This window comes from Physella acuta, unplaced genomic scaffold (genome assembly GCF_028476545.2).
Source record: "Physella acuta isolate Inbredline_101_S28 unplaced genomic scaffold, ASM2847654v3 ptg001062l, whole genome shotgun sequence".
In the NCBI taxonomy this organism is placed as follows: Eukaryota; Metazoa; Mollusca; class Gastropoda; family Physidae; genus Physella; species Physella acuta.
This window is the reverse complement of record NW_026732579.1, coordinates 52,501-181,628: the sequence shown is the minus strand read 5'-3', so window position 1 is coordinate 181,628 and position 129,128 is coordinate 52,501. Positions and strand designations below refer to the sequence as shown.

The following is a 129,128-nucleotide window of genomic DNA, read 5'->3' as shown; positions in this document are numbered from 1 at the left end:
ACACCCCCCACCCCACCCCGCCGTCCAATCTTATAAACAACGTGCTTAAAGCAAAGTAAGCCGTTTATTCTCAGAAGCCTTCAAAGTGGACTCTAAATAAACTGAAGTAAAATAGCAGGCAGAGTAAAAAAAATCCTACACGCATTTGGTAGCTTAAGCGTGATAAACAAATATGGAAGAGCCGCATTAGGAATGCCAGACGTGTCTTTAACTCCCAAAAGGAACACCACAGCCCTGCCTGTCCAGAGCAAGATAAGAATCTACAAGGCTAATATTAAAGCATCATTGCTATGAGACACAGAGGACTACATGCACCAACAGGCTTTAAACCTTTATACACAAATGTCTAAGACGCATATGACAGTAAAATGGCCGGAACGCGCATAGCTTAGTTATCAGACTTAGTAATGAAACAAAATGTATCCATGCTAAATTTTATAAAATTGTTACTCGAATTTATTATTTTAAATACTTTTAAAAAATCCTCAACTCGACACATTCCTTCAGTGCCCCCCCCCCCCCTCCTCATCATGGGCACACATCGTCAAAGAGATTGAGAAACCCTTCTCTCGTCCCAAGGCGGATTTCGTCATCTCTGGTCAGAGGCGAGACATCATCCTGCACCAGGGCTCTCTAGATACCCCCCCCCCACCAACAAACACACAGTACCCCCCTAAACCAGGGGTCCCCAAACTATAGCCCGCGAGCGGCCTGTGGGGGGGGGGGGGGGGGGAATTGTTGGATGTGGCTGACGAAATTTGCCCAAAAAAGTCAAAACAATTTGAAAATGTAGCTTTGGGTGCAAAAAAACATTGGCCGCCGTGCTGCAGTCATATGTGAAGATATTGTGACTTTTATAGCGCAAAATGCTACCAAGTTTCGCCATTTTAACACGTTTTTATTAACTCAGCTTCGCGTGGATGTGTTTGTTGTTAAAATTGACATCGAAAATTAGCCCACTTCTGATTGCTCTATAGATCTGAAATTTGGCATGCAGGTTACTTTCGCCTAACAATTTCAGATGCAATCATAAAAACTAGCAATTAGAGACCGTAATTAGCTTAATTTAATTACGCCCAAAGGACCATAAAATTGAGGACATGATTTCTAAAGATACCGACAAGACTGGAGGCTTGTTGACACAGTTACTTCGGCCCCAATCGATGTGAGCGCGCTGGCCGTGATCGTATAGTGGTTAGTACTTCGCGTTGTGGCCGCGACAACCCACTATATAAAAAACTTTTTTAAAAACCACGTTTTTCATGTGTAGCAACGGACTAAAAAGGAGAAAATAAAATACTTAAAAAAAACTTTTTAAAAAACCACGTTTTTCTTGTGGACTAAAAAGTAGAAAATAACTATTTACATACATTTGATGACAAAAAACGTGGGTCGGGCAGATGGGTCGGGAAATTTGATGGTGAACGTACCCACGTTTTTTGTCATCAAATGTATGTAAATAGTTATTTTCTACTTTTTAGTCCACAAGAAAAACGTGGTTTTTTAAAAAGTTTTTTTTAAGTATTTTATTTCAATTGCAGTGGATGAATAGCTGGACATTATTTACACCTCTCAACGGCTTGTGTTCATTATTTGTGTGGATGGAGGTATAAACATAACACAAGAACTGGCTTCCTTGGACCTCGAGTGTGTTGTCGGTCCCCGAACTGCTATTTAATAGTTCATGCGGCCCTCGGGCTGAAAAGTATGGAGACCCCTGCCCTAAACTGTTCAAACGTTCTCATTCGCTGACCAGATAACTTGGATGTCGTCGTCTCGGACAAATAGTGTTTTAGGTCACGTGAAAACTGTTCGTTTTCTTCTGTAGGTCTGTAATGCTCATTGTTTTGATCCGTGTTTGCTAGCTCTATAAACTATATGTATTAAAATATCTACTTGATCTTTGCTTGCTAGCCCTATCTGTATTAAAAGATCTACTTGATCTTTGCTTGCTAGTCCTATCTGTATTAAAAGATCTATTTTTTGCCTAATTAAGCCAGCAAGTTATGCGAGTCTGGCGACAATGTCTTCACCTGAATTCTAAACTCTATTTGACAGGTTCTTTTTGAAAACTATTGTAACCGTGAGAGGAGTTTTGTTTGTTTTGAAAACTGACTGTGACAGGAGGTTCTTTGAAAACCTGACAGTGACAGGAGGTTCTTAGAAAACGTTTAATTGTCTGATTGCTAGTCTTTACTGGAAAAAGTGGCGCAAATGTGTCTGAACTTCACACAGCAACACCAGCCTCTAGTTAAAGCAATAACAAACATTTCAATCATTAATTAAGCAGATCGAATCAAGTTTATTGTTGTAGAAAGAGTCGCTCACAACACAAACAACAGTTTTAAAGAAAATTTTTGCCAAAAATATATGACAACAAATTTTGACAAAAATATTAGCAAAAATATATCAAAAACCATTTGCAAACAATAAAATGTAATGTTATTTATCGTGCGTTTCAAAGTTTGTTTCATCTCTGTTAGCAGCCCTCACAAATCCATGCCCAAATGAGTTTTCTATTGGCGTGTCGTTACACGCTGGTGTGTCGTTACACGCTGGTGTGTCGTTACACGCTGGTGTGTCGTTACATAATGTGTCCATTGACCCACCGAGAGACGTTAGACCGTTGTAGGTGTCGTCATCTGAGTCCGACAAAAACGGCGTCACTAAATTACTGTTGTCGTCATCGAAACAGGAAATGACGCTTTTTTCACTGGAAAGGTCATCTGCCATAAGGTCAAGTGAATAAGTCGAGTGGTCGTCACAATCATCGGCGGGCGAGAATGGAGGGATGTAGTGTTGTGAGGGGTGTCCTTCAAATATCCCAGGGCCGGGACAGCTGTTGGGGGCTGTAGGGGTTGTTTTACTGGGTGTGACGGAGCGCTGTTTCCTCAGCTGTTTGCGGTCTTCTACTAGAGGAGACTGAAGCTCTCTGTATTCTTCTTCTTCGTCTGTCATTGAGTTCTGTTTGGAGACTCGGAATAAACCGAAATTGTGTTCGAAGTGAGAGATGAGGTTTCTGACGTGTCGACCAGTAGGTCGGGAGTTTGTTGGGGTGATGTGGGGGGACGGGACTGGACTGGTCGGGGCGGTGTGGGGCAGGGCTGGGCTGGCAGGCCTCGTGTTGGTGTGTAAGGTCAAGGTTGTGGGTTTCTGGGGTCGCTTGACAACAGACGTAGTGCGCTGAATTCTGGGTAGCGTGCAGAAGTTCAAGCCGTTAAAGATATCGTCTGCGACTTGAGGAATGTGAAGACCAGATTTCTGAGCCCTCGGAAGCGTCAAGTTTCTATCTTTTATGTCGTTTCCATTGGCTAAACTTATCACGTGATTTGGTTTTTTGAAACTCTGTAATTTTTTGCCTAATGATGGCATTGTATTGTAATGATGGTTAAACTGTCGATTCTGGAATAGCCAATCAGATTTCGAGGAAATGTAATTGATTTTGTCTTGAGGGAGAGCAGGCGTTAAGCAAACATCGTTTGTTAACTTTGTGCTCGAGTCTGTTAAGGCACCTCCATTGCAGTGTTGATGGACGTGATTGGTTGGTTCCATGGGACGGTCTTTTAACAAGTGATCACGTGATTCGCTAAGATATAAAGAACTGTTATTTGACCTGGTTTTATTCAACTGTTTCTGTAAATACGGATGATGACGATATATGTTGGAATTTTTTAATTTTGATAATTCTGAACAATTGTTTGAATTCATCGTTGTCAATGGATATTCAATGTTAAAACTTTGAACGTTGCAGTTATTTCCTTGAGAAAATGGTTGGAATGTGTCGTGTGATCCACTAGAGAAAATCAAATCCGCCGCATCATCTGTTAAGTAAGGTCCGAATTCTTGAGATATTGTGGGAAATAGTTTCGCTGGACTGGCATCAATGTTTGTCAGGTCCAAGGAACCGATGCAGCTGACAGATTTGTCGGTGGTTGATGAAAACAGGTCATCGTCAAGGTAGGATGACGTCATGCTTGTATCGTTATGAGGTAAATAGCTTGGTACGACCACGCCTTGATCCATGTAGAAAAATGTGTTGTGGTTGAGTGAACCGCTCACGTCAGTGAACCCGTCAGGGTCCATTGAATAGGCACTGATCCGTGACAGCATGGAAGATGTCTTGGATGCTCTATAGCTGGACTCTAAAGTCCCTCTCCTGCGTACGATGTCCAGATTAACTTCAGGGGAGAGAAGTACGTCATCTCTTACTTCCCTTTGTTTGCGCATAGACTGGTGTCTTCTCTTAGCGTATTTCCGACAGCAGTAGCAGTTCCGACAACAAAACACGTTGAGAATGAGCTGAACGATTAAAGTATGGCGTTTGGTGTAAATAAAACAGCAGCAAGTTAGCACAAAAAGCGCGAGAACTCCTACTGCTATATATAGAATAAAATGCACCGGGTCGGCGTCCGTGAGCTTGGTTTTAAAATATAAACAGTTGGGCTTGAAAGTCAGGTTAGTGACGTCAAAGAGCGAGCAGGACTCCAGTTGGCCGTTGGCTACACAGGCCACATAGCCTTGGTTCCTGTCTAGCCCCGTCAGGACGATGGGCGTCTGGACCTGGGCTTGCTGTAGCACCATACAGTGGTCGCTGGCGTTCAGGTTCCACAGCACCAGGGTCAGCCTCCTGATGTGCAGATCTTTCAGTCTTTCAGGTCTACGGGAGGGCGGGGCCTGCTCCACTTCCAGCGTCACCTGCCGTGACGTCACACGAGACGATGCCAGCTTGATCCTAGACTCACACCTCTGCCCCGCCCACTCCCCCTTACAGACACAGAAGGCGTCACCGACCTGTGTGCCGTTGACCAGCACCAGGTGGCAGACGTTGTAGTTTTCACAGGCCAGGTCATCGCAGGTCAGGGGCGGCGCTGTAACAAAGTCAGGCATTCTGTTATACATGTCATATAAGGTCTTTTGTTAGACAGGTAATAAGGTCTTTTGTTATACAGCTCATATAAGGTCTTTTGTTCTACAAGTCATATGAGGTCATTTGTTCTACAGGTCATATAAGGTCTTTTGTTCTACAGGTCATATAAGGTCTTTTGTTCTACATGTCATATAAGGTCTTTTGTTATACAGGTCATTTAAGGTATTTTGTTCTACAGGTCATATACGGTCATTTGTTCTACAGGTCATATAAGGTCTTTTGTTATACAGGTCATATAAGGCCTTTTGTTATACAGGTCATATACGGGTATTTTGTTATAACGTCATATAAGGTCTTTTGTTATACATGTCATATAAGGTCTTTTGTTATACAGGTCATACAAGGTCTTTTGTTAGACAAGTCATATAAGGTCTTTTGTTATACATGTCATATAAGGTCTTTTGTTATACAGGTCATACAAGGTCTTTTGTTAGACAAGTCATATAAGGTCTTTTGTTATACCGGTCATATAAGGTCTTTTGTTAGACAAGTCATATAAGGTCTTTTGTTATACAGGTAATATAAGGTCATTTGTTAGACAAGTCATATAAGGTCTTTTGTTATACAGGTCATATAAAACTCTTTTGATACAAGTGATATTTTTTTCGTTATAAATGTGATATAAGGGTCTTTTGTTATATAGGTCATATAAAGCTATTTTAATATACATTTGATATAAGGCTATTTTGTTATACAAGTAATATACAAAGTTTTGTTATACAGGCGATATAAAGCTCTTAAAGGTGATATAAAGTTTTTTTTGCTATTCATGTGATATACAGGTATTTTATTATACATGTGATGTGTAGGTCTTATGTTATGCAGGTGCATTTTTAGTATGTGTGCGCCATGTATTCCCCCCCCCCCCCCCCACCCTGACTAGGCGTTCTGATAGTACTACCATAGACAGTTTATACTATACATATTTGATGAGATGGGGTAGCACTGATACGTTACTGGTATTTTTTTATAACCCCTGTATCTAATCAACGATATATATATATATATATATATATATATATATATATATATATATATATATATATATATATATATACAAAAGTTGTTATTAGCCTATATTTCCCATCCTCAGCAAGCATACAAAAATCCTTATCAATCAGGCACACGACTACCTCCCCCTCCCACCTTATCGTGAGAACTCTCCATCATTGCCGGGGAAGTTGAGCCAGGGTGAGATAAGATCTCTTTACCTCAGTTCCACCTCAGCATTAACTAAGGCAGGCGATCAATGGATCAATCATGTATAGCACGCCCATACGCTCCACACACCACCAAATGGAATTGATTGTTTGACCGACACTAAGTTTGATTAAAACAGTAGAGTTTAGAAAAACAAGCAATCATACGCTACATCATTCTTACACAAAAGAACCAGTTGGTTACACCTGTAAATTAACATTTTGACCTCAGGTAATCGTTAGCTCCACCTGTAAACTGACATGTGTACCTGTTAGCTCCATCTGTGAACTGACATGTTGACCAGCCTCACCTGTAAACTGATATGTTGACCTGTCTCACCTGTAAACTTATATTTTTACCTCAGGTAATCGTTAGCCCCATCTGTAAACTGATATTTTGACCTCAGGTAATCGTTAGCCCCATCTGTAAACTGATATTTTGACCTCAGGTAATCGTTAGCCCCATCTGTAAACTGATATTTTTACCTCAGGTAATCGCTAGCCTCACCTGTAAACTGATATTTTGACCTCAGGTAATCGTTAGCCCACCTGTAAACTGATATTTTTACCTCAGGTAACCGTTAGCCTCACCTGTAAACTGATATTTTGACCTCAGGTAATCGTTAGCCCACCTGTAAACTGATATTTTGACCTCAGGTAACCGTTAGCCTCACCTGTAAACTGATATTTTGACCTCAGGTAATCGTTAGCCCACCTGTAAACTGATATTTTGACCTCAGGTAACCGTTAGCCTCACCTGTATTGTTCATGTCGGATGAGGCCAGCCCCAGGAGAGCCAGGAGCCAGCAGACTATCAGCTGGGCGGAGATCTGGCGGTTCTCTCTGGACATGGTAGGACGTCCTCATGGACTTGACGAACCATCTTACTCAACCTGGTGATAGATCAGGATGTGTGGTGTCATGATGTGTGGTGTCATGATGTGGGCTGTCATGATGTGTGGTATCATGATGTGTGGTGTCATGATGTGGGGTGTCATGATGTGGGGTGTCATGATGTGGGGTGTCATGATGTGTGGTGTCATGTTGTGGGGTGTCATGATGTGTGGTGTGGTGTTGTGGGGTGTCATGATGTGTGGTGTGGTGTTGTGTGGTGTGGTGTTGTGTGGTGTCATGTTGTGGGGTGTCATGTTGAGTGGTGTCATGTTGTGTGGTGTGGTGTTGTGTGGTGTCATATTGTGGGGTGTCATGTTGTGTGGTGTCATGTTGTGGGGTGTCATGTTGAGTGGTGTCATGTTGTGTGGTGTGGTGTTGTGTGGTGTCATATTGTGGGGTGTCATGTTGTGTGGTGTCATGTTGTGTGGTGTGTTGTTGTGGGGTGTCAGGATGTGTGGTGTGGTGTTGTGTGGTGTCATGTTGTGGGGTGTCATGTTGTGGGGTGTCATGTTGTGGGGTGTCATGTTGTGTGGTGTCATGATGTGTGGTGTGGTGTTGTGTGGTGTGGTGTCATGTTGTGTGGTGTGGTGTTGTGTGGTGTCATGTTGTGGGGTGTCATGGTGTGTGGTGTCATGTTGTGTGGTTTCATGTTGTGTGGTGTCGTGTAGCGTGGTGTCATGTTGGTTGGTGTCATGTTGTGTGGTGTCGTGATGTGTGGTGTGGTGTTGTGTGATGTTATGTTGTGGTGTCATGTTGGTTGGTGTTATGTTGTATGGTGTCATGTTATGTGGTGTCATGTTGTATGGTGTCATGTTGTGTGGTGTCGTGATGTGTGGTGTCATGTTGTGTGGTGTCATGTTGTGTGGTGTGGTGTTGTGTGGTGTCATGTTGTGTGGTGTCATGTTGTGTGGTGTCATGATGTGTGGTGTGGTGTTGTGTGGTGTCATATTGTGTTGTGTGGTGTCATGTTGTGTGGTGTCATATTGTGTGGTGTCATGTTGTGTGGTGTCATGTTGTGTGGTGTGTTGTTGTGGGGTGTCAGGATGTGTGGTGTGGTGTTGTGTGGTGTCATATTGTGTGGTGTCATATTGTGTGGTGTCATGTTGTGTGGTGTCATGTTGTGGGGTGTCATGTTGTGTGGTGTGGTGTTGTGTGGTGTGGTGTTGTGTGGTGTCATGTTGTGTGGTGTCATGTTGTGGGGTGTCATGTTGTGTGGTGTGGTGTTAAGTGGTGTCATATTGTGGGGTGTCATGTTGTGTGGTGTCATGTTGTGTGGTGTCATGTTGTGTTGTGTGGTGTTAAGTGGTGTCATGTTGTGTGGTGTGGTGTTAAGTGGTGTCATGTTGTGTGGATGGTTTTGACTACCCACAGTTGGTTTGACTACACACAGTTGGTTTGACTATACGCAGTTGGTTTGACTACACGCAGTTGGTTTGACTATACGCAGTTGGTTTGACTACACGCAGTTGGTTTGACTACACACAGGTGGTTTGACTACACGCAGTTGGTTTTACTATACGCAGTTGCTTTGACTATACGCAGTTGTTTTGACTACATGCAGTTAGTTTGACTACACGCAGTTGGTTTGACTACACGCAGTTAGTTTGACTATACGCAGTTGGTTTGACTACACACATTCGCCTCTATTCCGGCTAGCCGGAGTCTGGTGCATACAGCGTTCACCAACTGCCACAACGTACCTTACTGCCAGGGGCGATGGGATGAAATGGCTGGGGTTAATTATATGCCTTTGTCTGTAATTGTTCGACGTTAAAATCGATTGGACATTTTTGATCTTAGAAATATTTACATACGACTAGGCAAGGCATGCGACTTGAGATCATTGATCCATCAATTGAGAATCGTTCGATAGCCTGGGGATGTTGTAACATATCCTCTAGCTCGCCTTTTGGTAGTGTTGTTAACACATCATTGAAACATCATTAGAGATGTGCGTAATGTAAACACATCATCAAAACATTAAAGAGGTGTAGTAGTTGGATACTGAAGATATTGTTTTCACTAACTGTGTAAAACTTGTCTATATAACAGACAACGTGTCTGTGTAACAGACACATTGTCTGCATAACAGACACCTTGTCTGTATAACAAACGCCTTGTCTATATAACAGACGCCTTATCTATATAACAGACACCTTGTCTATATAACGAACACATTGTCTATATAAAAGACACCTTGTCTATATAAAAGACACCTTGTCTATATAACAGATACAAATTCCACTACCCATTTATACCATGTCCTTCACAGCAATACACTTGAGACATGTTTATCATACATGTTGATAAATGTATATTATACATGTCTAGAAAAAAAATTCGCAAGAATGTCAGAATGGAAAAAAAGAATAGCTAAAGGTATTTTTTTGTATGTTTTTGTAAGAATTACTGTACGGTTTATGCGTTGTGTTTGGACAACAAAGATCAAATTGTTGAGATGGGAGATGATTATACAAAGATAAAATTGTTGAGATGAGGAGAGTTGCTGAAGTCAACAATGTAAACAAAAGATTATCTCCCCTACTTTAATCACCTGGTTTACAATGTTTTTAGCGCAATTTCCATTCTGGAGAATTGCGTTTATTAACCCGTCATTTCTGGATGTATGAATGTATGAATGAATGAATGGATGGATGTGTGTCCGCAGCTTTAAGTCGTATCTCCTCCTCAACGAAGCAATATCGATGACTAGTTCCAAAAGCAATTATGTTAAGAAAGTTACGAGGATGAACATAGGCTATAAAAATTCCGGGTTTCTTTCATGGATTTCCCGGAAAAGCCAAAAAACCTCGAAAAAAAGCAGTTTTTAGCCCATATCTCGGCAACCAGACCACTTAGCGACTTGAAACATGTACCAATCGATTCCTGCCATAATTTAGAACAATATTGCCGAAGAAAGTTTTCAAAAATATCCTTTCGTTCGGTCACAAATTTTTTTTTGAATTAATTAAAATTTGGACCGAATTAGTAGGCATTTTTTCCAACCACACCACACGCGTCATCTCGTTCAATAGCTGCACCATCACGTTCTATGGCTTCGTCATCACGTTCAGTAGCTAGGCGCGCAATGGTTTTTAGTCATGTAACTCTATTGTAAATAAAACATGTAAAATACTGAAATTTTTTTTAAATAAAAAACGTTTTAATAACTAACCAATGGTTTTACTAACCCTGCTCTTGATTTACGCTACGACAGAGCTATTTTTAGATAACATAAGGAAATTGCGCTAAAATTGTCACTAGACTTTTTAATTAACTTGTTTTAAAATGACGAGAAAAAAAAATCAGGAGCATCTACTTACAGTTGTCTGGCCGGCACGACCAAGTGACTCACTCGTCAACCACCACAGTTTGAAACTCACACACCACACTAGTCACGTGCCCAGAGTATTTTATCGATCTTAGCTCCATACGTTTGGTCGTGGAACACATTACTGCTACACGCGATACGTAACTTTGCGAGGCTGCAACACGTTGAAAGGGTAGGGATGTATTGGTAGGGATACGATAATGTTTGTAGGGATACGATAATATTGGAAGGGATAAGATAATATTGGTAGGGATAAGATAATATTGGCAAGGATAAGAATTTTATCCTTACCAATATTGTCTTATAATAAGATAATATTGAGACACAAAGACAATTTCACTGCTTGAATTGATTTTATAGCGAAAAAAAATCCGAATTCTGGTCAAAACACAATTCTTTAACTGTCCTTATCTGTGTGCAATATACAACTTTAAATGGTCCCAATAATAATATACACCTTTAAATGGTCCTAATCATAATATACAACTGTAAATGGTCCCAATCATAATATACAACTTTAAATGGCCTCAATCATAATATACAACTTTAAATTGTCCCAATCATAATATACAACTTTAAATGGTCCCAATAATAATATACACCTTTAAATGGTCCTAATCATAATATACAACTGTAAATGGTCCCAATCATAATATACAACTTTAAATGGCCTCAATCATAATATACAACTTTAAATTGTCCCAATCATAATATACAACTTTAAATGGTCCCAATCATAATATACAACTTTAAATGGTCCCAATCATAATATACAACTTTAAATGGTCCCAATAATAATATACAACTTTAAATGGCCCTAATCTTAATATACATCTTTAAATGGTCCTTATCGTAATAAACACATTTAAATGATCCTTATCGTAACATACAACTAAAATACGAGTAATTGATAAAGTGCAAAATATCCCCATGAAAACCAACTTAACACGGAAGCTAATAGAAAATATTTTGGTTTACAAATCAACCCCGCAAAAAATAAATGCTCAAGAACACGATTGTTGCCCAGTAGCAAGTGGAGTGTTGCAGTAGACAAAAATATTGCGGTAAGGCCATTGTTGAAATGGTGCTGAACTGAATCGATAGCCAGTAGTTTGTGTTTAGCGTACGTTGGCCTCCATATAATGAACACAACACAAAGACGGCTAGGCTGTCATTTCATTTATCATCATTTGTTGCATTTAACATAAAACAAAGACTTTTTTGGTTTGATTTCATTTATCATCATTTGTAGCATTTAACATAAAACAAAGACTTTTTTGGTTTGATTTCATTTATCATCATTTGTTACTAATATAAAACAAATATTTTTTTTTGGTTTGATTTCATTTTTTGTGTTACATTTAAGTAAAAACAAAGTCTTTTTTGGTTTGATTTCATCTATTATCATTTGTTGTATTTAATACAGGACCTTCATTTGTTTTGTTTTCATGCAGTGTTATTTCCAGACTTTTTTCTCCCGGGGGGGGGGGGGGGGGGGGGGGGGAAAGGGCACTTGAAATTTTCGGGGGGTGGGGGCGGACTAAAATTTCCGGGGGGCGGACACTATTAAAAGTATATATTTTCTATATCAATCCCATTTCGTTCGGGGGTGGTGTAGACCTTTTTCGGAGGAGGAGGGCTGACCCCCCCCCCCCCCTCCGAAGAGACGCCAGGAAGAAACTCTGTTTTCATGTAGGATAATTTGTTGTATTCCACACACAGCCTTTAATGGTTTGATACCATTTATCATGATACAGTTGAAACAACTCAAGTACACGCTTGCCTTTTGTATCATGCCATTTGTTATCTGTATTACTTTTATTTATTTAACCCTAACTTTCTAATTGATATAATCCTAATTTTTTCATTTCTTTAACCGCAACTTTCTGATTTCTATAATCCTAAATTTTTAATTTCTTTAACCCTAGAATCTTTAACCTTTCTAGAATCCTATTTTTAAAATTTCTTTACCCCTTTATATCTACTTTCTCTAATCCTAACTTTATAATTTCCTTAACCCTAACTTTCTACTTTCTATAAACCTTTCCCTTATAGCATAAGTTATGCAGACAAAGACCCGCTAGACGACCATCTCTTACACAACGTCTGCTACTCCCATAGATTGCTTGCTGTCACCTGCCCTAACCTCCAGGTAAAAAAATATCGTCTGTGAGGCGTGACGCGCGCCATCTGTTGTGTGAGTGGCTGAAAATGAGGTCAACGTTGATTTAGAAATTTGATCATTTTGTGGTCGCCTGATGTTAAAACGACCTCTTTTGAAATTCTGGTTAAAATCAACTGCTAAAAAATGTGATTAATTAAAATAATTACGATTTTGAATCTAATTTGTAAAATAAAAACTTTATCACACGAATACCCTGTGTTAGTCTAGGTTTATGTTATATGATATCGTAGCAGGAGAAAAGATTTATGTACATTAGTTTGATGCACTTTCTACTGTGTATCAACTTGGTGGATTGGTGAGTTGGTAGATTGGTGAGTAGGTAGATTGGTGAGTTGGTGGATTGGTGAGTAGGTAGATTGGTGAGTTGGTGGATTGATGAGTCGGGGGATTGGTGAGTTGGTGGATTGGTGAGTTGGTGGATTGGTGGATTGGTGAGTCGGTGGATTGGTGAGTCGGTGGATTGGTGAGTAGGTGGATTGGTGAGTTGGTGGATTGGTGGATTGGTGAGTTGGTGGATTGGTGAGTAGGTGGATAAGTTAGCCAAATAGACCTGTATCAGATTAATGTTCCACCTGTATCAGATTAATGTTCCACCTTCATCAGATTAATGTTCCACCTGTATCAGATTAATGTCCCACTTGTATCAGATTAATGTTCCACCTTCATCAGATTAATGTTCCACCTTTATCAGATAAATGTTCCACCTGAATCGGATTAATGTTCTACCTGTATCAGATTAATGTTCCACTTGTATCAGGTTAATGTTCCACCTGTATCAGATTAATGTTCCACCTGTATCAGATTAATGTTCCACCTGTATCAGATTAATGTTCCACCTGTATCATATTAATGTTTCACCTGTATCAGATTAATGTTCCACCTGTATCAGATTAATGTTCTACCTGTATCAGATTAATGTTCCACCTGTATCAGATTAATGTTCCACCTGAATCAGATTAATGTTTCACCTGTATATAATTAATGTTCCACCTTCATCAGATTAATGTTCCACCTTCATCAGATTAATGTTCCACCTGCATCAGATTAATGTTCCACCTGTATATGATTAATGTTCCACCTGTATCAGATTAATGCTCCACCTGCATCAGATTAATGTTCCACCTGTATCAGATTAACGTTCCACCTGTATCAGATTAATGTTCCACCTGTATCATATTAATGTTTCACCTGTATCAGATTAATGTTCCACCTGTATCAGATTAATGTTCTACCAGTATCAGATTAATGTTCCACCTGTATCAGAATAATGTTCCACCTGTATCAGATTAATGTTCCACCTGTATCATATTAATGTTTCACCTGTATCAGATTAATGTTCCACCTGTATCAGATTAATGTTCCACCTGCATCAGATTAATGTTCCACCTGTATATGATTACTGTTCCACCTTCATCAGATTAATGTTCCACCTTCATCAGATTAATGTTCCACCTGAATCAGATTAATGTTCCATCTGTATCAGATTAATGTTCCACCTGTATTAGATTAATGCTCCACCTGTATCAGATTAATGTTCCATCTGTATTTGATAAATGTTCCACCTGTATCAGATTAATGTTCCACCTGCATCAGATTAATGTTCCATCTGTATTTGATAAATGTTCCACCTGCATCAGATTAATGTTCCCCCTGTATCAGATTAATGTTCCACCTGTATCAGATTAATGTTCCACCTGTATCAGATTAATGTTCCACCTGTTTCAGATTAATGTTCCACCTGTATCAGATTAATGTTCCACCTGTATCAGATTAATGTTCCACTTGTATCAGATTAATGTTCCACCTGTATCAGATTAATGTCCCACTTGTATCAGATTAATGTTCTACCTGTATCAGATTAATGTTCCACCTTCATCAGATTAATGTTCCACCTGTATCAGATTAATTTTCCACTTGTATCAGATTAATGTTCCAACTGTATCAGATTAATGTCCCACCTGTATCAGATTAATGTTCCACCTGTATCAGATTAATGTTCCACTTGTATCTGATTAATGTTCCACCTGTATCAGATTAATGTTCCACCTGTATATGATTAATGTTCCACCTTCATCAGATTAATGTTCCACCTTCATCAGATTAATGTTCCACCTGAATCAGATTAATGTTCCATCTGTGTCAGATTAATGTTCCACCTGTATCAGATTAATGTTCCACCTGCATCAGATTAATGTTCCACTTGTATCAGATTAATGTTCCACCTGTATCAGATTAATGTTCCACCTGTATCAGATTAATGTTCCACCTGTATCAGATTAATGTTCCACCTGTATCAGATTAATGTCCCACCTGTATCAGATTAATGTTCCACCTGTATCAGATTAATGTTCCACTTGTATCAGATTAATGTTCCACCTGTATCAAATTATTTTCCACCTTCATCAGATTGATGTTCCACCTGTATCAGATTAATTTTCCACTTGTATCAGATTAATGTTCCAACTGTATCAGATTAATGTCCCACCTGTATCAGATTAATGTTCCACCTGTATCAGATTAATGTTCCACTTGTATCTGATTAATGTTCCACCTGTATCAGATTAATGTTCCACCTGTATATGATTAATGTTCCACCTTCATCAGATTAATGTTCCACCTTCATCAGATTAATGTTCCACCTGAATCATATTAATGTTCCATCTGTGTCAGATTAATGTTCCACCTGCATCAGATTAATGTTCCACTTGTATCAGATTAATGTTCCACCTGTATCAGATTAATGTTCCACCTGTATCAGATTAATGTTCCAACTGTATCAGATTAATGTTCCACCTTCATCAGATTAATGTTCCACCTGTATCAGATTAATGTTCCACCTGTATCAGATTAATGTTCCACCTGTATCAGATTAATGTTCCACCTGTATCATATTAATGTTCCACCTGTATCAGATTAATGTTCCACCTTCATCAGATTAATGTTCCACCTGTATCAGATTAATGTTCCACCTGTATCAGATTAATGTTCCACCTGTATCATATTAATGTTCCACCTGTATCAGATTAATGTCCCACCTTCATCAGATTAATGTTCCACCTGAATCAGATTAATGTTCCATCTGTATCAGATTAATGTTCCACCTGTATTAGATTAATGCTCCACCTGTATCAGATTAATGTTCCATCTGTATTTGATAAATGTTCCACCTGTATCAGATTAATGTTCCACCTGCATCAGATTAATGTTCCATCTGTATTTGATAAATGTTCCACCTGCATCAGATTAATGTTCCCCCTGTATCAGATTAATGTTCCACCTGTATCAGATTAATGTTCCACCTGTATCAGATTAATGTTCCACCTGTTTCAGATTAATGTTCCACCTGTATCAGATTAATGTTCCACCTGTATCAGATTAATGTTCCACTTGTATCAGATTAATGTTCCACCTGTATCAGATTAATGTCCCACTTGTATCAGATTAATGTTCTACCTGTATCAGATTAATGTTCCACCTTCATCAGATTAATGTTCCACCTGTATCAGATTAATTTTCCACTTGTATCAGATTAATGTTCCAACTGTATCAGATTAATGTCCCACCTGTATCAGATTAATGTTCCACCTGTATCAGATTAATGTTCCACTTGTATCTGATTAATGTTCCACCTGTATCAGATTAATGTTCCACCTGTATATGATTAATGTTCCACCTTCATCAGATTAATGTTCCACCTTCATCAGATTAATGTTCCACCTGAATCAGATTAATGTTCCATCTGTGTCAGATTAATGTTCCACCTGTATCAGATTAATGTTCCACCTGCATCAGATTAATGTTCCACTTGTATCAGATTAATGTTCCACCTGTATCAGATTAATGTTCCACCTGTATCAGATTAATGTTCCACCTGTATCAGATTAATGTTCCACCTGTATCAGATTAATGTCCCACCTGTATCAGATTAATGTTCCACCTGTATCAGATTAATGTTCCACTTGTATCAGATTAATGTTCCACCTGTATCAAATTATTTTCCACCTTCATCAGATTGATGTTCCACCTGTATCAGATTAATTTTCCACTTGTATCAGATTAATGTTCCAACTGTATCAGATTAATGTCCCACCTGTATCAGATTAATGTTCCACCTGTATCAGATTAATGTTCCACTTGTATCTGATTAATGTTCCACCTGTATCAGATTAATGTTCCACCTGTATATGATTAATGTTCCACCTTCATCAGATTAATGTTCCACCTTCATCAGATTAATGTTCCACCTGAATCATATTAATGTTCCATCTGTGTCAGATTAATGTTCCACCTGCATCAGATTAATGTTCCACTTGTATCAGATTAATGTTCCACCTGTATCAGATTAATGTTCCACCTGTATCAGATTAATGTTCCAACTGTATCAGATTAATGTTCCACCTTCATCAGATTAATGTTCCACCTGTATCAGATTAATGTTCCACCTGTATCAGATTAATGTTCCACCTGTATCAGATTAATGTTCCACCTGTATCATATTAATGTTCCACCTGTATCAGATTAATGTTCCACCTTCATCAGATTAATGTTCCACCTGTATCAGATTAATGTTCCACCTGTATCAGATTAATGTTCCACCTGTATCATATTAATGTTCCACCTGTATCAGATTAATGTCCCACCTGTATCAGATTAATGTTCCACCTGTATCAGATTAATGTTCCACTTGTATCAGATTAATGTTCCACCTGTATCAGATTAATGTTCCACCTGTATCAGATTAATGTTCCACCTGTATCAGATTAATGTCCCACCTGTATCAGATTAATGTTCCACCTGTATCAGATTAATGTTCCACTTGTATCAGATTAATGTTCCACCTGTATCAGATTAATGTTCCACCTGTATCAGATTAATGTTCCACCTGTATCAGATTAATGTTCCACCTGTATCAGATTAATGTTCCACCTGTATCAGATTAATGTTCCACCTGTATCAGATTAATGTTCCACCTGTATCAGATTAATGTTCCACCTGTATCAGATTAATGTTCCACCTGTATCAGATTAATGTTCCACCTGTATAAGATTAATGTTCCACCTGAATCAGATTAATGTTCCACACATTTTTTCAGTCAGCTCGATCACAACTGTAATTAAAAACTGTAAATTTTGTAAAATATAAACTGTGAATGAAGTAATATTTGTCCTATAATTAAAAAGACCTATTGTTGTAAGTTGCCTTTAATTAAAGTGTCCAGGAACAAGACCGAGCCCTATTACAGTGCCGTGTTATTAAAATATCTTGTCAGATACTTGTCCTGTTCTTTTCAAATCTGCCCTCTCTAACCCCAGTTTTTTGATCACGTGGGTCTCAGGTCTGCAGGTGTCAGAGTTAGTGGACGTCAATAGCTGGTTTATACACCTGCCTTATACAGGTAAGATAGGTTTATGTTCTATAACTAAGTTTATAAACGATAGGTTTATGTCCTAGCTTATAAAACATAAGTTCATGTGTTGCAACATAGCTTATAATAGTTTGGTTTATTTTTCGTCATTCTAGCTCACATAAGTAAAGTTAAATAATTACGTTTATATTTCTTAACACTTTGTTTCACGAATGGTCTAAAGCGTGTAGACATGTCATTTACTGTCCTGTCAAGCGTTATTTTAATAGGAATAGACCAGATTATTCACTTTTTACAACGAACTTTGTGTGTGTGTGTATATATATATATATATATATATATATATATATATATATATATATATATATATATATATATATATATATATATATATATATATATATATATATATATATATATATATATATATATATATTATATATATATATATATATATATATATATATATATATATATATATATATATATATATATATATATATATATATATATATATATATATATAGGCTTTGTGTGTATGTGTGTGCAACGGTTACACTAGATAAAAAGCAGTTGGGGATGTATTTTTTCCACAACTACTAAGCCTGTTCTGTATTTCTCCACTGACAGATCAATGCGGAAATAATGCCAGTGTTGTATTGGTGTCGCCAGTTCTGTAGATAGCTTAGTCTGTGACCGATCACTTTGTTGGCTCGATCTCAGTGTGTCTTCACGCTCTGCCAAATCAATACCTGACAATATTGTATAAGGATCGGGCCTGTAAGGAAACTGTGGCTTTAGACTGAGAGAAAGCTCTCCACCTGACCCTGTTACTTCTGCTTGACGAACCGTCAAATTACTCTAAGCTTGTTAGAACAGTCAGCTGGCGGACTGTGTTTGTGGTAGTGAATTTTGTTTGATTTTTGTTTGGGGGTAAATTTTTCATTTTTTAAAACATTTTTATTTTTAAACGAAGATTTTAATCCGTTTACCATATCTAACTTTGTTAGAATTGTGCTCTTAACATTTTAGTTATGTACATTGCATGTAAGAAATATGTACCTTACATGCTAGAGTTATGTACCTTACATGTTAGAGTTATGTACCTTACATGTTAGAGTTATGTACCTTACATGTTAGAGTTATGTAAACTGAGTTTTGTACCTTACATGTTAGAGTTATGTACCTTACGTGTTAGAGTTATGTACCTTACATGTTAGAGTTATGTACCTTACAGAGTTATGTACCTTACATGTTAGAGTTATATACCTTACGTGTTAGATTTATGTACCTTACAGAGTTATGTACCTTACATGTTAGAGTTATGTACCTTACGTGTTAGAGTTATGTACCTTACATGTGAGAGTTATGTACCTTACATGTTAGAGTTATGTAAACTGAGTTTTGTAACTTACATGTTAGAGTTATGTACCTTACATGTTAGGGTTATGTACCTTACATGTTAGAGGTTTGTACCTTACATGTTAGAGGTATGTACCTTACAGAGTTATGTACCTTACATGCTAGAGTTATGTACCTTACATGTTAGAGTTATTCACCTTACATGTTAGAGTTATGTACCTTAAATGCTAGAGTTATGTACCTTACATGTTAGAGTTATGTACCTTACATGCTAGAGTTATGTAACTTACATATTAGAGTTATTTGCCTTACATGTTAGAGTTATGTACCTTACATGTTAGAATTATGTACCTTAAGTGTTAACTTAAGTTAAGCTTGAACTCATAAGTTGATATCGTTTCACATTTTATGATTTTAAGTGCATTTAAGTGGTTTTTATTTACCGCCTATATATTTTTAGTGCTACCTCTACTGAGTAGCTACCTCTGTGCTGCCTTTAGCGAGTGGCTACCACTGGGGTAGCAAACAGCTACCATGGCCTGTTCCTTGAGTCACGGTGCCATACTGGAGAAAAACATCCGTCAAGTCTACAGCGGTTCTCACGCTGGCTACCAGCTGAGGGAGGGGAGGGAGGGTGGCGTCATCGACATACACGACAGGGTCTTGGAGAAACACGTAAGTCATGTCACGCTTAGCGTGGGTCATGTCACGCTTAGCGTGGGTCATGTCATGCTTAGCGTGTGTCATGTCACGCTTAGCGTGGGTCATGTCACGCTTAGCGTGGGTGATGTCAAGCTAAGCGTTGGTCATGTAACGCTTAGCGTGGGTCATGTCACGCTTTGCGTGGGTCATGCCACGCTTAGCGTTGGTCATGTCACGCTTAGCGTGTGTCATGTCACGCTTAGCGTGGGTCATGTCACGCTTAGCGTGGGTGATGTCAAGCTAAGCGTTGGTCATGTAACGCTTAGCGTGGGCCATGTCACGCTTAGCGTGGGTCATGTCACGCTTAGCGTGGGTCATGTCACGCTAGCGTGGGTGATGTCAAGCTAAGCGTTGGTCATGTCACGCTTAGCGTGGGTCATGTCACGCTTAGCGTGGGTCATGTCACGCTTAGCGTGGGCCATGTCATGCTTAGCGTGGGTCATGTCACTGCAATTAACTTAGAATTAATCATCTTTAAAATATTTATACCATCATCATTTCTAAAAATGAAAACCAATGAATTGTGACATTTATTAAACTGTAAAAAAATTCACTGTTATAAACATATTTTAGAATACATAAGAAATAAACTTGTCATTTAGCTGTGTATGATGACATTATTTGTGATCAATTTGATGTGGAAACATCATCGTTTTTAAATTTCATACTTCAGAGACGTCCACGTGACAGATTTAACTGGAAGTTTGAAGAGTACGTCACAGATTATAAAATACGAATACCACGTGCTCCATCCTTCAGGTGCGTGTCTGCTAGAGAAGCGCGGGAAATTTCTGATCGATTGTACAGACGTCACGAGTCGGCCAATCAGATGACGGGGACTAGTGCTCCGACCAACCAGATGACAGGATCTGGTGTTCTGACTAATCAGATGACAGGGTCTGGTGCTCCGACCAATCAGATTACAGGGACAGATGCTGCGACCAATCAGATGATAGGTACTGGTGCTCTGATAAAAGAAAACCGGTTTGAAATCCCTGAACCGGCAAATAACGAGAGACAAGAAGAGCAGAGACTCAACTCTGTAGGTTCTGGTTCGAATCCTAGTCATGGGGATGGCATCGTGAATAAAATGGGAGTAAAATCCCAAGTTAAGGCTAGCAAGGCAACACGCAGAAGTCAAGAGACCTGCTCACGTGATCAACTGGACACTACACAGATGAAAGATAGCGAAGAGTCTTCGAACAAAACTTCTATCGTGGAGAAGATAAATCCAACAAAACGCTACAGTACACAAGCTCACGACACGGATTCTGCTAAGTGTTGTCCACAAGTTAAATCAGGGGACATAACCAAGAATAATAAACTAAGTTGTACTAAGGGAAACAACCAGGAAAATCATATCGCTACTAGAGAAAAAAATCGTCGCATTGGTCTCACACACAACGGTGATGTTAACGGTGTAGCTGATGACATTGGTGACGATAATCGTGATGATGATTCACTCGTCTACCCTCTACTGAAGCGCATTCTCAATGAGTCTGGTGGATTCAAGGGGTGTGGTGGATTCAAGGGGTCTGGTGGATTCAGGGAGTCTGGTGGATTCAAGGGGTCTGGTGGATTCAGGGAGTCTGGTGGATACAGGGGGTCTGGTGGATACAGACACCCACAACACGACGACATAGCACCTGACAAATCTGCTGAAATCAGGTGGTCTAGGGGATACAGACACCCCCAGTATGGTTATGTAGCCCCTAACAAGGACGAGAAGAACCACGAGGGAGGCGGGAGTCACGTGACCGATCTTGACACGCCGAGACTGCACGAGATGAACATTCTGCGGGAGCTGGTTGGCAGCAAGCAGGTCAGAGGTCAGCACCGCCTGGCTGTAGCCGACAGGCCGCGGGTTCAAGTCTCGCCCTACAGCGCCAGTCACGTGACCGCGGACCTACACCACACGTCAAGCCCCAGGGGGAAGAAAAAACCGGAAGTGGCGTCACGTGGTACGTCATCCAAACATGGCCACACCCAGCAAGCCCTACCGCCCAAATGTTTTAAAAATGTGCAACAGGAAAGACAGTACAAAAGATATTTGAAAAGTTTGAAAAAAATTTCTCGATCCGTCGAATACTGCACGGTTGCTAATGGCAACCAGAAGACGTCCAAGAGAAGCCACGAGTTTCCGGTAGGAAGAGACAAACTTCTAGAGAGGCGGTCGTCTGCTACGTCGTCGGAACTATCGTCTGGGTCAAGTCACAGTAGATAACTCTTGGTGGTAGAAAGTAACAAAAAACAAAAACCTTTGTTGAAACTGTCACGTGATCATGTCGCTTACTTCATGCAGCGCGTGCTGACACGGTGCCGGCTTATCTATGTGGGCTACATAAAAGATAGTCCCAGCCCAGTGGTGGGCCTCTTGGTGCTTTGTCAGCTGTTTCCAACAACTTCCGTCAACTAGAACACACAGTTGGCTTGATTCACTTTTTAGACGCTACACACCATGACAACGTCCCTTTCATAATGAAATAAAACACCATTTTAGTAAAAGTAAAGTTTCCCTTTCAAACCTGACGGTCTATGGGGCAAGTGAAGTAGAGTTCACTTGTTTCTGTGACCTCGGCATATGAAGAGATAGTGTGGTCAGCACTATGCCTAGCCGACTTTACTTCCCCTAATATAAGTTAGGTACCCATCTGAGTTGGGTGGACTCAGGACTCATTTTAGTCTAGCATGGGAAAATTAACACGAGAAGAAGATATCAAGCACGCCGTTGATCGAAGTTTGTTTTGTTTGTTTTTATTTTGTCAGTTTATTTTGTCAGGTTATTTTGTCAGTTTATTTTGTTAATTTATTTTGTCAGGTTGTTTTATCAGGTTATTTTGTTAGTTTTTTAAAAAAATCAGTTTTCATTGTCTTTTAATTTAAATGTAAAACAAACTGATTAAGAACGTAGGTTTGAAGATATTTACGCCTACAAAATTTGGATAGTCTGGTAAAATGTCACACTCTTCAGTTTAAGTACACTTTAGCGATAATTCTTGGATTCTGTTAGTTTTATCCTACACTTTAGTTACACAATTTAAAATATCAATTTATCAACATGTGCCTTCCTACACTTTAGTTACACAATTTAAAATATCAATTTATCAACATGTGCCTTCCTACACTTTTGTTACACAATTTAAAATATCAATTTATCAACATGTGCCTTCCTACACTTTTGTTACACTATTTAAAATATCAATTTATCAACATGTGCCTTCCTACACTTTAGTTACACTATTTAAAATATCAATTTATCAACATGTGCCTTCCTACACTTTAGTTACACAATTTAAAATATCAATTTATCAACATGTGCCTTCCTACACTTTAGTTACACTATTTAAAATATCAATTTATCAACATGTGCCTTCCTACACTTTAGTTACACAATTTAAAATATCAATTTATCAACATGTGCCTTCCTACACTTTAGTTACACTATTTAAAATATCAATTTATCAACATGTGCCTTCCTACACTTTTGTTACACTATTTAAAATATTAATTTATCAACATGTGCCTTTTCGAATGCTTGTAAAAAAATCTTTAAAATTTGATTACAAAATACAAATGTGTGAAATAAATATAAAAATAAAATGTATTTATATAAATAAACATTTGTTTTTTCCTAGTGTTTGACTGTCTGACTTAAGGACCGACATATCTAGTGGACAGACACGTCTAGTGGACAGACACGTCAAGTGGACATACAACACGTCTAGTGGACAGACACGTCAAGTGGACATACAACACGTCTAGTGGACAGACACGTCAAGTGGACATACAACACGTCTAGTGGACAGACACGTCAAGTGGACATACAACACGTCTAGTGGACAGACACGTCAAGTGGACATACAACACGTCTAGTGGACAGACATGTCAAGTGGACATACAACACGTCTAGTGGACAGACACGTCAAGTGGACATACAACACGTCTAGTGGACAGACACGTCAAGTGGACATACAACACGTCTAGTGGACAGACAACACGTCTAGTGGACAGACACGTCAAGTGGACAGACAACACGTCTAGTGGACAGACACGTCAAGTGGACAGACAACACGTCTAGTGGATAGACACGTCAAGTGGACATACAACACGTCTAATGGACAGACAACACGTCTAGTGGACAGACACGTCAAGTGGACATACAACACGTCTAGTGGACAGACACGTCAAGTGGACATACAACACGTCAAGTGGACAGACACGTCAAGTGGACAGACAACACGTCTAGTGGACAGACAACACGTCTAGTGGACAGACAACACGTCTAGTGGACAGACAACACGTCTAGTGGACAGACAACACGTCTAGTGGACAGACAACACGTCTAGTGGACAGACAACACGTCTAGTGGACAGACAACACGTCTAGTGGACAGACAACACGTCTAGTGGACAGACAACACGTCTAGTGGACAGACAACACGTCTAGTGGACAGACATGTGTAGTGGACAGACAACACGTCTAGTGGACAGACAACACGTCTAGTGGACAGACAACACGTCTAGTAGACAGACATGTGTAGTGGACAGACAACACGTCTAGTGGACAGACATGTGTAGTGGACAGACAACACGTCTAGTGGACAGACATGTGTAGTGGTCGGACACGTCTAGTGGACAGACATGTGTAGTGGACAGACAACACGTCTAGTGGACAGACATGTGTAGTGGACAGACAACACGTCTAGTGGACAGACATGTGTAGTGGTCGGACACGTCTAGTGGACAGACACGTCTAATGGACAGACAACACGTCTGATGGACAGACATGTGTAGTGGACAGACAACACGTCTAGTGGACAGACATCACGTCTAGTGGACAGACAACACGTCTAGTGGACAGACATGTGTAGTGGACAGACAACACGTCTAGTGGACAGACATGTGTAGTGGACAGACAACACGTCTAGTGGACAGACATGTGTAGTGGACAGACAACACGTCTAGTGGACAGACATGTGTAGTGGTCGGACACGTCTAGTGGACAGACATGTGTAGTGGACAGACAACACGTCTAGTGGACAGACATGTGTAGTGGACAGACAACACGTCTAGTGGACAGACATGTGTAGTGGTCGGACACGTCTAGTGGACAGACACGTCTAATGGACAGACAACACGTCTGATGGACAGACATGTGTAGTGGTCGGACACGTCTAGTGGACAGACAACACGTCTAGTGGACAGACATGTGTAGTGGACAGACAACACGTCTAGTGGACAGACATGTGTAGTGGTCGGACACGTCTAGTGGACAGACACGTCTAATGGACAGACAACACGTCTGATGGACAGACATGTGTAGTGGTCGGACACGTCTAGTGGACAGACAACACGTCTAGTGGACAGACATGTGTAGTGGTCGGACACGTCTAGTGGACAGACACGTCTAGTGGACAGACACGTCTAGTGGACAGACATGTGTAGTGGTCGGACACGTCTAGTGGACAGACATGTGTAGTGGTCAGACACGTCTAGTGGACAGTCATGTGTAGTGGTCAGACACGTCTAGTGGACAGTCATGTGTAGTGGACGGACACATCTAGTGGACAGACAACACGTCTAGTGGACAGACATGTGTAGTGGTCGGACACGTCTAGTGGACAGACATGTGTAGTGGTCGGACACGTCTAGTGGACAGACATGTGTAGTGGTCGGACACGTCTAGTGGACAGACATGTGTAGTGGTCAGACACGTCTAGTGGACAGACATGTGTAGTGGACAGACAACACGTCTAGTAGACAGACATGTGTAGTGGACAGACAACACGTCTAGTGGACAGACATGTGTAGTGGACAGACAACACGTCTAGTGGACAGACACGTCTAGTGGACAGACAACACGTCTAGTGGACAGACATGTGTAGTGGTCGGACACGTCTAGTGGACAGACATGTGTAGTGGACAGACAACACGTCTAGTGGACAGACATGTGTAGTGGTCGGACACGTCTAGTGGACAGACATGTGTAGTGGACAGACAACACGTCTAGTAGACAGACATGTGTAGTGGACAGACAACACGTCTAGTGGACAGACATGTGTAGTGGACAGACAACACGTCTAGTGGACAGACACGTCTAGTGGACAGACAACACGTCTAGTGGACAGACATGTGTAGTGGTCGGACACGTCTAGTGGACAGACATGTGTAGTGGACAGACAACACGTCTAGTGGACAGACATGTGTAGTGGTCGGACACGTCTAGTGGACAGACATGTGTAGTGGACAGACAACACGTCTAGTAGACAGACATGTGTAGTGGACAGACAACACGTCTAGTGGACAGACATGTGTAGTGGACAGACAACACGTCTAGTGGACAGACATGTGTAGTGGTCGGACACGTCTAGTGGACAGACATGTGTAGTGGACAGACAACACGTCTAGTGGACAGACATGTGTAGTGGACAGACAACACGTCTAGTGGACAGACATGTGTAGTGGTCGGACACGTCTAGTGGACAGACATGTGTAGTGGACAGACAACACGTCTAGTGGACAGACATGTGTAGTGGTCGGACACGTCTAGTGGACAGACATGTGTAGTGGACAGACAACACGTCTAGTGGACAGACATGTGTAGTGGACAGACAACACGTCTAGTGGACAGACATGTGTAGTGGTCGGACACGTCTAGTGGACAGACATGTGTAGTGGACAGACAACACGTCTAGTGGACAGACATGTGTAGTGGACAGACAACACGTCTAGTGGACAGACATGTGTAGTGGTCGGACACGTCTAGTGGACAGACATGTGTAGTGGACAGACAACACGTCTAGTGGACAGACATGTGTAGTGGTCGGACACGTCTAGTGGACAGACATGTGTAGTGGACATACAACACGTCTAGTGGACAGCATTTGTAGTGGACAGACAACACGTCTAGTGGACAGACATGTGTAGTGGTCGGACACGTCTAGTGGACAGACATGTGTAGTGGACAGACAACACGTCTAGTGGACAGACATGTGTAGTGGACAGACAACACGTCTAGTGGACAGACATGTGTAGTGGACAGACAACACGTCTAGTGGACAGACACGTCTAGTGGACAGACAACACGTCTAGTGGACAGTCATGTGTAGTGGTCGGACACGTCTAGTGGACAGACATGTGTAGTGGACAGACAACACGTCTAGTGGACAGACATGTGTAGTGGTCGGACACGTCTAGTCGACAGACATGTGTAGTGGACAGACAACACGTCTAGTAGACAGACATGTGTAGTGGACAGACAACACGTCTAGTGGACAGACATGTGTAGTGGACAGACAACACGTCTAGTGGACAGACATGTGTAGTGGACAGACAACACGTCTAGTGGACAGACATGTGTAGTGGACAGACAACACGTCTAGTGGACAGACATGTGTAGTGGACAGACACGTCTAGTGGGCAGACATGTGTAGTGGACAGACAACACGTCTAGTGGACAGACAACACGTCTAGTGGGCAGACATGTGTAGTGGACAGACAACACGTCTAGTGGACAGACAACACGTCTAGTGGACAGACATGTGTAGTGGTCGGACACGTCTAGTCGACAGACATGTGTAGAGTTCGGACACGTCTAGTGGACAGACATGTGTAGTGGACAGACAACACGTCTAGTGGACAGACAACACGTCTAGTGGACAGACAACACGTCTAGTGGACAGACAACACGTCTAGTGGACAGACAACACGTCTAGTGGACAGACAACACGTCTAGTGGACAGACATGTGTAGTGGACAGACAACACGTCTAGTGGACAGACAACACGTCTAGTGGACAGACAACACGTCTAGTAGACAGACATGTGTAGTGGACAGACAACACGTCTAGTGGACAGACATGTGTAGTGGACAGACAACACGTCTAGTGGACAGACATGTGTAGTGGTCGGACACGTCTAGTGGACAGACATGTGTAGTGGACAGACAACACGTCTAGTGGACAGACATGTGTAGTGGACAGACAACACGTCTAGTGGACAGACATGTGTAGTGGTCGGACACGTCTAGTGGACAGACACGTCTAATGGACAGACAACACGTCTGATGGACAGACATGTGTAGTGGACAGACAACACGTCTAGTGGACAGACATCACGTCTAGTGGACAGACAACACGTCTAGTGGACAGACATGTGTAGTGGACAGACAACACGTCTAGTGGACAGACATGTGTAGTGGACAGACAACACGTCTAGTGGACAGACATGTGTAGTGGACAGACAACACGTCTAGTGGACAGACATGTGTAGTGGTCGGACACGTCTAGTGGACAGACATGTGTAGTGGACAGACAACACGTCTAGTGGACAGACATGTGTAGTGGACAGACAACACGTCTAGTGGACAGACATGTGTAGTGGTCGGACACGTCTAGTGGACAGACACGTCTAATGGACAGACAACACGTCTGATGGACAGACATGTGTAGTGGTCGGACACGTCTAGTGGACAGACAACACGTCTAGTGGACAGACATGTGTAGTGGACAGACAACACGTCTAGTGGACAGACATGTGTAGTGGTCGGACACGTCTAGTGGACAGACACGTCTAATGGACAGACAACACGTCTGATGGACAGACATGTGTAGTGGTCGGACACGTCTAGTGGACAGACAACACGTCTAGTGGACAGACATGTGTAGTGGTCGGACACGTCTAGTGGACAGACACGTCTAGTGGACAGACACGTCTAGTGGACAGACATGTGTAGTGGTCGGACACGTCTAGTGGACAGACATGTGTAGTGGTCAGACACGTCTAGTGGACAGTCATGTGTAGTGGTCAGACACGTCTAGTGGACAGTCATGTGTAGTGGACGGACACATCTAGTGGACAGACAACACGTCTAGTGGACAGACATGTGTAGTGGTCGGACACGTCTAGTGGACAGACATGTGTAGTGGTCGGACACGTCTAGTGGACAGACATGTGTAGTGGTCGGACACGTCTAGTGGACAGACATGTGTAGTGGTCAGACACGTCTAGTGGACAGACATGTGTAGTGGACAGACAACACGTCTAGTAGACAGACATGTGTAGTGGACAGACAACACGTCTAGTGGACAGACATGTGTAGTGGACAGACAACACGTCTAGTGGACAGACACGTCTAGTGGACAGACAACACGTCTAGTGGACAGACATGTGTAGTGGTCGGACACGTCTAGTGGACAGACATGTGTAGTGGACAGACAACACGTCTAGTGGACAGACATGTGTAGTGGTCGGACACGTCTAGTGGACAGACATGTGTAGTGGACAGACAACACGTCTAGTAGACAGACATGTGTAGTGGACAGACAACACGTCTAGTGGACAGACATGTGTAGTGGACAGACAACACGTCTAGTGGACAGACACGTCTAGTGGACAGACAACACGTCTAGTGGACAGACATGTGTAGTGGTCGGACACGTCTAGTGGACAGACATGTGTAGTGGACAGACAACACGTCTAGTGGACAGACATGTGTAGTGGTCGGACACGTCTAGTGGACAGACATGTGTAGTGGACAGACAACACGTCTAGTAGACAGACATGTGTAGTGGACAGACAACACGTCTAGTGGACAGACATGTGTAGTGGACAGACAACACGTCTAGTGGACAGACATGTGTAGTGGTCGGACACGTCTAGTGGACAGACATGTGTAGTGGACAGACAACACGTCTAGTGGACAGACATGTGTAGTGGACAGACAACACGTCTAGTGGACAGACATGTGTAGTGGTCGGACACGTCTAGTGGACAGACATGTGTAGTGGACAGACAACACGTCTAGTGGACAGACATGTGTAGTGGTCGGACACGTCTAGTGGACAGACATGTGTAGTGGACAGACAACACGTCTAGTGGACAGACATGTGTAGTGGACAGACAACACGTCTAGTGGACAGACATGTGTAGTGGTCGGACACGTCTAGTGGACAGACATGTGTAGTGGACAGACAACACGTCTAGTGGACAGACATGTGTAGTGGACAGACAACACGTCTAGTGGACAGACATGTGTAGTGGTCGGACACGTCTAGTGGACAGACATGTGTAGTGGACAGACAACACGTCTAGTGGACAGACATGTGTAGTGGTCGGACACGTCTAGTGGACAGACATGTGTAGTGGACATACAACACGTCTAGTGGACAGCATTTGTAGTGGACAGACAACACGTCTAGTGGACAGACATGTGTAGTGGTCGGACACGTCTAGTGGACAGACATGTGTAGTGGACAGACAACACGTCTAGTGGACAGACATGTGTAGTGGACAGACAACACGTCTAGTGGACAGACATGTGTAGTGGACAGACAACACGTCTAGTGGACAGACACGTCTAGTGGACAGACAACACGTCTAGTGGACAGTCATGTGTAGTGGTCGGACACGTCTAGTGGACAGACATGTGTAGTGGACAGACAACACGTCTAGTGGACAGACATGTGTAGTGGTCGGACACGTCTAGTCGACAGACATGTGTAGTGGACAGACAACACGTCTAGTAGACAGACATGTGTAGTGGACAGACAACACGTCTAGTGGACAGACATGTGTAGTGGACAGACAACACGTCTAGTGGACAGACATGTGTAGTGGACAGACAACACGTCTAGTGGACAGACATGTGTAGTGGACAGACAACACGTCTAGTGGACAGACATGTGTAGTGGACAGACACGTCTAGTGGGCAGACATGTGTAGTGGACAGACAACACGTCTAGTGGACAGACAACACGTCTAGTGGGCAGACATGTGTAGTGGACAGACAACACGTCTAGTGGACAGACAACACGTCTAGTGGACAGACATGTGTAGTGGTCGGACACGTCTAGTCGACAGACATGTGTAGAGTTCGGACACGTCTAGTGGACAGACATGTGTAGTGGACAGACAACACGTCTAGTGGACAGACATGTGTAGTGGACAGACAACACGTCTAGTGGACAGACATGTGTAGTGGTCGGACACGTCTAGTGGACAGACATGTGTAGTGGACAGACAACACGTCTAGTGGACAGACATGTGTAGTGGTCGGACACGTCTAGTGGACAGACATGTGTAGTGGACAGACAACACGTCTAGTGGACAGACATGTGTAGTGGACAGACAACACGTCTAGTGGACAGACATGTGTAGTGGTCGGACACGTCTAGTGGACAGACATGTGTAGTGGACAGACAACACGTCTAGTGGACAGACATGTGTAGTGGTCGGACACGTCTAGTGGACAGACATGTGTAGTGGACATACAACACGTCTAGTGGACAGCATTTGTAGTGGACAGACAACACGTCTAGTGGACAGACATGTGTAGTGGTCGGACACGTCTAGTGGACAGACATGTGTAGTGGACAGACAACACGTCTAGTGGACAGACATGTGTAGTGGACAGACAACACGTCTAGTGGACAGACATGTGTAGTGGACAGACAACACGTCTAGTGGACAGACACGTCTAGTGGACAGACAACACGTCTAGTGGACAGTCATGTGTAGTGGTCGGACACGTCTAGTGGACAGACATGTGTAGTGGACAGACAACACGTCTAGTGGACAGACATGTGTAGTGGTCGGACACGTCTAGTGGACAGACATGTGTAGTGGACAGACAACACGTCTAGTAGACAGACATGTGTAGTGGACAGACAACACGTCTAGTGGACAGACATGTGTAGTGGACAGACAACACGTCTAGTGGACAGACATGTGTAGTGGACAGACAACACGTCTAGTGGACAGACATGTGTAGTGGACAGACAACACGTCTAGTGGACAGACATGTGTAGTGGACAGACACGTCTAGTGGGCAGACATGTGTAGTGGACAGACAACACGTCTAGTGGACAGACAACACGTCTAGTGGGCAGACATGTGTAGTGGACAGACAACATGTCTAGTGGACAGACAACACGTCTAGTGGACAGACATGTGTAGTGGTCGGACACGTCTAGTCGACAGACATGTGTAGAGTTCGGACACGTCTAGTGGACAGACATGTGTAGTGGACAGACAACACGTCTAGTGGACAGACATGTGTAGTGGACAGACAACACGTCTAGTGGACAGACAACACGTCTAGTGGACAGACAACACGTCTAGTGGACAGACATGTGTAGTGGACAGACAACACGTCTAGTGGACATACATGTGTAGTGGTCAGACACGTCTAGTGGACAGACAACACGTCTAGTGGACAGACATGTGTAGTGATCGGACACGTCTAGTCGTCAGACATGTGTAGAGTTCGGACACGTCTAGTGGACAGACATGTGTAGAGTTCGGACACGTCTAGTGGACAGACATGTGTAGTGGTCAGACACGTCTAGTGGACAGACATGTGTAGTGGACAGACATGTGTAGTGGTCGGACATGTGTAGTGGACAGACATGTGTAGTGATCGGACACGTCTAGTGGACAGACATGTGTAGTGGTCAGACACGTCTAGTGGACAGACATGTGTAGTAGACAGACAACACGTCTAGTGGACAGACATGTGTAGTGGTCGGACACGTCTAGTGGACAGACATGTGTAGTGGTCAGACACGTCTAGTGGACAGACACGTGTAGTGGACAGACATGTGTAGTGGTCGGACACGTCTAGTGGACAGACATGTGTAGTGGTCAGACACGTCTAGTGGACAGACATGTGTAGTGGACAGACATGTGTAGTGGTCGGACACGTCTAGTGGACAGACATGTGTAGTGGTCGGACACGTCTAGTGGACAGACATGTGTAGTGATCAGACACGTCTAGTGGACAGACATGTGTAGAGTTCGGACACGTCTAGTGGACAGACATGTGTAGTGGTCGGACACGTCTAGTGGACAGACACGTCTAGTGGACAGACACGTCTAGTGGACAGACATGTGTAGTGGACAGACAACACGTCTAGTGGACAGACATGTGTAGTGGTCGGACACGTCTAGTGGACAGACATGTGTAGTGGTCAGACACGTCTAGTGGACAGACATGTGTAGTGATCAGACACGTCTAGTGGACAGACATGTGTAGAGTTCGGACACGTCTAGTGGACAGACATGTGTAGTGGTCGGACACGTCTAGTGGACAGACACGTCTAGTGGACAGACACGTCTAGTGGACAGACATGTGTAGTGGACAGACAACACGTCTAGTGGACAGACATGTGTAGTGGTCGGACACGTCTAGTGGACAGACATGTGTAGTGGTCAGACACGTCTAGTGGACAGACATGTGTAGTGGACAGACAACACGTCTAGTGGACAGACATGTGTAGTGGTCGGACACGTCTAGTGGACAGACATGTGTAGTGGTCAGACACGTCTAGTGGACAGACATGTGTAGTGGTCGGACACGTCTAGTGGACAGACACGTCTAGTGGACAGACACGTCTAGTGGACAGACATGTGTTGTGGACAGACATGTGTAGTGGACAGACATGTGTAGTGGACAGACATGTGTAGTGGTCGGACACGTCTAGTGGACAGACACGTCTAGTGGACAGACATGTGTAGTGGACAGACATGTGTAGTGGACAGACATGTGTAGTGGTCGGACACGTCTAGTGGACAGTCACATTGGAAAAATATAGTTCCTTCTATGACAAAAGATGTCTTTATCGTAAACCAACATGCCTTGAATCTATTTGTCGGGAGCCAATATGTGGGGAGTCAATGTGAAGGGAGCCCATTTGACGGGGCTGTTTTGACTGGATCGTTATGTCGAGGGTGGGGGCGTTTTGTCGGTTTTTTTTTTACACGTGATGTTTGACTGCTCCGTCATGATCATCATATTCGTTATTTTACTTCTGGCTTGCATAAATAATAGCTTCCCTTGTGTTGGAACAAATGGACTACAAACACGCTAAAACTGTGGTGTACTTGTTGGTCGGGCCCGTGAGATCTTCTACTGTAGTCTGTCTGACGGCTGTAAAAATAAAATTGGTCTAGGTCAGGGGTCTCCAAACTTTTCAGTCCGAGGGCCGCATTAACTATCAAATTTCAGTTCGGGGGCCAGTTTCTCCCAGAAATGTCTTTGATTTTTTGGGCAAAGTTCCTCCGCCATCACCAACAAACGGGTTTTCCGTGGACAAAAGGGTCTCCGCGGGCCGGATGAGAGGACATCGCGGGCCGCATCCGGCCCGCGGGCCGTAGTTTGGAGACCCCTGGTCTAGGTGACGAAAGTCGTTACAGCCCCAGCAGACGACTTGTTATAAATACAAATTGACAAGGCGCCAAAATTAAATCGATCCTGTCATTGGCGTCCAATCCAGTTGCCTGCATATATTTAATTTTTTGCATGTCTTTTACAAATCACTGGCAACTTTTATTGTCGCATGCATGGGTCTACCCAAGCAGTGCATAAAACTGCAAGGAAAATTATTTGCTGGAACTATTCTTTTGCTGGAACCAACGAAGACAGGTAAGAAACTCTTTCATTTCCAATTACATATTTGTATGGGTAGTAGTAGATGAATATATATATATATATATATATATATATATATATATATATATATATATATATATATATATATATATATATATATATATATATATATAAATGTGCATATGACAAATGAAATATTTAGATGTATTATATACCACTTTTACATTCTCTTGTTCGGATATTTTTTTATTATTGATTCAATAAACATATATTTATTTCTTATTTTATAAGTGTAGGCTCAATAGTCGTCAGCTATGGCTTTTAGTCTAAGTCACCGCGCCATACTAGATAGCAATGTACGTCACATCTACAGCGGTTCTCACGCTGGCTACAACCTGAGGCAGTGGGAGGCACCTGAAGGGTCGGCGGGTCAAGGACAGGTGGGTGCCACTGTCAGATACAGGTGTGTGTGTGTCGACTGTCAGATACAGGTGTGTGTGTGTCGACTGTCTGATACAGGTGTGTGTGTGTGTGTTTGTGTCTACTGTCTGATACAGGTGTGTGTGTGTGTGTGTGTACTGTCTGATACAGGTGTGTGTGCGTGTGTGTACTGTCTGATACAGGTGTGTGTGTGTGTGTCTACTGTCTGATACAGGTGTGTGTGTGCGTGTGTCTACTGTCTGATACAAGTGTGTGTGTGTGTGTGAGAGAGAGAGAGTGTGTGTGTGTGGTTATTGTCTGTTACAGTTAGGTATGTGGTCTCTGCCACACATGTGCAATGACTGTCAATACCATGGATGATAGCTTGAACCACGGACGTAATGTCTAGATCCTATAGGCCAGGACCAGACGTGTGGTAATGTCTAACTGTTGTAACAGCCTGACAGGACCAGACGTGTGGTAATGTCTAACTGTTGTAACAGCCTGACAGGACCAGACGTGTGGTAATGTCTAACTGTTGTAACAGCCTGACAGGACCAGACGTGTGGTAATGTCTAACTGTTGTAACAGCCTGACAGGACCAGACGTGTGGTAATGTCTAACTGTTGTAACAGCCTGACAGGACCAGATGTGTGGTAATGTCTAACTGTTGTAACAGCATGGCTTTACTTAGGTCCTATAGGCCAGGACCCAATCTTCTGAAAAATTAACTTTAAGTTAATGTTTTTTTTTTAAATACATTTTGTCTAAATTCGAATATAGAACATTCCAACTGCAACAAAGCTTTAAACTATTTACAAAAGTCTGGAAAATGTTTTTAAACTTTTGACTTCAGCGTCAGAGTTCAGAGCGGTACCGCCATCTTCTGTGTTTGGAGGAGTACGACCAGCAGTATAAAACACGACTACCTATTGCACCAGCGTTTAAACGAGTCACCGGAAAGGAAGATGTTTTCAAAGCCACAGACCCACCTCGATATCACCACCCATTTTACAGGATGACCAACGCAGACTATAAACAATACGCTGGTCAGTTCATGGAGGAGAGACATAGAGCTTGGCTGAGGCAGCGCAGGGTTTACACAACTGGACCCCAACGTTAGGCGCCCTGGACCCACGGCTAGGCGCCCTGGACCCACGGCTAGGTGCCCTGGACCCACGGCTAGGTGCCCTGGACCCACGGCTAGGTGCCCTGGACCCACGGCTAGGTGCCCTGGACCCACGGCTAGGTGCCCTGGACCCACGGCTAGGTGCCCTGGACCCACGGCTAGGCGCCCTGAACCCACGGCTAGGCGCCCTGAACCCACGGCTAGGTGCCCTGGACCCACGGCTAGGCGCCCTGGACCCACGGCTAGGCGCCCTGGACCCACGGCTAGGCGCCCTGGACCCACGGCTAGGCGCCCTGGACCTCAGTTTTTGTCTACATGAACGATTGATCTCTTATTCCTCTAATTATCTGCTACATTTGTATACAGGTTGTAGATTTGTATACAGGTTGTAGATTTGTATACAGGTTGTACATTTGTATACAGGTTGTAGATTTGTATACAGGTTGTAGATTTGTATACAGGTTGTAGATTTGTATACAGGTTGTAGATTTGTATACAGGTTGTAGATTTGTATACAGGTTGTAGATTTGTATACAGGTTGTAGATTTGTATACAGGTTGTAGATTTGGAAATCATACCTAGGTTAAGTTGTCTACAAAATTTTTCCCCAGACATTTTCTCCGAGGAAGGGGAGGGAACTTGGAGCTACCGGAGGGAGCACTTAATATTTCCGGTGAATGGGAAAGGGGGGGGGGCGCATTGGTTAAAGAATATATTTTCAGAGATATATGAAAGAAACTCTGGTTACATCGGTGTGATAAGTTGACCATTTGAAAATGTAGCGAGTGAAATGTGGATGTGGGATAACAACAATTAAAGCTCTGAGATCAACGTGAGTTGAATGAAAGAAACTGTAAGCTCTGAAATACAATGTTGTTGAACGTTTAAAGTAATAAAAACGCATATGTAGAATTGTACAAGAAGATCTGTGGTTTGTTAAAGAAAAGTTGCAATAAGCAATATCTCGGAATGTTGACCTCTTGTATTTAAATATTTGACCAGACAGATCCCCAATTAAAACTTGACCACATGATTCTTGCAGGTACTCGAAGATTTTGTAACTTCATTAATCATTGTGAATAAGTTACATAGGAAAAGATCTTGGTTAATGTCAGATCTTTACACGAGATTAAAGACGTAATGAAACATACAGAGACCCACAGGGAGATTACAATAGAAGTAATAATCTCATCGATCTTATAATCGATAGCTGATATCAAACAAATCCAGAAACACACACCTGTCGTAGGTATAACACACCTAGGTATGGACGTCATTTTTGTAGCACACACACACACACACACCAACCCCAACGATAAAACCCACAAAACAACCCTACCAACCAACCAACCAACCCCACCAATCAACCAGCCCCACCAACCAACCCAACCCACCAACCAACCCCACCAACCAACCAAACCACCAACCATCCCCACCCACCAACCAACCAACCCCACCAACCAACCAACCAAACCACCAACCATCCCCACCCACCAACCAACCAACCCCACCAACCAACCAACCCCACCAACCCCACCAACCAACCAACCCCACCAACCCCACCCACCAACCAACCAAACCACCAACCATCCCCACCAACCAACCAACCCCACCCACCAACCAACCACCCCACCCAACAACCAACCCCACCAACCAACCCCACCAACCAATCAACCAACCCCACCAACCAACCAACCAACCAACCCCACCCACCAACCAACCCCAACAACCAACCAACCCCACCAACCAATCAACTAACCCCACCAACCAACCAACCAACCCTACCAACCCCACCAACCAATCAACCAACCCCAACAACCAACCAACCAACCCTACCAACCAACCCCACCAACCAACCAACCCCACCAACCAACCAACCAACCCCACCAACCAACCAACCCCACCCACCAACCAACCCCACCCACCAACCAATCAACTAACCCTACCAACCCCACCAACCAACCAACCAACCAACCCTACCAACCCCACCAACCAATCAACCAACCCCACCAACCAACCAACCCCACCAACCAACCAACCAACCCCACCCACCAACCAACCCCACCCACCAACCAATCAACTAACCCCACCAACCAACCCCACCAACCAACCCCACCAACCAACCAACCCCACCAACCAACCAACCCCACCAACCAACCAACCAACCCCACCAACCAACCCCACCAACCCTACCAACCCCACCAACCAACCAACCAACCCCACCAACCAACCAACCCCACCAACCAACCCCACAAACCAACCAACCCCACCAACCAACCAACCCCACCAACCAATCAACCAACCCCACCAACCAACCCCACCCACCAATCAACACCACCAACCAACCCCACCCACCAACCAATCAACTAACCCCACCAACCAACCAACCAACCCCACCAACCAACCCCACCCACCAACCAACCAACCCCACCCACCAACCAACCCCACCCACCAACCAACCCCACCCACCAATCAACACCACCAACCAACCAACCAACCAACCAACCAACCAACCCCACCCACCAATCAACACCACCAACCAACCAACCCCACCCACCAACCAACCCTACCAACCAACCCCACCAACCAACCAACCCCACCAACCAATCAACCAACCCCCACCCACCAACCCCACCCACCAACCAACCCCACCCATTAACCAACCAACCAACCCCACCAAACCACCAACCAACCAACCAACCAACCAACCCCACCCACCAACCCCACCCACCAACCAACCCCACCCACCAACCAACCAACCCCACCAAACCACCAACCAACCAACCCCACCCACCAACCAACCCCACCAACCAACCAACCCCACCCACCAACCAACCAACCCCACCCACCAACCAACCCCACCCACCAACCAACCAACCAACCAACCAACCCCACCCACCAACCCCACCCACCAACCAACCCCACCCACCAACCAACCAACCCCACCAAACCACCAACCAACCAACCCCACCCACCAACCAACCCCACCAACCAACCAACCCCACCCACCAATCAACACCACCAACCAACTAACCCCACCCACCAATCAACCAACCCCACCAACCAACCAACCCCACCAACCAACCAACCCCACCAACCAATCAACCAACCCCACCAACCAACCAACCAACCCCACCCACCAATCAACCCCACCCACCCACCAGCCCCACCAACCAACCAACAACCAAACCAACCAACCCCACCAACCAACCAACCAACCAACCCCACCCACCAATCAACCCCACCCACCAACCAACCCCACCCACCCACCAGCCCCACCAACCAACCAACAACCAAACCAACCAACCCCACCAACCAACCAACCAACCCCACCAACCAACCAACCAACCAACCAACCAACCCCACCCACCAATCAACACCACCAACCAACCAACCCCACCCACCAACCAACCCTACCAACCAACCCCACCAACCAACCAACCCCACCAACCAATCAACCAACCCCCACCCACCAACCCCACCCACCAACCAATCCCACCCATTAACCAACCAACCAACCCCACCAAACCAACCCCACCAACCAACCAACCCTACCCACCAACCCCACCCACCAACCAACCCCACCCACCAACCAACCAATCCCACCAACCAACCCAACCAACCAACCAATCCCACCCACCAACCAACCAACCAACCCACCAACCCACCAACCAACCCCACCCACAAACCAACCCCACCCACCAACCAACCCCACCCACCAACCAACCCCACAAACCAACCAACCCAACCAACCCCACCAACCAACTCCACCAACCAACCCCACCCACCAATCAACCAACCCCACCAACCAACCAACCCCACCCACCAACCAACCCCACCAACCAACCAACCCCACCCACCAACCAACCCCACCCACCAACCAACCCCACCCACCAACCAACCCCACCCACAAACCAACCCCACCCACCAACCAACCCCACAAACCAACCAACCCAACCAACCCCACCAACCAACCCCACCAACCAACCCCACCCACAAACCAACCCCACCCACCAACCAACCCCACCCACCAACCAACCCCACAAACCAACCAACCCAACCAACCCCACCAACCAACCCCACAAACCAACCCCACCCACCAACCAACCCCACCAACCAACCAACCCCACCCACCAACCAACCCCAACCACCAACCAACCCCACCCACCAACCAACCCCACCAACCAACCAACCCAACCAACCAATCAACCAACCCCACCAACCAACCAACCCAACCAACCCCACCAACCAACCCCACCCACCAACCAATCAACCAACCCCACCAACCAACCAACCCCACCCACCAACCCCACCAGCCCCACCCACCAACCCCACCCACCAACCCCACCCACCAACCCCACCCACCAACCAACCCCACTTACCAACCCCACCAACCAACCAACCCCATCAACCAACCCCACCAACCCCACCAACCCCACCAACCAACCAATGTGTAAGTAAACACCCCCCTCCCCCCATGTGTAACCAAGCCAACCATCTACCGTGTACCTGCCTGTGTAGAGAAGTTAAAAAGTTGAATCAATCGCCTCAAGGTTTACCTCCCTGCCTCAGTAGCGGCTCGCTGAAATTGATGCTAATCTTTGACTAAGGAAAGTGTTTCTCAGATTAAAGACAGTTGACAGCCTGTTTTAAAGCAGACGTCGATATCCCCCTCTGTAGGTGTACACTGTAAGACGAGAGTTAGAAAAAAAAACAGCCATCAAAAAACGACATAAACAGAATGTTATTGTCGGTGCTACAGTTTTATTTTGTTGCCATCGCGTTATGCAGACATCAGCCGTAAAAATAACGATAACTTTTTTTTACTTGCTCAAATGGTCGCCTTCTTCAATACTCGTCGGGGGTGGGATGGGGGAACAGGGGGGGGGGACAGCATCGTAGAAACTGTTAACTTGTCTTGGTATTTCTTTAAAAGAATTTTTTTTTTAAATTGTAACTTTTTATTAGAGATGATAAAAATCTTCCAGAACTAGCAGGACCCAGCATATATGTGCACGACCCCCCCCCCCTCCCCCAAGTTCTCCAGTCAGTGAAGTGAAGATTGCCACGAGCATCGTATGACATCTCACTCTGATTAGCTGGAATTGTGAGCCGGCAACTAGAGGGACAGGGAGATAACTCGAGCTAACTCTAGTGTACTTAGCACGCTTGGACACTCGTTTCTATGTGACTTGTGGCTCTTTCTTTGGATTAAAATAGCTTTAAAACAGGTCGTTGTATTTGTTCGTTTTTGTTTTGTTTTAATTTTTTCAGGTACCCAGTTGACAAACTATATATATGTTTTGGATGTTGTAGCTTATGTTGAGAAAGTCATTTTCCTTAAGGAGAATAGTATACGTAAATGAACGTTAATGAAGAAGATAAATTCTTTGAAAACTGTGCAACTAATACAAGAAGAACTGGGGCATAGCAGTGAAGTTTTTTTTTCCCTAATGCACAAGTCAGAACACTGGCTAAACTTAGATCTTTTAAATGACCGATCTAAACATCACATTGTAATATAACTTTGCTGCCCTGAGCAAATAGATTTGAGAGGTACTTTGTTGCCCCAAGCAAATAGATTTTACGGTTAATTTGCTGCCCTAATCAAATAGATTTGAGAGGTACTTTGTTGCCCTAAGCAAATAGATTTGAGAGGTACTTTGTTGCCCTAAGCAAATAGATTTGAGAGGTACTTTGTTGCCCCAAGCAAATAGATTTTACGGTTAATTTGCTGCCCTAATCAAATAGATTTGAGAGGTACTTTGTTGCCCTAAGCAAATAGATTTGAGAGGTACTTTGTTGCCCCAAGCAAATAGATTTTACGGTTAATTTGCTGCCCTAAGCAAATAGATTTGAGAGGTACTTTGTTGCCCTAAGCAAATAGATTTGAGAGGTACTTTGTTGCCCCAAGCAAATAGATTTTACGGTTAATTTGCTGCCCTAAGCAAATAGATTTGAGAGGTACTTTGTTGCCCTAAGCAAATAGATTTGAGAGGTACTTTGTTGCCCCAAGCAAATAGATTTTACGGTTAATTTGCTGCCCTAAGCAAATAGATTTGAGAGGTACTTTGTTGCCCTAAGCAAATAGATTTTACGGTTAATTTGCTGCCCTAAGCAAATAGATTTGAGGGTTAAGTATTGGTTACAATAACAAGCGTGCGTGTTACTGTTACTATAGACCAGGGGTCGGCAACCTTTTGAGCCGAAAGAGCCAAAAGTTACAATTTACAACATTACCCGGTTTTTAAAGAGCCACTAACATTTTTATGTCAGTATATATTTTTAGGATTATATATATATATATATATATATATATATATATATATATATATATATATATATATATATCATACTGTATATATAATTTAAAATAAATAGCTTTGAATACATGAAATAATCTCATTTGAATTTGTGTTGAAAGGATCTACTATGAACGTCAGAGTACTTGCATTTGTTTTGAATAGCTCAAATCTCTCACTGAAAACATCCTTCATTTTGGTCACCATCTACAGGACTAGGTCACCATCCACAGAACTAGGTCACCATCTACAGGACTAGGTCACCATCTACAGAACTAGGTCACCATCTACAGGACTGGCCAGTGTCAACCAAAAAGCAGCGCTATTCTGATCGTCAAACGTTTTTATTATTAGCCTCTTGTTTATGTTGGCCGTTTGTTAAAGATAACTTGCGTTTTTTTTCCAATGCTACTTTTTAATTTTGTTGTGACTTTGTAGTCTACAAAACTGTGGCAACTTAACTGTAACCCTAAACTGAAGCGAAAAAGGTTTACTTGCAAAAAGTTTTAATTTCTCTCCCCTACCCCCTCCCACACACACCTAAAAAACACATCATATCCTTAGAATTAATAGCGGGTGTTGATTGATCAACAAGATACTTTGATCAACTTAAAAAACTATCCGTTTAAAAAAATATTGAAGATTTACTGTATATAGGATAGGAAATAGTCAAACATTGGAGATATAACAACCCCATTTAAAAGTAAGCATATAGATCTAGATCTACACTATTTCATATGTCCACAAAAAAAGAGGTTTACAAATAGATCTATTCGTCCATTTTATCAAGATAATTAAATGTATTACGGATATTAGGGACAATTACAAAACATCTTAAGAAATTACACCCCATCCCTTCCATAGTCTTTATTATAAATCAATAAAACAAAGGCCATACGAAACAGATAATTATCCGTGTTGACAGATCAACTATAGACCTAATCAAGATCGACTTAGTCCGTGTATTAGCGGCTACAGTAAACTGTCCGGGTATTTCCGCTGTGATGACATTTAGAAAAGTGAAACACGAAGCGGGGAGAATGAACTTATCGACGTTGTAATTTATCGAGGCTGGCAGTGAAAATCGTTGCCGTGGAAAGGACGAGAGGGTGAACGTTCCCCAGTGTTAGTAGTACACATCTTGACGCGTTTAATCCTACACGGGCTATTGTGTTGTGACCATGTGTGTAGTTCAATGTTTTTTCTGATTGTCTTCCCGTGTAGATATGTTTGAGATGGCGCACGGCCAGGAAGAAGGAGATTTGAACAACTACTTGTTTTCATGGATGGATTCGGTTACCCACTCGACCACAGGTAGGCCCCAATGTTTGTTAGAGGCTCGTGTGTTAGATCTGTTGTTTAGATTCGTGTCTATGAGTTATTAACAGCTACAACGCGATGAACAGTTAGATTATATCGGTATTATATGAGCATGTGTGTTGCTAGTGCTAAAAATAGATGGCCTATTTATTTAGCAATGGCAGTCGATAGTCGCAGTTGACAATAAGAAGTGGGGGAAGAGTGGGTGTGGAGAGAGATAACACACAGCCACAAATATTTCAAGAGAGTGTTTCAGTGGTAGAGATTTTAAAGTAGCAGCTTTAAGTTAATGGTCTTGTTATTTGAGTCAGTTTTGGTTATTGAGGTCGATAATTCAATATCCGCGACCGTGTTCGTGTGGCCTTTCATGTTACTGGACGTGTAACACAACCTCCCTCTTGTTACACAACCTCCCTCTTGTTACACAACCTCCCTCTTGTTACACAACCTCCCTCTTGTTACACAACCTCCCTCTTGTTACACAACCTCCCTCTTGTTACACAACCTCCCTCTTGTTACACAACCTCCCTCTTGTTACACAAACTCCCTCTTGTTACACAACCTCCCTCTTGTTACACAACCTCCCTCTTGTTACACAACCTCCCTCTTGTTACACAACCTCCCTCTTGTTACATAAACTCCCTCTTATTATGTTACACAACCTCCCTCTTGTTACACCGCCTCCCTCTTTAAACCACCACCCTCTTTAAACCACCACATCCCTCCCCCTTAAACACAAACATACTTGATCGTCGTTCACCCGCCCCTCAACAACAGTGTGAAATTGTTAGTCATGTACTGCTCACATATTTTGTTTCTATTTCTGTACACATGCACGCTTCTCCTCTCTCCTCCTATATTCCTCCCATCAACACACCCCCTCCCTTATCCCTCCCATCAACACACCCTCCCCTCCCATATCCCTCCCATCAACACACCCCCTCCCTTATCCCTCACATCAACACACCCTCCCCTCCCATATCCCTCCCATCAACACACCCTCCCCTCCCATATCCCTCCCATCAACACACCCTCCCCTCCCGTATTCCTCCCATCAACACACCCTCCTCCCATCAACACACCCTCCTCCCGTATCCCTCCCATCAACACACCCTCCTCCCGTATCCCTCCCATCAACACACCCTCCTCCCATATCCTTCCCATCAACACACCCTCCTCCCATATCCTTCCCATCAACACACCCTCCTCCCATATCCCTCCCATATCCCTCCCATCAACACACCCTCCTCCCATATCCCTCCCATCAACACACCCTCCTCCCATATCCCTCCCATATCCCTCCCATCAACACACCCTCCTCCCATATCCCTCCCATCAACACACCCTCCTCCCATCAACACACCCCCTCCCTTATCCCTCCCATCAACACACCCTCCTCCCATATCCCTCCCATCAACACACCCTCCTCCCATATCCCTCCCATCAACACACCCTCCTCCCATATCCCTCCCATCAACACACCCTCCTCCCATCAACACACCCCCTCCCTTATCCCTCCCATCAACACACCCTCCTCCCATATCCCTCCCATATCCCTCCCATCAACACACCCTCCTCCTATATCCCTCCCATCAACACACCCTCCTCCTATATCCCTCCCATCAACACACCCTCCTCCCATATCCCTCCCATCAACACACCCTCCTCCCATATCCCTCCCATCAACACACCCTCCTCCTATATCCCTCCCATCAACACACCCTCCTCCTATATCCCTCCCATCAACACACCCTCCTCCTATATCCCTCCCATCAACACACCCTCCTCCCATATCCCTCCCATCAACACACCCTCCTCCTATATCCCTCCCATCAACACACCCTCCTCCTATATCCCTCCCATCAACACACCCTCCTCCCATATCCCTCCCATCAACACACCCTCCTCCTATATCCCTCCCATCAACACACCCTCCTCCCATATCCCTCCCATCAACACACCCTCCTCCTATATCCCTCCCATCAACACACCCTCCTCCTATATCCCTCCCATCAACACACCCTCCTCCCATATCCCTCCCATCAACACACCCTCCTCCTATATCCCTCCCATCAACACACCCTCCTCCTATATCCCTCCCATCAACACACCCTCCTCCTATATCCCTCCCATCAACACACCCTCCTCCCATATCCCTCCCATCAACACACCCTCCTCCTATATCCCTCCCATCAACACACCCTCCTCCTATATCCCTCCCATTAACACAGCATAACGTCGCCTCCTATCCCGTACATCAAACACGAGTGACCCGGAGAAGTGAAAGGATCAGCTATGGTAACGTAAAGTCAACAAGAGATGACTGTAGGGAAAGGAAGAAAATATATCTAGATCAGTCGCCTACTTGTGCAGTTACTAATCTATACAACATACAGGAAGGGGGGGGGGTCATTGTGTTGTGTTGTAAGGGTAGTGGACGGTGTGAGTCTAAGATATTACCCCCCCCTGGATTATATCCAGCTCCCCATCCCTAACACTAATCCTAACCCTACGGTTATCCTTAACCTATCTCTATTCGTATCTGTATCTCTAAATGTTTTGGCTGAGTGGGGGGGGGGGGGGGGGGGGGTAATGTATGTCATCCTGCAGTTGTTTTAGACGAGGGTGGGAAATGTACATCTGGTCATCCTAGCTGGAGTAGGGGGGGGGGGTGAAGGTCCAGGTCGATATAGGTATATAAGGTGACTCTGCCTTTGATTCTCAGTTTTCGTTTTGTGAAGTATCTCCAGTTTACAGGTGCTGAAATTAACGAATTGACACATCATATGCTACAAATGGCTTACAAATTGTTAATAAATGTCGCTGTGGGCGATTACGTTCAATACCGTTTAAATTGAACAAATGGCTGCATTAATTTCTTGGCCAAGACCAAAGCAACAGTCTGATGATACTTTTTGAACAAGCAACGCAACTGAACATCTGCTGTGTTGTGTAATTCATTGAAAAGAAAAATGTCTTAAACTATTATAATCAACACAAGTGTGTGTCGTATTGACCAGGTGAGGGGGCGGGGCATATTTGTTTTGGTATGACAAAGTGGTTTCTAAGTTTGTATACACCATAAGTGGGGTGGTACGTAAACTTTTTATAACCTCGTCACAACCTAAACACCACCAACACATCTTAGCACCATTAACACATCACCAACACATCTTAGCACCATCAACACATCACCTACACATCTTAACACCATCTACACATCACTTACACATCTTAGCCCCACCAACACATCTTAACACCACCTACACATCACACCTAACCCTAACCCTATCATCAACTAAACATCTTATCACCACCTACACATCATCTACACATATGAATACCATCAACACATCACATACACATCACCTACATATGTTATCACCACCTACACATCACATACACATCTTAATACCATCTACACATCACATACACATCTTATCACCACCTACACATCACATACACATCTTAATACCATCTACACATCACATACACATCTTATCACCACCTACACATCACATACACATCTTAATACCATCTACACATCACATACACATCTTATCACCACCTACACATCACATACACATCTTAATACCATCTACACATCACATACACATCTTATCACCATCTACACATCACATACACATCTTATCACCATCTACACATCACATACACATCTTATCACCATCTACACATCACATACACATCACCTACACATCACATCACCACCAACACATGGCGACCACAGCATGCCCCCCCCCCCCCCACCAGTTACACTGTCGGCCTATACGAGATGTAGCTTTAAAACTTCAAAGATTGCCGAGCCAGTGTAATCATACCCTCTTTAGAATAATGAGTGCTCTAAAAGAGTATTGCTAACTTAATAGCTGCCTAATTAATGGCCGCTAACTTAATGACCACTTAATTAATGGTTGCCAAGCAATAAGAATGGAGCAGACGTGGATGTAAAATCGCGTGACGTCATTTATATACGTCAGCTAAGAATAAGACTTTTGTCCAAAAGTTGTTTTTAAATATTTTTTTAGCTGCTTAGCAATGAACCTAATGTTTCTTAAACTCGAATCTTGGTCTTTATGTGACTTGACCATATTAGAGTATATCACGTAGGCCCATGTGTCACGTAATTGTATATTTTATATCGTACACTAGCTGTCGTGTTTGCAGTGGCGTTACTAGTCGGGGGCGGAGGGTGCGGTCCCCAAAGGGTGACACTGTTCAGGGGTTGGCACCAGGATGAGAATCCGTACAATTTACTTTCAAAATAATATTTTATCAGATAAAATAAAAAATAGTACGGGGAGAGGGGTGTCTGACTTTATATTTTGTTCTAGCTTTAGCTGTTCTGTCTGACTTTATATTTTGTTCTAGCTTTAGCTGTTCTGTCTGACTTTATATTTTGTTCTAGCTTTAGCTGTTGTGTCTGACTTTATATTTTGTTCTAGCTTTAGCTGTTGTGTCTGACTTTATATTTTGTTCTAGCTTTAGCTGTTGTGTCTGACTTTATATTTTGTTCTAGCTTTAGCTGTTCTGTCTGACTTTATATTTTGTTCTAGCTTTAGCTGTTCTGTCTGACTTTATATTTTGTTCTAGCTTTAGCTGTTCTGTCTGACTTTATATTTTGTTCTAGCTTCAGCTGTTGTTGACTTTATATTTTGTTCTAGCTTTAGCTGTTCTGTCTGACTTTATATTTTGTTCTAGCTTTAGCTGTTGTGCCTGACTATATTTTTGTTCTACTTCCAGGTCTAGCTATAATGACGGTTGTTGTTTTCCTACTTTCGGTTATGCTTGAGAGCATGAACGCTGGGACGAAACGGCTGAGGTCAAGGCCGCTCTTCTGGATCAGGTCTGGTCACTTCGTATGTTCTTAGATTCCAGGGAGTTGGTGCGGGCTTGTATGTGAGGAGCAGAGTTTCTTCCAGGCATCTCTTCGCCCCCCCGAAAAATTTTTACCGCCCCCCCGAACGAAATGAAATTTATATATTTTATAACAGTGTCCGCCCCCCCGAAGAAAGTTTACCGCCCCCCCGAAGATTTCAAGCGCCCCCCCCCCCGGAGAAAAAAGTCTGGAAGAAACACTGGTGAGGAGTTGGTGTGGGTTTGTATGTGAGGAGTTGGTGTGGGCTTGTATGTGAGGAGTTGGTGTGGGCTTATATGTGAGGAGTTGGTGTGGGCTTGTATGTGAGGAGTTGGTGTGGGCTTGTATGTGAGGAGTTGGTGTGGGCTTGTATGTGAGGAGTTGATGTGGGCTTGTATGTGAGGAGTTGATGTGGGCTTGTATGTGAGGAGTTGGTGTGGGCTTGTATGTGAGATGATAGTGCAACTGATTTGAAGCATATTGTTCCCTAGCAATCTCATAACGTGTATGACGTCACTATACTAATGTGAGGCCACGACTGTCTCCCCAGGTCACGAGCTGTGACGTCAGCCCTCCACAACCTCCTGGCCACCCTGGTTCACGCCGTGTCCGTGTCCCTGATGTTTCTGCTCATGCTGGTCTTTATGACGTTAAACCCCTGGCTGTGTTCGGCCATCATCCTGGGCGCTATAGTCGGATATTTGTTGTTTAACTGGAGCACGACATGGGACAGGTAAGCACGAGGGGGGGGGGGGGGGTAAGCTGTGGTATTGTGTCTAGGCTACAGTAGCAGGGGGGGGGAATAATTGTAACTTTGGCTTACAACTTGAGAGAAATTACTCAATTACTGTCATCATTTCCCGTCACTCCTACTGGAGTAGGCTTATGTGCCACCGGATACACTCTCTGTCCTGCTGGAGTATGGGCCACCAACTCCAGAGTTATCTGTCCTGCTGGAGTATGGGCCACTAACTCCAGATCTCCAGAGTTCTCTGTCCTGCTGGAGTATGGGCCACTAACTCCAGATCTCCAGAGTTCTCTGTCCTGCTGGAGTATGGGCCACTAACTCCAGATATCCAGAGTTCTCTGTCCTGCTGGAGTATGGGCCACTAACTCCAGATCTCTAGGGTTCTCTGTCCTGCTGGAGTATGAGCCACCAACTACAGCTCTCCAGAGTTCTCTGTCCTGCTGGAGTATGGGCCACCAACTACAGCTCTCCAGAGTTCTCTGCCCTGCTGGAGTATGGGCCACCAACTACAGCTCTCCAGAGTTCTCTGTCCTGCTGGAGTATGGGCCACCAACTACAGCTCTCCAGAGTTCTCTGTCCTGCTGGAGTATGGGCCACCAACTACAGCTCTCCAGAGTTCTCTGTCCTGCTAGAGTATGGGCCACCAACTACAGCTCTCCAGAGTTCTCTGTCCTGCTAGAGTATGGGCCACCAACTACAGCTCTCCAGAGTTCTCTGTCCTGCTGGAGTATGGGCCACCAACTACAGCTCTCCAGAGTTCTCTGTCCTGCTGGAGTATGGGCCACCAACTACAGCTCTCCAGAGTTCTCTGTCCTGCTGGAGTATGGGCCACCAACTACAGCTCTCCAGAGTTCTCTGTCCTGCTGGAGTATGGGCCACCAACTACAGCTCTCCAGAGTTCTCTGTCCTGCTGGAGTATGGGCCACCAACTACAGCTCTCCAGAGTTCTCTGTCCTGCTGGAGTATGGGCCACCAACTACAGCTCTCCAGAGTTCTCTGTCCTGCTGGAGTATGGGCCACCAACTACAGCTCTCCAGAGTTCTCTGTCCTGCTGGAGTATGGGCCACCAACTACAGCTCTCCTGAGTTCTCTGTCCTGCTGGAGTATGGGCCACCAACTACAGCTCTCCATGTGTGACCTATCCTTATTTAATCTGTCACGTTCTTATTGCCAGTTGTTTTGGGATAGTCTCTTTTGTACCAACCTTGAGGGCTCCATTTATTACCTTCTAGGTGGCCAACTGCACAATGTCTGCCCCACTTTTCAGTGTCTTGGCCATCTGTTCAGTACCTGGCCATCTGTCCAGTATCTGGCCAACAAATTAGGACCTCAGACAGCTGATTTTTGTAGTCAGTAAACTTGCTGGATTTCCATAAACTTTTTACTCTATGAAGGCAGCTATTGCTATCCCAACCTTTGGTCCCAATCTTACATAGTTATGTGAAATTAATGTGTACCCAGTAAGGTTAAATCAGTTACTAAGTAAACAACTAATTTCCTTTTTGATTTTCTAACACAGTGTTTTCTGTTTCTCCCTCTAGTGAGCCAATAGAAAAATATGTTCTGTCAACCAATAGATGACTAGCTGTGATTAAAGGCAACCTCCATGTTCTCCACAAGATTCGAACACAGCACTGCGGCTACACAATACTTGAACAGAATGAAAGCACACCAGGATAAAACATCCACACTGTCACACACACAAATAACAATCACACTGTCATACACACACACACAAATAATAACCACACTGTCATACACATAAATAATCATTGTATGAAACATGTTTACACATCGCCACATACACACATAACCACATACATGTAGCTGGGGGGGACATGGCTCTTTACATTCCTAAAGACAGGGTTGTTTTGTTGTACTATAATCAAACTTTTGCCCTCACTCACCTATGCCAGTCTTAACATGAGTTTTTTCAACAAGTGATATTATTTATTTATTCTACAATAGTTAATACAAAAATATAATTGAAAAATTAATTAACCTCGACTATTATTTAAAAAATAAGAAAAAAAAAATTCTATCTGTCAAAGGACGAACCCAAGGGTATATTTTTCTGATGATGGTTATTTACCATTTAACAAATTCAAATGATTTCCTATGCTATTGTATACATGATATCAGCCATATTTTTACTTCAATCAAACCACTACTGAGGTGACATCAAATATAGTTTAAGAATAATAAATTAATTATATTTATAGCCTAACTAAGTTTTAAGTATACACAGGGCCAATTTGTTTTTAAAAATCTTATTCTCTCCCCTTTGACCCCAACGTAAATACAAGGTTTCATTAGTCATGAACATTTTAAAACTTCTCATTGTTGTCCCACATTAGTTATGATTGTTTTTGTTCATTCGGCATGTATAAACCCAATAAATCTATCTATAAAGAATACTTTTGTGTTTTTTTCCAATATTTGATTAGTTACCAAGACTTATTCTGTACAGTGTAAAGTTTAAGTTGCTGATGCCATAGAAAACACTAGGTAGGAATTGTAAAAATGTCTGGTGAACCAAAATTTCCTAAAGAGATCTGAACATAATTAAAGATACATAAGTGGAACAAACCGGTTGGTGTCTCAACATTACAAAGCCCAGTTTTGAATTCAAATACTTTCTTTTTATACCTGCAATTGTTTACAAACATGTCAAACACAAGGCAGAAAGTTAATGAGCAGGGGAGACAATCTGGTGCAATGGATGTAATAAGGGACAAAACTTAATTGTTTTGACTAGTGTGTTTTATTTCTAGAGTCTAAAAAAAAATCCAGAGTTGATTTAAAACAAAAACATTCAGTTGTTAAAAATGTCAGAAATAAAATATCCAGCTTTGAACAGGCACATCTCCTGCAGACAGACAGGGAAACAAATGTTCACATCTTATGTTCCACATTTAGCAGGACAGTTTTACAATGATATCATCACATGGGAAACAAATGTTCATATCTTATGTTCCACATTTAGCAGGACAGTTTTACAATGACATCACATGGGAAACAAATGTTCATATCTTATGTTCCACATTTAGCAGGACAGTTTTACAATGACATCACATGGGAAACAAATGTTCATATCTTATGTTCCACATTTAGCAGGACAGTTTTACAATGATATCAACACATGGGAAACAAATGTTCATATCTTATGTTCCACATTTAGCAGGACAGTTTTACAATGACATCATCACACTCTCCCCACACAGACGTGAGTAAATGCCCAGGTGTTGACCCAGTAAATGCTGTCAGAAGTGGGTCACGCATCAATTAATGTACAAATAAGAGATCCATGTGGCCAAAACAGCAACCATACAAACTAGAGCAGCACCTGAAGAACAAGAAAATATTTGCAACACACCATTGGTTATTTTAAAAGCTACACACCATTGGTTATTTTAAAAGCTACACGCCTTAGGACAAATTGTTTTACCTAAATAAGCTTTGGCCATGGTTTTCTTATCTGGCTGTGGCACGACCAAGGATTGGTGACTGCTCATACAAGATAATGAGGAGGGGCAGCTCCAGGTGTCATCATCGGCTAAAACATTTATCAAATTTTATTCTGCTGATCAAATGGTAATATTAGTATAATCAACTTTTCTGGACTACCTTGATGTTTAGTTTTGTGTAAAACAAAATTTAAACAATTAAAGCCTATCAAAAACTTAATAACAAATAATAGAAGCTCTAACAAAATTTCTAAATAAAAGTTATTTTTAAAAATGATGAGTCAGCTAAAAAAAAAAAACCTGAACCGTCAAATGTGTGAGGAGCAACTAGTGTTTGTTATACAATTAATCACCTGCACTTTTCTCCGTCTCCTCAAGATCCTCTACCTCCACATCCAACAGTTCCTTGATCCTATCCCGCACTTCTTCTTGTTTCTCATCCTGAAAGACGTAATCACAAACCTGCACGTCACAGTGCGGCAGCTGACAGAACAAGCGTACAGGAGGGTCGTACACATCACTGCCTTGTTTACCTTCTGTCACATTAAATTCTTCACACAAAAGTTCACAGCGAGCCATCAAACTACGGATCACATCCATCTTAATAGCCTGAAAGTAAAAACATTAAATTCTTCACACAAAAGCTCACAGCGAGCCATCAAACTACGGATCACATCCATCTTAATAGCCTGAAAGTAAAAACATCAAATTAATCATCACATCCTAACCAACTAAACTGATAACAGTTATTTTATGTTGAGTAAAGTGACTGACATAACGTTTAATTAACAGCAAACGTGATAAGGAGCAACAAACCTCAACAGCATCCCCTACAGTAGCTTTAGCCGAGACAAAAGCTCGGACTATTGTTGTACCCATCATGTTGATTGTAGCCTGGGAGGAAACTGTAACAGGGTCTGATGAGGTTTCTGGACGAAGCTAGTATAAAAATAATTTCTATTACAAAGTAGTTCTTTTAATTAATGAGTAATTTAATAAAAATTACACTTACAAGTTATTATGTACTTAAAAACTTACAAATGGTAAATAAATAGCAACGTCTTGTGTTAGCTTTAAGTCAGTGTTACTTCCTTTACCGCCTTTTCCTCTTTTCTCTTGAATGAGTGGCTCAGATGGATCTCTGATGGAGTCACCTATCACCACTATACTTCTTTTCACTGTATCACAAAACTCAACAAGGCCCAGCTTAAATATACAACATAAAAGTTGCTTTTTAGAATTGTAAATGTAATGAACATCATTAGCAGGAGTAGCCTATAATGTCTGATTTTAGCAATATCTGATTTTAGAATTGGTAGCATATAATTACCTGAATTTGTTTTAAAAGTGATTGTGACTTGCTTTCAACAGGAACTGTAATTGGAATGTCAAGGTTAATTTGGGAAGTGAGTTTAATCCACTTGCTATCTCCTGTTTGATATTTCCATTCAGCTGGTCTCATAGCACTCTGAAACAGCACAGTCAGCAAAGAAATTAATAGATTGAATACTATAATACTAGCTTTTAAATATAAATATTCAACCAACGTTAAAGAAAAATGTAATAAAAAATGTAACAGCTTTAGATAACAATAAAATGAACAAAGATAGAATTTTCAAACCCTCCGGTAAAAGGTAAAAAAAAAACTTTAAATCAACAAACGAGTAAATCAAATATCTCACCTTTATGTCTGCAGCGTCAACAGTAACACAAGTCAACCTAGAAAAAGATTTGTACAAATTTAAGTGCAAAGGTTTGAATTTTTCAGCTTTTGTTTTGTAATGCTAATTATCTCATTTGAACATAAAATGTTTGTATTTTCAAATTATTTCTAAAAGTAAAAATAAGTAACTAATCGGTTATTTACTAGTAAAATGTACACTTTGTTTCTATGCAATTAAAGTGATATTTTAAAATGAACAACATTAGAAAGATTAGACATAGATTCAGTAGATTTATTGATTGAATCCAATCTAGCATCAATGAAGTGTTTATATGTAGAAAAATAGAACAAAATGAAGAGCTAAAATGGCAGTTTACACTTTTGTTTGCCTTGTAAGCTTTGGTTATTCACTAAAGAACAAAATAGCAGAAGAATCCACAACACAGAAAAACTTACTTCTTACTTGAAGTGTCCATCTGTAAAAGAATTCTTTCTGTTATTTCCCCAGCAATAGTGAGAACAGAATTTCTAGTTAGTTGCTTGTAAACACTGTGCAGCATCTTGATACAGAATAAAAATAAAGTGAGTGTAATAGATGAGATAGCAAAAAATACTTTTTTTTTATAAAATTAAACATCCGAATTTTTTGATGGTTAGCAGTTTAGATAAAACAAGAAAAATCATTTTAAAAAGCATTTTATGTTACAAAACCTGTTTAAGTTTGCTTTGAGCATTTTTTAACATCACTGGTGGGGCAATTGCAAAGAGACCAATAACACTGAGTCCACCAGGCAGCATTCGAGAAACCTGAAACAAATGGTCAGAAATTTTCTTATCTTGTAAACATAATTCACAATGCTAGGAAGATTATTAATGTTGAAATAATTGTGTAATTACAATAGTATAATACTGAAAGTAAATCTGGAGGTTCAACAAACACTTGAATGCAAGCGGACCATCAAGCCATAATAACATGAGCAGCATTTCATTCAATTGTTTTGCAAGATGGGCTGAGTTAAAATAATACCTGCTTAGCATGGGTAGACACCCATTTTTCATCAAGCTGATCCATTGACACTGGGTGCTCAAGAGCTGGATTTTTCTTCTTTGTTTTAATGCTGTCGCCAGATTCATCATCACCATTCTCCTCGCTGACCTCATCTTCTACTGGATCTGGTGTACGAGCTATGTGCACAACATAATCACGCTGGGCTGTCAGCTAAAACAATATAAAAACATTAGGCCTACAATATTAATTATTTCTAGACCTAGATTCTAAATTTACATACAACACTCGTAATCAATCAACTAAAATCAATTTGTTTAGTTGAAGACCTTTTTCCTCGCACATTTAAAAAAAAACCCAGCATAATACGGCCATAATAAAAAACAGTGAAATAAAAAAAGTGTCTTGTAATTTAACATGGTATTCAAGTAAGCTACTGTTACTGCACTATCATGTATGCTTATGACTCACAATTTTTTGCCAATGTTGTTTTGCATTTTCCGAAGATCTTCTAGATTCTAGATCTACATCTACTCTACTCCTCTGGCAGCCTATCTGCTAGCTAGAATCTTCTACTTTCTACTACACACACACTAGGGTATGCCTTAGTATTAGTAATCAGTTATCACTAAATCAAATTTTTATTGAAGACTAAGAAAAAGTAAGAAGACTAAATCTAGTAGATCTAGATCTAAATCTAGATCCTATATTGATCTACTCAACTAATTCTAAGAAATGTGTTGTGCCTAAAAAAATTAATAAAAAAAAAAAAGGGTAATCTATCGTTTTGGGTACGTAAAATCGCCCGCAATTTGTAATGTGAAAAACAGGTGACTCCTTAAATTTTAATAATTATTTCACATTTTGAGGAGGATTTATGTATTAAAAAATTCAAAAATGTTTCCTTGATTCATTTATGTACCTGTTTTTAAACAATTGAATTAAAACTTTTCCGTAATAAATGAAGACTAGCGATGTTTCCAACAGATGCAACCATGCTCTTTTACTATAACAGCCATCTTGTCTAAGTTTTATTTTTATAAGCTTTTAGCGCCAGATTCAGGGGGAAGCCACTCTATTTTACAAATGGCTGCTGTTTATATAGCAAATCTTGCTCTCAGACACTGCTGTTTAAAGTTAATTTCTGGCCTATATCGATATATTTAGCCATTGATTTAGGTTTATTATTCATTTATCTATAATATTTGACACAAAAGTATGACAATATACTTCTATTAAAGCCTTGACAATGAGGTAACGTTTTCGTACATAAATAGCCGCGGGCGATTTTACGTACCCAAAACGATAGATTACCAAAAAAAGCCTTTCCGTACCTGTCCGATTATTACACCAACAAACCATTTGTTTTCTTTTAGAAGTTTTCCAATATATTTTTCTACCCCTTCGTCTGCAATAATGGATCTACCCATCTTTAAACTAACGAACACATCTAGATCAACTAGAATCTAGATTTGCTATAAACTAAACTATTCAATCATATGTCACAGCTTACAGTGGCATACACTGTGTGTTTGTTTGTACACAGGAACCACATACGACACAAAGTGTGGACAAACAAAAGATGGAAATCTAATTACCGCAACATTTACAGTTTAAAAAAAATTAAAGTAGTCTATTTTGATTTGCTACAAGACCGCTTAAACTCCGCTTAAACACAACTTTGTAACAGATTTATCACCAATAAGGAAAATCATGCCATACTCATAGGGGGAGAGGGGGGGGTGAGTGTGGGTGGAGTGGGGGGGGGGGGGGTGTGGCAGAAAGTGTGACGATACACTTAAAGTGGATGTAAACTTTGTTGAGACGATATGTGACGACGGGGAGGGGTGTTTTAGTGACAAGTTAAATTATTATTACTTGTGTTATATATATATATATATATATATATATATATATATATATATATATATATATATATATATATATATATATATATATATATATAAAACACAAGTAATAATAATTTAACTTATAATTTATTTATTAATTATAATTATTAATTTATTTATACTTATAATAATTTATATATATATATATATATATATATATATATATATATATATATATATATATATATATATATATATATATATATATATATATATATATATATATATATATATATATACATATACATACATACAGCCTATAAACAGATATTGGGTGCTTAAATATTCTTAGGTTAAATTATTTGCGACAGAAGTATATGTAGGCTCAGAGGCGTAGCGACCGTTCCCGGCGCCCAGGGACAAACTTTCGATTTGCCCCCCCCCCCCCTTTCGAACTTTCGATTTGCACCCCCTCGAACTTTTCGTTTGCAGCCCCCCTCAAACTTTCAATTTGTTTTTCCAACCCATTTTGCCCCCCCCCCAGAGGCGTAGCGATGGGGGGGCAGGGGGGTACATATGTCCCCGGGCGCCGACCTTAGGGGGCGCCAAAATGGGTTGTAAAAACAAATTAAAATGTCATTTTAGCTGCATTTTTGCATTATAAACAGTTTGAGGGGGGTGCAAATCGACTTTGCTCCCGAGGGGGGCGCCAAATTGAAATTTTGTACCCGGGCGCAGGGAAGGTTCGCTACGCCTCTGCCCCCCCCAAGGTCGGCGACCTGGGACATGTGTCCGTCCTCCCCAGCCCCCCCCCCCCTTTCGCTACGCCTCTGTGTCGGCTTGATCCTGTTGTACCAGTACCTTCCCATTTCCCCTCAGTCACACATCGTCACAAAAACCTAGACACCCCCCCCCCCCCAAATAACATCACACCTCAGCCTACACCCCCTACCCTTTCTCAAAATTGCAGTTGACATTTTCTGAAAACATCAATATTTTTTCAAAATCTTGTCTGAACTCTGTCAACATAGAGTATTTTAGTCAATTCCTATTACAATTTTTAAAACGCGAAGTAACGGCTAAAACTGGTTTTCTAACATTGCTTTTTATAATGCAAAAGTGTGACGTCAAAATACACTATTGTCCAAATTGTTCTAACAACACGACATGTGTATATATATATATATATATACGAGAAAAATGGCCCGTTGAGGAAGGGTACAACGGGCGCTAGGCTGATAGTGCTGTCTCCTTTCTCTAAACTAAAACCAACCCACCCCCCACACACCACCCCCACCCCCCCACCCCCACACACCACCCCCACCCCCCCACCACACCCCCCCACCCCCACCCTCACACACCACCCCCCACCCCCACCCCACCCCCCCACACACACCACCCCCTCCACACACCGCCCCCCACCCGCCCACCCCCCCTCCACCCACCCACCCCCCCCCCCCCCCAAAAACATGTCTACCGTCCCATTCAACGAAATATAATTATATACTTTTTCTAGTGTCCGCCCCCTCCCAGAAAATTCTACCCCCGCCCCCGAAAATTTCAAGTACCCCCACCCCTCTCCGGGGAGGAAAAAGTCTCAAAGAAACACTGAAACCAACCCACCCCCCACACACCACCCCCCACCCCCACACACCACCCCCCACCCCCACCCCACACACACACACACCACCCCCCCACCCCTCCAACCCCCCCCCCCCCCCCCCGAAAAAAAACATGTCTACCGTCCCATTCAACGAAATATAATTATATACTTTTTCCAGTGTCCGCCCCCTCCCCGAAAATTCTACCCCCGCCCCCGTAAATTTCAAGTACCCCCACCCCTCTCCGGGAGGAAAAAGTCTGAAAGAAACACTGAAACCAACCCACTCCCCCCCCACACACCACCCCCACCCCCCACCCCGACACCCCCCCACACACACACCACAAATTAGGAACGGGACATGGTGTTCTAAAACAACTGTATGCTAGAAGTGAGTTTTCAATTCTTCACGAAAAACTGCTCTTATTATCGTCAGTTGGCACTGAGGAAAAATCACTACGAACCATCGCATCTTCATCGCATCTTTACAATCATTGACTGGGGGCCAAGGCTACACTCGCTGCAATTGCACAACCAAGTGTACAACAAATCGCTGCAAGTGTAAAAATAACAAGCTGCTATGTAATTCTAAATGCCATAAAAGTTCAACTTGTTGTAACAAATAATAATATTGATTGATTGAGACTATAGTACAATAAAAAATGTGAATGTTTCTGTCATTTACTTTAATTAATAATCAATAAAGACTTAATTTCATGATCCTACCGGCATAAAAAAAACCAAAATCTGCTCATGTTCTTCTAATTAAGACTTTGGCCGGTCCACCATGGCCAGTCCGCGGACTGGCCGGCCAAAGGCCGAAATCAAGAGCTATTTCAGACTTTGGCTGGTCCACAATGGCCAGTCTGCGGATTGGCCGGCCAAAGGCCGAAATGAAGCAAAGTTTCGGACTTTGACCGACCTATGGGAGGCGATATTGGCCAATGCGCGGATTGGCCGGCCAATCCTAGCATTGGCCGACTTCGGGCTTTGACCGTAACATATATATATATATATATATATATGTTACGGTCAAAGCCCGAAGTGCGGCCAAAGCTAGGATTGGCCGGCCAATCCGCGGATTGGCCGGCTCTCTTGGCCAAAGCCCGAAGAACTTAGAACTAAGATCGTATTTCGTACATTGGCCGGCCAATGCGCGCACTGGCCGGGACGTACTGGCCAAAGTCCGAAGAGCTTAAACTTGACAGCGTATTTTGTACATTGGCCGGCCAATGCGCGCACTGGCTGGGATGTCCTGGCCAATGTTCTATCTAGACTAAGTTGTGATCGCATTTTCATTATTCTGGGTGCGTTTTCATTGAGAGTAACGTATTGTTTAGCTCTTGTTTGTATAGCATTCTATATGCAAGGCGACATGGATCAAAAGGGCCGTCAGACCATGAGACAGACATAGCAGATGGCTGTCAAAAGAAAAAAATGTAAATCCATGTTAGTTTCCATATATGGGCTCTCGATAAAATAGTTACTGAGGAAGATCTTGAGAACATTGAACAAGAAATAGAGGTTGCCATAAATGCAACGACATCCTCAGCTAACACATCTACTGCCGTGGCGGAACGTCCAGACCAGTTGCGTGACAATATTGTGGCCAACCGATTCTGTATAGTTTGTGAAAAACATTGTAGTGCAGCTCATTCTTTTGGATCCTGTGGCAACGATGTCCTTGCTATTTGTGGAATACCCAATGAAGCAGACGAAGGGTACGGAGGGAACATTACCTTCAGATTGTGTCACAACAAACAAGACATCATGGAACACAGATCAGCAGCTCATACTGGCTTGCAAACTCAAGGTGCTAAGATGCTTAAAACATCAAATAAAAATTTAAAGATGATGAAGTGGGTGACAATGGTGTTCTAAAACAAATATATTCTAGAAGTGAGTTTTCAATTATTCACGAAAAACTGCTCATAAAGTCGTCAGTTGGCACTGAGGAAAAATCTCTACGAACCATCGAATCTTCACAATCATTGACTGGGGGCCAAGGCTACACTCGCAGCAATTGCACAATTAAGTGCACAACAAATCGCTTCAAGTGTAAAAATAACAAGCTGCTATGTAATTCTAAATGCCATAAAAGTTCAACTCGTTGTAACAAATGATGATATTGATAGATTGAGACTATAGTACAATAAAAAATTTGAATATTTCTGTCATTTACTGTAATTAATAATCAATAAAGACTTAATTTCATGATCCTTACTGCATAAAAAGCCAAAATCTGCTCATGATCTTCTAATTAGGACTTTGGCCGGTCGTCCCTAGCCAGATGATCTTCTAATTAAAACTTTGGCCGGTACACCATGGCCAGTCCGCGAACTGGCCGGCCAAAGGCCGAAATGAAGAGCTATTTCAGACTTTGGCCGGTCCACATTGGCCAGTCTGCGGATTGGCCGGCCAAAGGCCGAAATCAAGCAAAGTTTCGGACTTTGACCTACCTATGGGAGGCGATATTGGCCAATGCGCGGATTGGCCGGCCAATCCTAGCATTGGCCGACTTCGGGCTTTGACCGTAACATATATATATATATATATATATATATATATATATATTGGGGGGGGGGGAGGGCCTGTTCATCACACAGTCACAAAATTACGGACCCCCTCCCCCCTACGAGTGTAACGTCATTTATGGACGACCCTTATACTATACAATATAATGTGTCGGCATAATTGTTTACATTATTAATAAACGACTGCTATAGTTATAATTTAATTAAATGTGTCTAACTATTTGAACAGTATATTTATTTTTTCAGGGTAAGGAGACATTTTAAAAATTGCAGTGGATTGGGGTTTTCATTTTACCTGTTGATCTAATTATAGATATATAATATATGATTGATATTCTATATGTTCGATTTCTTCCACACAAACAATTACAACAACTTGTTTTCTTCTAATTTAATTTTGCCAAAACCATCATATGCTTAGCTGGCATTTATAATCGGTAACAAGGTACTCCGCAGTAAATAATTTTGTAAACAACATGGCTGACACTGGAGTGTTTATGTCTTATTAAATTGTTGAAGTTTCGCTTACATTCATTGAAATTACAAAACCCCTTATTTTGCATAACTGCCCTTAAGACACTAAAAACGGTTTCGCTGCAGATTAATTTCTTTGATATTATTAAGCTTTCTGAATATATTAAGGCTTACATCTTAATGGTTGGAGATCTCAGATTCTGATCTGAGAACAAGTTTGTACAAGACAAAAAAAATATGAAAATATTATGGTTTCGTATTGCTTTAGACTTTAGATCTATGAGCTGCTAAAGAAAGTAACAGAAGATTCATGTTCAACATTATAGGTATGTTAACTAGGCCTGCTTTGATTTTCACAGACAATCATTATCAATTAATTAGACTTCTTATTAGACCTACAATAAACTACACAACACTACTACTACTACACTTAGTTTAAATGCAAAAAAAAAAAAAAAAAAAAAAAACAAACAACAAACAAAACAAACAAACAAAAAATTAAATTAAAGAATTTTAAAACTTGTTTCCTATCATGGCAGTAGGGTGTACAATACATTTATTTATAAAAAGTTCTCAATTAAGCTTTTTTCTTCTGATATTGACCTGATATGTATTGTCGAATTAATAATGATAATTCAAGTAAAGTATGGACCTAGTAAAATAAAATGTAGTCTAAAATAATATTTAATCAAATGGTAATCCCAAAAATCTTTTTTTTTTTTTTTCAGAGTTTTAAACAGCCATGAATCGTAAAGGAGGCAAGTCTACTCAGTCTAATCTTCCAATTGCTACTTTTTCACGTGGCAATCCTGCTAATGGAGCTGCCATATCAGATGAAGCCAACAGCACTTCTAACTTAAAATTAACAAAGTCTGCTGAAGATATTCCAAAACAAGTAATTTTTTAATGTTTGATGTGTTTATTAAGACCACTGAAAGTAATTTAACTTGCATTTGTTAAAGCAAATATAAATTGCGTTTTTTTTTTAAATTCCCAGATTGGCTCAAGTATCAGCCTTGTTGGTGGACCCAGGGGTCATGCTGGACCTACTGGTATTAGAAGAGCAGTGTCTCCTGGGGAATTTAGGCGGAGGTCGCTGCTTTCTTCTGTTCGACCTCGCTCACAAGCATCAGGTAAAATTACGCTTTCTCATATTTTCAGTAAACTTAAATTTTACTGTGTCAGATATTATTATTATTGGGTTTATGTTTTGCAATATTTAAGAGTTGAGAATTGATTTGACTCCATTGAAAAACTTTGAATTCTTCAGTACCCAGTCAACACCCAGGAGTAAGATACATTACAGAAGATTTGATTAAAAAAATAGCAAAGGAAGAGAACTTTGAACTCATTGTATCTTTGAATTTGACTCTTAGTAAAGAAGGAGGAAAAAAGATAAAAGTAAGTAAACCTTAACTATTTTGAAAACTGCTACTGGGGGAACTCAATTACATAGGAACACAGTTTAGCTTCCCCTATAACAGTAAATCCATCCACAACAGATACTCTCTACTGGCAAAGTAACAGTCATAATAGTTTTTAACAATTCTCTAACAGTTCCTCTTTATCGTCATCCTGTTGTTTTTATACTATCTTTCAAATAACTCACCAGAAAGTGTGGAAAATATACATCTACAATTCATTCTAAAAGAAGTCCAATCAGTCACTGCCAAGTGTGGTCACTCTCAATCACTGTATGCTGCTGTATTTAAACAAAACTTGGAACACATAAATAATGAGTACCTCTTTCAAACCATACAGTCTATTGGGCAGATTGAAGTAGAATCCATCTGCATACAAGTGGATAGTGTGGTTAGCACTGTGTCCAGCCATCTCTATTTTTTTTACTGGACATAAACACATGAATGGTACATCTAAAACAGCTGTTTGAAGATAATAGGATAATTTTTTATGTTATAATTTATTTCTGTCCTTAGGTTGATGCCTAGAACAAAGCACACGCATTTTTATATAATAATGAAAGCAAGAAAACCAAACTTTCTTTAATAATCTTTAGTGTTTTGCTGTTATGTATAGAATGAGAAATTAGTTATTTTTAGTTAGAATACTTTAATTTAAGAGGTTTTTTCTTGTTCAGCATTTAATATTCTTCTAATCAATATTTTATTTTATGCAATTGTTTAATTCCAGTATATTGAAAACTTGGACAGACTTAGAAAACTTCAGATATTAAATTTGAGCTACAACTTTATTGAGAAGATGGAGCGTCTTGATAAACTGCTCCGTCTTCAGGATTTGAACCTGTCACATAACATGATAACCAAAATTGAGGGCATAGAGAATCTGGGCCTACTCCAGACACTTAATCTAAATGATAATAAAATTGAACATATTCCCAAATGGTTTTCTAAAAAGTTGAAATCTCTCAGAGTTTTTAAAATTGCAAGAAATAAATTGACTTCAGTAAGTAAAATACATTACCTTAGTCATATTCAATAAGCACATTTTGTCAGCACACTAAGTTATATTGTGAAATTTGCTAAATCTTATTTAAAGAAAATTTAATTTGGTTCAAAACTCTTTTATCTTGTGCTTGAAATTTAAAAAAAAAAATTAAACTGCTAGTAGAGTTTTAATTTTCCATTCATAAATCCCATTGTAAAAAGAATTCTTTTTGTGTTTTTTTTTTAACTCAATAATTAGCTTAAGTAACATTTAATTAAACCATTTTAAAAAAATCTTAAAAATTAATTACATTTAAAAATTATTTTTTTTCAGCTGAGTGAAGTTTCTAAGTTGAAAATTTTACCAGATATAATCCAATTAGAAGTTGTTGGAAATCCTCTTTGTGATTTGTCACACAGTCGACTGTATATTATATTCCATCTTCGCTCTGTAGAAAATTTGGACAATCAGATGGTTAATGAAAAAGAAAGAAAGCAGGCCCAAGAAAGATTTGCCCTAGGTTAATTTTTGGTTGCACTATTAAATTAAAAAAAAATTCTTATGGCTGATACACAATTTTGCAATGCATATTTAATTAGGCCTTAATTAGATTTCTTTCACTGTAATTATGATTCCTATGATAAATTAAATTTAAAAGTCACTTTAATAAATGAAATAATTTATGTACATTTTAAAGTTTCAAATATCAAAGCTTTTAAAAGATAGATGAACTTTGTTTTATTACAGATGAAGTAGAGCAGTTAGAGAAAAAGTTAGAGGAAGGAGAAATGAAATATAAACTATTAGAGGATTCTCATAGCAAATCTCTGCAGGTTATAAATTATGCCATGGATTAAGATTTTATCTTTTAATTAATTTGTTTTTTTGTGCTAAGAAATGTCATTTAAAAAAAAATATATATATATATAATCTGTATGCAAAAAACTTTCTATTGTACTGTTTCCTTACACCATTTTATAACCATTGACATGATTCCCGAAATGTCTATTGTCAAATTAATTCAAATAATGTTTGATAATGTTTAGGAAAAGTCACAGCATGAATCATCCCAACATCAGCTTTTGTCTAAAGAAAAAGATCTGATGGAAAAAGTTAAAAAACTGGAGCAGGAACTAGCAGCTAAAGATGAGCTTGTACGTTTGTATTCAATTGCTGCAATTCTTTTTATGAAAGATGTCCTGTATAGGTTTATTCAACTTATCTAGTGTGACAGACTGGAATTAAAATAAACTGTTATTTATCTATTTGTTTCACCAATTTTCTATTCAACCAGAACTTGCACATTAAATCTGTTACTGCTATCACACAATAAATAAAATTAATGTCATTTTCTTTCTAGTTGAAGAAAAAAACATCAGATTTAAATAAAGCAAGTCAGAAACATTATCAACTGGAGCAGGAACTTGCTTTCCATAAAATTGACTCAAAATTTGATAGTTTAACAGATGCTCCACATTTAGCTGCAGACAGTGTAAGTCAATCTATTTTTTTTTAAAGATCCTGTAATATAGCATTATAAATACATGATTTTAAATTTATAGGTAAATACATTTATAAAACATTTCTAATTTTAGGAAGTATATTCTTTGACTTGTTGTAAGCAGTTAGGTTCCACAATATTCTTTTAGCTTTAACAGTTTGAGACTTCATACTTAAGCAATGTTCTAGGGAGTTATCTGACTTGAAAAAGTTGTTAGCTTTTTATTGTACTGGTTGAAGTCATTCAGTTTCATACATTTTTTATGTCTCTCATCCATTAGAGACACATGAACCAAGCAATAAGAAATAGCTTTAAAAAGTGTCAGCAACTTGAATCTTTACTATTTTATTTCAATAAAGTAGTTGACATTTTGTTAATTAATTATAATTTTTAAGCTATACTATAAATTAAATAAATGAAACAATTTATTAACAGCATGATGACAGTTCTGACTTACAAGAAAGCGCATACATTGGCCGTGCCAGATTTCGCATGAACCAGCATGCCCAAGAGATCAATATTGTTCCCAAAGCAAAGAAAGCTCAGCTACACAGCATTCAGCCCTCTAGTGGTGTCTTACACAGAGTCATGTCAGAACCATTGAACCAAAAAACACAGGAAGATCATGAACTGGAAAAAAAACAAATAGAGTTAAAGAAAAGTAAGATAACAATTGTAATTAATCTGTTTTCTACTTGAATGGTCAATTGTACACTCCTGAATTTCTGACTTTTTTGGGGTAACCTAGTGCTAAAAAAAGCTAAAATCTATTTATGGATTAAAAATCAAGTTCTATTTTGTGGGCACATTTTTTAGGAAAATTAAAGCCTGGAAAAATGTTTATTAGTTTTCTAATAGAGTTTATATAGTTTGGTTATAGTATTAGAGATTTTTATAAATATTTATGATTCTGATTGAAGCTTTCACGCTTGTATTAAATTATAATTTTACAGCTTTTTTACTTTCTCGTATATACGTAGTATAGAGAAAGTATTGTAATCGTGCAAAAAAAAAAAATCGAGATTTTTACAGATCTCGACGTTTTACACCTCACTGATACGGAAAAACATAATTTTGCAATCTTGTCCGTATGTCTGTGTGTGTGTGTGTCTGTCTGTGTGTGTGTCTGTCCGTGTGTAAACACGATAACTTGAGTACCGTTACAGCTAGGTTGATGAAATTTCATATATAAGTATTTTATCAAAATCGTAGATCCGTATCAACTTTTGAGCGATTTCCGATAACCGGAAGTGGTACTTTTCCTACTTTGAATTTTTTAAAAGCCTATAACTTGAGTACTATTTCAGATAGATAAATGAAATTTCACATGTAAGTAAAAGATCTAATCCTCTACCTTCTGTTAAATTTTGAGTAATTTCCGTTGACTGGAAGTAGTAATTTACGCTACTTCCGATTTCTCAAAAAACTAATGTAAATTTTAAAAGTACTAATAATATTGCGCACTATTATGCGCTTTTTTATTGGGCGTTCACTTGGTGTGCAATTAATTTGTCTACGAGATTTTATTCTATTTTTAAAACTTTAAGTATTTAAAATGGATTAAAAATCATGTCTATAGCCAGAGTTCCCATCCCCTGTTATTTTATATAAGAATATTCGAGAAAGTTTAGGGGAGATCACTCCCGGTTTATTTTAATGTTTGAGTTTGTGAAGTTAATGTACATTATTTTGTAACATGTTTATCCTTTTGTTTCAACATGTAAATGTTATAAAATTGTGCTTAAATTTAGCATTTATTTACTTTTGAGTAACCTTTATGTGTTTTTAACTCTGTTGCAGCTGAAGAAAGGCTTAGAGTTTTACAGTTGGATTTATCCAACACAGAAAAGAAGTTGTTGAATGCAACTAGTGAGTTGAAGAAGATTGCCACAGATAGGTTTACACCTGAACCTTTCAGGGAAGACAACAAATACAAAATCAGACACAGGCTTGCCAGAAAAATGCAGAGGGTAAGAAGTCAATTATAAATCATTTAGTGTTCTTTTCATACAGATACAGTAGTTTATTTGATGTTTAGTTATTTTCTGTTATAAATATAAATGACTTTTTAAATTATGAAACTCTGCTCCATTGTTTTCATACAAATTTAGGCCTAGTGTAAAAATGCCTCTTCAACACTTATGGCTCTTGATAAAATTTTACCTTTGTTTTTCCAAAAGTTGCATCTTCAGTTACTATTTGTTAAATGTATTGTTTCACATGAGATTCACACACATTTATCAAACAAAATTAGGTCAACGAACTTCGCAACTCGGCCACACAAATGGAATCAGAAATTGATAGAAAAAATGTCCAGATCACAAAAGACAAAAATGATTTGCAAAAATTAAAATTGCATCTCACAGAACTGGATCCACGTAGTCAGACTTATGTAAGTCTTCAAGTATCAATTTTGAGTCTTGTTATTAAATTCATGCTCAACAAAATTTTTTGTTTGTTAACTAACCTGAGGTTTTTGGTTTGAAAAATAAATGTTTTGCTTTAGATTTGCGTTATATGTTACTGACTCAATATGGTAAAGGCAGTCAGCCATAACACCCAATGATATTTACTTAGAATTATGTGGTCAAATTGTAACAATAAATCATCACCTATATTTACATGATAACTCTATTATTTAGTTACCTCATCTATGAGTACTCTGTAACTTGACTAGTTTAGAAACATGGCTATTAATAAATGACTTATCTGATGTGTGTTGACTTTTGTAAAGGAAACAAAAATGAAGGAAATGCATGATAAAGAAACTCAGATAAATGTAGCCAGTCAGAGACAACAAGAGCTGGAGAAAGAACTTGAAGAGGCCATAGGCAACATAGCAGCAGAGACAGCTGACATCAAGAATCTGGAGAAGCAACTCTCCACTGGTCAGTTATTCTTTGTCTCACACTTCATCAATTTCACTCAATCTTTATAAAATCTAATGTTTCTTAACATCTTGTTTTTTTTTTTTTTTTAAACTTTTACACAGAGGAGCCATTATGTATTGATATAGGAATGAACTGTCCCTTCAAATTTATTTCAACTTAATGCTCATGTATTGGCGTCTTGTTTTTCACTAGCTTTTACACTTTTACACACTGACCATAGCATTGTTTTCATAACAATTTAATCAGACCCAAACACACTGACCAATGCTATTGTTTACATAACAGTTTAATCAGAAACACGGAGTGGTCTAGCGGTAGAGAGCTGGACTACTAACCCGTTAGTCTCGAGTTCGAATCCGGGTTCAAGTCAGCAAACCGTCCCTGAGTCCACCCAACTCTGATGGGTACCTAACTCACGTTAGGGAAAGTAAAGGCGGCTGGGCATAGTGCTGACCACACTATCTCTTCATATGCCGAGGTCACAGAAACAAGTGAACTCTACTTCACTTGCCCCATAGACCGTCAGGTTTGAAAGGGAAACTTTTTTTTTTTTTTTAATCAGAAACACACTGACCAATGCTATTGTCCACTCAACAGATCAGATAGAACAGAATGAGGAACTGAGACAAGAACTTGATGACATTGTCAGTGGTCTCTCTGGGTATCTAGAGAATGTCAAAGGTCAGAGTGAGCACCACAAGCATGAGGTGGAGCGTTTGGTGGAGGAGAAGAGAGGAATGGAGGAAAAGATCCGACGCATGGAGAGTGATCTACACAAGCTTGAGACTGAGTCTAACAATGCCAGACTTATGCAGAAGGTCACCACTGTGTATTTGTTGGTCTATGATATTCTTTAATTGTACATGTTATACATACACACCATGACTTATAAAATAATTATACTACACACTTCCCATACACAACATAACTAATAAAAGAAATGTGTTAAATAAAACCTACAAGAATTATGTTACACAGTTCTCATGCACAACATGGCTAATAATTTTGATCTGTGAGGCCACCATTGATTAATGAACATTTGGTTGAACAAACTCTTGGACTGTGCTATCTAGGATTGCCATGTCTGGGCTGTGTTACTGTGTTATATTACATCACTTACACAAAAATGTGTTGACCTGATGATATTTAATGTTTGCAAACAGAGACTTACAGAGCTAGAAGATTCTCTGAGGAAAACTGAGGACCTAAACTCCACACTACAAGACCAAGTCAATCGCACTAAGTTAAATGACCCAGAATTACAAGATAAACTACAGCGGGCTGAAAATGAGGCTAAACAGTTGCGACAAACATTAATAGACACAGAGAAAAAAACTGAAGTAATGATAATTAGTTTTTAAAAAATCTTTGTCAAATTTAAACAATCTAAACAGCTACAATCATGCATGTTTAAAGGATTAAACATTTTATTGGTATTAATACCATACTAAAAATAGAAATAATAATTGTATTTTCTATTTTAAAAAGAAAATGATGCCGCAGCTCAATTCTGGTTTATCTTTAACTTCACAAATGTTTTGTAGTTATGGCCCTTGGTTTAGTGCTTTAAATAGAAAGCAGTCTTAGAGCAGTAAATCTTTGTTCTTTGACCAAAACCTCCAATCAAGTGTAGTAAAGTTATGTCTATATTTTCATCTTTTGTTCCTTAGATTGAAAAGAAGGCGATGCAGAAACAGCTGTTAATAGAGAGGGAGAGGGCGGAGAAGATGACCCAGAAAATTCAGGACGTCAACAGACAGGAGCTGGAGAGTAAAAAACTTGTCCAACAGCTAGAGGCTGCCAAGGTCAAACTCTTTCATTTTTTTCTATTCAGTTTTTTCTATTCCATTGTATATATATATATATATATATATATATATATATATATATATATATATATATATATATATATATATATATATATATATATATATATATATATATTATACTTAGTTAATGTTGCATTATGTAGGTCTATATAGTTTATTGCATGAAATGTTTATAGTAAATGATTATTCAATAGAGATTTTTTTTTTTTTTTTTTTTCTTCTTGTTATGCCTGAGTGAGTAAAAATGTGATTAAAATCTGTACAGGCCTTGAATGCTGGTCTGAGAGATCAGGTGGAAGAATATAAACAAAAACAACAAGAAGATGGATTCAAACCCAGTGATCTGAAGAAAAGGCTGAAAAAGTTTACTCATGAATTTAAAAATATGGTAATGAGACCTCAATAAATTATTTAAATAACTTTAATTGGTGTTGAAAGTTAGGAAATTTTAATATGTTTATTTCTAAAGGAATGATTTTAAAAGTTCTAAAATTTAAAAAAATCTGACTAAATTATTGTTTCAGGACCCCATCCAACCACAGAATAAAAATGATGTACTTGGTTTTGCATTTCAAGAGTTACAGAAACATGCCCAGGAGCAAATCAACACTAGCACCAAGGAAATGGAGAGCTTGAAAAAATATAAACAGAAGGTAGGAATTCTAGTTATTAAAAGACAGACAAAGATAATTCTTTAAAATCTTCTGTATGATTCTCAGATTCTTTTCCCCGTGGCCAGAGTCAACTTGAAACAGACCTCAGCGTTTCAGAAAGTTAAAGTACAATGAGTTTGTAATTGTAAATGCTACTGTAAAATAATTCAGAATGATATGGGAAGACTTTACAACAATATTTGCGACACTCAACTTATGGATGAATGGAGGTTTTCACTTAGTCTTTGGGTCATTTTAAAGCAGATATCAATGATGAAAACCATTTAGGAATCAGACCAATAGATTCAATGAAATGATAATTTTACTTTGAACTCAACCCTAAATTCTGAGAAATGTAGAACTTACTATCTGGCACATTATTTTGCTACTTTAGACCCCTACTCATTTTTGTCTCTAGTTCATGTCTAAGAATATAAAGGAACATTGATTTCACACAAAAGAGAAGACACTACATGTGTTTTATGTACATTAGATATGTTGAAGCTTGTAGTTGCTTTTATTCATGTTACTGATTTAATATTTGAAGAAAACTTGCAGTTAGCTACAACTGATTGTAATTTAAAAAGTAAGAAACAAAAAATTAAGAAACAAACAAAAAATGATTTCACAGGCAGATGCTCAGATCCAAGCTTTAAAAGAACAAATTCAGCATACAGAGGCAGCCATTCAGGCAGACAAGGATGTCAATGGCAGCAAGGTAATTGGTTGATTTCATGGTCACATGACTTCTTTTGTGATCACATTAGTTTTTTTAGTGATCACATGACTTATTTAGGGATTTATATTTGTTTAGTAGTCAAAACATTGTAAATAATTCATATGAGATAGTTTTCTTGATATTTTAAAGTAATTAGTATGCTAGTCATACTACATTATTTCAATTTTACATTTGTTTAAATGATGTTAAAAAAAGCAAATTATGAAAATAATTGGAATAAATAAAATAATCATTTTACTTTCCAATGAAAGTGATTAAAAAAATTTCCCCAGCTTGAAGAAGAAAACAAAAAGCTTCAAGATGAGTTGAAGAGACTGAAGAGAGCCCTTGACGAAGCCAAGAAAAACCAGGAAGTATGATTTGTTTACTTTTTTAAAAGTTAAAACTTTTCAAATAAAGAAAACAAATAATAGCAAATTGCAAGAAAATTTTGTTTCCTGTATTTATAACTTACCATTTTAAATATATTTAAAAAGAACATGATTCTAAACAAACTTAGTAATCACCAACAACATCTGCAACAGCCCAGGTCTACTAGTTTGATTATTAGCCCTGGTTTTAGGCCTACTTGCTTGACTGTTTTATTGACAAAGATTTTGAATTTGTTTTGTTACTTAAAACTTTGACTGCACATGTTAAAAAAAACTGGAATACAAGAGTGATGTAAGTTTGATTTTGTGTGTCACCAGGGATCCATCCCAGTGCGGATTGTTTACAGGCCTGACACAGACAGTGACAGAGCTTCTTCCATGAACTCAGATGAGAAACTTTTGTTTGATGTGCTGCAGAAAGATTTGATGGACTTGAAAAGACACATGAGGAATCATGAAAACGACTTGTCCAAAAAAGTAAATTAAGAAATTTTATGAAAACTTCTAGTCTAGATGTAAATTTAAGATTTAAAAAAAGTCAAACTTCTTACTTAGTGTTTCATTTGCTGTGTTTGATGCCATGCAATGTAAAGCATGGCTGAAATTCTATACTGTTATTGTTGAATTTAATAAAACAAATTGTATGAGGTTTGGGTTGATTACTTGCTAGCATATAAATGTTATGTATTTAACTTTACCTGGTCCAGTATAAGTAGTTTAAGTTGACTACTGAGATATTGATCTGGTGTCAGTATTGTAAGCTCTATATTGAGGATTGAAATTTTAAATAACCAATTGGCTCTCTTATGAAATTTAAAATGACATTGACTGTGCCCCTAGTTGCTCTGATGAAATATAATATGACATTTACTTTCCTCTAGTTGACAGAAGCTGAAAAAGAAGCAGCTCACTGGAGAGATGAAGCTCACCAAAAAGAAAGAGAATATGAAACTGAGATGGAGGAATACAGGCAGGCCCTTGATCTAATGAGGGTAAGTCATTAGAAATTTTTTGTCTTACTTTAAACTTTTAATTTAATCCTGCACTTCATCCAACTTTACAAATATTTTGTTCACTTTAAACATTGCTAAAAAAAAGGAAAAAAAAAATTATTTTATTTTAAACAAACTTCAATTTTCTATCATCATGAGTTGGACAACTTGCATACTTTTATTACATCTTTTGCTTTTTTAACATGCAGGAGAAACAAGAGGCCAGGATTCAAGTTATTGCCCAAGACTTAGATCAAGCGCAGTTTGTTGCTGAATCTTTGCAAAAAATGTTAGAGGACAGAGAAAGAGTTCTGAATGAGGAGTTTAGTAACGCAGATATGTCCAACCAGCTTATATGTAAGAATAACCAAGGGAGTTTCTAGGGATTATAAAATGAAAAATTTGTTTCACTAATTGTTAATAACTATGTACACTTTATATTAAAACTTAAAAGTTTATTTTTTGGTTATTATTTTTCTAAAATTTTAGCCTTTTTTTTCTTTTTGTAGATAAAGTAACTCATTTTGAATTATTACTCTAAATTTTATATTTTAAATTCGCTAATCTAATTCTGTTGGTTATGATTGTTTTTTAAAATAATTAGCTGCCCAAGAAGATGAGCTGGAAAAGCTATATGACATCCTGGACAAACAGAGGGAGGAGATAGAGAAGCTTAACCAGATGCTGGATAATTTAGCTCAGCAAGGACCAGATGGAGGTATGTAGACAATCACTGTGGAAGATTACTTGGTTCTAGTATCATTAAATATGCTTAAAATTTTAAAATCTTCTTACATATTGTTGTAAATATCTTTGGCACAGCATTAGTGCTGGTTAATTAAAATTTCTTTAAACTGAATTCAATATAGAAATTTAAAATGCAGTAAATGTTGGGCAAATTTCCCATAACAACAATATTAAAAGCAATGTCAAAATGGCATTTGTATAGTTGAAGCTTTAGTTTTTTAATGATGGTTAATGAAATGATAATAACTGGATAATTTATTATCTAAACTAAATAATTACTTGATTTAAAGTATTTGTTAAGATTTGTAATCCATTCACTTTAAAAAAGAATGACTATTAAAACATGCTTACATTTTGTTGTCTGTAATTTTCTTGATCAGTTGGTGTAGCTTTTAATGATGAGTTATGGCCCATTCAACAAAAATATTAAAACATGTATACCTATTTTTTGTTGTATATCTTGATCAGTTGGTACAGCTTTTAATGATGAGTTGTGGCGCATTCGACAAAAAGATTAAAACATGTATACCTATTTTTTTGTTGTATGTCTTGATCAGTTGGTGCAGCTTTTGATGATGAGTTGTGGCCCATTCAACAAAAAGATTAAAACATGTATACCTATTTTTTTGTTATATATCTTGATCAGTTGGTGCAGCTTTCGATGATGAGTTGTGGCGCATTCGACAAGAAGTGAACAGCCTGAAGGAGACCCTGGCCATGCAGTCTGCTTATGTCCAGGCCATGCCAAATGTTGGAGAAATGGCCACCCAGGCGGATGCTTTCTTCCAGTATGGACCAGCTGACCAGAGTCCTGGGTTTGCTGTCAGGACAGCTGGGGCTGCAGCAGGAACTCCTGTGGCTGGTCACCAGAACTACGACTCTGTTGTAAGATCTTCAGGGATTTTAGAGGGGAACATTTTTTATTGTTGAACAGTCTTAAAATATTTTATGTTAACATGAAATGGAAGAAATTATTTTAGAAAACAATGATTATATTTTTAGTTTTTAAAACAGTAGGTCAAGAAGAATAAGTTTGCTGTATTTCCCCAGCCAACTCCACCAAGTAAAGTATCAGGAAGTCAGGTGACTACTGTTGGCTCCACGACACATACCTCAGCTAACGCCAACTTTGGAACTTCATCTCGCAGCAGTCATTCTGGCAACAGGCCAGGATCTGTGCACATATCAGGGGGGAATATAGCATCAACAGTGCCTTTCAAGTCTAATCAGGTACTTTAGTTTTCATCAAATACAATCATATAGCATCAACAGTGCTTGTCAAGTCTAATCAGGTACTTAAGTTTTCATCAAATCATATAGCATCAACAGTGCCTGTCAAGTCTAATCAGGTACTTTAGTATTCATCAAGTACAATCATATAGCATCAACAGTGCCTGTCAAGTCTAATCAGGTACTTAAGTTTTCATCAAATACAATCATATAGCATCAACAGTGCCTGTCTAATCAGGTACTTAAGTTTTCATCAAATACAATCATATAGCATCAACAGTGCCTGTCTAATCAGGTACTTTAGTTTTCATCAAATACAATCATATAGCATCAACAGTGCCCCTCAAGTCTAATCAGGTACTTAAGTTTTCATCAAATATAATCATATAGCATCAACAGTGCTTGTCAAGTCTAATCAGGTACTTAAGTTTTCATCAAATCATATAGCATTAACAGTGCTTGTCAAGTCTAATCAGGTACTTTAGTTTTCATCAAATACAATCATATAGCATCAACAGTGCCTGTCAAGTCTAATCAGGTACTTTAGTTTTCATCAAATACAATCATATAGCATCAACAGTGCCTGTCTAATCAGGTACTTTAGTTTTCATCAAATACAATCATATAGCATCAACAGTGCCTGTCTAATCAGGTACTTTAGTTTTCATCAAATCATATAGCATCAACAGTGCCTGTCAAGTCTAATCAGGTACTTTAGTTTTCATCAAATACAATCATATAGCATCAACAGTGCCTGTCAAGTCTAATCAGGTACTTAAGTTTTCATCAAATCATATAGCATCAACAGTGCCTTTCAAGTCTAATCAGGTACTTTAGTTTTCATCAAATACAATCATATAGCATCAACAGTGCTTGTCAAGTCTAATCAGGTACTTAAGTTTTCATCAAATACAATCATATAGCATCAACAGTGCCTGTCTAATCAGGTACTTTAGTTTTCATCAAATACAATCATATAGCATCAACAGTGCCTGTCTAATCAGGTACTTTAGTTTTCATCAAATACAATCATATAGCATCAACAGTGCCTGTCAAGTCTAATCAGGTACTTAAGTTTTCATCAAATCATATAGCATCAACAGTGCCTGTCAAGTCTAATCAGGTACTTTAGTTTTCATCAAATACAATCATATAGCATCAACAGTGCCTGTCAAGTCTAATCAGGTACTTTAGTTTTCATCAAATACAATCATATAGCATCAACAGTGCCTGTCTAATCAGGTACTTTAGTTTTCATCAAATACAATCATATAACATCAACAGTGCCTGTCTAATCAGGTACTTAAGTTTTCATCAAGTACAATCATATAGCATCAACAGTGCTTGTCAAGTCTAATCAGGTACTTTAGTTTTCATCAAATACAATCATATAGCATCAACAGTGCCTGTCTAATCAGGTACTTTAGTTTTCATCAAATACAATCATATAGCATCAACAGTGCCTGTCTAATCAGGTACTTAAGTTTTCATCAAATACAATCATATAGCATCAACAGTGCCTGTCAAGTCTAATCAGGTACTTTAGTTTTCATCAAATACAATCATATAGCATCAACAGTGCTTGTCTAATCAGGTACTTTAGTTTTCATCAAATACAATCATATAGCATCAACAGTGCCTGTCAAGTCTAATCAGGTACTTAAGTTTTCATCAAATCATATAGCATCAACAGTGCCTGTCTAATCAGGTACTTTAGTTTTCATCAAGTACAATCATATAGCATCAACAGTGCTTGTCAAGTCTAATCAGGTACTTTAGTTTTCATCAAATACAATCATATAGCATCAACAGTGCCTGTCTAATCAGGTACTTAAGTTTTCATCAAATACAATCATATAGCATCAACAGTGCTTGTCAAGTCTAATCAGGTACTTTAGTTTTCATCAAATACAATCATATAGCATCAACAGTGCCAGTCAAGTCTAATCAGGTACTTTAGTTTTCATCAAATACAATCATATAGCATCAACAGTGCCTGTCAAGTCTAATCAGGTACTTTAGTTTTCATCAAATACAATCATATAGCATCAACAGTGCCTGTCAAGTCTAATCAGGTACTTTAGTTTTCATCAAATACAATCATATAGCATCAACAGTGCCTGTCAAGTCTAATCAGGTACTTTAGTTTTCATCAAATACAATCATATAGCATCAACAGTGCCTGTCTAATCAGGTACTTTAGTTTTCATCAAATACAATCATATAGCATCAACAGCACCCCTCAAGTCTAATCAGGTACTTTAGTTTTCATCAAATACAATCATATAGCATCAACAGTGCTTGTCAAGTCTAATCAGGTACTTAATTTTTCATCAAAATATTTAAGACAATAAACAAATTTATGATGACGGTAGTTAAGATGAAATTTCATGTTATGCACACATTAATTATTGAATGTTGGGTGCAGAGGTTAGGCCAAATGTCCGAACATCTGGGTACTGAGAGAAGAGAATCTAAAGCACCACCTGGTGGGAAATCTGCTGTCTCAAGAGCAGCAGACGGGTTGCCAAGTCAGACAACTCCAAAAACCCGTGTCCTAGGTGAGCAGGTTTTAGTAAAAACATTTACTGAACTAAACTTTATTAAAATAAAAACATTTAATGAAATAAACTTTATTAAAATAAAAACATTTACTGAAATAAACTTTATTAAAATAAAAGCATTTACTTAAATAAATTTTATTAAAACAAAAACATTTACTGAAATAAACTTTATTAAAATAAAAACATTTACTGAAATTTTTTTTATTAAAATAAAAACATTTACTAAAATAAAGTTTATTAAAATAAAAACATTTACTAAAATAAAGTTTATTAAAATAAAAACATTTAATGAAATAAAGTTTATTAAAATAAAAACATTTACTGAAATAAATTTTATTAAAATAAAAACATTTAATGAAATAAACTTTATTAAAATAAAAACATTTACTGAAACAATTTTAATTAAAATAAAAACATTTACTGAAATAAACTTTATTAAAATAAAAACATTTACTGAAAATTTTTTTATTAAAATAAAAACATTTAATGAAATAAACTTAATTAAAATAAAAACATTTACTGAAATAAACTTTATTAAAACCTGTTGTTTTTAATTTATTTAATTTGGTAATATAGATAGTTACTTTAATAATAGTTATATACATTATAAAACTGAAAATCCCAAATGCCTTTTGCATAAAATATTAAATTTGTTCTTAAAACTTCTATTTGTTTTATTCTTAGACATAACAATAAAAAAGTTGAACTTTTAAAATTTTCAGGTATAGAAACGAATGCAGCTGTTCCTCAACAAACTTATGGCCCACACAATAGGCAGAACAGCAGGGGTCAGCCATTGGCTGCTTCTTCAGCTTTTGAGCCTGTTCGCAGAGCTGAAGATTTTCATCAAACCCAGTCCTTCCCACAAGCGTCTGCACCTCACATCCCATCAGGCTCAGCCCCTCACTTACCACCAGGCTCAGCCCCTCACTTACCACCAGGCTCAGCCCATCACTTACCACCAGGCTCAGCCCCTCACTTACCACCAGGCTCAGCCCATCACATCCCACCAGGCTCAGCCCCTCACTTACCACCAGGCTCAGCCCCTCACATCCCACCAGGCTCAGCTCCTCACTTACCACCAGGCTCAGCCCCTCACTTACCACCAGGCTCAGCCCCTCACTTACCACCAGGCTCAGCCCCTCACTTACCACCAGGCTCAGCCCATCACATCCCACCAGGCTCAGCCCCTCACTTACCACCAGGCTCAGCCCCTCACATCCCACCAGGCTCAGCTCCTCACTTACCACCAGGCTCAGCTCCTCACTTACCACCAGGCTCAGCTCCTCACTTACCACCTAGAGAAGTACCTGGCCAGCTTCCGTCTTCACACCACACAGGTAAATGAACAAATATTGAATTTTTACTTTGATTAAGACAAGATTTCTCCTTATTTATTTAAAGTAAAGACCCGCTATGTATTTCAATTACAAATATGTTTTATCCATCCAGCCGTGGGTCCGTTGTCTCATGTGGACTACCCCCCTCAAGTGCCTTATGGGTTAAGTAGCCTGGGACCCAGCCAAGCAAGCCAGACTTCGAGGCCCTATGGAGTTTATAGAGACACCAACCCACAGGCTTTACCTATGTAAGTCACAGTCTACCCCCTCTCTTGGTGGACTGCTATGTTTTCTTTTTTTATTAGCAACTTTTATTAGAGAATATTTTTTAGTTTTTAAATATTTTGACACAGAATGCTTACATCTAAATGAAAAAAAACTTTCTAAAACAGAAAATATAAAAGCGCTATTAACATTGTAACACTATGATTTGGCAGGTTTTACCCAGTTGATAACCCTACAAGGCTGATGCCTTCCCAGCATGCAATGGGCCCTACATACCCTGCCAGCTCTGCCATCAGTGCTGCAGGCCAGCCTGTGGCAGGGAACCCAACAGTTGCCTTCAACCCTGTGCCTGTACAGATCTGGTATAATCCCGGCTCAGTTGATGGCTCTACAGGTAGTGTTAGAAACTAGGAGTTTACCTGAACACAGATTTTAGTTGTTGATACCTTTATACAGATCTTTTATACAGAGCCTTACACCCTCATGTAAATATACAGCTTTAAAACTCATTTAACTATACATACACTTGTTGTAGGAACAGAGCCTTACACCCTCATGTAAATATACATAAACTTTAGGAATAGAGCCTTGCAGCCTCATGTAACTATACCTAAATATGTTGTAGGAATAGTCTTACACCCTCATGTAGCTATACATAAATGTGTTGTAGGGTTAGAGCCTTAACACTCGTTTAACTATACACACACTTGTTGTAGGAATAGAGCCTTACACCCTGGGCCACCAGTCCTACCAGCCATCAGGTCCAGCTCAACTGTCCAGTTATGGACCAGGTCGGATGTACGTACCAGCTGGCACAGGTCACAGAGGTCAACATCCAGCCCGGATCTACTACCCTGCTCAACAGTCTTTCCCTATGCCAGCCCCAGGTCTGACATGTTTCAGTCCATCATTGTCTTAATGTACTGTAATTGCTTGCTAGCTACAAGTCTGTTTACTTTCCAAACAATCAACTTAAGATGGGCACATGACATAAGTTGGGTTTGAAAGATAATATCATTCTTATTCCCTTAAATTTAGAGGACTAAATGTAGCTGATAATCTCACAGAATTAAGCTACTAACTATGGCTATTATTGTTTTTTTTTTTAATATAAAGGGAACATACTATTGCTCATTTTGTGTAAATCAAGGGAAGCAACTATGGTTAATAAAATTTTTAAGTCAAGGGGGCTAAATACAGCTGTTGTTTAAATCAAGGAAACTACCTATAGCCAATTTTTAAATAATGGAACGACCTATCGCTATTATTCCAATCAAGGGATATTAACTATAGCTGATATTGTTTATAAGGGAACTAACTAGCTGATATTGTTTTAAATCAAGGGAAATAACTATATATACTATAGTTTCAGATAAGGCAGCTAACCATAGTTGACTGTTGTGTTCATATAACAAGTAAACTACACGCTGGTTGTATATTTTTGTTATGTAAATAGCTAACATCAGTCATCACATTTTTCTGTCCAGGTGGTGCACCACCCCCTCCCCCACCAGGTGGATTTGTTCATGTTTTACCTGGAGATCCAAGGTCATCAGCCATGACCCCAGTGGCCAGTGGAACACCAATCCGAGGTGGGGACCCACCCATAGCATATTATGATGGCTCTATGTTGGCACCACCCAGTCCCATACGTAAGTTTCAATGTGTTTGTTTTATACGTGAGTTACAATATGTGTTTTATATGTGAGTTACAATATGTCTGTTTTATATTGTTTAAAAAATAGTTATGTTGAACTTCATTTGTGTTGTGGGCATAAGCTCATGCTACATGCAGCTACATATAGACACTTCAAGGCAGGTTCCCCACAGCACAAAAATGACATACTCATAGCTTTAACCTCCACATTTGTTGTGACACAAGAATTACAACAATAACAAACAGTGGATTGAGTTGTTTTTTTTTCCTGATACTTCTAATGCTTTCTCAGTCACTTGGCTTGCTAACTTGATCCCCCCTCCCCCTCACCTAATGTAGAGCATATGGGCTCTGATATAATATGTGAATTATGTGTGTGTGTGTGTGTGTGCATGTGTGTATATGTATAGATTTGTATGTGTATGTATTTATACCATAACAACAGCTTTTTAAATATTCAAAATATTGAAATTGTGAAACACATATATACACATATATACACCATCACCAATAGCTATAACTTAGCCGTGAGGCAACTTTCACTTCGGAGATAGATGGGAGTAGGTTCTAACCCCCCCCCCCCCCCCCCCCCCACCAACGTCCCTACTTTTGTCGCTGGTGGCGCACAGTTTTGTATTGTTGTCCATTGTTTAAAACAAAAGAGCAATGGAGCAACCTGTGGTGTTAGACTAGCTTCAAGTGAAAAGTCGTGAGTTTTTTTAAAATGATTTTACATTCGGGAGTCTCATAGATTATGAAATGGATCTTTAATTCCCCAAACACTTGCTGATGTGCCCCCTTCTCTTCCTCCCCCTCCCCCTCCCTTACAAACCTCGACTAATATTACCAGCAAACCCTCCCGTCGGGTCAAGGGTCCTATCTGTGTTGTACCAGAGGTTAGAGCTAAACTGCTGACTGTAACAGAAATGTAGTCAATCTGCCGAGACACCGCTGGTTTTTTTTTGTCGTCGAGAAACAAAACAATATGAACTTTGACCTCCAATGTTCTTTACTTGCCTCCCGTCTGAAAAAAGATCGTATAGAGTTAGGTCTAGCTTACTTTCCGCTTAATTGTTACCCCCCCCCCCCCCCCCAATGAGTACGTTTTTAATTAAACTTAACGTAGCCTACTGCAAATTCCTGAAGAGCTTATAAGGGATTTGTGCCACATGCCCTATCTGTTCAGGCGCATGAACATGATATTGTACACTTCAATCAAACGGCCGTTGGGTTCAACTTAGCCAACATACAACAAGAATCCTGAGTTGTTAACATGATATTGTTGTATAGTTTAATTAAACGGCCGTTGGGTTCAACTTAGCCAACATACAACAAGAATCTTGTGTTGTTAACATGATATTGTTGAATAGTTCAACCAAACGGCCGTTGGGTTCAACTTAGTCAACATACAACAAGAATCTTGTGTTGTTAACATGATATTGTTGTATAGTTCAACCAAACGGCCGTTAGTGTCAACTTAACCAACATACAACAAGAATTCTGTGTTGTTAACATGATATTGTAAAGTTCAATCAATACATTATTAAATTAAATTATTAAATTAGATTTCTATATTCCTGGAGGGGGGGGGGGGGTAAGGACATGTTCCCAGGGAAGGGCGGTACCTCTGGAGAGCAGTAGTTCTTCCAGACTTTTTTCTCCGGGGGAGGGACACTGTTAAAACGATATATTTTCTATATTAATTCCATTTCGTTCTGGGGGTGGGGGGAGGGGGGGGGGGGTAGGGGCGGTAGACTTTCTTCGTGGGGCGGAGAGATGCCTGGAAGACAAACTGCTACCTCCACCCTCCGTCACATAATATCTTGTCTACAATGTGATGAAGGCCTATACCGGTGCCATATGGATCGATCATTGGTACCAAGTTTACATTCTTAAGACTATCAAGAGGAGTCAGTCGTGTGTAGAGGGGGAGGTTACCGTAAAACCTCCAGTCTATCACCATATTAATCTCCGCTAGTAAGCTATGTGTGGAAAGGTAGGTTACCGTAAAACTATATTTTCCAGCCCAAGCCAGCGAAGAAAATCCAAGTGCCCACAATTGTGTCCCATATCTCGACGTCTCCGCTCGGCTACACATAGAGCTCATTATAAACGACTCGGCCCTAATGACCGTATTGCACGGTTCAAGTGGGCACTGAACATAATATTTTTATAGCCCTGGGACGGTCGCGTCTATTCTCTCAGATTATTGCTGGAACGTTTGATCCTTTGTTGTGTACTACGTGTCACAATTCTCACCTGTAGCAGTTATATAAGGGGTTGGAGAGTGGAAGTGATACTTCATTAACATAAGGGGGCGTGCGTGTTTATGGTTTTTACAACTTTTAATATAGGGGCGTGTGTGTTTATGGTTTTTACAACTTTTAATATAGGGGCGTTGTGTTTATGGATTTTACAACTTTTAATATAGGGGCGTGTGTGTGTGTCGATAGTTTTTAAAGCTTTAATAGCTTTAACTCTACACAAACTATAAAAAAATCATTACAAACAATTTTTCATGTGTGTATGTGATTAAGATGAGTGCAGGACATTACTGACATGCTGGTCATGCCCATCTGATATTATCTCCTCTGGTCAGTTAGCACTCCTTGCCAGTTAAACCCATGTAAATTACCCCGTCAATTACCCCCCCACCCCGGTCAATTCCCCCACCCCCTGTCAAATACCCCCCCTCCCGTCAATTACCCCCGCTCCTCCCCTGTCAGTTACCCCCTTACTATAACCCATCGCTTTTTAGTAGGATATTACCCACTGTCGAGTATAAATTAATCTTAAACCTAATCCTAACGTTAACCCTAACCCTTTGGTTTAGTAGGTTTAGGTTAAGGCTAGTTTTAGTGTTTCCCATACTAAGTGTTTTAGATATTCTAGAGAGAGGGGTAATTGCAATGGGGGAAATTAATGTGGGGGTAACGCCAGGTTGGAGATGACCAGGGGTGGGTGAGGTATTTGACAGAGAATAATGTCTTTGATCCCATGTCAGCCGTGCAGTAACACTCGCTGTTGTAGACTGACCATAACACTCGCTGTTGTAGACTGACCATAACACTCGCTGTTGTAGACTGACCATAACACTCGCTGTTGTAGACTGACCATAACACTCGCTGTTGTAGACTGACCATAACACTCGCTGTTGTAGACTGACCATAACACTCGCTGTTGTAGACTGACCATAACACTCGCTGTTGTAGACTGACCATAACACTCGCTGTTGTAGATTGACCATAACACTCGCTGTTGTAGACTGACCATAACACTCGCTGTTGTAGACTGACCATAACACTCGCTGTTGTAGACTGACCATAACACTCGCTGCTGTAGACTGACCAAACATAGCACCGTGTTTTAGGTCACTATTCAACACTCAGCGGAGAGTTAGGGACTTGCAACCACACATGGTCGTTGCCATGGCAATATTCTGGCAATATTAGGCCCTATTGACTTTATCATATTGTAACAATATCATGCAGTTAGATGACACTTTAAAGATAGCACATTATCTCTTTAATCATAACGAGATGAAATATTCACATAAAAGAAACACGAAGAAAAGTATATTTGATCCTCAGGTATGCAATCAATAGCACTGTCTTAGCCTAGATCGATGTTTCGATCAGGTGATTGGAATGTGTAGGGTAGTAGCGTAGCGTAGCTGTGTCGTGTATTGTTGGGTGGTAGTAGCGCCGTGTTCGTGTGTTCAGGAATGGCGTTGGGATTTGAGACCTATGTGTATTGTTTAGTATAAACTTGAAAGTTCCTTAGATGGTGATGTGTTTAAGACATGATTCTGCATAGTTCCAATTATGTAGCGAAAAGTTTACAGTAATGTAAACTTGCTGCAAGTGATTTCTGCACGCTCTACTATTATGTTTAGGTAGGTCTGTGTTTCATATAGATCTACCGGTTGTTTATTGGCGACCTCTATAGATCTACTTGTTTAATGTTAAATAAAAAAAATGTTTTAATAAAATTATCTCTCGGCCATCGCTTCGAATTTTTGTACAATTTTTCATTCAAAAAGTAAGAACTTTAACTTGGTTATACATTTGTAGACGTTGTTAATGTTATGGCTTGTTTAGTTTATAATTACAACCAACACACTTTTTCGTTGCTTTCATGGACTGTGCGCTACCGATATAACCCAGTCACACAGTTTTGTCGCTACATTGTTGACAGCGACACGCCGTAATTCGCACCTTTGTATAAAAAATGTTTTGAATGGCGGACTGCACGCGACATGTCAATGCGCGCTTTCTTCTTTTTAAAAAAAATTCCTAGCAGTGACTTAGGGCCTACCGGAAATAGGATTGTCGTCTGCTAACGTCCAATATCATACAAATTTATAGGCCTACTGGCGCACAAAAAAAAGTGAATGTTTGTTTAAGATATTGACGTTAACGATAAGGTTTGGGAATTGTTTGAACAGAAAATAATCGTCTTTCTTCAATGTTTACCGTACTTTGTAGAACATATAGATCTAGATGATCAAGATCTATAGATCTAGAAAGTGGCTTAGCTAGGATTTTTGGGCCCCTATGCAAAAACTGTTAGTGGGCCCCTCAGAGGCGTAGCGACCCTTCCCGGCGACCGGGGACAAACTGTTGATTTGCACCCCCCCCCCCCCCCTCAGACTTTCGATTTGCACACCCCCCCCCCCCCCCCCCTCAGACTTTCGATTGCACCCCTCCTCAAACTTTCGAAAAAGGGCCCCTATTTGCCTTGGGCCCCTATGCCTTGCTTACGCTAGCTTTACGGTAGCTACGCCACTGGATCTAGACCATGTCAAGTGGGCGGCCTAAGATTAAGTTTTTTAAACAAAAACATTTCTTAAATGTCCTTGTTTTGTCCTCACTCTCTCATTGAATGAGTGTATGTGTCAGATTTCGTCATTACGCTTCCAGTAGCGGGTGATCTAGAAATCATTTTGTATTTTATTTGATGAACAATAATAGATCAACCGGGGTTCCTAGAAATATATGAGGGATGGTGGCGGTACTGTAGCGTAGCGAGGGGGGGGGGGGACAAAATGGGTTGGAAAAATAAATTGAAAGGTTGAGGGGGGTGCACATTAAAGTTTGAGGGGGGGAGGTGCAAATCGAAAAATCGAAATCTTGAGGGAGGGTGTGCAAATTGAAAGTTTGAGAGGGGAGGGGGGGTGTGCAAATTGAAATCCGACGTGTGACGGAGGGGAGGGGGGGGAGGTAAAAATCGTCAAAAAAGCGTGACGTCATTTATGGATGACCCCTATGTCCCAGTTTAAAGGACTCAATACACTCTGACTTGCTTGACTTGACAAATCTCACACAATTTATGCATAAATAAGCACAGACATGCAACACCCATTACTGTGGCATTACTAGATTACTAATTGTTGCATATTTAAAGGAGTAGAAAAGTCTAATCTAATAATATAATATATTTTCCCCTTTCACTTATATTTTTATTTTAGAGCTCAATTTTTACCTTTAATGGGCACACTTTTAAAAGTCTAGGGGTCGGTGTGGTCAAATCGGTAAAGCTCATGGTTGCTAAACTGAAAAGTCCCCAGTTTGAACCCCATGGTAGATGAAACTCAATAACTGGGGACAGCAACCCATCTAGGAGAGACAACTCCAAAAAAAAAAAAAAACTGTTGCCTTGTAGTTTGTTCTTGGATGGACAAAGACTATGGTAGCTAATCAAAAAAGAAAAGCAGGCTAAAATTAGAATCAATGACCTATATGGCACATAACATGTTGGCACATATTACTTAACATTACAATTAAGAACGAAAAAAAAATAAAAGTAAAATGCCTTTTTTAAAAATGCTGTCCCAGTTCAGCTCCCCCATCTACACTATAAAAGTAATTTTTCTTTTTGAAACCACATTTTTATTCTGAAAAGACTATAAACAATATGGGAGTGTGACCTTGACTTTAATTGTGTTACTATAAACTAAAAACTATTTTTAAAATTTACCAAATTTTGTGGGTCTAAAATGAGCAATAAGATCAGTTCAAATTTTTTTTTAAAGGAACTACAACGTAAGAAATTACACTTTTATCATGATGATAATATAAAAAATTGTATTTGTAAATTGTTGGTCTGGATTAAAAACATTTTGAAAAAGTGTTTTGGAGAAATTTTCTTTCTTTCATCACCTGTCATAAGATCAGCTTGAATGAAGGGGAATTAATTAAACCACCTGAATGATTGAACCTTTCAGGTGCTGCAAGTATGGATGTCCACCCTAGAGGTATACTGAAGAATGGGGGAGAGGATCAGGGGGAGGACAGCTACCTGTTTTGTAATGTTCCAGAACATCACGACCTGGTAACATTCTCTGCAGATTTTTTAATTCTTTTTTTTTGGTTACTATTTTTGTATATGCACATGCCTCTAATAGTCTGAGATAACATGGTCAAGTAGTAGAGCACACTACTGCTAACCTGAAAGTCTGGGATAACATGGTCAAGTAGTAGAGCACACTACTGCTCACCTGAAAGTTCTTAGATTCAAGTCTTTCAAATGGTAACTTGTAATAATGTTATAAATGTAAAAGTAATATTCCCATGCAATATTTGTAGGAGGATTACATTACTGAACTTCAAGAAACCATCAGAAAGTTGAAGCTGAGGCTCTCTAAGGAGAAGGTAAGCAATTTTAACTGTGGCCACACAATACTGTAACATTTGTTGTAACATTTGTTTGTTTATGGAAATGTTGGTTTGTTGAAATGTTTGTTTGGTTGGTGTTAAATTTGTTTGTTGTAACATTTATTTGTTTGTTGTAAAATTTATTTCTTGTAACTTGTTGGTTAGTGTAACATCTGTTGTCATCAATTTTGTAATGGAGCTTACTTATTATTATTATTATTATTACTTATTATTACTTTTTAAGTGTAAAAAACAATTTTAATACAGTTTGGTATTCATTCATAATAGACAAATTACTTATTGTATTAAGTTCATTGACTGTATGCATATACAAGTTCTACCTGCATATATAAATACATTTAAGCTATTGATACAGTTGCTTGTAGAATATTCTGTAGTTTTCATTTGATGTTTTATTTTTGTACCACAGGAGTTCCAAGAAGAAACAGCTGAACATGAAGACAAGAAAATGATTAAAAAACTTCTACATGAACTTAAGGTAAAATTTCTTTGTTGTTTGAAAATTAGTGTACATTAAGGCTTAACAAAAGAGATAACTGTAAAACATATACAAATATATAGGAAGTGTAAGAAATGTATGAACATCATGATCAGAGTTACCTTGAATGAAAAGAATATAGCAATTCTTCACCATTGAAGTTTGTTTGTAAATTGGTTTTAAAAATGCTTTAAGGATCGTCGTAGTGAGTTGGAGGGTGTGATGGAAGTTTGTAAACTGGTTTTAAAAATGCTTTAAGGATCGTCGTAGTGAGTTGGAGGGTGTGATGGAAGTTTGTAAATTGGTTTAAAAATGTTTTAAGGATCGTCATAGTGAGTTGGAGGGTGTGATGGAAGTTTGTAAATTGGTTTAAAAATGTTTTAAGGATCGTCGTAGTGAGTTGGAGGGTGTGATGGAAGTTTGTAAATTGGTTTAAACATGTTTTAAGGATCGTCGTAGTGAGTTGGAGGGTGTGATGGAAGTTTGTAAACTGGTTTAAAAATGTTTTAAGGATCGTCGTAGTGAGTTGGAGGGTGTGATGGAAGTTTGTAAACTGGTTTAAAAATGTTTTAAGGATCGTCGCAGTGAGTTGGAGGGTCTGGACCTGGCCATTGAGAGACAAAAACGAAATCTGTGGGAGATGAAAAAAGATGAAAGTGACTTGAGGAGGGAGAAGAAGAAAGCTCACAGTGAACTCAACTATTTGAGAAAGAAAAATGACAAAAAGGTTTTTATTCGGTAATGTCAATTTATATTTTAGTTGTTAAACTTGGCTGACATGTATGTGATAATTAATTATAATACAATTATAAAGCAATAACTTTAATTGTTGTTTATAAGTATTTGTAACTTGGGGATAAGAAAGAGAAAATAATATGAAGTTTTAGATCACTTTATCTTTTTTTTACCACTTATCTGTACGTGTGTATTCAATCATTTGAACATAATTTGTGAAGCGTATTGAACAGTTTATTAAACAAAAGCAATTTGAATGAAACAAAAAGTTTTGACACATGTTACTTGATGGATTGAGGCATATATGCACTTTAACTTCACAAACTAGGCTTATTGGGGATTTAGTAGAAAAATCTAATACAAAAGAACATGTAACATACAATTAACATTTGATGAAAATATTTGTCGCAACAAGATGTAATAAAAACAATATATAATAAGTTGTCGTGCTTTGCATAACAAACATACTTGGGTTTTAAAAAATTCACTTTTGCATTAACTTTAAAAGTAATTATTTAAAAAATGAGTTGTTGATGTTTCCATATGAAGTAAATATAGTTTTCTTTGTGTTTGTAGTCATAAGCGAGCTTTAGATGACAGCTTCATTGAAGAAATAGAAAGATATCGACTAAAGCACATAACAGATGAGCTCCACTGTTTACAAAAAACTCTGGCCAAAAGACAAGCTCAGCTGAAGGAAGCTGAGAGAAATCTCAAGGAATGTAACTCTGAGTTGAGGGAGGCTAAAGACCAGGTAGGTAGCTTAGTACATCAAGTTACCAGTGTGTGAGAAAATAATTATATCAATGCTATCAATTATAAAATCTTAGTGCATCAAGTTACTAGTGTGAGAGAAAATCATTATTTATATCAATGCTATCAATTATAAAATCTTAGTGCATCAAGTTATCAGTGAGAGAGAGAAAATCATTACATCAATGCTATCAATTATAAAATCAAAGCTAGTTGTACAGTACATTGTTGTTCTAAAATAGGCTCAGCCTTAACAATCCATCTGATGTATTAGTATGGACAAGTGTTGCTTAGGTCTAGTCAAATATTGAAGAGTTTTAAAACCATAATGCCTATGTTTGACCATATTGTCAATTGGTAGATTTTGCAATGCTCCAATGTTTGGCCTATGGGTAGATTTTGTAATGCTCCAATGTTGGACCATGTGGCCTATGGGTAGATTCTGTAATGCTCCAATATTTGACCTATTTGGCCTATGTGTAGATTCTGTCATGCTGCAATATCTGACCATGCTCCAATATTTGACCATTTGGCCTATGGGTAGATTCTGTAATGCTCCAATATTTGACCATTTGGCCTATGGGTAGATTCTGTAATTCTCCAATGTTTGGCCTATGGGTAGATTCTGTAATGCTCCAATATTTGACCATTTGGCCTATGGGTAGATTCTGTAATGCTCCAATATCTGACCATGCTTCAATATTTGACCATTTGCCAGACTCGTGAAACAGTGAAACGTTATGATGATGTAACCAGCAGCCTCCATCAGGCCATCCAGGAGCACCAGGAGATTGAGAAAAGATCCAATGATGTGGCTGTGGAGCTGGTCAAAGCCTCGGAGCAGCTGGCCATCTTGAGGGCTGATGTCAAGGATATAGACCACAAGAGAAGTCGCCAGGAAAAAATTCTCAGGGATATCAATAGGGTGATTCAAACATTTTTCCTGTTTTTAAATTTATTTACCATTCACCTTATAAGTGGTAACCATAGAAAAAACTTTTGAAGTCAATAAATGTAAACAAAGGCGTTCTAAAACTATGTTTGTTAAAAGAATATTTTGACTTTCCCAGATCATATCTAAAAAGGACAAGGAGTTCCAGGAAGTTAACACTAAAGTGAAATCAGCAACAGAAAGGTAGTTAGAGAACTTGTTTGTAGTACTTGTTGTACAATCCATTGATCTTGTCTTCTTGTAACAACACATTAAACCTGTGATGTCCTTGTTTTATTGACTTGTCTGTTTGCTCCACCAGCCTACAGAGGCTTGTTGTACAATCCATTCATCTTGTCTTCTGTTAACAAAACTGTGATGTCCTTGTGTTATTGACTTGTCTGTTTGCTCCACCAGCCTACAGAGGCTTGTTGTACAACCCATTCATCTTGTCTTCTGTTAACAAAACTGTGATGTCCTTGTGTTATTGACTTGTCTGTTTGCTCCACCAGCCTACAGAGGCTTGAGGCAGACGTCATCATACACAGCCAGCGTGAGAAGGAAATGGTGGAGGCCATGAGAGACAGTGAAGATGTCATAGCCAAACGCCGCGCAGAGATTCAAAGAATGAAAGACCAGGTGGGTTAAATTTTTTGTTGCTGGTACTTTGTGAAATCTACAGGAGGAATCAATTAAAAACTATACCAATGTACATTTTGTGATACAGTACAACAGGGAAACTCAGTCAAACATTTTGTGATACAGTACAACAGGGAAACTCAGTCAAACATTTTGTGATACTGTAATTAAAACAAGAACTTATTATCTTCATTTGAGCAGGGAGCTTTTTCTACAAAGAAACTGCACACAAACCATTGATGAGTTGTTTTACTCAGTTCATTTGTCAGGATGTAAGAGTGTATTCACTAGTAGTTTAAATTACAAGTTCTAGACCGCAGCACTTCTAGGCATGCACACAAACACATTTTATTCACATTTTAGCTTAGAATTGTTATCCTGCATCACTATTGCTTATTATAAATTTAAAAATGTTATGTTAAAACACAGAAGTTTTACAAAACCTCACTAATGCTCCCCACCCAATCCACTTATAAAGTACAACAATGTACATTTCCTATTGATTGTTTGATCAAAAAATCTAAAATAAATCTACTGTTCCATAACCATTCATTTCTGTCCTATTACCCATGCTCTCCAGTTAATGAGGATAAATTCAGCAACATCTCAGAAGGTATTCATTCATATTCATGTGATGGTTTTAAAGGCAGTGTTAAACAGTCCTACCCACATTTGGCAGACATTGCTCTGTGTTGTTGAGTTCCTGAGTTTGTTAGCACAATCTTGTATGCACTAAATCTAACCAAATGCATGCGTAAACTATTTCATGATTGGTTGTTAAATCAACTGTTTTTTATATTTTATTGTGCAGATAATTGAAACAAAGTGTCAGAGTACTTATTCTAACAGTGTTGGCATTCATACATATGGTTGTTGCTAATTACGTTTCAAATAATCTTAAAAAAAATGCTAAAAGATTAATGGAGTTTAACCAAAAGCTTTGAATGTTGTTTACAGCATTGAGTTTGATGTTTGAAGCAGCACACTCCTTTCTTAACAATCTGTCTTCTATGTTTTATTTTGTCAGATTTTTATATTTTAAAAATTACACCTTTTTGAATATGAAAGTTAAATGTAATATTATAATAATAGCCTTGTCATATTAAATCAGTATTATGCTGTTAGAAAAATATTTAAAGATATGGTTTTATGGTTTTCTAAAAAGGCAAGCTTTAATCCTTAATTTCTCCATTTAGTTTTCCTTTGTTGAATATTCTTAAAAAAGTAGAGAAGTAATTTAAAACATGATGCGAAATAAAAACTGATTGAATGGTGTTTTTCAAATACAACAAAGTAGACAATTATTTGACAAAAATTTTAGGAATTTAAATGATGTATTTCAGATAGAACAAAGTAGACATAAATTATAGGAATACAAATAATGTATTTCAGATATAACAAAGTAGACATAAATTATAGGAATTTAAATGATATATCTCAGATAGAACAAAGTAGTCATAAATTATAGGAATTTAAATGATGTATTTCAGATAGAACAAAGTAGACATAAATTATAGGAATACAAATAATGTATTTCAGATAGAACAAAGTAGACATAAATTATAGGAATTTAAATGATATATTTCAGATAGAACAAAGTAGTCATAAATTATAGGAATTTAAATGATGTATTTCAGATAGAACAAAGTAGACATAAATTATAGGAATACAAATAATGTATTTCAGATAGAACAAAGTAGACATAAATTATAGGAATTTAAATGATATATCTCAGATAGAACAAAGTAGTCATAAATTATAGGAATTTAAATGATGTATTTCAGATAGAACAAAGTAGACATAAATTATAGGAATACAAATAATGTATTTCAGATAGAACAAAGTAGACATAAATTATAGGAATTTAAATGATATATTTCAGATAGAACAAAGTAGTCATAAATTATAGGAATTTAAATGATGTATTTCAGATAGAACAAAGTAGACATAAATTATAGGAAACCAAATAATGTATTTCAGATAGAACAAAGTAGACATAAATTATAGGAATTTAAATGATATATTTCAGATAGAACAAAGTAGTCATAAATTATAGGAATTTAAATGATGTATTTCAGATAGAACAAAGTAGACATGAGCTAGAGAAGCTTGACCAACAGATTGGCAGGAAGAAAACAGAGCTGCAGTTGGTCCATGAGACACAGGAGAGGAAGCAGCAAGAGTACAACAACATGCTGCAGGATATTGAGGCTGACATCACGGCCAAACACAGGGAGATCAAAGTCAGTGATGGTTGTAGTTTTTTAAATTTAGGGCTGACATCACGGCCAAACACAGGGAGATTAAAGTCAGTGATGATTGTAGTTTTTTAAGTTTAGGGCCGACATCACGGCCAAACACAGGGAGATTAAAGTCAGTGATGGTTGTAGTTTTTTTAGTGTAGGGCTGGGATCACGGCCAAACACAGGGAGATTAAAGTCAGTGATGGTTGTAGTTTTTTAAGTTTAGGGCTGACATCACGGCCAAACACAGGGAGATTAAAGTCAGTGATGGTTGTAGTTTTTTAAATTTAGGGCTGACATCACGGCCAAACACAGGGAGATTAAAGTCAGTGATGATTGTAGTTTTTTAAGTTTAGGGCCGACATCACGGCCAAACACAGGGAGATTAAAGTCAGTGATGGTTGTAGTTTTTTTAGTGTAGGGCTGGGATCACGGCCAAACACAGGGAGATTAAAGTCAGTGATGGTTGTAGTTTTTTAAGTTTAGGGCTGACATCACGGCCAAACACAGGGAGATTAAAGTCAGTGATGGTTGTAGTTTTTAAAATTTAGGGCTGACATCACGGCCAAACACAGGGAGATCAAAGTCAGTGATGGTTGTAGTTTTTTAAGTTTAGGGCTGACATCACGGCCAAACACAGGGAGATTAAAGTCAGTGATGATTGTAGTTTTTTAAGTTTAGGGCCGACATCACGGCCAAACACAGGGAGATTAAAGTCAGTGATGGTTGTAGTTTTTTTAGTGTAGGGCTGGGATCACGGCCAAACACAGGGAGATTAAAGTCAGTGCTGGTTGTAGTTTTTTAAGTTTAGGGCTGACATCACGGCCAAACACAGGGAGATTAAAGTCAGTGATGGTTGTAGTTTTTAAAATTTAGGGCTGACATCACGGCCAAACACAGGGAGATTAAAGTCAGTGCTGATTTTTTTTTTAAGTTTAGGGCTGACATCACGGCCAAACACAGGGAGATTAAAGTCAGTAATGATTGTAGTTTTTTTAAATTTAGGGCTGACATCACGGCCAAACACAGGGAGATTAAAGTCAGTGATGATTGTAGTTTTTTAAGTTTAGGGCTGACATCACGGCCAAACACAGGGAGATTAAAGTCAGTGCTGGTTGTAGTTTTTTAAAATTTAGGGCTGACATCACGGCCAAACACAGGGAGATTAAAGTCAGTGCTGGTTGTAGTTTTTTAAATTTAGGGCTGACATCACGGCCAAACACAGGGAGATTAAAGTCAGTGCTGGTTGTAGTTTTTTAAATTTAGGGCTGACATCACGGCCAAACACAGGGAGATTAAAGTCAGTGATGATTGTAATTTTTTAAGTTTAGGGCTGACATCACGGCCAAACACAGGGAGATTAAAGTCAGTGCTGGTTGTAGTTTTTTAAAATTTAGGGCTGACATCACGGCCAAACACAGGGAGATTAAAGTCAGTGATGATTGTAGTTTTTTAAGTTTAGGGCTGACATCACGGCCAAACACAGGGAGATTAAAGTCAGTGCTGGTTGTAGTTTTTTAAAATTTAGGGCTGACATCACGGCCAAACACAGGGAGATTAAAGTCAGTGCTGGTTGTAGTTTTTTAAGTTTAGGGCTGACATCACGGCCAAACACAGGGAGATTAAAGTCAGTGCTGATTGTAGTTTTTTAAATTTAGGGCTGACATCACGGCTAAACACAGGGAGATTAAAGTCAGTGATGGTTGTAGTTTTTTAAATTTAGGGCTGACATCACGGCCAAACACAGGGAGATTAAAGTCAGTGCTGATTGTAGTTTTTTTAATTTAGGGCTGCGATCACAGGGAGATTAAAGTCAGTGATGGTTGTAATTTTTTTAGTTTAGGGTTGACATTACAGGGAGATTAAAGTCAGTGATGATTGTAGTTTTTTAAATTTAGGGCTGACATTACAGGGAGATTAAAGTCAGTGATGATTGTAGTTTTTTAAAAATTTAAGGCCGACATCATGGCTAAACACAGGGAGATTAAAGTCAGCGCTGGTTGTAGTTTTTTAAGTTTATTCTATTTACCCTGTTTGTTTAGAGTGTTTTAAAGAGAAGGTAGACTTGAGCAAAGGGGGATAACAATTTAATTAACAATAAGATCATAGATTTATTTTTAGCACTTTTTATATTTTAATATTTTCTAAGCAAGCCTTAAATTACTTACTTAAAAAATTACTTGTCATAGATTTGGAAAAAATAAAAGACCCAACAAGTTTGAATCTTTATAAGTAACAGGATAACATCATTCAAACCAATCTATTGCATGTGTGACCTTAATGTGCTAAACATATCCAGTACAATTGTGACTAAATAGAAAATGACTAATAATTCAACTGTTTTATTTACTAAAATTCATTTAAGTGAATTAAGTTAGAATGTAAGCAAAATATTTGTGTTGTTTACCTGCAGGATTGCAGAGAAGACATTGACAACCTGAACCACCAAAAAGCTGACCTGAGCGCCCACATCAAGACCAAGAGGGGGGAGCTCCAGAAAGTCAAGGAGGACATCGAGCAGGAGGAGGAGGTGCTACAGCACCTGATGAACAATGTCAACAAGAACAAGTCAGAGCTGAAGCACACCTACGAGATGCAGCAGATGGAGCAGACGGAGCTAGAGAACGTCAAGGCCCAGCACTCACAGAAGATGGTGGAGCTGGAGAAAACTCATAGAGCTTTGTTGGAGGTGAACTAGCACAGTCTGAGCTTAACTAAACTCATAGAGCTTTGTTAGAGGTGAACTAGCACAGTCTGAGCCCATTTTTTACCCCAGGGTTGGAGGTGAACTAACACAGTCTGAGCCCATTTTTTACTAAGGGTTGTCTTCTTCTTGGTACTTTATTGTATTTATTGTTGGACGCCATTTCCTCCAACACAATTATGTATTACCTTTAAACCTGTTTTGCGCCATATAGGCCATTGACTCCAATATCAGCCTGCTTTTCTTTTTGGATTGCTTTCATAGCCTTTGTCAATCTAAGAACAATCTAAAAGGCAGCAGTTGTTTGATTTTTAAGATTTCTCTCCTAGATGAGTTACTGTCTGGTGGGTTTAAAATCTGAACTTTTCCAAGTATCAACCATGAGCTTTATTGACTCATCCCTAGGCCATTTGATGTTCATTTTGTTATCCTCATATACATTTTAAAATCAATGCAGAAAACTGTTTAAAAACCATTATCTGAGCAATATCTGAGTTTTAATGTATACCTTTCCAGATATACTAAATACCTTTGGTGAAAATCATAAAAAAGTTTTTTTTTTACTAAAAACTTAAAGATTTTGCTTTTAATCTAAATCAGACATCTTTAAAAAACATTCTGACACTGATGTATGCACAAATGAATAAATAACTAGAAAAGATTATAAGACTAACTCCATAGGTTTATTTTTAAACAACTAGATATGCAATAAAACTCAAACTGAGGTTAAATATCACTTATTGACATTAATTTAAATTAATTTTTTAAATTATTAAAATCATTTGTAAATAGTCTCACACACTATTTTTGTGGGTCAGTTGTTGCCATACTTTGGATTTGTTGAAAATCAGAATCTAAAATTATCACAGTGCAGTTTATAAGAAAATTTTAAAATTACAGGATAAAAAATAATTTAATTTGTCTCTTTAGGGAAAAAATGATCTGGAACAATTAAATGCAGACATAAGCCGTAAATCAGCAGAGGTGGAGAGATTAAGGCAGACAATTGAGAGAGATCGTCTGGAAGTTGATCAGCTGAAGAGTGAAAAACAGAGTCTGGATGACAGGATAGCAACTCTAGTCAGGGAGAGGGATATGTTGGATGAGAGCTGCAAGAATCTTGATGACAGGATCAATAACATGAAGAGGTATCAGGGGAGGCTACCTTGTCTTGACGTGTTGCTAATTTTAAATGATAGAAGACTACTGTTATTTACAATTAGATAATGTATAGTTGGAGTAGAAAAACTACACAATAAAAATTTTGGGTTCTTATAAAACTGATTGAAGTCTTTGACAGACACTAGTGTAAGGAGAAAATAAAATGACTTTGATGCCATTTAGTAATCAGCATCTTTGACTTTTTTAGCTTTTGTTTTTACTTTCCTAACGTAACAATTGAGTCAATTGTATTGTACAATATTAGGAATCAGAGAATAATGGAGGAGAAAATGGATTCAACAGGCAGTCGACTAGAGATGTTAGAAGCAGAACTAAGAATTAGGGAAAGGGAAATGGAAGACGCAGACATTCAAAAAGAAATTATGCAGAAAGATATTCATACTTTAAAAGAGACAGTTAAAGGTAATCTTATTAATGCATTTATTCAACAAATGTTTGTATTTATCTCTTATCTTTTCATCATTAGGTTTATATTACACATTTAATACAATTACCATTCAGATAGATCTATTGCAGGGGTCGGCAACCATTTGAAGCGGAAGAGCCAAAAGCTACAATTTTCAAAATTTCCCTGGCTTTAAAGAGCCACTAACATTTTTTTATTTCAAATATTTTATTTTTTATTAAGATTATTAGTATTTGTTCAAGGAGCTGGAGAGCCGCATCTTAATATCAAAAGAGCCGCATGCGGCTCACGAGCCGCAGGTTGCCGACCCCTGATCTATTGGAATAATGCAAAATGATGGATGCACATATTTGTATAGTGTTGGAGAATTAGTCCTAAGAAACATATTGTTAGTAAAAATATTTGGGGTGGCAATGTTGTATTGACTGCTGTCTAAATATTATACACTTCTTAAATTACATTTTTTCTTTTTCAGAGAAGAAACAAGAACTGAAGTCTTTGAATAGTACCATAAGGGAAGCAGAAGAACAAATGAGAGGAATAGAGCAGGTATGTTCAAGCAAAGTCAGCTACTTCATCTTGAGATACAAGCCTTGACTATATTTGTTGTTAGATTAAAATTGGAAGAAAGATGAAAGAAAAACACAATTAGATCTTTAATGCCAAGTGTAAATTACTGTTGACTATGCAGTTTATGTAAGTTTTTGCCTTATTTTACTGAGGAGATTTTTGTTTCAGGATGTTAAGCACACCTTCCACCAAAGAGATGAAGCCAAGCAGGAACTAGAACGGCTGAATGAACAAATTCGCCAGAGCTCCAACGCTCTAGAGGACCACGTGCAGCAGGAGAAAGGGAAGTTGAAAGAACTGCAGGAACTGCTGAGAATTTTGTCTGAACATGAAGGGGAACACCAGGAGGTTACCACTGTGAGAAACATTGTTTTGTTAAAAAACAGAATTTTATTTGTATTGTTTTATGAAACAATACGTTTAAAAATGATGATGTCTTTGTCTGATTCAGATTTTAAACAAGCTGAGGAAGGAGGTGGAGAGGGAAGAGAACAAGCTGAACCGGGTAAGTGTGTCACAACATCTCCTAGCACTGGCTTTAACATGCACACTATTTGGTTATGGTGGCAATGTGATTGGTTCATTTTGTGAGTTTTTCTTGCTAAATATTGCTTCTCATTTTATTTACATTTAGTTTGAATTTTTCTGCAACATTTTTCTTAATTTTTAATTAAAAGTTATGGTTGAGGGAATTTTTAAAAAAATATTTTCTAATAAAGTTTTATGCGAGTTTGTTAGTTGCAGTTAGCCATATTGCATATTACACACATATTCAAAAAAGCTTTTATCTCTAGAATACCTGTAACTTGTAAAAAGAGGATAAAAAAAAATTGGGGGAATTTTTATACCAGTGTCCGATAATAGAATCTTCTTTAAAAAATGGGTTTTAGGTTACTGGTAGTTAACTAAATACACACATGGCTGCTAATGTAAATGCTAACAATGTCCCTTACCCTAACCCAAACCCTGGTCCTACCATACTTTCTAACCATAAAATTAGTCGAGAGTACAATACTACTAACAACCCAATACACCTATTTTATGGAAGAGTCTATTGTCGGACATTGGTATCTAAAAATCCCCTAAAAAATCAAAAGTAAACTAATTAATGTAATGGTCCTTATAAAAAAAACCAAATTATTTTTCAAATTCAGTGATCTTTAAATTAATTAAATGAGTTTGATAATGTTTAAATCATTCATTCATAGACATTTACTTCAGCACTTATTTATTTTAAATAGGTTTTATTCTAATATTTAATGCTAGAGCAAAAAAAAATCATTTGGAAAAAACAAAATCTATTGGACTCTCAAGTAATGGTAGACTTGATAGTTAATGATGTGGTTGCACTTTCAGCTGGTGAGCAATGCTAATTCTGATCTTCAAGCAGTGAGAGATGAACTCACATTGAAAGAAGAAGAGCTTAAAGCAATGAGGGATGAATATAATGAATTGCAGGCAATTATATAGCAGTAACATCACTAACACACTTGTATCACAAGTTTTTCATTAGCATTTACTAACAATTTTTTTTTATAAAAGTCTACCTTTTAAATTATATCTAAAAACATTTAATTAAACTTGAAATACAATTCATGTTCATTAGTTATGATAAATGATGAAGTTACAAGGTTTGTACAAATACTCTGTTATAAATGTAGTACTCAGCCATGGCCTAAAATATTGTTTGGAGCTTGCTAATTCTTGAAGTCAAATGAATGGGTAATTTATTTAATATAGATTAACGATATTAAAGTCAACCAAATATAATAAATAGCACACATTCTGTAAAAATTCCTTATTGGCAAGTGCTTGTCATACAACTGATGAACAGTGTGGATCTATATTTTCCAACTAGAATGTAAAATGGCTTAAGTGTTTGATTAACTCAGTCATTATTGTGTGATTGTTCTTGGCACCTGGGTCTTCAGTTTCTTATCTTTATTAGATGATAAAACAGTTGTATTCTAAAAACAAGGATCAACCATTTTTTGTTTGTTTTCTAAAAGGCATCTTTAGGAATATTTTACTTAATTTCAGTACTAAAATGTATCATTAAATAAAAAACATGTTTATGTTAAAATCATATTGCCATAATTAATGCATAAACATTGTGGTTTTGTAAAGAATGTTTCTTTTTTTTATAACTAAAATTGTATGTTATGATGTTGTTTTTAAATGTGATTATACTAATTTATCTTGTTTTTTTCACTAGAAAAAGTGTGATGAACTCCAGTACAATGAGGCCAAGTTTAAAGAACTGAATAGAACCTGCCAAAACTTAGGTAACTGTTTCTACCAATCTGGTTATTTATCAAGTTTAATTGTACTGACTTATTTTCAAATCTTCAAAAACTTGGGTTAAACACTTTATGCTGGTAGTTACCAGTGTAGGAATTGGTACACTGTTTTATAGGAATTGGTACACTGTTTTATAGGAATTGGTACACTGTTTTATAGGAATTGGTACACTGTTTTATAGGAATTGGTCCAGTTTTATAGGAATTGCTGCACTGTTTTATAGGAATTGTTGCACTGTTTTATAGGAATTGGTACACTGTTTTATAGGAATTGGTGCACTGTTTTATAGGAATTGGTGCACTGTTTTATAGGAATTGGTACACTGTTTTATAGGAATTGGTACACTGTTTTATAGGAATTGGTACACTGTTTTATAGGAATTGGTACACTGTTTTATAGGAATTGGTACACTGTTTTATAGGAATTGGTACACTGTTTAGAATGTTTTTATAACAGCATTTCTTGAACTAAGTAGGACAGTGTTCCAAAACTGAAACCAAATGTAGTTTTTTAAAATTGATACATGTTTAACTAAGTAGAGCTATGTTGCTCCGAAAAAATGGAACCAAATGAAGTTTTTATACTTTGAGCAGAAGAAGATCTGAAAGAACACAAGTTGGAGAAGTCTGAGCTGACCAAAGCTTTATCAGCTTCATATGAGGAGACACAGAGGCTGCACAAGGAAACTTCTATTGTAAGATTTGCTTTCTGGACTGGTCTTAGATGCACTGCTGTTTGATGTACAGTCGCACATTGCTTTGTTTAGGGGCATCACATTGCTATTTTACATCTCATAGGAGCATCACATTGCTATTTTACACCTTATAGGAGCATCACATTGCTATTTTACACCTTGTAGGAGCATCACATTGCTATTTTACACCTTATAGGAGCATCACATTGCTATTTTACATCTCATAGGAGCATCACATTGCTATTTTACACCTTATAGGAGCATCACATTGCTATTTTACACCTTGTAGGAGCATCACATTGCTATTTTACACCTTATAGGAGCATCACATTGCTATTTTACACCTTATAGGAGCATCACATTGCTATTTTACACCTTATAGGAGCATCACATTGCTATTTTACACCTTATAGGAGCATCACATTGCTATTTTACACCTTATAGGAGCATCACATTGCTATTTTACACCTATTAGGAGCATCACATTGCTATAACAGTTTTTTTAGAGGCAACACATTGCTTGTTTCACAGCACATTTCTATTCCTATACCTACACATTTCTGTTCCATTAGTTATAGAAAAGGGTAAGATTTGTTTGTTTGAAACCTAAATTATTCTTATGAAAATGCACTGAAGTGCTAATTGCAGATTTCAGAATGACATGTTTAAATAGCTAAGTAAACTCTAAACTTTTTTCCATCCTGCATTTTAAATTGTGCACCTTTATGTAGCCTACCTGTTTTTTTTTTACCTGACTGTGTTGTCTAGATGCAAGAAAAAATGGCTAAAGAAAGAGCAGAATTTGAAAATGCTTTAAAAGATTTGCAACTTAATCTTGAACAAGCAAAACAGGTAAACTTGGCATGCTAAAGTTTAATGATCCAAATATTTTTGAGATTACTTAAAAACAGAATAGATTCATGGATCAACTTTTTAAAATGATGAAATACTGTACCCTCAATATTCTGATTTTTAATCTGCTTTTATTTATCATATAATTTTGTAGATATACTTTTCTTTTTCCTACACAGGCAATTTTGTTTTATACTTTCCTAAAAAATCTTTACTTCAATAAAAGTGTTGTTATTTATTTATCTGAACTTTCATTGTAAATATTTTTAGTGTTGTGTAATAATTTCACACACTTTATTTTTAAAAATAAATATGTTTAATAAAAATAACAGGAAGTGAAACAGGTTGAACATAGATCATCCAATCAAGTTGCAGAGCTTCAGTCATTGGCTGAAAAACATTTTAATAGAGCAAATAGTTTAGAGGCTGAACTGTTACAAACTAAAAAGGAAGTTTCTGTCACCAAAAAGCAGGTCAGAAAGCAAAAGTGATTTTTGAGTTTGAGAATTGCAATTTTATTACTACATTTATATTGGCCTACATAGTGTGTGTGTGTGTGTGTGTTTTACTTCATATTTTAATGATTATATTTGTTTGTTAATGGCTTGTATACATTTTTACTTTTACATAATAGAAATATTTAAAAGTTGTTTAAAATTTGCTGTGGTTGATAATACTGCTAGTTGGTTTGTGGCTTTGATTTCTAGTTAGTTGGTGTAAGTTTTTAATTTTTAGCTTTACAATTATCTATTATGAAAACACATATTGCCTTTAGATTTTGATACATTAGTTTTTACTTCCACATTTTTTATAAAATTTTCACAATTTTAATTTTAACTTGAAAATGTTTACATTTTACCTACAACGTGGAATCTGCTATGTGTAAAAAAAAGCAATAGTCGGGTGGTAAGTGAATTTGTTAAGAAAATATTTTGACACAAAGTTTCTGTTTTGCATGAATTCCATGATCTCCAGCTAATTTCACAAGAATGTTTAACAAAACGTCTTGATGCCATGTATGAAGCTCTTAACTGGAGCCAAGAAGATGTTGAGGAGATCTTTCAGCCCACACTGCAAGCAAAAGATGCTAAATCTGACCACCAGACTCTCCCAACTCAAATAAATAAAGTTAGGAACTCTCCTCCTGCTGAATGTCTCACACTTTAGAAAGTTTAAAACACCCAATAAACTGTTATACTAACTCTTCATATTGCTCAAATATTACTCATGCAAATATATCTGGGGGATTCTTCAAAGCTGCATTTACGTGGCAAATACTTCTCTTTGTAAATGATTAACTGTTTTTACCTCAAGCTTTAACTAACTTAACTATTTGTTTATCTCTTTAGTGATCAAACTCTAACAATAATATAACATGATGTAACACCCATTTAATTATTATTATTTATTATGGATAAAGTGTAGATATTTCATATTATTGTGCATACCTTATGAGTGCTCCATCAATAATGTGTGTATATATATATATATATATATATATATATATATATATATATATATATATATATATATATATATATATATAAATTATATTAAATATATATTTGTATACACACACACATATATATATATCGGATGACATATTTATTTATGTATATGCATGCATACATTTTTATGGGAAAAATTAAACACATGAATAAATAAGTGAAACAAATAATTAAGTAAGCTATCACTTTTAGTATTCTGTGTGTTTGCCCTAGCTAATACATCTATAGCTATGCTTCAGCTTGCTGTACTACCCACAAATCCCTAACATGTGTAGTAACAATTTTGTATTTAAGGTTTACATTTTTGTACATATAATTCATTTATTTTAACTTTGAAAAAAACATTTTAAAACTAATAACAAAATAAGTTTTGGTTATATGTTACAGTTAAACAGTTTACATTTATTTTGAAAATAATTTTGTTTTAAACTATGGTTTTTTTTTCCCGTTAATGTTCAAATATTTATGTTCTACCCACACAGTCTGATAGATCCTTGGAAAATAAAGAGAATCTGGCCACAGAGATCAAACACTTCCCCACTTTCACACCCCTGATACCTGACCCTGGCTTTCAGTTTGAGAGAAAGATGAAAGATACCCTGAAGGAAAGATTGGCAGAGGAACAAGATTATCTTAGGGTAAACAAGGTCATAGGCTGTTCTCTTGTTCTCAAGACTGGAGAAAAGTCTACATAGTTTACAACTGTTAAAATTACACATTTCAATCCACCTTTTCTTGTGGGCTCAGAAAGGTTGGGAATTCTAATGTCTTATTTAGATGTTCCCATTGTATTGTACATGTTTTTTGTAGATCATTTGTTCAGTTTATCCCAGTCTATTTGTTTATTTTATCCCAGTCTATTTGTTTAGTTTATCCCAGTCTATTTGTTTAGTTTATCCCAGTCTATTTGTTTAGTTTATCCCAGTCTATTTGTTTAGCTTGTCCAAGTCTATTTGTTTAGTTTATCCCATTATATTTGTTTAGCTTATCCCAGTTTGTTTGTTTAGTTTATCCCATTATATTTGTTTTATCCCATTATATTTGTTTAGCTTATCCCAGTTTGTTTGTTTAGCTTATCCCATTATATTTGTTTAGTTTATCCCAGTCTATTGTTTAGCTTATCCCAGTTTGTTTAGTTTATCCCAGTCTATTTGTTTAGTTTATCCCAGTCTATTTGTTTAGCTTATCCCAGTTTGTTTAGTTTATCCCAGTCTATTTGTTTAGCTTATTCCAGTTTGTTTGTTTAGTTTATCCCATTATATTTGTTTAGTTTATCCCAGTCTATTTGTTTAGTTTATCCCAGTCTATTTGTTTAGTTTATCCCAGTCTATTTGTCCCTAGTTCCAACTCAAGCAACAAGTACAGAGACACACAGAAACCATGGAGTCTGCTAGAATTAAATCAGAAGAAACAATTGATTGCCTTAGGAGAAAACTCAATGCTCTACAGGAGGTGACCTTGCCTTATATTTTATTTGTATTTTACAGTCATTGGATTATGGGAAGATAATAAGGATTACCATTTTAAAAAGATTAGATACATAATTCAGTGTGTATTGTACTTCTTAAAAAATTAAAGTAGCTACATTTTCTGCTTTATTTACGTGTTCAGTTTTATGAAATTGCAATGTTTTTTTTGTGTAAAATAATAATTACCTAACTCAAACTGTCAGATCCTGTGAAATCTGTAATTTCTACTTTTAAAACTTTCTGTCAAATCTGGTCAATTCCCTAATTTCTCTTATCTAATCCTGTCACTTCCCTAATTTCTCTTATCTAATCCTGTCAATTCCCTAATTTCTCTTATCTAATCCTGTCAATTCCCTAATTTCTCTTATCTAATCCTGTCAATTCCCTAATTTCTCCTGCAGGTTCTGTTCAACAAAAATCCTGGTACTGCTGTAAGAATACAAAACTTAGCCAGCCCAAGACAGAGATCACCAGCATACCAAAGAGATCTTCAGGATGGCAAGGTGGGTCTTTTGTATCAGTCAACATGTCTAGCACATTAGTCACATTATTCTTTCTGCTTATACCTTTAGTTCTGTCAGTGAAATTATCTCTACATGTTACTTCTTGTATACTAATGTGTATTCCAGCATCAGATACAGTGATATAAATATAACAATTGTAACAGACATTTCAACAATTCTAACAGACATTTCAACAATTCTAACAGACATTTTAACAATTCTAACAGACATTTTAACAATTCTAACAGACATTTTAACAATTCTAACAGACATTTTAATAATTCAAGCATTCTATCATTACTTATTGCCTGCTAGAAATACAAGTTGTTTATTAATTTCTGTTTGTCATTATTGAAGTGTTGTAAAATGTTGTAGTTTAGTTTAAGTATGATGAGCTAGTGTTTGGTTAATGAAGGTCCAAATGTCTCTGGCTACAGGGAAGAACAAGGTCACCAAGTCCATTAAATAGATCAGGTAGAAGCTACTTGACCCAAAGAAGGTCAAGGTCTTCAGACAGCTTAGACAATTCACTCAATTTAGAAAGGGGATGTAAGTCAAATCTTTCTTGTAATTGTTTACTTGTTTATTCTTAACATTTAGAAATATTTAATTGTTTAGTGTATTTATTTTAAAGTAAGATTCTGTGTGATTGCTAAAATATTTATGTTTCCATTTCAGTTCACTGATGTTTGTATTGTATTGGGGTTTTCTGGATTTGTCAAAAACTAACAAGTTGTATGCAGTTGATTGAAATGTTCAAAAGTTATAATGACCAGTATTTATTGCAAGACATTATTTATACCATAATTTAAATGTATACCTTTTCTGTATATTTTAATTTTAAAAAGAATTTTAGATCAAATATGGCTATTAAAGCAAAGGTTTGTTTACTTAATTAATTAATTAGGTCTACTATTTATTTAACCCTAATTTCAAAATATTTTTTTAGTCTTGGATTTTATATCTTTTTATGAAGAATTTGTATAAACTAACTTTTTTGGAAAGCCAAAAATTCTGGCCCAATAAAATATAAATTCAATGTTTTTTTTATATTACAATTTCATTTTCAATGTGTTAGCTGTTTGTGTACTTAGTGTCTCTTTTCTCAGTATATTGTCTTAACCATTAATTTTTTTTTAGTGGAGCATTACACACAGTAAATTTAATCAACTAAAATTACATATATATTTGTATATATATTTTATATAGTGATATATATTTTCACTTACAACTATTAATAGCTTCCGTCCATTGTAATTATTATTAGTTATTGATTTGCGCTATTAATAAGGTTAACAACTAGTTTGTTCTTGCCAGTTGGTTTTGTTTTTATTCTATACAAGTGTATTATACAAGTGTATTATAACCTTATATTGTATTACAACCAACTATAAACAAATAAGCCTTTTACCGTAATGTGATATACGCTTTTGTATAAGATTAATTACATTTTGACAGTTCTTTATTTTATACTGCTTTAGTTTTATTTTGCTACACTCAGCTAATTGTGATATTTTTAACCCATTTATAAATAGATGTTGTATAGTTCCTGTGTACAGGCACAAAATACTTGAGCAAGAGGCCAAGTAGGATGTTATGGCTGTCATGTTGGGTAGGCCATCATGCTTTTGTTCACACAAGCCATGATAGCTACAGGTGAATTAAGTACAAGTTGGTGTTGACAAGCATGACAACAGTTTTTGTGTAACACGCTGTGATAGTGCTGGATGATAACCCTTAAAAAACTGCATCCATTCCATAGTTTATAGAAGGTGTTAGTTAACCTGTTAAGTTTAGCTTAATTTTTTTAAAGTTATTTCTATCTGCTCAATACCACTGTTCTTATAACAGACGTATCAAGCTGGTTATCACAAAAATATCTGGCTGTTTTGTGGTTGAAATCAAGTGGTTTAGATGTCAGTATGATGCTTGTTCTGTGTGTAACCAAAGGTCAAATGTCATGTACTTCAAGTTGTAAATAAATAAATCTGATTGAAAGCTCTCATGTATTCTCTGATTCTCTTCTTTTATCTTTATTTGAGACAAGTAAACAAGTAAGTGTTATGATATTCTAGCTAGTGTAGATCAAAGTTTATAAAATTGTTTTTTAATTAATGAACAAAATTAAAAAAAAGCAGCTAGTTAATAGTGGTTGAAGTGGGGAAAAAACAGAAATCAACTTGATAAGATTTTGTTTGGTATTTTAATATTGTCTGATATTTCAGAGACAAGTGAGCACAAACAGACCTTTCATAGAAAACTAATAATGCATACAAATTGAGCTAATTCTAGTCCTTACTTTATAGTAGGCATTATTTTATAACATGCTTACTCTCTTGTCCAATGCCAATAACATTAAACAAAAAATGTTAGTATGCAGATCTGATTCTATAAACACGTTTAGAAATACTCACTTGTAAACACAAGTTAGCTAATTAACATACCTCCCACACATTGTATTTATTCAGATAAATGGCAGTGATGAATAATATTAAAAACTAAAATATGGGCGTGGTCAGGAATAAAATGTCAATCTAATTCTGTGCTTACATCATTAGTCTGTAGGCCAGACAGCAATTAGTGACTTTCCTGGGGATGTCTTGTGGTAGTTTATAGGTTCTCCTAACAACATTCCTGTCTGTGTTTTAATTACATCATCAAACACAGGTTAGGTTAGCTTATTTATAAAGTAGATTTATGTTTCATGTTATAAAAATGTACATTTTAGTAAGAAACCTTTATACAAAACGGTACAAATTAATTATTTATTAGTGTAATACTTCATGAAAATGTGTATGATTATATAAATAATTATAACCTCAAATTTTCAGACAGGACAATGATTATTTTTAGGTAATTCAACATGGGTGTTATTTGCAGCAAAAAAATACAACGAAAATTACAACACGTAAGTGGTAGCAATTATTGCTATCATGAGGAAAACTATACATTATTAAAATGACTAAAAGAATATCAGACTTTGTAACCACAGTTTAGAGATGTAATGATCTGCTAACTTGGCAATGAGTCAATAAATAACCAAAATCAACTGGTATCAATGGTTGTGTTTTAGTTCAAGTTTTGCAGTACAGCACTAAAAAAATCTGAGGTACCAGAGTAGCCTCCCATATCTTGTGTTCTGATCTGTAGGATATAAAGGTAGGTTGTTAGCATGCACAGACTTACATCAAGAAACATTCAAAATCCTTTCACATAAAGTTGTGTTTAGACTCATTGTGTGAGATAATTTTAGCACTTTTCTGTAACAGCACAATTTTTTTTTTAAAGAGAAAACTAATGTCAGAAATATGGAAATTAAAATTTTATGATGGTGACAAACCTTTCCACTTTTGATAACCTTGAGCAGAGATTCTTCAATTAACTTGGAGTGGTATTCCAGGTGCATGTGTTTGAGCATGTTACAGGCAGCCAGCAATGTGGCTGTTGGGTTGGCAATATTTTTACCTACAGCTTCAGCAAAGGCATGGCGAGCTCCCTGGGGAGACATGACAAGGTTCACACAGGTGCAGAAGTGGTTACAGATTTACTAAACATTTTCAGTTCAGGCTACAGATAAATTTAAACTGGGTTCATTTAGTTCATATAAAAATCTGATTAAATTGAGATCAATGTACAACAGCAGGTGGTTGTAAAAAAAAAGTGCTGAAAGTTTTGGTCACCTGCTCAAACACAGCCACGCTGGAGCTATAACATTCACCTGGCACCACACCTGCCCCACCCACCAAACCTGCGGCCAGGTTGTCCACAATGTTGCCATACAGGTTTGGCATCACCATCACGTCAAATTGGTAAGGGTTAGAAACCAGCTGCTCAGTGAGGTAGATCATTGCAATAGTATTAGTAAGCTTTCAAAGACATAAGTAAATACATTTTTTAAAAATAATAAGAACTGTCAAATATAATAAATCTTTATCCATTTATATATGGTAAGTGCTAATTAGTATATTAGAATCTTTACACCTAGAACTACAAACAAAATGAAAAATGTCAACACACAGCGCCAATTTTGAAGTGAAATTTACCTGCATACAACAGTTATCAATGATCATTGTTTCAAACTGTATTTTAGGGTAAAGTTTGGCCACATCTTCACAACAACGCATAAACAGGCCGTCCCCCAGCTTCCTGTTTGTTTAATAACAGATTCATGTTAGCATTGACATCAGAACGTACACATTAGCTTTATATTGGATGACCTGAGTCAAAACTTGGATCATGTTAGTCTAACATCCGAAGTTAGATAACATTAGTTTGGGATCAGAAGTTAGATAACATTAGTTTAAGATCAGAAGTTAGATAGCATTAGTTTAATATCAGAACGTACATGATATTAGCCTTATGTACAGCTGTAACCTTCTTACGCCCATGTCTCATTGCATAATCAAATGCAAACTTGGCAATACGCATGGAGTTCTTTTTTGTTACTATTTTTAGACATTCTATAACACCTGGAACACTCTGTAAGTAAAGAGAAAAAGGTTTAAAAACTTCATAGCTGCCTTTATGAGGTCTATATCCTAGCTATGCTGACACTAGACTGGGTTGACAAGACAAGTGGCAGACACTAACATGACACATAGCACACACTGACACACCACAGCAGCAGACACTGACATGACACATGGCACACACTGACATGACACATAGCACACACTGACACACCACAGCAGCAGACACTGACATGACACATGGCACACACTGACATGACACATAGCACACACTGACACACCACAGCAGCAGACACTGACATGACACATGGAACACACTGACATGACACATAGCAGACACTGACTTGACACAGCAGACACTTACATGACACATAGCAGACACTGACCTCATGTTCTAAAGCACTATACTCCCCCTCTGTCTGCTCCCTGATGATGACAAAATCCAAATTGTTGTGTCTTGTCTGAAAGCCTGGCAGACTCCTCACCCACACCACGTTAGCAAACAGATCCAGCTCACGTCTGGAATGGAGGAGCAAATCTGATGTAATGGTGGATTAGGTGATACTAATCTGATGTAATGGTGGATTAGGTGATACTAATCTGATGTAATGGTGGATTAGGTGATACAAATCTGATGTAATTTAGGATCAAGTGATACAAAAACTGATGTAATGTAGTTAAGTGATACAAATCTGATGTAATGTAGGATCAAGTAATGCAAATCTGATGTAATGTAGGATCAAGTGATGCAAAACTGATGTAATGTAGGATTAAGTGATGCAAAACTGATGTAATGTAGGATCAAGTGATGCAAAACTGATGTAATGTAGGATCAAGTGATGCAAAACTGATGTAATGTAGTCAAGTGATACAAATCTGATGTAATGTAGCATCAAGTGATACAAATCTAATGTAGCATCAAGTGATACAAATCTAATGTAGCATCAAGTGATACAAATCTGATGTAATGTAGGATCAAGTGATACAAATCTGATGTGATGGTGGATTAGGTGATACAAATCTGATGTAGCATCAAGTGATACAAATCTGATGTAATATAGTCAAGTGATACAAATCTGATGTAATGGTGGATCAAGTGATACAAATCTGATGTAATGTAGGATCAAGTGATACAAAACTGATGTAATGTAGTCAAGTGATACAAATCTGATGTAATGTAGTCAAGTGATACAAATCTGATGTAATGGTGGATCAAGTGATACAAATCTGATGTAATGTAGGATCAAGTGATACAAATCTGATGTAATGTAGGATCAAGTGATACAAATCTGATGTAATGTAGTCAAGTGATACAAATCTGATGTAATGTAGTCAAGTGATACAAATCTGATGTAATGTAGGATCTAGTGACACAAATCTAATGTAGGATTAGGTGATACAAATCTGATGTAATGTAGCATCAAGTGATACAAATCTGATGTAGGATTAGGTGATACAAATCTGATGTAATGTAGCATCAAGTGATACAAATCTGATGTAGGATTAGGTGATACAAATCTGATGTAATGTAGCATCAAGTGATACAAATCTGATGTAGGATTAGGTGATACAAATCTGATGTAATGTAGCATCAAGTGATACAAATCTGATGTAATGTAGGATTAAGTGATGCAAATCTGATGTAGGATTAGGTGATACAAATCTGATGTAGGATCAAGTGATACAAATCTGATGCAATGTAGGATTAAGTGATGCAAATCTGATGTAATGTAGCATCAAGTAATACAAAAACTGATATCTTCTATTTGTTTATTTGTTTTGTAAAAACAAATTGTAACCAAGAAGAAAGTGAACTGACCTGATCCTCATGTTTAGAGTTTGTAGGACTCCACCTTTAAATGTTGTAGGTGTTGTGATGATACCTTTCAGGCCAACTTTGTTTCTTTTGATTGACTCCACCACTGTCTTCAGGTCAGCACTAGTGTTGGGGGATATCTCACTAGAGAGTTTACAGTAACTAATTAGCACAAGTGTTGGGGGATATCTCACTAGAGAGTTTACAGTAACTAATTACCATTAAAGTTGGGGGATATCTCACTAGAGAGTTTACAGTAACTAATTAGCATTAAAGTTGGGGGATATCTCACTGGAAAGTTTACAGTAACTAATTAGCACTAGAGAGTTTACAGTAACTAATTAGCATTAAAGTTGGGGGATATCTCACTGGAGGGTTTACAGTAACTAATTAGCATCAAAGTTGGGGGATATCTCACTAGAGAGTTTACAGTAACTAATTAGCACTAGAGAGTTTACAGTAACTAATTAGCATTAAAGTTGGGGGATATCTCACTAGAGTTTACAGTAACTAATTAGCATTAAAGTTGGGGGATATCTCACTAGAGAGTTTACAGTAACTAATTAGCATTAAAGTTGGGGGATATCTCACTAGAGAGTTTACAGTAACTAATTAGCATTAAAGTTGGGGGATATCTCACTAGAGAGTTTACAGTAACTAATTAGCATTAAAGTTGGGGGATATCTCACTAGAGAGTTTAATTAGATGACTGGCAATTGTTATTGTGATCAAAATAAAACTGTTTTTTTTTCTATTCACCATTAAATCCTTTTTTTTTTTACAAATTATTAAAAACAATACTTAATCTGTTAAGAAGACCACAATTCAACCACTACATCATCTATTGCAGTTTGAGATGTAATTGATGCTTAGTTATAGCTATCTATTTTGTTACGACAGCCCACTAAAGATTAAAGGACATTCTCTGTTCTATTCAACAGAAATAACAAAAGTATAGCGCCAGTGAACGTTACATATTTTGTGTAAGTTGACATTGATGAAGCTTTACTGCTAAAATAAAAATGTACTAGCCTGATAAAAACTTCTTCAAATTCAATGGGTACCCCGGCTGTTTTAAAAACATCTCTGACTCCACCCATAAGTTCTGGACCAACTCCATCACCAGGAACTAGCGTCACTGTATGCTTGCCTGCTGGTCGTGATATGGGCTCAGCTATCTACATGAGACGTATACTTCATTTGAACATTTTCACACCATTATACACTCACATGTAATTAATGGATTTCATATTTCTTGACATGTATACATGTTTATTAGGGTACATTTTTCCAATTGAATATATAAGTTAAAATAGTTGTTTAACTGGTGTGTGCATTTAGGCTCCATTTTTATTTCAAACAAACATTGTAGTTTTCCTGTATTGGCTGGAGATAATAAAGCATCTAAATGATGAAGCAATCAATACCAAGAAATTAAAACAAGTTAAGTTTTTTGTCACTTTGAGATGAAAGTTAAATTAGGTACATTTATTCTTTACATATCAAATTATATTCTCATTTATATCACGGACAAACGAAATAGCAAGATTTAATATAGAGAGCTGGTAGTTGAATAGGTATTTTTAATATTAAAGGTAAGATACATTTTAACCATGGAAAATGTTTTGCCTCAAATTGAAAAATAAACACAAACATCAAGAAAGTTGATAAAACACATTTTAGTTAGAGGTTAAAAAAAATCTGGTCAATAATCAAATTATTGAAAGCAACCACTGAACTAAATATAAATTGTTTATCTGGTCTGTTTAATACTAAAATGAGGTAGTGCTTATTTCTGTAAATGGTAAACAAAATAAATAACACACTAATTTCCGCCAATGGGCTTTAAGGGAAATAAACACTGTGTTTACATGTTCTTAAGGTAGATGCTACAACAAATGCTTATTTCATTAATTCAGCTTCAGTTAGCTCCATTCAGACAACAGATTATGTTTCTGAAATCAGTCAAAATTCTCTTCCAAAATTTAAAAAATTTATTTGCTTACAAATAGAATCTAAATTTAGACTACTGTTGACCAAAATAAGCACTTCCATAAAATAAAGCTGTGGTCAGTTCCACTTTTATGTTACATAATTCAGCTACTTAAGAAAATAACAACATACAAGTGGTCCATGAGGCACTACATGAATACTACATTTATTTACAGCAGTCCTTGGGTTTTATTGTTTAAAACTAATTCATTGGTTAGTGGGTACATTTTGATGTTCAGTTACAAAGTTTCAAAATCTGAATTTCTATTTCTAAAATTAGAAAAATATGCATTACTGCAGTGGTTCCCAACCTTTTTCGAGTGGCGACCCCCTTTTATAAATAGTTAGTGACCCGCGACCCCCATAAAAATAAAAAGCCGAATTTAGTATGGAAAGTAATAAGCACTAAAATAAGATTTTCTAGAAGACTTTCAATATGAACTACTCTTGATAACTGTTTTAATACGATGTGTGAAATTGCATGCTATTTACTAAACATTCACTGTTAAGTTTTTGTTAACATCAACCTATGTCATTATCAACATTCAATTTACTTCTTAATTTTGTTTTTAATCAAAGAATAGTGTTGAAAGGCTATTCTCGAAAAGTCGATCAATTTTACGTTTGGGTATGAATGTTGAATAATACACCAAAATTGTGTGAGCAGTTTTTCATCTTAGGCGGAATCATTCTGCAAATCAAAGAATTCACCTTGTAATTCATCGGGAATGCTGGCAACATCAAGGGAAGTAGAGAATGGGTATTGCGTCAATGCAGATTCTTCTTCTTTCAGCTCAGAGAAATAGCGCCGCAGTTCGTTTTCAAGAGATTCAAGATGCCCAGAAATCGCTTCTTTCAAAATTTTAATTATCTCACAATCAGGTTCATCTACCATACTGCAGAGTTTTTCAAATGTACAACATTTCCAAGATTTATTTTCTTCGCCAATTTTGCAGCTTTGATAAAAATGCCCCGAGATTATTATGGAAAGTAATAATCCTCGTTCATTTTTCCTGAAGCTTCAGGTTAAGCTTACGTTGATGTTCGAATATATCTGCTAGGTATGATACTCTCTCCAACCACTCTATGTCGTTTTAAGTATACCAAAAGGTCTTGTTTCCTTTGCACTTCCAAGAACAATTTGATTTCAGATTTCAATTCAAAAACACGATTCACAACACTTCGTTTGACAGCCAGCGTACTGTAGTGTAGAAAAGCAGAACCTCGTGATCTATATTAATGTCTTTGCTCCCGACTAAATATAGAGTACGACTGTTACTTGCAATGGAGTCTTGATGACGAGGGCGTACTGGTAAATCATGCAGTGGCTAGTGAGCTAAATCTTTTCTGTTTTCTGAATGCCCGATTTTTACCTAAACCTGGATAGCGCACCATCAGTACAAACCCCCACAGCCGTTTTAACCAACTTTAATCTTCCAGTTAAAAAAAATGTATTTATTTTCTCCATGCTATTTCACAAAATAGCAACTCTTCTTTGCTATCATCTGAATAAATATAGACAAAGACCAGCAACTGCGAACACGAACTCACGTCTATTGATGTATCAACTTGAAAAGCAAACAATGGTGAACGCTTGATTTCATTAAAAATTTGTTATTTAATATCTACAGACACGTCGGCTACAAGCCGCTGAGTAGTATTATTAGGCAGAGATATTTGTTTCATCTTTACTGCACTGGAATCCCCAAGAATTAACTTCACTATCTTCAACATGCAGCGTTTGATGAGATTTTCTTCTATTGTGTGTTTTTTTTTTGTGCTTGGCATTTTCTATCGCAACTTCATTTGATGCTTGCGCTAATGCTGTATTTCCTTGGTAAAAACTTCCTGTTCGATCAAGTCTCTGACGTACGTTTGCAACTAGCTTCATGCTATATCTTTTTTGGTGTGTTCCGAATGACTCGTCTCAAATGACGTTTTAGTTTTGAAGATTTTATAAACTCGTGACTGAGAACAACTTTGCACAGTAGGCCTACGCTTTGCTTCTTCTCTATTTGAATTCCAGTGATGTTAGTAAAGCAGAACTGCAGATATTCTTCTAAATATTTATGTTTTGTTTCTCATTACTTAGGTTTAGTATATCAGTTGGCGACCCCCCAGAAAGCCCTTGGCGACCCCCAGGGGGGTCGCGACCCCCAGGGGGGTCGCGACCCCCAGGTTGGGAACCCGTGCATTACTGTATGTGATGTAAATAATAAATAAGTCATTAAACTATATTTTTCCAAGTTAACAATGACCATGCAACTCAAGTTTGAAAAGGTAACAACAAAACTACATTAAAAATAAACTTAGTAATCTTAATCTTATACCTTTCCACGAGTATTTTGACCCTATAAATTAAAAATAGATCATGAAGTGTAAATTTTATTTTACAAGAACAACGCAAACCTTTAATAAAATACATGCAAGTAATTCACACTAGCACAAGTTACCCATTTGTTTTTTATAACAATACATCCATGTTAATGTTTAGGGTTAACATGCCTGGGAATGTAGCTACACAATTGTATGTTTGAGTGTGAATCTTTTACTTTTCAGTAACCTTGTATACATATATAAAAAAGAATGAAAAATACAGTGGGTAGCCTTCTCCACTATTTGAACCTAGATCTACTTGCTATTATGACTAATGGATGTTACACTGACTGCAAAGATAAATATTCTATCTTCAATCAAGAAATCCTTTAACAAAGGGTCACGCCAAAAGATGGTTTTTAATTACTCTTATAGAAATTACAACAAAAAAAAAAACTCACCACAGCTTGTTGGTAGTGTAGGTCAGTATGAAATTTTCTTGAAAGTACACCAGCACACGGCTGAAACATCAACATATATTATAAGTGTGATTTTATTAAATCACTTTAAATTGCATATCAATAGTATAAATATTTGGAATTCCCTTTTTAGACCTAATGATAAATAGGGTAGATAAAGGAGAGTTCATCTGTTTTTTCTAATATAGCATATAAAGGGATGATATGCGTCAACATTATGCCCAGCCACCTTTACTTTCCCTAATGAGGTTCAAGTCCCCATCAAAGCTGGATAGACACAGAAACTTCTAATAGACACTCAGTCTGTGATAAAAACTTTTGACTAATTAATAATTATATTAATTATTAAGTCCATGTATGAGTTATGGCCTTCAATTTTTTAAATGTTTTATTAGGCTACTAAATTCAAATAATTTAGATTTCTAGATCTATTCACCAAATTTATTAGGGTCTTGGTAAAATGTGAGACACAAAATGGCAAGGTGGTAAAGTACGAGAAGGGTGCTAAAACTGCCTGTCATGTGACATTTTTTGTTTTTGCAATATAGGCCCTACCCCTAACTGCTTAATAGGCCTGGTGTGGGTAAACTGCACTCATATCTGTGAAAATTTTATTTCCAGAAACTTTGATGCAGGCTTCAATTTTTAAACACTTTATTTAAGTTTGTATTGTCATAATGTAGAACCTAGACGCTCGCCGCAAACGTAATTCAAGTCCAATGAATCTGATGTTTCAAAGTGTTTAGTACTAGACTGAGTTTTTTTATGAAGTGGGGTTTTCAAGATGTCAATCACAGAGTTTCTGTAGGTAGATCTAGAGTCAGTTTATAACTTAGGCTTGATGAAAATAAATAGAAATGTAGTCTTAAACTAAACAAATTATTTTTAAGTTCTCTACATTTGCAACTTCTATTACACTGATTTAAACATATTAGCTTATATTTCTGAATTATTTTCAGGCTTAGATTTTTAATTTTAAAAATATTTTTACACTATGTCGCTTCGATAGCAAAATCTAAAAAAAAACAAAAACTTTTTAATCCATGTCAACAATAATGATGTAAGTATTACGTCAAATCAGTCATGTCCATTGAATTCACTCTCAGTAGGCCAGTTGAGTAGGCCTATCCATTATAATAGTTAGGCCTATAATTATTACTAAATTTACTTAATTCAGTCCTATAATCTAGCTTGTCGCTTGACCTGAATTTTTTTTACTGTCGTCATGGTGGTGGTGGCTGCCGAAAATGACGATACTGTGATTCCATTTTTTTTAATAATGTTTCATGGTCATTTCAGAAATATGTACTCATAATCGTTATTTTTGCATATTATTCAAGGACACTGATCTAGTTTTAACAATGGACGATTAGTGTTTGATCAACATGCCATTTTTACATTTATTGGGTCTATTTGTTGAGAATATCAAACAGAACATAATAAAAGTAAGCAAAACGGGAATTGATGTACGTACAATAGTGTTGTGATTTTACTAGTAAAAAAAATACCCTGAAGTATAGAAAATTATGCCAATTCAATAGAGTCCTAATAAATTAATTTAATTAATACTAAGCCACTGTGACTATCAGTCATATCATTGTTGCCATTTGAAAACAAACACATCTTTTGACAAATCATTTTCTAGGCTACTGATTAACTTTGAAAATTATAATTGGATTTCAAATTAAAGTAATTAAAGGTAATTTACCGGAGGTAAAAGTGAAGCAGTGAATAAAATACGCTAAAATGAAAATATGGAAGCCGCATAATTAATGAATAACTGCCTTAGCTTAAGCTTCTTAAGTTATCTTATAACTAAGCATCCAGTTAGCAGTTTAGCTGGCAATAGCTCAGTTTCAACTAGATCTAGACTTAGACTCAATCAGGTCAGTGTGAGTAGTAGTCAGTAGATGGTTTCAATTTTGAATTCAGACTAGGGACTTGGATGACGTAGATTTTGAGGCACTAAAAACGAGAGTTTTCTGCCCATACCGAGTTTCGTCGATTTAGCCGTGCGGTCGCGGGTGATGATCGAAAAAAAATTTTTTTATTATAAATCGCCGATGCTACTAATAATTTGATGACTGATTATGAAAAACAAATGGATTTCATATGTTACGGTATTTTTGTTTTGAGATTTTGTTGAAGGTGAAAATGGATTTTTGGAGCCAAACTTTGGCTACGTAAAACTCTTTGTACCATAAAAACTTACTAACAAAGAAGGCCAATAAAAAGCCCTCCGACCATAATCACCATTTTTCTTTATGTGTGTAAATTTTCATAATGTTAATCGATAGCAAAGTATTTTTTTATAAATAGTTTAGAAAGTATAGGCTTAAGCCATTTTACGACTACCGGGAAAGACAGAGGTTTAAACCGGAAGTGTACTTGTGTTGTTAATGACGCCATTGCTCTCAATTGAATTGATTTGTAAATCCAGCAACATCCACACGAATCTGACTTTAAAATCATTTTAAATTATAGAATTATATTTTATATTGATAAAACTATGATTTTTTGTTGACTTTGTGCGCATATTTTCTATTTAGATTCATTTTTTTTGTAATTTTGAGTTAGATCTAAAAATAGATTTCTGCGAAATTTTTCAAGTTGAATTATTGTTTCATTTCAATTGTATGGCCTAGATATAGATCTATATTGTTCTTGAATGAGTTCTGTATTTTATATTAGCTATCATTATAGTAACTTGTGTACTTTCCACATTTTTCTTAAATTTTAAAGCTTGATATAGGCCTAGATCTAGAATCTAATATAAAATTCCATTTGCCTATCATTTGGTCTATAAAATATAGGCCAATAGGGTAATTCTATATTAAACATATAGCCTTTTGATTGCTTTTCAAGCGAATTTTTATTACCAATATTACTAATATTCAAACATTTTAGGAGTCCTATATTTTCTTTATAGCTCTAGGACTTTGTTCGTTTTAGATTTATTACTAAATTACTACAATCCTTGTACAATGTTCTGTCTTCATCTGTAGGCCTATTTGAAGTACATATGATACTACTGTATTTTTGCTGTAGTATTCATCTCAGTTGCTTTTTTACTAGTCTTGGCCCTAGATAAAATGTACCAGTTCACAAGGGGATAGAGAATCAAAAGATGTGGATCTACTCATAAGCAACTTCAATGAAGGAGAAATAGGTCCACTTAAGAATGGATGTTGCTGGTTTTTATTACAGTTCTAAAAGCTATCAGCCAGAGGAGACACAGCTTCAGTAGATGTTTAATCAGATTTCATTTTTAAATCATTGATGGTGTTATTTTTTAAAGTAAAAAAGTGATACGGGCTAACAGACTTAAACATGTTATCCACACAGCATGAGATGTCACTTAAATATATGACAGATGTTTCTAAATTATAAAACTTACCTTTAACATTAAATGGTGATCATTACTCCACCAATATAAAATCATTTCAATTATTAAATTATTTGTTCAACAATAATTGTAAATTAAATTATATCAATTCTATGTAACATACACATAACATGGATGAAATATCATGCATATTGACAACATTTAGATGCAATTTTAGTTATCTAAAATCAGTTTAGCATTGTACTTCTTTCTTGCAAAAAAGTAGTTGCGCAGAACAAAAATGACTTTTTAAATTTGACCAACATTGTAACAAAACCACATAAGCTAAGTGAAATATTTTTACTTTGTGTGGATGTATACAATGTTGGCACCAATTAGGCCAATTTTCATTAAGATATTCCATATAATAAAAATTTGGCAACAGATTATGTGTTGCCTATAGCTGAATTTATTGTTTAAAATTAAGGGGGGTATATGAGTTTAAACCCCTTTTTCATTAAATAAAATATTTTTAAAATCAAATTTGAACAAAGGAAATATCAAAGTATATAATAACCTTCATGTTTACAATATTTCTTGCATATAAGCAAAGTAATCTAAAATCAGCTCAACATTGTACTTCTTTCTTGCAAAAAAAGTAGTTGCGCAGAATAAAAATGACTTTTTTATTTTGTCCAACATTGTAATAAAACCACATAAGCTAAGTAAAATATTTTGACTTTCTGTTAATGTATACAGTGTTGGCACTATCCAGGCCAATTTTCAGTAAGATATTCCTTATAATAAAAATTTGGCAACAGATTGTGTGTAGCCTATCAAAGACGCTTATTAAAATTTTTTAGGGGGGTGACCCTCTTTGTTAACATTATTTTTTATGATCATTCTCATCCAATTCAATTATTTTTATCTTACTCTTTTACTGATATCATAAGCTTGATCTTAGTGAATTTTCATTAAAAAATACCTGCTATTTAAAAAGTTACAGAGATTTTAGTTCGCATCCAAAAAAGTAGGGAAGCAAAAAATTGAGAAAACCCCATATTAAAAAAACCCGAAAATTAAATGCATTAAAAATTCATAACTTCGTAACCGTTTGAGCTAAAATTAAAATAAAAGTATCTTTGTTCTTGTCTAAATGAGCTCTATAAACTGGTGCTACTACATTTTTTATTTTTTTAAAAATGAAATTTCATCCAAGTCCCTAAATTCAGACAGAGCATCAGAGCCAGAGTGAGAGCGGGTCGTACGATTAAAAGATTCAAGATAGATCTATAGACCCTATCTAGTCTGAAACAACTTGAGCTAACTATTAGATATATTTATACATTAAAAAGGTTTTAAAATTGCATTTACTGAGCTCAGATTTTGGAACCCATGATTTTTAATACAATTTTTAGCGATGCCCATAACACCACTTCTCAAGGTGGTCGCCATGTTTTTGAAGATCACGTGACGTAAACAAACGGTCTAAACACACAAAGTTTAGTTGAGTAGCCTAAAAATTATTATCTAAACAGATGTCACTTAAATTATAGATCTAAATTTGTATAAGGGGACACCCATTTATGACGTCCGCAAAAATTTAGGATTTTAGACTTCCCCCAGTCCACACGCGTCCACTTTCGACATTTGCAAAACCACCAGCAATGTGCACGAAAAACATAAATATAAATTCATTGTTTTGTTTAGTCATATTTTGGGCTCCTTTAGCGGTCTGCCCCCCCCCCCCCCACGCATTTCAGGCTCTGGCGGCATGGTAGTTCCGCCCCTGGTCACACCTCAGCTTAACCCCCCCCCCCCCCTATCAAAATAGCTAGCAGATGAAAATTTGGGTTTTAACATTACTTATTTAAAATACAAAAGTGTGACGTCACACTACCTGAACAGCCCCCCTCCCCAGAGGCGTAGCGAGGGGGGGGGGGGGGCGGGGGGGACATATGTCCCCGGGCGCCGACCTTGGGGGGGGGCGCCAAATGAAAAGTTCGAGGGGGGTGCAAATGAAAAGTTCGAGGGGAGGGGGGTGCTAATCGAAAGTTTTGTCCCCGGGCGCCGGGAGGGGTCGCTACGCCTCTGCCCCTCCCTCCCATCATTACACATCATCACGGTATTACAAACCGTTTTGACGTCATTCAAATTGTTTGGATCCCCATAGTCCACGAAGGCTGAAGGTTTTTGGAATTTAAAAAAAAACGCAATCGTTAGCTGCCACGATCGCCCGACAACATCTTTTACAATTAACAACTTATTTTACCATACCTTTGTGGAGAATGATCAATGTGTGCTCAATGTCTGATTTCTTTTCGAGGCAACCGATAAACTAATGTTAATTTAAATTATCTAAATCAAATATACCTCGCTCTAAAGCATGCATTATTATTATGAGGCACTTAAAATTTTTTATATTGGTGGGGATTTCCTCCTACATAATTATTACTTGTGAACATGATAAGCGCCATAATGGTAGGTCTATGGTTTTTTTCTTTTCTGGATGTGCTTCCGTAGCCTTTGTCCACATAAGAACAGTCTGCTAGGCAGCAGTTGTTTGAATTTGGAATTTTTACTCCTAACACCACCCAGCTAACAAGCCTCATCTGCCCGTAGACTGGGAAAATCTTGGTAACTATGACAACGGCGGCCATCTTGAAAAAATAATCTCTTTAGTACAGGGGTCGGCAACCTGCAGCTCGCGAGCCGCATGCGGCTCTATTTTATGTCAATATGCGGCTCTCCAGTTCCATAATAATTATATTATTTTATTTTCAAAACTAAAAAAAATATTATACTGTAAAAAAGAAAACATATTAAAAAAAAACAACATTGAGAATAGGTGGAGTAGAGCGTATTTGGACATCTGACAGCATTAGGCCCAGCCCCAAATGTGTGCTTCACCAGCCCAGTGGCAATAGTACCCTGCTTTCCAATACCGAAGTGCACATAAAAATGTTAGTGGATCTTTAAAAATTGAGAAATTTTGTAGATTGTAATGTAACTTTTGGCTCTCCCGTCTCTGAGTAGGATTTCCACCATTCATTAAGTATTGTAATTTAACCCCCAATAAACAATAAATTCATAGGGGTCATCCGTCATCCATAAATGACGTCACGCTGTTTTTGACGATTTTTACCTCACACGTCGTCACAAAAAGCCAGACCCCCCCCCTAAAATGACGTCACAACTCAGCCTACAACCCACCTCAAAATTGCTGTTGCATTTTTCTTACAACATCGATATTTTTCTAAAAAATCTTGTCAGAACTCTATCAACATGGAGTATTTTGATCAAATTCCTATTATAATTTATTAAAACCGTTTTCTAAAACGCTAAATAACGGCTAAAACTCATTTTCTAACATTGCTTTTTTATAATGCAAAAAAGTGACGTCACACCATCTACCCCCTCTCATCACACACCGTCACAAAATTACGGACCCCCTCTCCCTACAAGTGTGACGTCATTTATGGACGACCCCTAACCTTCTACCATATTTTGGGGTACTCAGCTAAAAATTTAAAGTGCACATCTACAAACTAATTTATCATGAATTTTCAAATTGTGGGTCCGTTAAAATACTCAGTTTAGTGCCCAAAATTTCCCATGTCTAAAGTAATCAGACTGTTAAAATACACTGCGCAAAACAGAAGTAAAATGTTTTTTGAGTGCAAGTTATTCTTAAAAAATAAATAAAAATAAAACGCTTTAATAACAAGCTTGTATTTAGTTATGCAGTAAAAAGGAGAAAATAAATGATTTTTTTGAATATAAAATTACGTACTACTATTTAAATAACTATAAAGAAAAAGTGGGTCTCTTACTACATTTAATTAAAAGATAATGTAGTGACCCACGCTTTTCTTTATATTGATTTAAATGATAGTCAAATTTGATTTCAGATTACATTGTCATCGAATCTTGACCCACATACCAAGTTCCAGAGAAATCGGCCAGTTAGAAGAGGTTGAAGTTTCGATCGATACAGACAGATGTGACGAGGAAGATTGTAAAAAGCAAAGAAAGAAAATTTGTATATTTGGGTTTCTTTAATCCATAAGAAAAAAAATGTTGATAAATAACATCCGGAAAAATGTATAAATGTAAATTATCACAACAATACAAGTTTTACTTTTAACATGATAACGAGATGTTAACAACTTTAGCAAGCTCTGTCCGTACATTATTACGAGATGTTGCCTTTGCCAAAAAAAAAAAAAAAAAAAAAAAAAAAAATCCCACCAGCGTGCGAGTATCACAGTTAAAAAAAATCACAGATTGAATGTGTTAAGTATAAAGTATAAAACATAAGGAATATAATGGATCACAGATTGAATGTGTTAAGTATAAAGTATAAAACATAAGGAATATAAAATGGATCACAGATTGAATGTGTTATATATAAAACATAAGGAATAACACGTCCACTGGTCTTACGCTAAATTTACGAGCCAAAATAGATAAAATTTAGGCATAAATTCATTTTGCTTTTCTTCTGCATGTTTGCACTGTAATTTGCACTGTAATTTGCACACGTACCTAAACCCACTTAATTAGCCCTAATTACACCAATCAACTAGACATAATTAAATTAGCTACCTAGACCCAATTAAACACTTACTGTATTCTGCTTTTGAGGCATTTTATCTATAATCATTATAAAAAAATAGCATCTAAATAAATAATTAACTAAGATAAAAGCTAAATAACTGTTTTGTCTAGTCGAAATTATCGACGGGTTAAAAAAACAACAAAAACAACAACAATCAGGTCAAGCAGATTGAAATAAACAACGGCAACCGCTGTCTGAATATTGTTTATAATTGTGCAGAGATTTTTTAAAGTCATTTAAGGTGTCATACTTTAATAACATCGCCTGGGAGGGGAGGTAATTGTGTATTGTTGATGCTCTGGCTTGCCCAATAATAAGGGGAGATAAAAAAAAACACCAAAAATAACAGTGCGGCGTAATTATAAGGATGACCGCTTAGAAACTAGCCGTGATTATAAGGATGACCACTTAGAAACTAGCCGTGATTATAAGGATGACCACTTAGAAACTAGCCGTGATTATAAGGATGACCACTTAGAAACTAGCCGTGATTATAAGAAGGACCACTTAGAAACTAGCCGTGATTATAAGAAGGACCACTTAGAAACTAACCGTGATTATAAGAAGGACCACTTAGAAACTAGCCGTGATTATAAGAAGGACCACTTAGAAACTAGCCGTGATTATTAGAAGGATCACTTAGAAACTAGCCGTGATTATAAGAAGGACCACTTAGAAACTAGCCGTGATTATAAGAAGGACCACTTAGAAACTAGCCGTGATTATAAGATCGACCACTTAGAAACTAGCCGTGATTATAAGAAGGACCACTTAGAAACTAGCCGTGATCACAAGATCGACCACCTAGACTGCCATTAGAGTTTGGTACACGGGTCAGCACGAGGTTTTACCAGCAGCAGTACAGCACCCCTACAGCGGAGAGTGCTAACACAGCTACAGGTGTGCTGGGGCGGGTGCTAGAATCACCGAGGTTGTTTTTGTCTCTCAAGGCTTCCGACAGGTCTATGGTCAGTGTCTCGGCCACACCAAGCGGAGCATGGCCGGGGTTGAGGGCTTGAGCTTTGGAGATCTCCATGTAGATGGGCGTGGTCTCCATTAGCTGACCGCTGGCCGCTCTCTTCCGGCGGATGGTTTGTGAGATTTTTCCTGTGTTGCAGGACCTGAGATGGGAGAGAAAGATCTGTATGAGGTAGTACAGGTAGTGGAGGTAGTGGAGGTAGGAGGTAGTGCTGGTAGTGCTGGTAGTGGAGGTAGTGCAGGTAGTGCTGGTAGGAGTAGTGAAGGTAGTGGATGTAGTGTAGTGGAGGTAGTGCAGGTATTTGAAGTAGTGCAGATAGTGGAGGTAGTGAAGGTTGTGCTGGTAGTGTAGGTAGTGCTGGTAGGAGGTAGTGCTGGTAGTGGAGGTAGTGGTGGTGGTGGAGGTAGTGTAGTGGCAGTGGCGTAGCGAGGTCGGGTGTCACCCGGTGCGGCACTTAATGGTGTCACCCCCCCCAGAGGCGTTGCGACCCTTCCCGGGGACAAACTTTCAAGTTTTCGATTTGCACCCCCCCCCCCTCAAACTTTCGATTTGCACCCCCCCTCAAGTTTTTCTCTATATATTTTGCTATTTTTTGCCTTGGTGTCACCCCCCTAAATGGTGTCACCCGGTGCGGTCCGCACCCCCGCCCCCCCCCCCTCGCTACGCCCCTGTGTAGTGGAGGTAGTGCTGGTAGTTGAAGTAGTGCAGATAGTGGAGGTAGTGTAGGTAGTGATCTTAGTTAAAAATTAGACCTTGATCATGATCTCAGATAAAATTAGACTGTTTAAGATCCGAGGTAAATGATATCACTGTGAACACTGACCTATCACATTCAGGACTTGTGTCATTGGCCAAACAAATCAAAACGTCACACTTGATGTAAACTTGAGAATAGCCCTGGAACTGGAAGGCTTGGAATCGGAAGGACTCGAGCGTGTTGTTGATGGGGTACATGGACACGCTCTGGGACTTTGAACACCTGGAGAACAAAGATGGGGTACATGGACAGGCTCTGGAACTTTGAACACCTGGATAACAAAGATGGGGTACATGGACAGGCTCTGGAACTTTGAACACCTGGATAACAAAGATGGGGTACATGGACAGGCTCTGGAACTTTGAACACCTGGATAACAAAGGTGGGGTACATGGAGAGGCTTTGGAACTTTGAACACCTGGATAACAAAGATGGGGTACATTGACAGGCTCTGGAACTTTGAACACCTGGATAACAAAGATAGGATACATGGAGAGGCTTTGGAACTTTGAACACATGGATAATAAATGGGCACAACGTTTTCTATAAAAACGTTAATAAATGATAGCTAATTATGCATACAAAATATGTAGAGAGGTGTAAAGGTTCAAGATATATAAAAAAAAAATATAAGCTGAAATTTGCATACACACCTAGGAAAATACACAACGACCCACCTGTACAAATGGACGCATAAAACTTATAACATGCATAAAAATTTAAAGGACAGAAAATCGAACACTTACAAATACAAACACACAAAACGTCATCAACAAACTCAATACATACCTGCTTACGCAGACACAGACTCGCACAAACACTGACAGAAACACACAGGAACACCCCGCATTGCACGCGCACTCACTTTTTAGAAATCAGATCAACTGGAAACGCGGACGTCATGGAAGGATCACCCACAGCGTTGGCCTTACAGTTGGTCAAGACAAGACGCAGTATTGTCCCGGCCATGACAGGGTCGCTGGTCACAAGCTTGACCCCTAGGTAGACCCAGCTACTCATCTCCACCACATAAGGATTCTGCGTCACCAGCACGGAGCAGTTCCAGTCTAGATAGAAGTCAATTCTAACCTAGGAGTATCAAGGATAAATATTAGAAAGCTGCCAGGAAAACAGCATCCATTTCTTGGTATCTCTGAGAGAGTTGCCAGATGTGAAAGATATTCTTACCTCGTATTTGAATTCGATTTCCACGGATTTGTTCTGGTAACTTATGCTAGGCTGGTACCCGATGATGTTGGTTGATACAGCCATAGGTGCCACGCATTGGACGGTGTACCTGAAAACACGTGGGGGATGGTAGCGTGTAGATTATAGATTAAAGAAATGAATTTTCGTTTTGGTTGTTACTAGGTTGTGGTTAGGGTTAAGTTTAGAGCTATAGCTAGGTTTGGTGTATGTGTTATTTTCTCAAACGTCCATATTTGCATATAGGCATTTAATCTGAATAGTAACATATTTCCTAAACCCGGGCAAAGCAGGGTATGTATTAAATACACAAGTCATGGTCCTTTACAGATAGGTTATTCAGAGAGGCCATTGCAGGGCCTGGCCGGAACGGCTAGTGTTTAATACAATAGAGTGTCATGACTTAAAACTATTACGTACGAAATGAGCATGATAATGCGCGTACAATAGAGTGGAATAGTAATAGTATGGCACCCTACTAAAGTAAGAAAATTTGTGCCACGTGCCAAGTTTGAAACGAATCAGTAATTTAGAAGTGCTCGAAATTTTGACCGTCAATTTCGATGTTTGACGACATGCAAAAGTAAGACAGAAGAAGCAAGTTAAATAAAGCTTGTAACTATAAATTAGTTTGCTTTCTTTAATAAAAGCTTTGGTCTCTAATACATTTTAGAGCTCTAGGAAGCGACCATTGCTTTTACTAAAGAAAGCAAGATTGCTATATTTTTTATGTTTAGTACATTTAAAAGCTTGCTATTATAAATGTGTTTATATATTTTTAAAATTAAAATACTCTACTTCTTGCAAAGAATGAACATATATAACCGACAGCCTTTAATTGTACGTAAATACCTAGTTCAAGTTATTTTGGTTAATTAACACCCTACACCATCCATAGGACTTGGTTACTCATCTCTAAACAACACCCTAACCCTGAAGTTTAACAAAGCATCATCAGACAAGATCAGAAGAGAGTACAGTAGTTGTCTCTAATTGAAACCCTCTAACAAAAGTACGAAAACTCACAAGAAACTTTTTGTGTTGGTTACTATACCCAAGTAGCCCACCTGATACACATAGATCACTTGGTTTTGGTAGATGTTGTGGGTACAGTTGGACTGAAATAGAAAGGGCATTAGATGGTTAGTATATTTTTGTACTGAAAAAGAAAGGGCATTAGATTATTTCGTATGTTGTTGGACTGAAATATAAAGGGAATCGGATGCAGAGTTTCTTCCAGGCATCTCTAGAAGCCCCCCCCGAAAAATTTTTACCGCCCCCCCCCCGAACGAAATGAAATTTATATAATTTATATAGAAAATATATACTTTTAACAGTGTCCGCCCCCCGAAGAAAGTCTACCGCCCCCCCCCCCCCCCCCCCCCCGAAAATTTTAAGTGCCCCCCCCCCGGAGAAAAAAGTCTGGAAGAAACACTGCATTATGTATAAAATTTGACTGAAATGGCAATATAAATTTTAAACTTAAAAAATGTTCGATGCCTTGATACACATTGAAAGAAACTATTTTACCCTGCCATACTGGATAGCGAACTTACTAGAAGATTAGTTCCACAGGCGTTGAGTGGTATGGTGATGTAGATGTGGGTGTTGTCACACGTTATCTTGGCCTTGTCACA

The 129,128-nt window shown here is 38.2% G+C and overlaps 8 protein-coding genes across 13 annotated transcripts in view; 4 read left to right on the top strand and 4 right to left on the bottom strand.

Annotated features, from left to right (window-relative positions):
• Positions 1 to 2,289: 2,289 nt before the first annotated feature.
• On the bottom strand, positions 2,290 to 10,420 carry LOC131955295 (uncharacterized). The gene is made up of 3 exons (XM_059319366.1): positions 10,344 to 10,420; positions 6,884 to 7,019; positions 2,290 to 4,868 (listed from the first exon to the last, which is right to left on the bottom strand). The coding sequence occupies exons 2-3, from the start codon at positions 6,975 to 6,977 to the stop codon at positions 2,443 to 2,445; spliced, it is 2,520 nt and encodes an 839-aa protein (XP_059175349.1). The 5' UTR covers positions 6,978 to 7,019; positions 10,344 to 10,420; the 3' UTR covers positions 2,290 to 2,442.
• Positions 10,421 to 18,595: 8,175 nt separating this feature from the next.
• On the top strand, positions 18,596 to 22,189 carry LOC131955285 (uncharacterized). Its single transcript, XM_059319342.1, has 3 exons — positions 18,596 to 18,803; positions 19,724 to 19,938; positions 20,639 to 22,189. The coding sequence occupies exons 2-3, from the start codon at positions 19,798 to 19,800 to the stop codon at positions 22,187 to 22,189; spliced, it is 1,692 nt and encodes a 563-aa protein (XP_059175325.1). The 5' UTR covers positions 18,596 to 18,803; positions 19,724 to 19,797.
• A 12,087-nt stretch (positions 22,190 to 34,276) lies between these two features.
• Positions 34,277 to 35,986, top strand: LOC131955298 (uncharacterized). The gene is made up of 3 exons (XM_059319368.1): positions 34,277 to 34,385; positions 34,644 to 34,792; positions 35,629 to 35,986. Exons 2-3 carry the CDS (start codon positions 34,667 to 34,669, stop codon positions 35,893 to 35,895), a joined length of 393 nt encoding a protein of 130 aa, XP_059175351.1. The 5' UTR covers positions 34,277 to 34,385; positions 34,644 to 34,666; the 3' UTR covers positions 35,896 to 35,986.
• Positions 35,987 to 41,037: 5,051 nt separating this feature from the next.
• LOC131955287 (high affinity copper uptake protein 1-like) lies at positions 41,038 to 51,562 on the top strand. Of its 2 annotated transcripts, none has more exons than XM_059319345.1 (5): positions 41,038 to 41,132; positions 43,428 to 43,517; positions 48,285 to 48,387; positions 48,950 to 49,132; positions 50,689 to 51,562. In XM_059319345.1, exons 2-5 carry the CDS (start codon positions 43,430 to 43,432, stop codon positions 50,726 to 50,728), a joined length of 414 nt encoding a protein of 137 aa, XP_059175328.1. In that variant the 5' UTR covers positions 41,038 to 41,132; positions 43,428 to 43,429; the 3' UTR covers positions 50,729 to 51,562. The 2 variants fall into 2 exon arrangements, with proteins under 2 accessions (XP_059175328.1, XP_059175327.1); XM_059319344.1 differs by lacking the exon at positions 41,038 to 41,132 and adding an exon at positions 43,192 to 43,328.
• A 206-nt stretch (positions 51,563 to 51,768) lies between these two features.
• Positions 51,769 to 56,853, bottom strand: LOC131955286 (protein odr-4 homolog). The gene is made up of 11 exons (XM_059319343.1): positions 56,618 to 56,853; positions 55,305 to 55,496; positions 54,989 to 55,084; positions 54,734 to 54,837; positions 54,297 to 54,333; positions 53,945 to 54,082; positions 53,653 to 53,820; positions 53,431 to 53,553; positions 52,968 to 53,223; positions 52,596 to 52,703; positions 51,769 to 52,493 (listed from the first exon to the last, which is right to left on the bottom strand). The coding sequence occupies exons 1-11, from the start codon at positions 56,711 to 56,713 to the stop codon at positions 52,429 to 52,431; spliced, it is 1,383 nt and encodes a 460-aa protein (XP_059175326.1). The 5' UTR covers positions 56,714 to 56,853; the 3' UTR covers positions 51,769 to 52,428.
• A 4,874-nt stretch (positions 56,854 to 61,727) lies between these two features.
• On the top strand, positions 61,728 to 107,527 carry LOC131955277 (centriolin). 4 transcript variants are annotated; one of them, XM_059319320.1, is made up of 59 exons: positions 61,728 to 62,067; positions 62,470 to 62,636; positions 62,739 to 62,874; positions 63,012 to 63,142; positions 63,893 to 64,165; positions 64,481 to 64,667; positions 64,895 to 64,980; positions 65,194 to 65,301; positions 65,508 to 65,639; positions 66,084 to 66,309; positions 67,449 to 67,618; positions 67,903 to 68,040; positions 68,383 to 68,536; positions 69,137 to 69,357; positions 69,703 to 69,879; positions 70,210 to 70,344; positions 70,634 to 70,756; positions 70,893 to 71,021; positions 71,653 to 71,739; positions 72,033 to 72,113; positions 72,450 to 72,608; positions 73,013 to 73,123; positions 73,333 to 73,480; positions 73,728 to 73,841; positions 74,517 to 74,755; positions 74,921 to 75,100; positions 77,529 to 77,661; positions 78,387 to 79,004; positions 79,117 to 79,252; positions 79,442 to 79,623; positions 79,946 to 80,116; positions 80,717 to 80,881; positions 87,113 to 87,219; positions 87,474 to 87,539; positions 87,973 to 88,041; positions 88,616 to 88,779; positions 89,353 to 89,530; positions 90,248 to 90,454; positions 90,600 to 90,664; positions 90,973 to 91,099; positions 91,680 to 91,712; positions 93,178 to 93,342; positions 95,756 to 96,031; positions 96,977 to 97,194; positions 97,473 to 97,630; positions 98,110 to 98,183; positions 98,373 to 98,561; positions 98,656 to 98,709; positions 99,561 to 99,662; positions 100,420 to 100,489; positions 101,099 to 101,199; positions 101,968 to 102,051; positions 102,384 to 102,524; positions 103,027 to 103,179; positions 104,042 to 104,197; positions 104,901 to 105,011; positions 105,430 to 105,531; positions 105,969 to 106,080; positions 106,210 to 107,527. In XM_059319320.1, exons 2-59 carry the CDS (start codon positions 62,484 to 62,486, stop codon positions 106,215 to 106,217), a joined length of 8,493 nt encoding a protein of 2,830 aa, XP_059175303.1. In that variant the 5' UTR covers positions 61,728 to 62,067; positions 62,470 to 62,483; the 3' UTR covers positions 106,218 to 107,527. The 4 variants fall into 4 exon arrangements, with proteins under 4 accessions (XP_059175303.1, XP_059175304.1, XP_059175305.1 ...); XM_059319321.1 differs by lacking the exon at positions 91,680 to 91,712; XM_059319322.1 differs by lacking the exon at positions 99,561 to 99,662.
• A 449-nt stretch (positions 107,528 to 107,976) lies between these two features.
• Positions 107,977 to 121,399, bottom strand: LOC131955288 (isocitrate dehydrogenase [NAD] subunit beta, mitochondrial). Of its 2 annotated transcripts, XM_059319346.1 has the most exons (11): positions 121,303 to 121,399; positions 116,586 to 116,645; positions 116,139 to 116,159; positions 112,849 to 112,994; positions 111,820 to 111,960; positions 110,387 to 110,519; positions 109,877 to 110,010; positions 109,575 to 109,677; positions 109,212 to 109,358; positions 108,872 to 109,027; positions 107,977 to 108,675 (listed from the first exon to the last, which is right to left on the bottom strand). In XM_059319346.1, exons 1-11 carry the CDS (start codon positions 121,381 to 121,383, stop codon positions 108,601 to 108,603), a joined length of 1,197 nt encoding a protein of 398 aa, XP_059175329.1. In that variant the 5' UTR covers positions 121,384 to 121,399; the 3' UTR covers positions 107,977 to 108,600. The 2 variants fall into 2 exon arrangements, with proteins under 2 accessions (XP_059175329.1, XP_059175330.1); XM_059319347.1 differs by lacking the exon at positions 116,139 to 116,159.
• A 2,568-nt stretch (positions 121,400 to 123,967) lies between these two features.
• The window catches only part of LOC131955291 (uncharacterized), a 12,510-nt gene continuing 7,349 nt past the window's right edge, over positions 123,968 to 129,128 (bottom strand). Inside the window, exons 7-12 of the mRNA XM_059319352.1 lie at positions 129,048 to 129,128; positions 128,518 to 128,609; positions 127,474 to 127,582; positions 127,151 to 127,374; positions 126,352 to 126,507; positions 123,968 to 125,670 (exon numbers count right to left, since the gene is read on the bottom strand). The exon at positions 129,048 to 129,128 is cut by the window's right edge and continues 110 nt beyond it. Coding sequence (XP_059175335.1) covers positions 125,397 to 125,670; positions 126,352 to 126,507; positions 127,151 to 127,374; positions 127,474 to 127,582; positions 128,518 to 128,609; positions 129,048 to 129,128 — 936 coding nt within the window. The 3' untranslated portion in view covers positions 123,968 to 125,396. The remainder of the gene's footprint in view (positions 125,671 to 126,351; positions 126,508 to 127,150; positions 127,375 to 127,473; positions 127,583 to 128,517; positions 128,610 to 129,047) is intronic.

What these genes read in the sequence shown, in the direction of transcription:
- LOC131955295 (XM_059319366.1), bottom strand. Translation starts at nt 6,977, where the DNA reads ATGTCCAGAGAGAACCGCCAGATCTCCGCCCAGCTGATAGTCTGCTGG. An exon ending in ATCCGACATGAACAATACAG is followed by an intron (nt 4,869 to 6,883) that starts GTGAGGCTAACG and finishes ACTTTGTTACAG; the next exon opens with CGCCGCCCCTGACCTGCGAT.
- LOC131955285 (XM_059319342.1), top strand. Translation starts at nt 19,798, where the DNA reads ATGGCCTGTTCCTTGAGTCACGGTGCCATACTGGAGAAAAACATCCGT. An exon ending in ACAGGGTCTTGGAGAAACAC is followed by an intron (nt 19,939 to 20,638) that starts GTAAGTCATGTC and finishes TTCATACTTCAG; the next exon opens with AGACGTCCACGTGACAGATT.
- LOC131955298 (XM_059319368.1), top strand. Translation starts at nt 34,667, where the DNA reads ATGGCTTTTAGTCTAAGTCACCGCGCCATACTAGATAGCAATGTACGT. An exon ending in GGTCGGCGGGTCAAGGACAG is followed by an intron (nt 34,793 to 35,628) that starts GTGGGTGCCACT and finishes TTTTGACTTCAG; the next exon opens with CGTCAGAGTTCAGAGCGGTA.
- LOC131955287 (XM_059319345.1), top strand. Translation starts at nt 43,430, where the DNA reads ATGTTTGAGATGGCGCACGGCCAGGAAGAAGGAGATTTGAACAACTAC. An exon ending in AGGCCGCTCTTCTGGATCAG is followed by an intron (nt 48,388 to 48,949) that starts GTCTGGTCACTT and finishes CTGTCTCCCCAG; the next exon opens with GTCACGAGCTGTGACGTCAG. An exon ending in TGGAGCACGACATGGGACAG is followed by an intron (nt 49,133 to 50,688) that starts GTAAGCACGAGG and finishes TTCTCCCTCTAG; the next exon opens with TGAGCCAATAGAAAAATATG.
- LOC131955286 (XM_059319343.1), bottom strand. Translation starts at nt 56,713, where the DNA reads ATGGGTAGATCCATTATTGCAGACGAAGGGGTAGAAAAATATATTGGA. An exon ending in CTCAAAGCAAACTTAAACAG is followed by an intron (nt 54,838 to 54,988) that starts GTTTTGTAACAT and finishes TTCTGTATCAAG; the next exon opens with ATGCTGCACAGTGTTTACAA. An exon ending in CTGTAGGGGATGCTGTTGAG is followed by an intron (nt 53,224 to 53,430) that starts GTTTGTTGCTCC and finishes TTTTACTTTCAG; the next exon opens with GCTATTAAGATGGATGTGAT.
- LOC131955277 (XM_059319320.1), top strand. Translation starts at nt 62,484, where the DNA reads ATGAATCGTAAAGGAGGCAAGTCTACTCAGTCTAATCTTCCAATTGCT. An exon ending in TCCCAACTCAAATAAATAAA is followed by an intron (nt 103,180 to 104,041) that starts GTTAGGAACTCT and finishes CTACCCACACAG; the next exon opens with TCTGATAGATCCTTGGAAAA. An exon ending in AACTCAATGCTCTACAGGAG is followed by an intron (nt 105,012 to 105,429) that starts GTGACCTTGCCT and finishes TTTCTCCTGCAG; the next exon opens with GTTCTGTTCAACAAAAATCC.
- LOC131955288 (XM_059319346.1), bottom strand. Translation starts at nt 121,383, where the DNA reads ATGGCGACCACCTTGAGAAGTGGTGTTATGGGCATCGCTAAAAATTGT. An exon ending in GGTTCCAAAATCTGAGCTCA is followed by an intron (nt 116,646 to 121,302) that starts GTAAATGCAATT and finishes TTGATGTTTCAG; the next exon opens with CCGTGTGCTGGTGTACTTTC. An exon ending in TTGATAACTGTTGTATGCAG is followed by an intron (nt 109,359 to 109,574) that starts GTAAATTTCACT and finishes CTCACTGAGCAG; the next exon opens with CTGGTTTCTAACCCTTACCA.